This window comes from Mirounga leonina, unplaced genomic scaffold, assembly GCF_011800145.1.
Source record: "Mirounga leonina isolate KUSES-001 unplaced genomic scaffold, KU_Mleo_1.0 Mir_93, whole genome shotgun sequence".
NCBI lineage: Eukaryota > Metazoa > Chordata > Mammalia > Carnivora > Phocidae > Mirounga > Mirounga leonina.
In genome coordinates this window covers 12,666,215-12,810,393 of record NW_023270854.1, presented here as the reverse complement: position 1 = coordinate 12,810,393, position 144,179 = coordinate 12,666,215, and the positions used below count along the sequence as shown (strand labels likewise).

Sequence of the window (144,179 nt, the reverse complement as noted above, 5' to 3'; positions counted from 1 at the left end):
TAGCATCTCCCAGTTCCCGTGGGTCAGAGTTCCGGCCTGGCCCTGCTGGGTTTTCTGCTCAAAGTCTCACAAGGCTGAAATTAAGATGCAGGCTGGGCTATGTGTTCTGGAGACTCAACTAGGAAAGGCTCTGCTTCTGAGCTCTCTGAGGTTGTTGGCAGAATTAATTTCCTTATGTCTGTAGAATTGGTGATAACTGGCTTCATCAAAACCAGGCACACCCATGCATGCATGCAGGCAGGCATGCGCTCACGCACACACACAGTCTCTGTTGCTTCACGTCTCTGACCTCAGAGAAGGCTCAGACCCTCCTGTAATAGTACTTACTTGATTAGGTCATACCCACCCAGGATAATCTCCCTTTTGATTAACTCCAAGTTAGCTAATTAGGGACCTTATTCCGTCTGTAAAATCCCATCACTTTTGCCATATTCTATTGGTTTGGAGGAAATCACAGGTCTGTCTGCACTTAGGGAAGAGGATTATTCAAGGGCATGACTCACTGGGGGTCCTTTGGAGTATGTCTACCACACTAATACTTTACAAGACATCCCTATAAAGGAGATAGGAGAAATTAATACTCTGTTTTTAACATTAGAGCAATATGTAAGATTTCATATTACAAATACTACATTCACAGGCAACTATACAATTTTTATTGGTAGTCTCTCTCTCTCTCTCTATATATATATTATTTCTTTTACAGCACTGTGGTAATTATTACATCCATTAGGGTAATAAAAATAGATAATAAAAATTGGAGTGACTAAAGATAGATGCTTATAAAGAAAATCTTCATGATAAATCACTGCCTTGGAAAATTGCATGGAGCAGAAGCATTTGGTTTAGAAAGAGGAATCACTTCTCTGTACCTTTGAAATATGCTGACCAATACATGTTCTAGCAACAAAATTGACTTGGACCTAGAAGCTCTTGTTCACTGAGAGCTCCTTCTCCAGAATCTCTTCCTGTTGTCTTTTGAACAGGCAAAATTTCCCAAAGATGCTACCACTAAATCAACATGGAGATCTGTGGGGAGAGTGTTGGGTGGAATCGTTTTTAGTCCAAAAATCAGCCTCCATTTACTTCTCATGGATTAGTTCCAGAAGAAGACTCAAGAGAATTTAGGTTCAATCTCAGAACAGCCCCCAGCACCAGATAGCATCAATTCCATCATCAAGCTAATGACTGTCCAGATTAGCAAAGAAAATTTGCATTTTGTTATCTAAATGAACATTTTCCCTGGAATTATAGTCTAAATCAGTTGTTCATTGTCCCATTTGATTGCTAAATTAAGTCAACTCAACAACAAGATTAAGCAAAAATAAAATGAATACACCATAAGAGTAGCAATTATGTGTTGTACCGGAGAGGGCTTGAACATGATGTCTGTTTAGTAGTGTTTTTTTTTTCTTCTGAAAATAGTATAATGCTCCCTTCACTCTTTCAGAAGCTCATTAGTATTGACTTCAAGCAAATTTGTCCAGACCTTAAGCTTTACTTCCATCTTCATTTTCTTTCTTTTTAGACTTAGATCTGCAAACGTTTTCAAAAAGATATCGTTGTGTCAGAAAAAAAAGTTGGTTGTGGTTTTGTGTAGAACACATAGAGAAGCCTCATGATTTAATTACTAGCTAAACATTTAGTAAATGGCAGTACGGTACATTTCTGAGTAATAAGTGAGGATAACATTCTGGGTAGAGGAGAGTGTGGGGGGCAGGACTGGACCCCTAAGTAAAAGATCAACCTGACCACCTCGAGATTGAAAATCAACTGGCAACTTTCTTCTTTGCGATTCATCATTTTCCCCGTTTAGTATTTAAAAACAAATTTGAAACTGAAAAATGTCAATGGCGAGATGATGAACCAAAAATTGCCAAGCCTAAAAAATGTTTTATTGGAAGCCGCTGTTTCAACGCACCTTAAGGTTTATACTTTAAAAAAACCACATGAGACACTTAATCTCCCAATCTCACATAAGACATGTAACTGTGTTGAACTTTGGATCCAAGCATGTGACATGGAATTCTTATTAAATGTGTAAATAGATATAAACCCAGAGACTCTAAGAAGAGGCAGTTGAATTAGTAACATACCTATACTTGAACCAACAATATTTTTCTTTTTTCTTTTTTTTAAAGATTTTATTTATTTATCTGAGAGAGAGAATGGGAGACAGAGAGCATGAGAGGGGGAGGATCAGAGGGAGAAGCAGACTCCCCGCTGAGCAGGGAGTCCAATGCGGGACTCAATCCCGGGACTCCAGGATCATGACCTGAGCTGAAGGCAGTTGCTTAACCAACTGAGCTACCCAGGTGCCCCCAACAATATTTTTCTTAAAAAAATTTATTTGAGCCTAGTCGACACACAATGTTACATTGGTTTCAGGTGCGCACCATAGCGATCCAACAACTCTGTACCTTATGCTGTGCCCACCACAGGGTCCCTACCACCTGTCATCACACACCATTACAGTATCATTGACTATGTTCCCTATGCCTTGAACCAACAATATTTTTTAATCACTCAACCAACTGGTGCTGATTGAGCTTCAATTAGGTATGCAGCACCCGAATCTGATATTTAAATGAATCCACATGAGAAGTCAAACTTAGCCCCTTCTACCAAGAACCACTAGCATGGAAAAATAAAGCAGTTGCAAACAGAAAGCAGTCTTCATATGTCAAAATGCATGATAAATACATACCAATATGCCTGATGAGTTAAAATCAGGTAGGGAGAAATGTGGTCTGCAGTGATCATAGGAACAGTTGGGCATGAATTGTGCGTAGAGAACAAATTTAGATACAATGAAGGAATTTACATTTATTCCTATAAAGACACTCTGTGCTCCTGAGGAGAGTTGTCCTTTCATATTATTCAAATTATAATTACAAAGTGGGAGTCTTGAAAGCTTAAGTGTTTATTCATCATCTTGGCCAAAGTCCACCCTACGAGAGTAAGGATAGGTTAAAAACCACAGCCAATTCAATTATTTAATTTCACTGTATTAAAGCTCAAGGTTGCCAAATGATCTCATTACCAAATTATATCCTAAGGTCATGCTGGGAAAATAAGCGATTCTATGCCAGGCAAACTACTCCCAAGGGCGATTCCTGGCTAGCGATATTGTGAAGTTGCAAAATGGCTGTTTTTCATTGGAAAATTCCATCCTCCACCCCCGGTGCTCTAGGAGAGTTCCTCGACTTACCTAACCTAGCGCAACAGAGTGCTGGGCGAGACAGTTAAGTAAAAAGACACTCAGGTACGTGCCAATGACAACTGGTAGCAGTTTGAAGAGCAATTTTATGATAGACTTTATAAAGAGGCAACTTGGATCTATAAAAATCATAGGAAAAAAAGCACATTGCAGCGTCAATGACAGGTGCTTTCCATATGTTGTTATGATCAGGTATTCAAAGGTTGTTAAAATACTATAGTAAGAGATGTCATGCCCGGGGAGGTGATAAATAAAGTGTGAAAAGACGGAAATGTTCAGCTTTGATGGTTCATGTTTTCGGGCCTGTTTTTGAAATGGTTTGACTTTGTAGAAGCAAAAGGCTCAAGTTCTTTCTTAAAAGAGAGAGTATACTACCCCTATTGAGGCAAGGAATACCCCCAAATAAAGTGGTTTTATTGTACCAGTGGGAAATTCCAGAAAAGGGGGTATTATAAGAGCCTCCAAGGGGCAGATTTAGGTCAGGGGAAATATACACCTTGGAGAGAGATGGAGACATTAACTCATTTAGGAGTCGACTCTCTTCAAAGACCCCAGAGTGTAAAGTATCATGTAATTGATCCAAGGGGACAATATGTCAATCAACAAATCTAAATCGAGTTGACTATTATGTGAAGGGCATCTAACCCTCCAGGCTCCTTCTAAGTTTCTCACATGAATAAAGCCAGCATTGTGCATTGATTGTCTAGCTAATGGGTATTACAAGACAAATATATTTTAGAAGTGCCAACAATGATGTTGTAATTTTATAGTGTGGTGCAAAGAGCTCTCTCTGGGCTTAGAGTCCTGATGTCCTGGGTGTTAATCCTGACTCTCCCAGTCAACAGCTTTGTGGCCTTTCTTAGAGAGTTAAATAAAGAGGGATTTTGCTGGAACATGGTGTGATTTTAATCAGAAGATCCTAGTTCTATCCTTGGCTATGCCACCTCCTTGCTTTTAGACCTTAGATAGGTCATTAGCTTCTCTTGTTTTTAGTTTGCTTGTTTGTGAAGAGGTTGAGCTAGATCATCTCTAAAATCCCTTGCTGCTTTAAGACAATCCCTCAAAGCACAGCATAATTATATTACTTGAAATTACAGTGGATGCTTAGACTTGCATCTTGGCTCACAGGCCAGATTGTTGAGGCACTGTGGTATACCAGAAACTATTAGAGATTCTGAAGTGAGACCCAAGGTCAGGCACTTAGCTGCTCTGAAACTTAGTTCTCTTATCTTTAAAACTAGACTAATAATTCCTCCTTACAGGGTTCCTGCAAAGATGGGAGATAATGACCTATGATATCTAGCATGTTAGTGACCATTCAATAAATGGTGGTGCTTTTAGTTTTTCCCTCTATGAATGACCTGATGCCAAGGTGTAGCATTATTCCTGTGGGAAAATGAAATGGACTGTATCACCATCCACGGTTTCTAGGGCATCACCGGGGCTGACGAGGTATAATGCTATCTTTTGTAATGCAGATGGTGATCTGGTAGGGACTTTTAGAAAAACCTACTAATGGACTCCAGTAGGAGTCTATTACTTTGCAAAGGTATTGGATGTTAACTTTGAAATGTCTTTTACTCAGATCTTACTGTTAGTTCTGACACTTAATGCCCATGGTTTCCACAGCAAGGCCAGCCCCGGTAGGCCCCAAGTTCACGGGCAGCTATAATACGGACCAGATGAAGCTCCTTCTCAGCATGGCATTTTCTTCCATTATTCTTTCCAGCGCCTTCCCTGGCACGTGGGGTCCCCACTGCTCTGTGCTTCTGCATCTTGGCCACATCTGGATACTGTTGGATACTTCTTCTTCTCTCCAGCAAACAGAACAACACACAGGTTTCTGCCAACCCTGACCCCTTCCCTTCATCTGATTTGCACCTAGGTGCAAAATGAGAAACCCTTTAGGTTTGGCACAATCATATCTGATTCTGGAACCTGCTTCGAATTAATTAACTTATCCCATTTTTGAGCACCTGTCACTCACCATTCTTGGACCTTGAACTTCTTGCTGGCGCTTCTGAGTGAGCACTGATGGTAGTGTTTCCAGCTTTGACGGTTTCACTGGCAACTCCCTGTAGGAGGCTCCATCCCTGTTCTCAGAGGGCTTATGGTCCGATCCCGCATGGAGGGATCAGCAACGCGACAGTCCTGAGAAATAAGCGCAAGCTGAATGTTATAAGCAGCGGAAGCTGCAGGAAGGAGAGGAGATTGCTGTGGGCTGGACCAAGCCGGCTACGAAGGGGATCAGAACTCTGGAGCTGGTTCCCAGTGGTGGGAGAGGAGAGGCCCGGGCAGGTGTGGGGGCAGGATGGCTGAACATGTGGTTTGTGCAGAATCTTCCCCAGAGAGGTCTCATAGGAGATTCTTACTTCCCAATCAGTTCATAAGCTCATCTTTGCTGTGGATATTCTTTTTAGCCTAACACGGCGCAGAAAAGTGGGTGCCATGAACTGTGTGTGTGAGCCTGGCTAGACCATGTGTCTAATTCCAATTTTTTCAACAGGTACAGCTAGCCTCGAGGGCTAATGTGACAATTAAGATGGAGCCTATTTTCCTGGGAGGGAGGAGGCCCTTGGTAAATGTGAGATGTCACCTCCTCCTCTGCTCCACATAAGTATATCTGTGCCGGGTGGAACTGGGTCGTATTTATCTCTATAGTTTATTCATTTTATATTAGAATTGATTCACAAATTAACGAACGTATTTAGGTGAATAAACCCAAATGTAGTAGATCTATTCATTTCCTAGCTCTTTGTTATATCTGGAATATTTCTGTGATGGATTGAAAAAAGATTAAAAAATAGTTTTTTTTTTTTAAATTTTATTCTTATGTTAATCCCCATACATTACATCATTAGTTTTAGATGTAGTGTTCCATGATTCATTGTTTGTGCATAACACCCAGTGCTCCATGCAGAATGTGCCCTCCTCAATACCCACCACCAGGCTAACCCATCCTCCCACGCCCCTCCCCTCTAGAACCCTCAGTTTGTTTTTCAGAGTCCATCATCTCTCATGGTTTGTCTACAAGAATAAAAAATAGTTTTAAGGCAATCTTGTCAAATGGGTAAGCACAAAAAGCAGAAGACTGTGTCTGGGGTTTTTGGTGGCCCAGCTGCCAAATGGCCTTTTCTTGTTTAGGGGACCCCGGCGTTTGAGTCTTCTAGGGCCGCTGTAACAAAGGACCACCAACTTGCTGGCCTCAAGCAACAGATGTTTATTCTCTCACCGTTTTGGGGGCAGGAAGTCCAAATCCAAGTGTTGGCAGAGCCTTGTCCCTCTGAAGGCTCACCTCTCCTGCATTCTAGTGGAGGCCTGTAATCCTTGGTGTTCCTTGGTTTGCAGACAAATCACTCTAATCTCTGCCTCGGATGTCACACGGTGTTCTCCTTGTGTCTGAGCCTCTGTGCCCGGATTTCTTTTTTCTCACAAGGACACCAGCCATCCTGGATTCAGGGCTCGCCATATTCGGTGTGACCTCACCTTGATTTGACGGCTTCTGCTTCTCATGTGGAGGCTGGTGTAGAGAGGGTGGACAGGGGCAGCCTCCCTGCTAGGTAGGGCGTGAACTCACGACCTCAGCTTGGGTGCTCTTGTTTGAGCTTTGGAATCCCTTGCAAGTGGCCCCGAGCCACAGGGGCAGTGAGCTCTGACTCCATAAGCCAGCAGTGAATGGGTGGCCCCGTGCCCCACAGCGGCCAGGGGCAGTGCCTCAAGGGCGGGTGAGTGGGGAGGTTTCTGGTCTCCTTAGGTTCCTTCTTAATTCCTGAGCTTGATTTCTCTGGCTTTCCCTTCAGTTCTACGATCGTCCTAATCTCCTCTCAACAAATTCCCTCTCCTTTGTTTAAATTAGACAAAGTCAGCTTTTCTTTTTTGCAGGCAAGGACTCTAAGTAACAGCAGTATCAACCAACTAATTTATTATCCGAATGTTACCAGAAGGTCCCAAGGAGAAGCAGAACCCAGAGACAATTAGCTTCAAAAGAGTAACTGCCATTAAGAACATGAGTTACGACAGGACATTGAATATTGATTGACAACCAAGTCACTTTTTGTTGTAAATATTTTATACAAATGACAAAGGATAGAGCTCCTTTATAAATAAAGTGGTTACATCAGGAAATTTTGGAGTTTTCCTCCTCAGTGTCTGGAGATCTGAAAAATGGAATTAAAATTATTTTAAAAGTTGTGATTCAAAAGGGTTTAGGAGAAAAGCTAAAAGAGAAAGAGTTGAAATATTGCTTCTTTTAATTATTGTTGGGCTGTTGGAACAGTTCCCTAATATCAGATCCATCTGAGAATTTTAAAGAAATGCTTCGACTCAATATTAATGAATAAATTTCCTTAGTTCCATCAGTCTATCTGTTAATAATCTGGAGTTGGTTAAAAAGAATTTCTATTTCAAACAGTACACACTGTTTTTCTGTCCTCAGCGTGGTAAGGGGTCCCTCTACTGGCTACTTGTGGAAACTACAGTTCTCTAACTAACGCGGCTGACACGGATTTAAAAGTAAGCAATTTCCCTTTTCTTGCATCCCCTCCTTGAAAATCGGCAGGGGTAGCAGCCTCAGGGCAAGAACAAGAAAAGGCATTGTTTAGGAAACAAGCTGTTAGGCAAATCTTGGCCACAGCTCTCTGGGTTGAAATGAAAAATGCCTCTCTGTAGAATAATGTTGTCCAATAAAAAAGTAATTCAAGACATAAATGTGAGCCCCATATATAATTTTAAATTTCCTAGCGGCCACATTAAAAAAAAATAATAAAATGAAACAAGAAAATTAATTTCAATTATGTATTTTTTTTTTTTTAAGATTTTATTTATTTATTCATGAGAGAGAGAGGCAGAGGGAGAAGCAGGCTCCTGGCGGAGCAGGGAGCCCGATGCGGGACTCGATCCCGGGACTCCAGGATCATGACCTGAGCCGAAGGCAGTCGCTTAACCGTCTGAGCCACCCAGGCGCCCTCAATTATGTATTTTTATTTAGCCTGATATATCCAAAATATTATCACTTCAGCATGTTATCAGTATAAAAAATTAATGAGATTTTTTTATGCTCTCCTTGCCCTCGGCCTTTGAAATCCGGAGTGTACTTTGCACTTAAAGCACATCCCAGTTTGGACTGGCCACGTTTCGATGCTCAGTAGCCCCTAGTAGATGCTAGTGGTTAATTAGCACAGGACTAGAGAAACTCCAAAACAAGATGGGGAACATGAGGGATACGGCATTAGCAATTTCATAATTTGCAATTCATAGCTCACATCTCACAGTTTGCCCAAAATCTGTTTAGAAAAGGATCATTTAGGGGCGCCTGGGTGGCTCAGTTGGTTGGGCGACTGCCTTCGGCTCAGGTCATGATCCCGGAGTCCCGGGATGGAGTCCCGCATTGGGCTCCCTGCTCGGCGGGGAGCCTGCTTCTCCCTCTGACCCTCCCCCCTCTCATGTGCTCTCTATCTCTCTCTCAAATAAATAAATAAATAAATAAATAAATAAATAAAAAGAAAAGAAAAGGACCATCAAGCAGAGGTAAATTGACTCGCAGGAGCCTAGAGCCTAGAGGTTCATGTTTCTGCCCCATGTACCACTGCCGGCAGAGCCTACATTGAATTGGGGTGCTGGAAAGTGGTTTGATGTTATGCTTCCAGAGCTTTCCAAACATTTAGACCCTCTGGGCCAACAACAGTTGCACTTGTGAGGGTGGGGCTTGGGGGCCACGCCCCTGGCAGACGGTAGGTAGGTCTTTGAGTCTCCTCTGGCAGCTCTTGGGACGGCTGTAATCCTCAGCTGTAGAGCTCTACCCAAGCCCCATGTCCGGGCCCAGGAACCCAGACAACCTGGAGACTGCTGGTGACACGCTTGACTTGCTTTCCCTCCCCTTCCCATGGCCTCTGAGGCTGGGTGGTCTAGTTAAACGTAAGTTGCATATGTAAAATTAAACTAATGAATCAGCATATGTACTTTAATTAAAATAAGTCTATAATTAAACTGATTAAATTTACTATTGATCATGAAGGTCTTTGTCCTCAAGAGCATTTTTGTTGGGTCTAATTAGAAGGAGCCATAGGTTATCGTGGAAGGGCGTGGCTTTTCTAACAGAGTATGCCTCTGAATGGGAATCTACCCCAGGGAGGTAATCAAAGATGCAGACCAAGAGATCTGTGGGTGAGACTGTTCAACACGGCCTTATTTTATGAGGGAAAAACAGAAGCAGCTTAAACATTCAACATTAGGTGATTGCTTAGATGTATCTCCATATGATAGGTATTACACAGCTTTCAAAGTAAGGCTTCAATGAATGTTTTTCCTCTTTATTTTTGGTTTTTGGTTTTGTCAGTGATACCCAAGAGTTCTGAATGGTTTGTTATGGAAAGCGTCAGCCCCCCTGCTTCCATCTTTCTTCTTCCTAGAGGCCCCCTCTTTTACCTATAAATAAATAGGTAAATAAATTTATAAATATTTATAATTTATTTATAATATATAAATAAATTTATAATTTATAATAATAATTATAAATAAATTATAAATAAATAAATAAATTTATTTATTTTAAAGATTTTTATTTCATTTATTTGACAGAGAGAGACACAGAGAGAGAGGGAACACAAGCAGGGGGAGTGGGAGAGGGAGAAGCAGGCTTCCCGCAGAGCAGGGAGCCCGATGCAGGGCTCGATCCCAGGACCCTGGGATCATGACCTGAGCTGAAGGCAAACGCTTAATGACTGAGCCACCCAGGCACCCCTGAACTGGCCATTTTAAAGATTTATTTATTTATTTGAGAGAGAGAGAGAGAGGTATAGAGGGGCAGAGGGAGAGGGAGAGGTAGAGAGAAATTTAGCAGACTCCGTGCTCAGCGTGGAACACACACTGGCTCCATCTCACGACCCCGAGACCATGACCTGAGCTGAAACCATGAGTCTGAGGCTTAACTGATTGTGCACCCCAGGCGTCCCTGAACTAGCCATTTTAGAATTTACTTCTAGTTCTCCAAAGAGTGGGCATATATTTCTACTTCTGCTTTTCTCAGCTTTAGTTATGATCTTTCGACTTTCCACTCTGGAAGGTGAAGATTCAGCCCTTTCCCTTCCCGTCCCCACCACACATGCTTACCTCTCCCATTTCCTAGTCCTTCTTCCTCTCTGAGTTTCCTCCCCAGGCTCGGGCTGGGTTGCTGCTCTCAGTTTACCCCATGTGCTTCTCTCTCTTATCTCCTGCCCCACATTAGATTACAACCATTCACTCGGTTCATTGCTCCACTGGGAATCTCTGAGGATAAGGTCTATGCCTTTCTACTCTGTGTCTCAGGCGTTTAAGACATGCCAGCTAACGTTCGAGGAATACAGAAATTAAACAAGGCACGTGGCAGTCTGTGGGCTGCTGCTGCAAGAAGAGTATGGAATGCCAGTGGCAATTAAAGCCTTCCCCACAAGGAATTCATTAGGCAAGGGACATCCATCTCTCCACACCTGTTACTATATCTTAATCAGCATCCCTCTCCCCTGACCATCCTCCCCCGCCTTGGCTTTTACATCGAGGTTCCTCTTATTTCCCCATCCTTATGTTGGTCAACTTTGTCTCCAAGTTTGTCTACAACTGGGAGAGCGAAAAGTAAATCATTAAGGTCATTTAAGTTGAGTGTTCTCACTGAACGATCCCAAGTGGAACTGTGTTTTCTCCTGAAAAAAGAGAAACAATTAGGACGGTTCTACATTAGGACCGTTTAAAGATTCAGGACAATACCCAAAGATGGAGGTGGGGCTTTTTTTTCCTTGCAGAAATGTGTCCCAAGTAGAAACTGTGACTGAGCAGCGTGGGTGGTGTTCCAGGAAAAGCCACCCATTTACTTTGCTATAAATTAACGCTACTTGTGTTGGATGTTCCACCATAATCTTGTTGATTAGATTTGATGCACTCTTGCCTTCCAGAGGAGCTTGTACATATTTGTGGAGGTTTGTGTGTTGTAAGTGTGTGAGTAGAGTATCTACCAGATTCTGTTGAAAACCTAGCATAAGACAGGCACCATGCTGGACCTTGCGGATAGATGCAGTCAAAAAGACATGGATCTTACAGTCCAGTTGATGAGATAATCACAATAATAAATAAGTAGTAAAATAGATGATCGCAGGCAATTATAAGTACAATAAATGCTATGAGGAGGATGGTGGGGGTGTGTGTGGGGGAGTCATGGAAGGTGTCCCTTGAGAGAACTGGATGAAACTCACCTTCCACTGGCGAAGATTGTAGGGATGTGGTGTGGTGGTTAAAAGTCAAATTCCAGGTGCTTTAAGGAATGGAGATAGAGCAGCTATAACAAGGAAATGTTTAAAGATACAAGGCAAATTGTGAATTAATGTGATGAACTTTCAAAAATCAGACATAAAAATGTAAGTCTCTGGATAATTGAATTTAATTCTAATATAGAGAAAAGAAAATAGTCTGACTACTTTTAAGTCAATGCAGCTACATTCAGTCATTCGGAGGGGGCATTACTGATTTAAAATTTTGCCACTCTCCGAACAAATTCAGTCACATTCAATCTTACCATTCCAGGCACTATTCCCTCCCCCAGGGTGAATATTAGGATGTGATGGGTTTCATGCTCGCTTCGGCAGCACATATACTAAAAATAGGATGTGATGGGTTTGCATCCCAGCCCCTGGAAGAGGGGTGGCCACGGCCCGCCCACATGCCCTCAGGTGCCTACACACACACTCTTGGAATGTCATTTCCCCTGGAGGGCCGCCCCACATGGTAACCCCAGACAGAACCCCTCCGCGCAGCCTGCTGTCCTGTCTCTGGCAGGATTTGGAAGCCCTGGTCTTGTCCATTGTCTTGGATTCTGAAACTTCAATGAGGCCTTAATCGTGTGCTCTTTCTTCTCCTTCCACCCCCAACCCGATTTGCCAAGGGATAGGCGGATTGCGTGGCTCCCACAGTGAAAATGACCTTCTTGCTTCCTTTTCAAACCTTCCTCCTCCTTCTTCCCAAATGAGAGGGTCTTCTATTTTATTGGAGTGGGAGTAGGGCCTGGGGAGGGCGGTGGGCGGGGTGATGTGGGTCTGGTGAGAGCTACAGCTGATTGGGACAGAGCAGGGAGCCTGGGAGGAAACAGGGCCAGAGGTCTGCACCAGGAACCAGCGACAGTGGGTACTGGTACTCAGGGGAGCTGAGTCAAGATCAGTGTTGTGCTAGCAGACGTGGAGGCATTCCAAGTAAACAGAACTTAACCTATATTCTAGTTTATGCATTGGTTCTAAAAATTTTATTTATTACTTTTTTTTCATTGTTTCCGATTTAAGTGTTGAAACAGGATTGCTTACTTTATTTCTTGGGCATGAACACTTACTTTCTTTTATCCTTGAGTAAACGCGGAGACATTTGAAAGCGCAATAAATTAAAAGCATGTGGTAGCTTATAAAAATATGACTCGCCCCTCCCAAGCCCAGTATGTCTGAGTGGGTCAAGCTGAGTGTCTCCTTAAAATGTGCTGAGTGGGCCAGAGGTGATGTCACTCGTTGGCAGTGAACCCAGGAGGGCTATCATTGAGGCTGACAGGACGTTAGAAAAAAAAACGATTCCCCAGGGAAACCCATTGCTCTGCCTCTCCTTCCTTGAGATGTAAATCGTCTCTGGAAGTGCATACACATATATGCGTTACTTCTCGCCACATAAATATTTATCCCTAGGGTAGAATGAATGTCATGATGGATCAGTGTGGTCAGCATTCATTCCTCAAAGGTACAGTTCAGGAGCCTCATTCCTGGGGTGACCAGGATCCAAAATAGGATCCTTTTAAAAATTGTCCCCTGAAATTCCCTCCTTGCCCTTCCTCAATGTGTGAGTTCACTGTGTTGAGCCAAAATTCGGTGAGAACAACAGGGCTTGCCCATGCCCTCCTGGAACGTTCTTTTCAAATGCGTAACAGAGATACACTCATTCATCCCCGAGTACAAGCTGGTGGTTTTTTTTTTTTTTTTTTTTTTTTGCAGGGGCCTGTTTGGGCGATTCCTCTGCTGGAGCAGATCCCATGGGAGCTGTGCCCAGCTCCTGGGCAGAGAACCTGCCCACTCACATCTGCATCCAAGAGCCAGATGTCTTACGAGGAAAGGAGCGAGTTCTCCTGGAAGGTTTATGATCACAGTGGGGGAGAGGGGTGGGTCTGATGGAAGTGAGAGGCGGCAGGTGATTTCAGTTTGTCCCTCTCCTGCTGACGTTAACTTTAACCCCTTGATTAGGCCTCGTGTTGTAATAAGGTATTTTTTTAGAGCGGTGTTAGTTTCATAGCAATGATGAGAGGAAGGTGCAGAGATTTCCCACATACCCCTTGTCCCCACACATGCTCAGCCTCCTCCGTTGTCAACATCCCTCACCGGAGTGGTATCTTTGTTCCGACTGGCAAATCTACAGGGACACGTCCTAATCACTCAGAGTCTGTGGTTGTCCGTTCTATGGGTTTGGATAAATGTACAGTGACGTGTATCAATCATTATGGTATCATACAGAGTATTTTCACTGACCTAAGTATCTTCTGTGCTTTGCTTCTTCATCCCTCCCCTCCCCCACCCTCTGGCAACTGTTGGTCTTACTCTCCCCACAATTTTGCTTTTTCCAGAATTCCATATGGTTGGAATCATGGTATGTGGCCTTTTCGGATTGGCTTTTTTCACTCAGTAATCTGCACTTACGTGTCTCCCATGTCTTCTCATGGCTGATAGCTTTCTTTTTAGTGCTGGATAGTATTCCATGACCAGGATGGATCACAATTTATTTATCCATTCACCTACCAAAGACATCTTGGTTGCTTCCAAGTTTGGGCAAATATGAGTAAAGCTGCTATAAACATCCATGTGCGGATTTTTGTGTGAACATACGTTTTCAGCTCCTTTGGCTAAATATCAAGCAGTGTGATTGCTGGATTATACAGCAAGAGTATGTTCAGTTTTGTCAGAAAAGGCTCTGTAGTTTTCTTGTAATGTCTTTGTCTGATTTGGGTATTAAGGTAATGATGGCCTCATAGAACTAGTCAGAAAGTGTTCCTTCTGCTTTTATCTTCTAGAAGAGATTAAAGAAAATTGGTATAATTTTTTCCTTAAATATTTGGTAGAATTAATCAGTGAACCCATTTGGTGCATTCTGTTTTGGAAGGTTTTTCATTATTGATTCAATCTCTTTATTAGATATCAACTGACTCAGTCTATTTCTTCTTGTGTGAGTTTTGGCAGATTATGTCTTTCAAGGAATGGGTCTGTTTCATTAGGTTATCAGATTTATGGGTAGCATCTCTTGGCCTCAGTATACCCATCTGTAAAACAGGGAGGCTACTTGCTACCTGCTTTCTTCATGAAGAAGCAGGATTGTGGATTAATAGCCTGGCCTTCTGACAACAGAGGCACCATATACATAAAGGCTTCATTCTCATTAGTAGTAACGATCTCATTGTGTTTTCTGTTCTTTCATTGACTTAACATACAGACTAAAATTTGTTTCTCTCTTGCCTCAAAGAGTTATGAGGCCTAATAGGGCTTATAGGTGCTTTCTTGTCCCCACTTGAAAGGTGCTACGCAAATGGGAAATTGAAAATACTAGCAAGCAGCAAGGTCAGATTCTAGGCTTCCTTGCCCACTGCCTGCCTGAGCCAATTGAGGCAGTTTTTAATCTCTTTGGCTCTCAGTTCCCTCAACTGTAAAAGAAAGAAAATAGGATTTTGTCTTTGTGAAGGCAGTGACTGGTCCAGTCCATTTCTTTTTTCCTTTCTATCTATATTCAGTTAATTCAATTACTGATACACATACTTAAAATCACGTTATACAAAACAATACATTCATTTTGAAATATCACATTTCTTCACGTTCACATTTCTGAAGGAATTTTATTCCAATTCTTTTGTGTATCTTTGCATCAATGTCTTGTTTACCGCCAGAGCCACTTCCTGAGTCAGACTTTTCTAGAGCCCACGACGGCTTTCATCTGGATTGTCTGAAATGCCGGCTCTGTCTGATTGCACTTTGAAATTGCTGCTGGCCCCCAAGCCTCACAGGGTTTTTCATCCGTTTTATAGGCATCGTAGCTGTGACCTCTGCTATGTCACTGTGGATCTTATCGCTTACTTTTGAATTTTAATTTTCATTTTTATCGAAATCATAGGTATGCATAGTTTAAAAAGTCAGTGTTTCAGCATGCTCACCAAAGGAAGTCTTTACTACCCAGAAGCAACTATGCTCAATACCTTTGCCTCCATCATCACAAAGCCCTTGTCCAAGTAGGTCTTTCTGTCTTCTTGCCTGCGTGCGCATTTTTGTGTCCAAATTTCCCTTGTCTTATAAGGACACCAGTCCTACTGGCTTAGGATCCATCTTAACCCGATCACATCTGCAAAGACCCGATTTCCCAATAAGGGCACGTTTAGTTATTGGGGGTTAGGATTTCAGAATATCTTTTGGGGGGCACAATTCAACCCACAAGACCTAATGACTTCCTTTGATGGTGGATGAGAATTTTATATCTCTTACACCTTCACCTCTTTTTCCTCCTCACATCTTCCCAATATAGTTACATCACAATTCCTGGTTAAAATCTGCACGCTGTTTTCATTCTTATAACGATATAAGTGATCAAAATTACCTAATGAGCTATGAATTCCATGGATCATTGTTTGAAATCTTTCTGGCTCTTGGCTCTGTGGTTCTAGCAATTCCTTAGGTCCACTCTCAGTATTTTGGGAGATATGGCAGACAATATTTCGTTAACTCAAAGCACAGCTTGTAAATGTCTAGTTTACCCCAGAGGGTAACTGATAGGATGGAGCCAGCATCTCCTGGAGATAACACAGAGATTGTTGTCATCCTAGGCTGAACACCTGCTTCGGTTGTCCCCGAGGGAGAAATAACTTTTGTTTCTGGCAGGGCGACGGAAGGGAAGAAGGCCATTGGGACAGTAGTTGTGGGAAGAAGACTTCTCATTTGAGCCAGACATTAAAGGTGAGTACATGCTCACCAGTGGAGGGAAGGGAAACGGAATGTTCCAGATGCACTGATGGAAATGGCACAAAGCAGGAAAACAAATGGTTTATTCAGGGAACAGGGCATTCCCCTTGACCAGAATAGGGGCTCTAGATCGACTTGCTAAAAGTCAAGTCAACTCATCATTGAAGGATCCATTCACTGAAGGAGTAGTCTCAAATAAATTCAGTGAATATATGTGTGTATATATGTGTGCATTTTTATGTGTGTGCATATATATTCGTGTATGTATATATGTGTATATATGTATATATCCACAAATATTTAGTTCTAATGGATATATTGGTGAATCTGTTCTTCTTGAATAAATATATTATGGTTTTGCCTTTTCTCTTCTTGAAGCTGGAGAGGTGGAAGAAGTTCGAAAAGGAGAGGGAACGTGGGGAATCCCAACAGATGAACTTACATTCCTTCCCAAATCAATAGGCGGCTGGATCTCCCACCATCTTCTTTCATGTTAAAATTGAGAGTTAAATTGGTTTAAGAGTATCCTCATCCTAAATACAGATTCTGGATCATGTATCATAGAGTTGGTCCTTTGTATCTGAGTGATAGAAGTGGTGGAAATCTAGATGAGTGATTCCCAAACCTCAAAAACACATGAAGAGGGACGCCTGGGTGGCTCAGTCAGTTAAGCTGCTGCCTTCGGCTCAGGTCATGATCCCAAGGTCCTGGGATCGAGTCCCACATTGGGCTCCTTGCTCGGCGCTCTGCCTGCCTCTCCCCCTGCTTGAGTTCTGTCTCTCTCTCTGACAAATAAATAAAATAAAATCTTAAAAAAAAAAAGAAACACATGAAGAGATATAAAAACAAGACAATCTTTTCTGGGGGTAGGGCTCAGAGAAATGTCTTTTCAACCAGATTTAGGAAACATTGGCCACACCAACCTCCTGCCCCCCACACCTCCTTCCTAGTCTTGAATTTTAGTACATTCTAATTAGCTGGAGAAGCTGTTAAAAATGGAGATTTGGGGCCTCTTCCCAGAAATTCTGACTCAGTATGAATAGGGTGGAATCCTCATTTTACAACCAAACCTGGTGATTCTGTTGGATCACAGTTTGAGAACACTCCTTCCTTCCTATCCAGCAATTCTCAACCCTGGCTGCTGTTTAGAATGGCTTAGGAGCTTTTTGCTGGTATTGATGCCTGGGCCCCGCCTCCCTCCCCCTAGGTCAATTACACAAGGGTTCTGGGGGCGGGGCTTGAGACCTGTCTTTGTTAATTGCCCTCTGGTTAATTACAACATGTAGGTTGGGCAAGGAGGGTTCTAGCTAGACAACAGAATCCTAGGGTGAAGTTGGCATTCCATTGCATACGTGGAAAAAATGGTGCTTACTTACAATTTAATGCATTTATTTAAATCTCACAACACTCTATGAGTTTGGTGTAATTATCCCCATTTTATAGATTAAAAAAATCTGAGGCTCAGAAAAGTTGTATAATTAATCTGAAGGTGTGTATCTTATGAGTATTGAAACCAGCATTGGATTCTGGGGCCAAAGATCTCTTCTAATAACTTTTGCTGCCTTCTTCCACCAAGAGATGCTATGGAAGAATGAAAAAGAATTTGATTCAGTTTTGAAATTCAGATGAACCGATGATCAAAATGTTTTAATGGAAAATTGCCCCCCTTAAAACCTATTTTTAAACATTGTTTTATAACCTAGGTAGGTCTCATGCATGTACTGTGATGAACGGTCAACCAACCAGTTGGACACAAGTTTGTTAACCGATAGAGACAGTGTTGCTGATTTATCAGGAGTGTTGGAAAGGAGGGTGAGGTCTAGTCTCCCCACCCCCCCACCACATACCAGTGACTTGCACTCACTGTGGCCAGAGATCCCCTCCGGGTAAGTCAGTCAGCTCCTACGAAGCAAGGGCTGCCCAGAACAATTACCTCTTGTTTCTCCCCATTTAATAATTGTTTTGAGTCTCAGTGGACATGAATTCATGTATAATAAAGGAAAAGAAAATACTTAATCACTCATGTCCTCATTTGCGGTGTTTCACACCTGACTTGGCACAACTTCTACGGAGAGGTGTGACCCCAGGCAGTCATCTGGCTTCCTCCTGGCCTGTGACATCATTGGCTGCCAGACGAATGGGGCTTGGCCTCGACTTTGGGCAGATTCATACTTACGGAGAGCTTCCAGTGGCCTGGGGCTGTTTGGACACTGCCATTAACTGCCCCACCCATTGCCCCATTAACTCCTGATTTAAGAGAGGGGCTCTCTCCATAGTGCTCCTTTTAATTAAATATAGGAATGTTGTGTATTTTGGGCATTCACATAAGGATTGCATTTTTCTGAGAGGATCGCAACACAAGAACTTTGATTTTGAAGGCAGTCTTTGCATTTGAAAGGGTCTAATATTCCAGGTTGTAGGTTTGTCAGTAGTGCTCTGGAATGATATTTAGAAGTGTTGCTCAGTAGTGCTCTGGAATGCTACTAAGAAGTGTTGCTCCTGTATGATGTAAAACAAGCCACTTACCCGCATGTCTGTGAGCAGAGTGGCTTTCTCGTTCCTCCTCTAGGTGGTCCGCAGGGACACCTTCAAAGCAAGGGCTGGAGGGCTGCCCCCCACGTGCTCCCTCTGCCCACTCTGTGTTCCACTGACAATCTCTGGTTCATCTTGCCTGGTTTCTTATCTTTCCAGAGCCTCTAAAACAGCCCCTGATTCTTTCAAGGGGTAGCTGGTTCGCTACTAGCCTTTATGGGTTACTCTGACTTTATGGAATTCGTTTTAAAATAACTGCTTTACTGAGATATAATTCACATTAAAATTCACTCTCTTAAAGTGCACAATGTTTTTTTTTTTTTTTTTTTTTTAGCATATTCACAGAGTTGTGCACCCATCACCACTACCTGATTTTAGACATTTTTATTAGCCCTAAAAACACCTGGCACCATTCATGGTTACTCCCGAGTTCACTCCAACTTCCACTCTCCTAGTCCTAGCCAACCACTAATCTACTTTCTGCTGCCACTGCCGCTTCTTCTTCTTAAAGATTTATTTATTTATTTTAGAGACAGTGAGAGAGCAGGGGAGGAGCAGAGGGAGAGAATCTCAAGCAGACTCCCTGCTCAGCGCAGAGCCTGATATGGGGCTGCATCCCACGACCCTGAGATCATGACCTGAGCTGAAATCACGAGTCAGACATTCAACCAACTGAGCCACCCAGGCATCCCCTCTACTTTCTGCTTCTATAGATGTGCTTATTCTAGGCATTTCATCTGGACAAAATCATACAATATATGGTCCTTTGTGATTGACTTATTTCACTTAGCATCATGTTTTCAAGCTTTGCCCATGCGGTAGCATGAATCAATACTTCCTTTTTAATGGCTGAATGATATTCCATTGTATGACTAGACCATATTTTATTCATGCACTCATTAGCTGGTGTATATTTGGGTTTTTATTTTGGTTATGAATAATGCTGTGGACATTTATGTTCAAGTTTTTGTGCACATATGTTTTCATTTTGGGGGGGTATATACCAAAGGGTGACATTGCTGGATCATGTGCCAGATTGCTTTCCAAAGCAGCTATACCATTTACATTCTAACCAGAAATGTCTGAATGTTCCAATTTCTCTACATCTTTAATATTTATTTTCTGTCTTTTTAATTATTGTTATTGTAGTGGGTGTGAAGTAGTCTCTTGAATTTTATTTGCATTTTCCAAATCATTAATGAGATTGAGCATCTTTTCCTGTACTTATTGACCATTAGTATAACTTTTTTTGGAGAAATATCTATTCAAATCCTTAGCCCACTTTTAAAAATTTTGGCTGTTTGCCTTTTTATTGAGAGATGGGAATTCTTTATATATTCTGGATTCAAATCCCTTACCTGATTTGCAAATGTTTACTCCCATTCTGTGGAGTAATTTTTTTTTTTTTTTTGTCTTTTCATTTTCTTGGTGGTGTCCTTTGCAGCATAGAAGTTTTAATTGTGATGAAGTCCAATTTATCTATTTTTTTCTTTTGTTACTTGTGCCTTTGATGTTATATCTAAGAAACCACTGCTTAATCCCAAGTTCACAAAGATTTCCTCCTATGATTTCTTCTAAAAGTTTTATAGCATTTGACCTAGTATTTAGGTCAATGAGCCATCTTGAGTTAACTTTTGTATATGGTATGAGGTAGGGGCCCAACTTTATTCTTTTGCATGTGGATTTCCAGCTCTCCCAGCACCATTATTTGAAAGGACTATTCTTTCCCCCATTTAATTGTCTTAGCACCTGCATTCGTCAGCTTGGGCTGCCATAACAAAATACCCTAGAATGAGTGATATAAACAACAGAAATGTATATTTCACAGTTGTAGAGTCTGGGAAGTCCAAGATCAAGGTGCTGGTTGATTCGGTGTCTGATGAGAGTGCTCTCTGGCTTACAGACAGACACCTTCTTGCTGTGTCCTCATATGATGGAGAGAGAGAAAGATCGATCTCTGTTTCTTCCTCCCCTTATAAGGCCACTAATGTCCTTGTAAGGAACCCATCCGCATGAACCAATCTAACCCTAATTTCCTCCCATCTCCCAATACCATCATATTCAGGGTTAGGCCTTCAAAATATGAATTTTGGGACATCGCAAACATTTAGTCTATAACATTATTCCCCTGGCTCCCTCAAATTCATGTTTTTGTGTACAAAATGCATTCATTCCATCCATAGCTCCAAGAATCTTAACTCATTCTAGCATCAACTCTAAAGTATAATGCCCAAAGTTTCATCTAAGTATCATCTAAATCAGATATGGGTGAGATTTGAGGTATGACTCATCCTGAGGCAAAACTCCTCTCAGCTGTGTATCTGTGAAACAAGACAAATTATATATAATGGTGGGACAGGCATAGGATAGATATTCCCATTCCAGAAGGGAGAAACGGGAAACAAGAGAGGGTGATGGGTCTCAAGCAAGTCCAAAACCTGGCAAGGGGAATTCCATCAGACTTTAAGGCTTATAAACAATAGAAACGTCCTTCTCACAGTTCTAAAGGCTAGAAGTCCAAGGTCAAGGTGCCTGCAAATTCAGTGTCTGATGAGAGGGCCCGCTTTCTGGTTCACAGACAGCTGTTATTTCACTGTGTCCTCCCACAGTCAGGGGGCTAGGGAGCGCTGTGCGTTTTTTTTTTTTTTTTTTATAAGAACACTAATCCCATTTATAAATACTAAACCCATTTATAAGAATACTAATCTCATAAGAATACTAATCTCCACACTCATAACATAAGCACCTCCCAAAGGCTGCACCTCCTAATACCATCATATTGGGCCTTAGGTTTCAACATATGAATTTGGGGGGAGGAGCAAAATATTCAGCCCATAGCAACTCGATAACTCAAGTGCTTCTTTGTTTGACAAAAAGTTCTAATATATATATATTTCTTATATTTTTTTTCTTCATCATTCTAGAATTTTCTTTCACACTTGAATGTTTTTCTAATACTATGAATTGCTGTATATTTTGGCTATAGGTAAGTTTATCCAAAAGCACCACACACCTTAGGTGAAAAAACCACAGCTTATGCAAATGGGATTTTAGGTGTTAACAAACATGTTCTAGATCAAAAGAGATACCGAGAATCCATGAGTAATCACAGTGGCTCCCTACTCCTTTCCTTACACAATGCTTACAATTCCATTGATCTATGATATCCATAGCTCTTTCATAACTGTTCAGCATTCTGATTATAGCATTATAAAAGATGAGACCTAGATTTTGTTTCTCTTATGTGTTCGACCCAATATATAATAATTTGTATTTTTCTCAAAGAATTCTGAGAAAACTCATTTTCATATGGATAAAGGATTCCTATAAGTTTGTGTTCTAGTTTTACATAATTTTTTAATTTTTATAACACATCTAGGTATTATTTTGATCAACGTCATAATTAGTATATGTAATTTTTTTTTTTTAAGATTTTATTTATTTATTTGAGAGAGAGAATGAGAGAGAGAGAGAGCACATGAGAGGGGGGAGGGTCAGAGGGAGAAGCAGACTCCCTGCTGAGCAGGGAGCCCGATGCGGGACTCGATCCAGGGACTCCAGGATCATGACCTGAGCCGAAGGCAGTCGCTCAACCGACTGAGCCACGCAGGCGCCCAGTATATGTAAGTTTTTATCTAGAATATCTTCTTGAAAAGCAAAAGTATTGGTTTCTGTTCTTGTCTGTAGTGCTGTGGAGTCTTAATTATAAAAGCTATGTGTGTTCATTGAAATACATTTGAAAATATAAGAAAATGAAATGAAACACAGAAACATTCTATAAAGAGTGGGTACTTTTGACCTACCCCAAATTACATTGCTTTGGTTACTCTCGTCCATTCCAGCCAGGTTCCAGAACTTTGTCCTGATGCTTCTTTGGGGTAAGGAGAACAGGGATGGAGGATGGGAAGTTGGAGAAGGGAGCTTTGGGTGGAAGTGACTGCCCCTTGAGTTTGCCACACCCTACTCTTGTTTTTTGGTTCTTCAGACCCTGACCAGTGGACCACCCTGGTTTCTTCCCGCTTAGGTGGGACTCCCTAATTCTTTGCTCTGGGGTTCTGCTTATTTGAATATTCTATCTCAGGTTCAAAACATTTGATTTGATGTTCCCAATTCATTTGTATTACTGTATAAAGTGAAATAAAGTCGCTAGTAAAGTTTTAGTTATAAAATTCCACTTTAAGGTTGCTCAGATTGTTTTTTTTTAAACTTTTCAGACTTATGGAAAATTTATAATAATAATACAAGGAATTCCCTTATATTCTTCACTTAAGTTCTCCAAATATTATTATTTTACCTGATTGTTTTATTATTCCCTCTCTGCCTCTACCACTTGAGAATAATTGCAGACATGTAGCCCTATTACCTCTAAGTATTTCAACGTGTGTTTCCTCAAAATAAGGACATTTTCTTCCATATCATAGTACAAGTATCATAATTAGGGAATAACCATTGGCTTAATACTGTTATCTTCCCCCCCCCCACAATTTTATTTAAATTCTAGTTAGTTAACATATAATATGATACTAGTTTCAGGAGTAGAATTTAGTGATTCATCACTTATATAAAGCACCCAGTATTATCATAACAGGCACCCTCCTTAATACCCATCACCTGTTTAGCCCATTCCCCACTCATCTCCCTCTATCAACCCTCAGTTGTTTAGAGTCTTTTATTGTTTAGAGTCTTTTATGGTTTGCTTCCCTCTCTTTCTCTGTCTCTTTTTTTTGTTCCCTTCCCATATGTTCCTCTGTTTTCTTACTTAAATTTCACATGTGAGTGAAATCATATAGTTTTTGTCTTTTTCTGACTGATTTATTTCAGTTATCAAAATACACCCTGGCTCCATCCACGTTGTTGCAAATGATAAGATTTCATTCTTTTTGATGGCTGAGTAATATTCCATTGTGTGTGTGTGTATGTGTGTGCGTGCACGCAGTATATCTTCTTTATCCACATAATACTGTTATATAATGCACATATCCCATCCAAATTTTTCCAGTTGTCCCAATGTTTCAATAATGTCAGCAGGGAGTCTGCTTGCCCTGCTCCCTCTTCCCTCCCCCAACTTGTGTTCTCTCTCTCTCAAATGAATAAATAAAATCTTTAAAAAAGAAAGAAGTACACAATGTCCAATTGTATCTTCTTTTGTGATGGTATCAACCATTGATGATCATGGCCTACATATACTAGTTCACTTGTGGTTATAAAATGGTGCTCTAATCCTATGACTTCTTTATTCATTAGCTGGAATACATCTATAAAGCAAAAACTCTTTATCAACTGCCTGGTTATCTGAGATTTGCATAGAAAAGGCAAAATAAATGTTGGGTTCTTTCCCTTTTGCATCCATTCTCAAAACAGTGAATTGGTTAGGAGACTGTATTCTTTAAGACAGTGGAAGAATGTAACTATAGATGGTGTTTGCTTATTTGCCAAGAATTACCCATACAAACTCTTTATGACAGTCTCATCTTTGGTTTTCCTGAAGAACATGCCAATGCAAATGGAAAATTCAGCATCTTTTGTCAGACAGGGAGCACCAAGAGTAATGTGGCCCTTTTCATCTTCAAAGCATTTCAGGGCTAATTATTTCTCTCATCTCCCCAATAGGTAGGTGTTATTAACCTCATTTTAAAGATAAGTGAGTCTTGAAGAAGATAGGAGAGCAGCCTGCCCCAAGCTAACAGGGTGTCATGAAAGATGAGAATATAATTTATGTATGGCTTAATTTAGAATTTCATGCTGGGAAAAAGATACAGGGAGAACCAGAGAAAAAGAGAGTAGAGACCACTGAGTCAGTTCTGACACCATGAATTGTGTAGGGTGCAGGAATTTGAGGACTTGCTGTGCCGTGGGGATTATCAGGGAAGCATTTGATATTGTAATGCCTGATGGATGGCAGGTGCTGAGCAAATGTTTGTCAGATGACTAAAAACAAATATCTTATTGCCACTATGAATATCCTTGTAGTGTGACGAGGACCAGAAACTCTTCACTAGATTCAGACCCTTCAACTATTGTACACCTGGCATTTGGAAGACGATGATGTTTTTCTCTAAGTTAGAATTGTTTTGCCTGCACTGATTAATTCTTGTGTAAAGGAAAGATAGTATTGTGTGAAACTTTGAACATTGTTCCTGCTGATAGATCACATGTAATCGTGAGCCTAGATCCAACAAGAGATGATATAATTCTTGGGAATTGGTCTTCTCAACATCAGGGTTGGCACTCAGATTTTTCACTGTAGAGATGGTGAAGTTAAAATAATCCCAGTACTTTGGAGCTCGAACATACAAAATTTGTGTTCTCCACCCAGGCTAATTGCCTCAACAGACTATAATTGCTTAGACCTTGGGCAAGCTTGCCTCATCAGCACAAACATTTCTGCCAGTGGTATGAGAGTGAGGTGAAAAGCAAGGCAACCGAAGTTTTTCAAATGGAAAAAACCTAGAAGCTTCCTTCTGACATTAGGTTTGTCTTATTAGTCACCTAACCATACCTCCTAAACTAAACCCAGCTGGTGAGCTTAATGGTGACCTGGGAGTTTATCTCCTTGAAAAGCACTGCTAATACTTTCCAGGTACTATAGACTTGTAGTTCAGGAATCGAATTCTACGGTAAGACTTCCCAGGTGAGAAATCTCAATTTAATTTGCACTTCCTGTTTCTTCTCTCTTTTTAATTCTCAATTCATCTGCCAATAAACCTATTTATTGACTTAATATTTTTTTCTTTTTTTAAGGAACTGCATTCCTTCTTAGCTTTTCTCCTTCCCTAACCTAAAGTTAGCTTTGATGGTATGGCTGCTCAGCTGTTTAAAGGCATCCTGGTAATTTTTTGGACAGGTAAAGAGGAAGGAGGAGGGACCCTGCCCATCTAACACAGCCTCCTCCTACTCCAAATCTACTCAAAGCCTTGCTCCACTTTCCTTAGGCTCCTCCTTCTCTGGCTAATGATATCGTCCTGTGAAGTCATGACTACTAACGGTATGCTAACATTAGTTTGCTCATTGAATCTGGGAATACTAGAAGCTTGAAGAAAGTAGGTTGAAAACTAATATGAAGGACACATTGTCTTACACAAGGAGAGTGAATACATCATCTTTTTAATACTAATAGGTGGTAGATCTGGCAATATAATTTAGCTTAGTGGTGTGCAAGAATCATGGCTCTACCATAGAGATGTGTGGGAGACACCCATTATGGAGGGCAGCCATGACTCCCACCAATGAATGGCGATTCACACAAGGGGTGGGAGGGAGCTTGATTCTAACCCAATGAGTCAGGATGGTGGTTTGGCTTGGTGGTGAGTCTTTGGGCTTCCTCTTCACAACTGCTTTTGAAAAGAACACTGATAATAAATGTCAAGGAATTCAACTTTGATTCATTTATTTTCTTCCATTCTTGAGCTGTAATTAGGACTCCATACTTTTTTTTTTTTTTTTTTTAAGCAGTGGAGGTGGTGTGGTATTTGAACAGGCTCAGCCTTTAGAGTCTGAGTTCTGGGTGTGAGCTTAACTCCATCGCTCACTAGTAATTACTTAAATTTCTAATACCACTTTTCTCATTTGTAAAATTGGACTCATGATATGTAACTGACTTGAAAGAGATAATCACAAATTAAATAAGCACAAAATTGCTTTGGGGAAAAGGCTGGGTGTACAATAAGAACTTAAAAGTTGCAAAGTATTGTAGGTGGTCATAGGGATAGTAATAATAAATATCTACGATTTAATATGAAATTTAATATGAAATATTAAATATATACTCCCCTCTTCAAAGTCTTAATCCTCCTCTCTTACTACTAGTGAATTCCACTTTTATTTTTGTTTTTCATATTTTTCTTTTGCTGTTGCTCTTTGCTATTTATAAAAAACCCAGACCTAAATGTAGAAAGGGAAAACCTCATCTAAATTGGGTGTGTATGTTTGTGGATATATGTGTGTGTGAGTGTGGATGCCTGTGCATGCGTGTGGTACAACCAGTGATTCTTAGTTCCTCTCAAGCTTTGTAGACTTAAATTTTCTTCCATTAAAAAAAAAACTACACTTTTTTTCTCTATATCTACTATCTAGGTAACATTAATCTTTCTGAGGTTTGTAACCTCATGGCAAGTTTTAGAGAGTAAAAATCATGATGGTTAACATTTATTGGACCTTTATTGGTGGCAGGCACTCTTCGAAGCACTTGATATGTGTTCTCTCATTTCGTCCTCATTATATGAAGAGTTGCTAATGTCACCCCATATTATAGATGAGGAGACTGGGGCAAAGTGAATTTAGTAATTGTCCGCGGCCATGGAGTCAGAAAATGGCAGAGCTGGGAATCAGCCAGTCTCACCACTAACCATTGGATGGCCTGTATCAGTGAGTCCCCTAATAGAAACCTGTGATTTTGAAGGGATGATTTGTGAACAACCAGTCCTGAACCACTTAAAGGAATTCAGATTCCAGGGCCTGGACCTATTGAGTCACAGTGCCTGGAGATTTGGATCTGGGAATCTGAAATTTGACTGTACTTCCTTTCCTGTCCCCCTTCCCTCACCCCCCCACCACCTCCACCCACCATCCCATCCCCCCCCACCAAGATTCTGATGCATGATGGTGTCAAAGAACCAGTAGCGTAGGTATTTTGATCTAATTAGATAGAAAAAGAAAACTTTGATTTATTTACTATAATTTTTAATTCTTTATGTTTGAAAATACTAAAACAGCAACTCTCTTTCTTGGAATTGGACACCAGTTCCTTTCATGATAGTCATTGTCTGCACCCGCCATTGCTACAGATAACTTATTACTTTCCTACTACAGATTTCTGCTCATGTCTTGGTTTTATAAATTTAAGATATGCTTATTTAATGTTAGTGTGCAAAGCACTGTGTGAATTCTAGGAAGGAGGAGTAGGAATGTAGAGATAAATAAAATATGGTCCTGCTCTCATGTAGCTTGGGGTCTAGGGAGGAATAAAACTCAAATGCACATGATATATGGGTGTGGATGAAGGGGTATACGTACAGAATGGGGCTCAGGGAAGAAAGGCCAGGTCTCAAGTTTCACGTTGGGAGGATTTGGAGCTCCAGCAAGCAAATCCCAGAGTCCTCGAGATGTGGGGCAAATGAGGACCCTGGATAGAAAGTTCCCATCTTAGGAGGTAGAGCCCAGAACTAGAGTTCTCATGTGAAGAGCCTGGCATGGTGCCTTACATGCATAGTGTAGGTTGGTTCATACATTTCTCCTCCTCCCCCCAAATTCCTTGGAAGCCTCCTTGAAAATTTCCTCCTTTTCCAAGTGAAGCCAGTTGACTTCATGTTTCTGAGACATACAAATTCTTACATTCACTCTCTCATTTTGTTGGTTCTGTCAGCACAGAACCAGTGCTCATTAGAGGAAGTGGTACTTCATATATTTTACATAATATATTCCGTAGTCCACATGAAATGGGTACATTAAAATTCAGCCTAAGCCAAACTCTTGTGCTTCATACAAGAGTAAAGTGTATTTGTTAAGGGCACCACCTGGATTTCAACTGGAATCCCGTTCCACCATTTACTAACGTTATGACCTGGGGGAAGTTATTCAATAGGCCTATCCCTCTGTATTTTTTTTTCTTTTTCATTTATAAAATGGAATAAAAGTAGAACTTATTTAAAATAGGTTATTACAAGGCATGTATTAAAAAAATCTTACATCATTTTTAAAAATGGGCACACAAGACAGTGTGGGCTTAAGTTTCACCATTTGGAAACAAGGGATTTAGACTTGGTGATGGCCAAGTTTCTCTTAGAGCTGTGTGTTGGCTTCTCCTTGACATGATTTAGTTGCATCATGTAGCAAGGCAGAGATCAAGGCCCGCAACTGAGTCAGCATGGCAGCTAAGCCTGTGGGGGAGGAGGTGGGAGGAGGGAGAAAGAGGGTCAGGCCTGTTCCCACTTGTGCTCCCCTCCTGGGGTGGGGATCCTCCTGGAGGTGCTCCTGGGCCCCAGGGCATTGGGCTCCTGTCCTCCTTGGCCTGGCTCACCTAGGGAGGGTTTGGGTCTGGTTGCCGCGCTCAGGTGGGACACCAGGTTCTGCTGCGTGGCTGAGCAGTCCTGGACCTCATCAAAGGAAAACTCTGGAATTTCTACTTCTTAAAAAACACCATTTTGCTTTTGAGTTGCATAGCCTTTATTGCACGGCATGGGTAATCATGGACTACAACTTGAGATTTATTTTGCAAACGCCCGGTTGTGGCAGACAGTTTTTTTGAAAGTAACTTGTCCAGAAACATAACTTTAAATCGTAAGAAATAGATGATAATTCTAGAGAATTTGGCAGATACAGGGAAGTATAAAAAGAAACTAAAAATCACTTTCAATTGCATCAGCTGGAAATGATTACTGTTAAATTATTTGATGCACTGTCTTTAAGTCTTCTGAGTATACACACACACGTCATTTGTCAACCTTAAGTGCATTACAGCAAGAACCAGAGTCTCTAAATCTTAGCCTACTGTTATGCAGCTTAATCTTGTAGGCACTACTCTTCAAAAACATATATTTAGTTATTTTCCTTGTGATGGATATTCAGCTGGTTTCTAGCTTTTCTGTTATAAATAATATTACTGTGGATATTTCTGTACATTAATCATTGACTCTATCTGTAATTATTTCCTTAAGAAAGATTTCTAAAAGGTGTATTATTGGGTCAAAGGAGATGAATAATAAAAAGGTCACATATTGCAAAACTGATATTATTATTTCCCAGAAAAGTTGGCTAATTTACATTTCTATTGGCTGTATTGAAATTCTTATTTCTACTGGACATTTTGGAAAGATTGTATTTTGATTCTTATATTTGTTCCTTTTGTCTTATAAGAATTACATATAAAAGGAAAATTATAAAATAGCTTATATATACAAATATTTGAAAAGCTGAATGAGAAGTCGCCAGATCACATAACTTGATTACCTAATGAATTAAAACCCAGTCTTTAATGAACTAATATATTGAATTTTCATTTCATTTTTATGTCACATTCAAGGCATTCCATACTATTCATTTTCTTGAGTCATTGAGCTCTTTTTTGGTTAGGTAAAGGCAAGTTTCACTCTCTGACCTTTACGTCTACAGGGAACATTAGAACCACGGGTCCAACCCCTCTCTCCTTTTTATGTTGCAGGAGTCTGAGGCCCAGAGAAGCTAAGTTTCTTGCTGATGATTAATACTTACTGAACCATGGAGTGTGGCTCAGAATTGACTCCAAGATGAATTGAATCCTCTTTCCCACACTGTCACCTTCTTTTCCTCTACATCCATCAACCAAATATAAGTGATTTGATATTGAATTTTCTGCTTGGATATATCCTGACACTCAGTATGAAGAATTGTACCACTCATGCTATCTGCTTGTGGTTTAATTCTGGAATCTTGCTTTACCCTTTGTATGTTTTTTCAGTGTTAGTTTTTTCGCCCCCCCGTAAGTTTGCATCTTAGTAGAAATTTCATGTGAGTCATTTTCCATTACAGGTTACCATTTAATATAAAATTTCTTCTAGACACAATTTTAGGCTTCTCAAACACTAGATGTTGATAAGTCACAAAGCATGAAAGTGTGTTAAGCTGTTGGATTCTTGAAATGGACATAGTTTAGGTAAAGGATTATAAATCTGGGGTTTTGAAGACTTTTTTTTTTTCTGTCTCTATCAGAAACTCTAAGGTAAAGTTGTCTTAACTTTTCTATTTCAGTTTCTCTACATGTGAAAAGGAGGTGACTGTTCTCAGGGACTGGGTGTGGGCTTTATTGTATGATTTCTGTGAAGTTGGAAATTTGCACGGTTCTCATTATTCCTCTGTTGTATGGGAGAACTGTTATATGCATTGGTGGGAATCCTACCTATCAGTGGTAAAAAAAAAACACTTGATTTGTAGGTATCTGGGAAGAGTACTCAGGAATTCTTGGCTGAAATTTATCTTCTTGAAAGAGAAGACAGAGAGAGAGAGAGAGAGAGAATTCTAAGCAGGCTGTAACAAGCTCCTTTGAATGGTTCCTGGGAGTGGCTGGGTGTGGTAAGCCATCCCTCAGCCAAAATGCTGAGTAATCAAGTTAATAACGTTTGCAGTGTTCAGACTACAGGTAAGAAAAAGCACCAACAAAACAGTCTCCTAGGTTATTAAATATTTGGGCTGATGATTGCTTTTGCTGACTGGAGAAAATTATGTCTGATAAAATTGTTTGATGACTGAATGGATAATTCATTCTTTAAGCTATATTTCTTCCCTCTAAAAAAAAAAACAAACCAAAAAATCTACTCTTTAATGCATAGTCAACCACATGGTTTTTGTGGCAAATGAAAGAGAAGAAAATTAGAGGTCATTTGGGGAATCGTAGAGCAAATGGTACTTCCTACAAACAGCCGGATCCCTTTCCATTTAGTATTTTTAAAGAAATATTTATTTCCAACAGTCAGAATTATGTTCGGGTTTCCTTGGGCATTGCGGAATTCCTGTCACCAGAAGCATTTCTGTCCAGGTTTGACAAGCGCTGAGCAGGAGTGTTGCAGAGGGAATTCAGACATCAAAAGGGAGAAAGGACAAAGCTGTCTGATTTAAACGCAAGTCTCTTAAAAATCTTTGGATCACAGTGGCAAGAGTGCAGCAGCTGTTCAATAAATTATTGTGGTGAATTAGGTGTGAATCCTCTGAACCAGGCTTTGGGCCATTATGAGTCTTCCCTGAGCCTGTGCCTGCCTGAGGAACCGGCAAAGCAGTAAAATAGTAATGGCCATCAGCAGGGGGTACACACCATGTGCCAGACGAATCCTATGTATTGTGTCTTCATGCGTATGTGTATTTCATTTTACAGATGATGACACAGGCTGGAGCGGTTAAGCGCTTTGTCTGGGATAGCTGAAGCAAGGAGAGGTACTGTGAGTTTCCCAAGGAATGACTCTGCCCCTAAACCCACATTTCCCCACTAGAACTGGAGAGTGTAATTTTTGAGAAGCATCCTGCCCACATCACCCTCTGATGACCTTCTTACCTCCACTTGCCCCACTGATGCCTAAGAGTCTACTTTCAGAGTTCAACTCATTTAGTTTATGACTTTGATCCTGGTTAGTAATAACCAGGCATCCGGGGAAGGGAAGCTATCAGTCAATCTTAGTTTGGCAGAACGAGGTGCTCTCATTCATTTAGACAACAAGCATTTATTGACTGCATACTGTCTATCAAGTCCGCACCAAGGGTTGGTGTTACAAAAATGAACGAGGCTTGGTCTTTATCATTAAGATTCGTAGCTGGATAGAAAAGACCGTGCAATAAACAGCTGATCGTGAAAGTGTGTGATAAATGAACAATAGAGAACCTTAGGTGAGTACAGCAGAGAACCAGTTGGCTTAGTTGCAGGTACTTTCCTGAGAACAGATTTGCTAGGAAGGGTATAGGTCATACTAAATGAAGGAGCTGCAGGGAGGCAGGAAATTCGGACTCTGCAAAGAGCAGGCTCCACAAAGAGCAGAGCTGTGTAATCTTAGTCACTGGGAGCTTCATCCAGCACTTCGTCCTATCAATGGTATTACATATTTTGCTAAGCAGAATTTATTTAATTTCTGGGGCCCTCTTTCTTTTGTGATCGCCGCTCTGTTTAATTGGTAGTACCTCTTTGGCATTCTAGACAGGATGAGCTATCCCAGTTGACGTGGAAAGGTAGAGGTTAGGGAGCTTTTTGGGGCACCACCCTATTTGAGAAGTATGAATCATTACGACCATCACATATTCCTTCTATTTCATATCATATTTCATCTTCCGGTCCCGCGTGGCCTCCCAGGGTTGCCCTTCTGTACCTACGAATGTATGTATTTAGCCCAAGGCAGGATCCACCGACAGCCCTTCCTGCCCGAGCATGTCAGAGGCCTTTGGAAGCTGTGCAGACAACAGCAACTTCAGCCTGAATCATTTTTTTCACTCATGGACCAGCTGCCAAGAGGCATGAGTAAGAGCCGGGAGTGCAGGAGTGGGAGGCGGCGGGAGCGCAGGCTGGGAGTGGTCACAGAGGGCGTGGTGCCGGTTCAGGTGAGCAAGCCTTGCCTCTGCCCCACAGAGGGTTTGTCCCTACATCAAGGTCCTTCCGCGGCCCTCACTTTCCTTTTCCCTTGCCGTGCATTTTCCAGGATAACTGTGACTCCAGGTAAGCAAAGCGTGGTGGTAGGGCTGGTGATTCCCCTTTTCAGGAAGATTCTTAAAACCAAATCATGATTTGAGCTGCTTCGAGGTGGTGAAGGAAGTTGACATAGTGGTTATCGTCAAGGACAGGCGGTGGGCTGTGGTGCTGCTGCCTGCCCACCCCCACATGGGCAGCACTTTGAGCTCTTGGTCCTTTGGGAACCAGGAATGCCGTGTAGGGAGCGAAATCACTTAGCCAGGAGAGGTGCAAGTATGAAGAGATAGCACGGCTAGGTTTGGGTGGTAGTGGTGGTGGGGCTGTGCGACAGTGATTTCTGGAGGGGAAAGTTTTTCTGAGGACCTTTTCAGCCCTGTCTGGGAATTGAAAATGAATGTTGTAATGCTAGTTTCAGAAAGGGCATGGTGCTGGAAACCTGGAGAGACTCAGCAGGCATCTGAATGTCTGGCTCACCTTCCTGATTGGGGGAGAGTCTGATTTTGGAACCACTTTTCTTTTTGGCATTTTTAAGCACCCAGTCAGTGTTCGCTTACTAGGAACCACATTCTTCCAGGCAGGGAATATTTTCTCTCCCTATTTCTGGGTTTCAGGACACTTGAAACATGTTACGTATTTCACATGTGTGTTCTTGGGCAACATTTCAAATAGGCTGGTTCATAGTTTCTTCCTCATAGACACTGTGGTTTTTATGGCTTCATTGAGGTGTATCATGCTAAAGATCAATTTTAATAGGCCAGGCTGTTCTGTTGGCTTGTAATCAGATTAGGTACCGACTCACAGAGCTGAGGGGTTAGCCACACTCTGGCTCAGCCCTTTACATTGTGGTTGAGGAATGGAGGTTCACAGAGGTGAAGTGGTGTCCACAGTCAAAGAGCTTATAAGTGAGGAGATGAAGTAGAATCCAGGCTTTCAAGCCCACAGCTTGTAGACTTTTCCATGAACCCCCAGGTACTCCTAACGACTTCTTTACTCCTACATCACCAAAGAGGTTTTGAATAGAATCAGGTGGGTCTCAAACCTGAGTCCCTACCTGTGTGTGCAAGTGTTTGATGGGTACCTTGATGGGTGGAGAGATGGATGCCTGCCTGAAGAAAGGATTCTCCGTATGACTCAGTGGGTTTATTTCTTTGCTTCCTAATGCCTTGAATTCTTCTGCTACTTCAATCCCTATGCTTGACTTTGAAGGTACACAGTCTGAGCAATTGGTCATTCTGGTACGGCAAGCCTGATTCTAGTTTACTGTTGGGCAGCAATGGGAAGGCTCAGTGGTCAAGATCAGGCTTCTAAACAGAGTATCTGAGCACAGGAGAGGCTCCCCCGCCATTGGCAATTAAGCAGTTGACCTTATTACTAATAGCTGCGTTGTTCTCTCCTGCTAACAAAGCACTTTTCACACACATCTATTCATTCAAAACTTCACTTAATCCTCATGAGATTCTTTCACACTGCAGAAGCTGCAAGGTCTCCCATTTTCTTAATCTGGCTCTGACTTTTTCTTCTTGTGAGTGCAGACAGCAGAGACTGTGTTTTTAGGCATTCCATTATAGTTATTACAATAGGCAAGGTTTCTCAAGACCTTGCCTTGGGACTGGCTAGACCAAATACTGATTTTTTTCACCACATTTTTCTTCATCTGTAAACTGAGGCCAGCTAGGCTAAATGATATCCACAATAATGTGACACAGTGAAAAATAGTTTTTAAGGAAAAAAAACCATGCACATAGCCGTGTGTGTGTGTGTGTGTGTGTTTGTATGTGCAAATGTGCGTAGAAGAATGGATCTATACATAGAGTGAAATTATCTTGTTCAAATACAACATGTTTGAGAGCAAAAGGGGCACTCTTGCTAATTTCAGGACAAGACAGATAAACCAGGACTGTCCCAGGCAAAGTGGGACATATGGTCAACCTACCCACAAGGTCTTTATCTCATCCAAATGGTCTACAGATGAAAAGCTTGAGGACCATTGGCTTAGATGCATTAAAAACATTGGGAATCTTTATGCAGGGGCCAGTGACCAGCTATAGAGCTAGAGAAGTGAGCACACTGACCCTGCGCACATCCTAGTATGTGTGGCTCCACTCATTTGGGACCCCCTGCAGTCTCTGAATTGGGTCCATTCTCTCTGGCACACAGTTTTGCATGGCTAACTCCTACTTCTCCTTCAGGACTTGCTTTCGTGTGACTTACTTGGAACTGTCTCTGAGGAGACCTCACTAAGATTGTACTGTGAGTGAGCTGTCTCCCCTGAGGGCTCCCACCAGAAACTGGTGCCCCCATCCAAGTGCTAAGGACACCATCACACGTGACATGCCACATGACAGCTCCACAGAGGCAGGAACCGTGTGTGTTCACTTGTGACTTCCTAATGTCTAGCTCAGTGCCTGACACACAGGAGGTCCCCAGTTAACACTTATTAAATGAAAGCAATATCGAATTCATAGTTTGCAATGTAAAGAGCAGGAAGAGAACAAGAGCTTCTTGGAAAATGGTAAAAAAAGTTTTGGTGTATTTAAAAAAAAACATGCAAAGTCTCTTGGTATCTCTGAAAGGGTAATTGAGGACATGTAGGATTTTTGGAACTCTGAAGACTTCCAAGAGAACACACGCCAGTGAAGACACAATTACCGAGAGGGAAGGCGATGAGGTGTGGTGGGGAGCACATGGCCGGCAGCTGGTGGAAATGAAAGTCTGGTTTTGCCACTCTCACTCCCCGTGTGAGTGGCCTGGGACAATCACTTCATCTCTGTCTGCCTTACTTTCCTCATCTGTAACACGAAGGGGAGGAGCCAGACTAGATCCATTCCAAGATCTTGTCCCACTTGAAAGATCTATGATTTTAGGATTCAATGCAAACAACAGGCAACTTTGCAATATTTTCTGACAACTTTTTGTTTCTTGCATTTGCATTTCTAACTTAAATTTCCATCTCACTTTTCTCTGGTTATCATAAAAGTGCCTCTTAAACATTTAAGTGACCTAAAAGATGTAGTGTTTTCTATGTTGGAGCTGTAATGGAAATTCTCTTTATTTGTTATAATTGTCAGAAGGTTTTCATGAAAATGAAAGAAGTTCTCTCTGTAACAAAGTGAAAAGTGAAACCAAAAAAGTTGCAGCAATTTTAACACCCTGAACACATGTCCTTAGACATGTCCATTTATTATGTAGGACTTGCTAATCTGTACTCTTTTCTTTTCTAATTTCTACTCTTGTACGCATAATTTTTATAGTATTCACTACTCAAAATGGACCGTGTAGGACCTGACGCATTTTCCTGGGCTCGTATTGCTAACATTGCCAAGATTTGTTTGCATGTTTTGTCTTGCAGTAGCACAGCGAGGTGGTAATTGGCTGTGGCCAAAGTCATCCCTTGGAACTACTTTAGACCAGATTGGCCTCAAGTATTTTTAGGTCGGTTGGTAATAATCACCAAGCGAGGGATCAGATTTACCATGCAATGTCTGACTGATTACTTGCTTGGGGACTGCCCCTACAGCAATTTCCACGTGCTGTCATTTTCTGCTTCCTTTGTCAAGCATCAAATAATGTTATTGTCTCTGGGACCTCAGATATGAAGGGGCTGCATGACCTTCCCCAACTCGAAGGAGACCTTTTCTGGGAAAGGAGCTTGTCAGCACACAGATAAGAAGGCACACCTCATGCACTGAGGACTCCTCATGCAAAGGAACAGACTCTTGAAAGGGAGGGTCTGCTCCTGTCAGGGAAGCCTCAGCTGATAGACATGTACTGATTTGTATTTTCCAACAGAGGCCTGACTCTGAGACTTGAATTGCAACACAGTGTTAATTATGTTGTGTAATCAACTGTACTAAAAACCACCACGATCTTGTACTCACATAGAACCATTTAGACTACGTTTATCTTCAAATGCTATAAAGCATGAAAGAAGAGTGCTTCACTTGAACAAAATGAGAATTTCTTTACCCTTCGATCCGCTTCCTGGAGTTTGCTGTCAAAATTCCCTTAGTGGATTACTCCAAGGCCTTACACACAAGAAGGAAATCAAACTTTAGTAAAGTTTGTTATCGATTATGCAAAATTATTCTAATTTCTCTTCGGGATGGTGGGAAATATATGCTGGGAAGGACTGCTGATGTCTGTTCAAGCAGAGTTGGTATGTTTTCATATTAGTATTAATGTGATTAGGCCTCAAGTTGTAAAAGCTTTGAGAAGTTCCCAGTGACCTGGGTTTAGGCTTTTCTCTTTGGTGAAGAAATAGCTCATGTAGGCATCTCTCTTTGATGGAGAAATAACTCATGCTGAATTTTAACTGTAGATGAAGTCCGCACCGTCAATGTTAAATTTACTGTTGGAGAAAGCCAGACATCTTGTCCTGAAAGTCCGTATACATGGATTCCCCAAACCTTTTGTGAAGTTTTTAAAAATTTTCCTGCAGTGGTCCTACTGGTCCAAACACCCCATATGCTTCCGTTTCTATCTCATTGCCTTCTGCACACCTGATACTGGGCTCCTTCGCCTGAGAATGGGCTGTCATCCACGCAGACCCCAACCCTGAGGAGAGAGGAGAAGGTCATGGGCCCCAGAGAAATGTAAGATTGAAGGTTACCTTGTAGTAGGTTTTCAGTGAGAACACAGACCTAAGCTCACTTAGCTGTTCTTATCGGGGACATAAAATGAAAGAGGAAGAAGTCATTGGAGATGACAAGCGAGCATGAACGGGTCAACAAAACTTTTTTTTTTTTGGTAATGAATTTCCTTTTACAGACTCCGAGATATATTATAGTCTTTTTGAATCCATCCTACACACAAGCCACATGCCCCATAAAAGGCAGAATTCTGAAAACATTTGTAGACCAGGGGCCCATTCCTTGGTCTTATTTTTGCATCTTTGAATTTTGAATTTCTGTTAAGGTATAAGGTACACAATTGAGATCCTATTCATGCATTGACTCTAACAGCTCTTTAGGTCCTGTTGGCAGGAAGCCCTCTGTCCTGAGTGCTGATACTTTGTCTGACACCAGGAAGCGTGTCCTACCAGAGGTCCTTCAATGTCATGTTCGCTCTTTGTGTCTGTGTGTCTGACTACACAGTGCCCAGCGGCTTTGGGGGAATGCGTCAAGCCTTGGCCTGTGCCCTAGTCAGCCAGGGGTAGTAATATCATTCTGTGGCCCTCAGACACATTCTATCCTGGGCTCAGGCTGAGCCTGAAGAGTCCATGTAGCTCCGCTCTGTTCTAGAAAGGGTTATGCCCTGACTGCTTGAGTTACCCAGGTGCCCTCCGGCTTGATCATTAACTACTGGATTGGACAGATAGGTGGACCTTTCAATAGAACAACAGTTCTCAAACTTTTAAATTTCAAGACCCCTTTACACTCTTAAAAATTACTGAGGATCCCAAAGAGCTGTTTTTCTTTCCTTTTTCTTTCTTTCTTTCTTTTTTTTTTTTTTTAAAGATTTTATTTATTTATTTGAGAGAGCGCATGAGAGGGAAGAGGGTCAGAGGAAGAAGCAGACTCCCCGCTGAGCAGGGAGCCCGATGCGGGACTCGATCCCGGGACTCCAGGATCATGACCTGAGCCGAAGGCAGTCGCTTAACCAACTGAGCCACCCAGGCGCCCCTCTTTTTTTTTTTTTTTGATGTCAGATATGTCTATCAGTATTTCCCAATTAGAAATTAAAACTGGAGAAATTTTGAAATATTTACTAATTTATTAAAAATGACAATAATATAACCATGACATATTAACATGAATAACATATCTTTATGAAAAACAACTCTTTTCTAAAGGAAAAAATTGCAGAAGGATGAGTAACATTTTTTATTGTCTTCAAATATCTTTAAAATTTGGTTTAAGGGAAGGCATATCAAACAGCCTCTGGAAAACTGCTGCATATTTGTGAGAGATTGAACATGAAAAGACAACGTCTGAAAGTTATTATGAAATTTTTAAAAAATTATTTAATCTATGCCCAACAAGGGGCTTGAACTCACGACCCGGGGATCAAGAGTCGCATGCTCTGCTGACTGAGCCAGGCAGGTGCCCCTGAAAATGGACCCACTAAAAGATGCCAGGGGTCTCTGGACACCACTTAGCGAATATGCATCAGAATAAGAGTCCTCAGACAAGACTAGGTGCCTACTCACTTCCCCAGGCTCCATATTTTTAGCTGAACCCACCTTCCCTCTTTTCTTTAACTCCTCACGTGGCTCACTTGGCAAAGGCAGCCCTGCATTCTACTTATTTGTCTCCGTATCTCCCCAAAGGGATTGCGGACTCAGAGAAGGAGGGACTCAGTTGATACTTCTAATACTTTGTGTGGTGTGTCTTCCACATTGTAGGTATGTACTCACACCAAAAACAATCACAGCTGTGTTTATTCAGTATTGCTATGTGCTAGGTGCCCTCCTAGGGCATTACTGGCTGTATTAGATTCCTAGGACCGCTGTAACGAAGTACCACAGATTGCATGGCTTGAAACAATAGAACTGTATTCTCCCACAATTCTGGAGACCAGAAGCCTGGAATCAAGGTGCTGGCAGGGCCCTGCTCTCCCTGGGAGCTGTAGGGGAGAATCTGTCCCATGCTTTTCTCTTAGCTTCTGGTATTGCCCGTGATTCTTGGGGTTCCTAGAAGCATCACTTTGATCTCCTCCTCTGCTATCTGTGGCCTTCTCCCTGTGTGTCCTCACATCATCTTCCCTTTGCTCATGTCTGTCTCTGTGTCTTTTCTCCTGTTCTTACAAGGACCTCAGTCACCCTCTTAACCCTAACTTGATTAAATCTGCAAAGATCTTATTTCCAAATGAGATCCCATTCACAGGTATCCAGGAGTGGGACTTCAACATGTCTTTTTGGGGGACATGATTCAACACATTACACTTACTAAATATTAAATTGAACCACACAGAACTGCTGTGATATGACTGTTTTTCATCTGCAAAAATGTTAATTTTGTATGGTTTAGCCTAAATCCTAATTGAAACAAAATTGGTAAACGAAACCAACTGATTTTGATCAGTGTTGTCAACTGTCAACTGAAATAACCTCATCCTTGTACTTTGCTCCAGACCCACAATGGATGCTCTACGACTGGCAAATTCAGCCTTTGCAGTTGACCTGTTCAAACAACTGTGTGAAAATGAGCCAGCAGGCAATGTCCTCTTCTCTCCAATCTGTCTCTCCACCTCTCTGTCCCTTGCTCAAGTAGGCGCCAAAGGGGACACAGCAAATGAAATTGGACAGGTAAGCTCCGTACCTTGTTTCTGCTTTGAGTGCAAACAGGCTTATTAGAACACATAGGCAGTGCCTAAGGAAAATGAATGGGGGCTCTTAGAGAAAATTGCTCAGCATTGAGAATTGTGCTATTTCCAGCCCCCTCTTAATCAGTCTTTAAATGTGAAAGTTCATTAATCTGTCCTGCAACCCACATTTACAAGTACCATGTTGTGATGGAGAACCCGGGACCTGCTAGGCAATCACAATCTTTATACCAATGGGTGGCCTTCAGCAAGTCTACCTGTTACATTATAAGAATCAATCAAGATGGTGTTTGTTAAATGTGCCGCGGCAGACAACCCCTGTCTTATGCACAAAATTTATTGACAGCATCATGCTTTATTTTAAGATGTAGGCTCCACTGCATTCTACTCTATAATATATTCTACCCTATAATATGGGAATATCTGTATTAGATAAATTTATCTGCACTTATGTTGGTACAGAAATAACATTTTAAATTTTCTACCTTCAAGTAACAGGGATGAATAAGAAGACGGATTGTGCTTTCTTATGTTTCAGAATACTCCCTAGGGCTTGAGTATCCCATGTGAGAAGAATGGACTAAAATGATGTCACCCCTCCCCCATATATGTTTATAGTTATATGCAGATGCGAGTGTATGTGTGCGTGCGTGTGTATTTTTTTTTAGAGTTACTTTTTTGGCTATGGTTGACTATTTGCTTTGTAAAATTCTTAGACCTTCAAATGAGGTGATCTTCCAGATTGTTACATTTTAAATACTCATTTACCTTTATTTCAGTTTATCATTATTTTTAATTGTGATGTAATTGACATATAACGTATTAGTTTTAGGTGTGCAATAGAGTGATTTGCTATCTGCATATATTGTGAAATGATCACCACAGTAAGTCAAGTTAACATCTGTCACCTTACATTGTTACAATTTTTTTTTTCTTGTATGAGAACTTTTGAGACTTATTCTCTTAGCAACTTTCAAATGCACAATACAGTAATTGTTAACTATAATCACCCTGCTGTACATTACATTCCCATGAATTACTTATTTTATGCCTGGAAATTTTGACCCCTTTACCCATCTCCCCCTCTTAGATAGTAGGTAGATGTGCTTCTACTTCCATTCCAGTATTATTTTTATGTTGATCATTTTAGGTTCAACGGAATCTTTTTTTCCATCAACTCACAAGCATTTAAAAAAGGAATGTCTTCTTATATCCATAAATCCCCAGAAAGTATGACCCACAAAATATCATTTGAGTCAGGATGAAGAATTTACACTCGAAACTGAGTGGGGCTTGAAAAAGAAACTTCAGTTGTGGGCAGAACACCTGTCTCTTCTTATCTGTCCTTCACTCCCGACTCCCCCACCCCTCCATCCCTACCCCATTTCTCCTTCCTCCTTCCTCATCTCCCATTAGAGAAGGGATAGTAAAGAGAACTTCCTGGTAGTGGGTCTGTTCTCAATAATAAAGCTCTTTTCAGTACCTGCAATTGTTTTCCTGGTAGTGGTTACCTGGGTTCCTTAATTTTCTAGTCTTTTTTCCTGTCATTGAGCATGAGAGTGCTGTACTACTTGGACCAGCCAATTTGACCCTGCTGTACCGAGGTTTTTGAGTCATCGGCACGGTGTGCCCATTTAGTGACAGTACCTGAGGTGTGGCAACCAAGGCCGTTATTATGACTTAAGAGTGAGGAGAGGATCACCTTATGCTGACATCACGTTTTGGGGCACAATGAAGCAGAGGAGCTGCTGGGCTATTGGTTGGAACAAAAGAAAAGTTAGGAACAAAACGGAAGGAATGAAGCCTTCCAGAAGACAGCATACTAGTTTTAAGTGACTTCCAGTATTACTATAAGAATAATTATTAATGTTTCTGAATCCATATGATGTTTTAGGTGTTTTACATGCAATGTCTGTAATGGTCATATCAACTCAGGAAAGTAGGTATTCTCAGTCCCTTTTCCAGAGGGGAACATGAATCTCTGAAGAGCTGGGCAAGATTATATGTCTAGTGGGTACAGGCTGGGATTCCCAGGCAGGGCTGTGTGACTGTAGCCCACCAAGTGCAGCCAACCATGGATGGTGGCCGCCTCCCAACGGTGATGCATCAGCACATTTGGTTAGAGCAACCGAAGGGGCTAGATAGACCCTGGCTGGAGACGCCTCTCTCCCCGAATCTGATACCTGCCTAATGATTGTCTCTCTTGGTATTCATCTCTCTCTTCTTGTGTCTCAGTTGGATAGACATTATAACCCAGCTTTATTCTTTACCAAGTTCAGAAAGCCTTCTTTATGAACATTGGAGGCATCACTTTGAAGAATGGGCAAAATTGCCCCGTAGTTGAACAAAGAGAAGACTATCTTCATGGCAGTCAATGGGGACAGTTCTGCCCCCCCTCCCATCCCAGGGACATTTGGAGATGCCTGGAGACATTTTTAGTTGTCACAAATGGAGGAAGGGGCACTATGGGCACCTAGTTAACCAGGGATGCTGCGAAGCATTCTACCATATCCAGGACAGCACTCCAGAAAGAATTATCCAGCCCCAAATGCCAATAATACTCAGGTTGAAAAGCCTCCCTTTATGGGAACAATTGAGCAGGGAGATACTGACCCCCCCCCCCTCCCCCCGTAGCCACTGCAGTGGAAAGAGGCAATGCTTCCTGGGTAATGCATTTTTTTCTCTTCACAGGTCCTTCATTTTGAAAATATCAAAGATGTACCCTTTGGATTTCAAACAGTAACATCGGATGTGAACAAACTTAGTTCCTTTTACTCACTGAAACTAATCAAACGGCTCTATGTAGACAAATCTCTGAATCCTTCTACAGTAAGTGGGTTAAAGCAAGTAGCATCATCCACCTTTTTATCAGGAGGGACATTTTCACATGGTTAGACCCACAACTTTGTCGTCAGTGAAATTCACTTCTAGGATGCTCGTTTATGATTTCAGGCTTATCAAAAATAAATCAGTCCTAATGGAGAATGTGGGGGGTTTCCTAATCAGATAGGTGGGTCACCAAATGTGGGGCAACCCAATCGGGTATAAGCTGGCAGCTTGGGTGGTGAAAGCATTCACACAAGGCGGAACAAAGGAGATAGAAGTTTATTGAATACACCGCAAGGGAGTGGCGGGCAGGACAGCAAGGAAGAGACTGTCTGCCATGAGGCAGTGGTTGGGGGCTGTAGTTAAGGGGCAGGTGAGGAGGTATGGAATGTACGGAATTTACCTCTTGTGGGTACCTGAGTCTGGGTGTAAGTAACCCATGGGTTAGCTAGGGCTTGTGGATATTTTGAGGGGGGGTTGCCTAATGGGGCTGTTTTTATTCAGCCAGGGAGTAGGGGCTCCCGGCGGGCCCTTCTACCTTTCTCAGGCTTCCATTGCTCAAGTTGACTGTCTAAAAGCGGCCTCTACGGGGAGGCTGCAAATAGCGGGAGTCACATCTAGCTAGAATTGCACTGCAGTCACATTATGGCTCAAAATATAGAGAAGCTTGTGGGTTTCCCTTTTTCCTCTCAAACACACCTTCATCTCACCCTTCCTCCTAGCTTCCTCACTGAGAGGAATAGAGAATGGGGGTATTAACTCTTTAGTCAATGTATCTCTGTAGATGCAAGACAGCTCATGAGTTAAACCTCTTTCTCCTTAAATAGCAGGACCTGTGGCCTGGGTCAACATTTTATTTTATTTTATTTTATTTTATTTTTTTTAAAGATTTTATTTATTTATCTGAGAGAGAATGGGAGACAGAAAGCATGAGAGGGGGAGGATCAGAGGAAGAAGCAGACTCCCCGCCAAGCAGGGAGCCCGATGCGGGACTCAATCCCGGGACTCCAGGATCATGACCTGAGCCGAAGGCAGTTGCTTAACCAACTGAGCCACCCAGGCGCCCTGGGTCAACATTTTAAATTCTCTACCTCATTTGTTCATGCACACAATATTCTCTTGATGTTTCTCAAAATCAATAAGAAAAAAAGCAACTGCATGAACTAGTTACAAATTGATTTTGTTTGCTTTCCTAGGCTGGTCATGTGGGCATCTATCCAAGGTAGCTCTAGGTATTTAATTTCAGCTGTTTCTTGAAGGAATCATATAAAGTACACTGTAGTATCCTTACATTTGACCCCAGAGTATATCATAATTTTTTAAAAATCTGTATTTAAAAAACAAAGCCAACATCTTTGACGGCTACATAGAGGTTCTTTCTCTACTTTAGTAATATAGAGTTGATTCCATTTGTGTTTGCATGATCAGAATTGCAAGCTTTCCACATCTAAAAGGTAGACTTCCAGTTAAATATTTTACCATAGTTTTACTACTTTATGCTGTACCGTTTGTTTTTCTAGTCGAGATCTTTTTTTTTTTTAAAGATTTTTATTTATTTATTTGAAGAGAGACAGAGATAGTGACAGAGATAGCAAGAGAGGGGAGGAGAGGGAGAAGCAGATTCCCCTTTGAGCAGGGAGCCTGATGCAGGGTTCATTCCCAGGACCCTGGGATCATGACCTGAGCTGAAGGCAGATGCTTAACTGACTGAGCCACCCAGGCGCCCCCATTTCTTCTATTCTAGGATATATATATACATATATATAAAATGCACATTTTAATGTTTCTAAGTTGGAATTCATATTATAATTATTGCATACATTTAATGTAGTGTTTCTTTTTTTCCCCCAAAGCTGCTACTACGTTGATGGAGGCATTTAATAATTGATATTCCTTAGAATTGAAGAAATGAAACACTTCAGACAAAGGATATTCATTGATTTCCCCAGGAAGTTTCCATTTGTACAGTGTTACTGATTTTGAAAGGGTATTCACCAACCTGGACACTTACAAATCCTTTAGTTAGAATCATGGAAGGTCGCAATGGCCTGACTATGGACTTTAGGTACTCTGTGATTTTAAGAACTGGATGTTTTTCAGGAGTTCATCAGCTCTACGAAGAGACCCTACGCAAAGGAAATGGAAACCGTTGACTTCAAAGATAAATTGGAAGAAACAAAAGGTCAGATCAACCAGTCAATCAAGGATCTCACGGATGGCAAGTATCCTTTCCTTACTTGGACCCTGTCTTCTCATGAATCTTTCTGCTAAGCATAAACTGGAACATCCGGAGGCTTCCTCGGATGTTTTCAGGAGACAAGCTAAATTCTTGCCCTTCCAGCCATTTCAAACATGCGGATGGATTCCTGGGCATGTCCAACATCATCTTACACTTGGCAGGAATTCGTGGTGCTTCAGTTTCTTTTTTCTTTTTTAAATTTTTAAAATGTGTTTTTATTTATTTATTTATTTATTTTTGGTGTTTCCGTTTCCATCCGCCTTGCTGTGCTCCCCAGTGAGCTGTCAGCCTCCACATGCCTGCTCCCAGCTATGTCTCTAACAGAGGGTGGCTTCCGGCAAGTCACTGGCCGCTTTCTCAATCTGGAAACGAAGGGTTTGGGCTTCACCTTGGTCTCTGAGGCCACCTTCAGTTCCGCTGCTGCGGTCTGGGGAGGGACATGCTTCTCAGGCAAGGGAGACTCGCTTCCTGTGGGAGTGGCCAGAGGGAGCCTGTCTTGGTGCTGACTCAGGAATGCCAGAGTCCTCGCAGCAATTGCAGAGTGAGACCCTGGAGAGGCCTTGGTCTTGGAGTCCTTCAAAACCTGGATTCAAATCCAGATGCTGCCACTTTGAACTGAGTTCCTTGGGTAGGGAGCCTCAGTTTACTGACCTGTAAAATGCGGCATGTGTTACCTGATTAATTTTTACATGGTGGTTGTGAGGATCAAGTTCGATCTATAGGGTAACAAACAATGTATGATAGCTATGCATGCACACACACGGATGTATACATACGTATAGATCTGATATGAAATGATGCTTCTTTGCCTTCATATGTAAAGAAAAAACTGGTAAAATTAACACCAGGTTAAGCACAGTTTAAAGATTTATAAGCAAAAAGCAGTTACTGTTTAAACTGCTGTGTAACAGTTTTGCTTCTAGAATTGCCAGATAATTGTATTTTCTCTATATGGGCCTTTAAAAAAATCTTCATGAACTTAAGATTTTACTGGAGAAGGTAGGTTATTGAAAAGTCCTCCGAATTTAGAGTCAGAAGCTCAAGATTTAAGTTGAAACGACCACCTACTGGCTCCCCTCCTTGTCTGGTCTACCAGTTCCTTCCTTAACATGATTAGTATTCAACCCGTCATGTAACATTGGCAAGACTGGTTACATGAGTTCAGTGCAAGATGCAAACACAGGGTCCTTTATTAAAAAACGTATTAAGAACTTCAATGTGGTGACAGAGGAGCAGGAAACCAGAACAGGGCCCTGCACACGCATGTCACAGGTCTGTGGAGTGGGCCCTGAGCTGCAGTGGGAACATCCTGGGGATTAGGTAAATGAAAATCCCTTGGAAAAAACGTCAGTGTTATTCACATGTGAGGCCTTCGTTTTATGAAGGCATTATCCTCAGGGAGCTGTTGGGGCTGCTGGGGACTGGATCTCTGCAGCAATGACCTGCTGACTTTGATGCTAGTGGGCGTCTGTGCCAGGGCCCTCTGCGGAGGGCGAGCCCAGCTATAGGGTCAAGAGCACAGTGCAGTCCTGCACAAACAAGCATTCCAGCCCAGCGAGCCAGGAAGGCTGCTCGGCCTCCCCGAGCCCCAGGTTCCTTAAGTATAAAATGGGGATAACGATCTTGGCCTTCCAGGATCACTGTGAGGTAGTGCACGGGAAAAGGTTAAAATTACACCCGTGCGTTTTCATTCCAGAGCACAGGCTGTGGAGTCCGAAAGACTCAGCTCTGAATCCTGAATCCGACCTTGCTCATGTGTCATCTTGAGCCAGTGACTTCACCACCACGTCTCAGCTTCCTCATCTGTAAAATGGGGAGAAATACATGACACCCTGCCTAGGAAACCTCTAGCACGCTAGCTGGCACAGGATAGACATTTGAAAGTGGTAGCTCATGGGTCTCTTCTTCCTGTTCTTCCTGTCTTTTTCCTCCCTTCCCCTCTGCTCTCTCCCTGCTAGGTCTCTTTGCTAAGTGCTCCTGTGGCAAGAGGGAGGGGGAGAAAGAAACCCTTCTGAAAGGAGGCATGTGGGCTATCCAACCTTGGGCGGGTGTCTCCAACAGTGATAAATACCCCGCGAGCGGACGTGCGTGTGGAGACCGGATGTGGTTTGGAAGAATGACAGGTGCAATCTGGGGTTTCCTATAATTGTTTGCAGGCCGCTTTGAGAACATCTTGCCTGACAACAGTGTCACTGACCAGACCAAAATCCTTGTGGTTAATGCTGCCTACTTCGTTGGGAAGTGGATGAAGAAATTTCCTGAATCCGAGACCAAAGAATGCCCATTCAGAATCAACAAGGTATGGGGAGGAGAGCAGCATGTCAGAGGCTCCCAACTATCGATCTGAAAAATTAGAGCAACACACGGGACCATAGGGACTCAGTCCAGTGAGGAAAATTGAGGCACGGGAGGTAGGTAGTGTGCCTACCCTGAGACTAACGGCTGGGAGGAAGGTGGTAGACAGAGAACCATAATCCAGAGACTCGCTCTCTTTTCCAGAATGGTTAGATTGTTTTGCTGGTGGTTGGCTCTCCTCCCTGGAAAGGGCTGGCAGAGGGGCCCTAAGTTATGTGTAAGCAAAACCCGAAACAGTTTGTTAATGGTGTTTGTCCTAGCGGCCGCAGGGCAAGCCCAGGACCAGATCCACACCTGGTGATAGTCAGGAGTGCAGTGTGGGCTTTGGCACCAAGCGCCCCAGACGTGTAATTTTTGCATCTAGCAAAGTGTGAAAGGGCGGAAAGAAGGAGGAATATGTGCTACTCCTTTACTGTGACTCAAGTCATAAAGGTGGGTCATGTCAGATCCTGGAGACTCTAGGAAGAGAATTAATAAGGATTTGAAATGTCATTGATCTTGCCGTGATTCATCTAACCAAGCAGTAAAATACTGCTCAAGCCTGCGTGGGGATCCGCCCTCCTTTTGAAAGCAAACTTTTCTTTTGTTTCCTTTGCTTTGCTTTTATAGCCCCTGAACTTTTCCACTGATGTTACTGAACTTTTCCCTCGGTCCCATGGTGTTTCCTTTAAGGGTAGACTAAGTTGATGAAGTTATATTATTAAAAGTTTAGTATAGTGCCTATTCAGACAAGGTGAATTAACACACACACATATATACAATACACACACACACACATACACATACACATTTCTTGGAATAGTCTTTATTTAGTCCGGTGTTCAGAAGATACGTCTCTTGATTTCAAGAGATGGGATTATTGTATATCCATATTCTGTGCTGATAAGTGAAATCGATGATGGTTTTTGGTGGCCACGACTATATGCAAATTCATATGACTAGCAGTCTAACTTGATGGAGATTTTTAGACAAATCTATATCTTCTTTGAGAGAAATAAATGGAAGAACCAGCAGTTAATTTCAAAAGTAGTATGTTTTTCTCTCACAGTTATGTTTCTGGTTGTACATAGACTCGAAGTCTTTAGTTATCTAGCAACCAAATATTTAGTGAGCAACTACTATGTGCTGGGATATACCAAGATAATAAGACATGGTTTCTGCTTTGACAGAAGTAGTCGAGTTGGGGTGGGGGGTGGAAAGACACTCACACAGATAAATATTCTAACCATGTGACAAGTATTGAAATAGAGGTGTTACAAAAAGTAAAATACGGTCTAGCTTTGCTTGAGAGGGGTGTCGGGGGAAATTTAGTTTACTGTTTGAAGATCCCAGATAAAAATTTTACTGCTATATCATCCCCTAGACCTGCTATGAAGTTTGAAATCTCCCCTAAACGAGATTTAGTTAATAGGCAAATATCCCATGGGAGGTGTAGATTGAAATAAGAAGTCACCCTAAATTACGATCAGTCTCTTGCTTTTGAGTATGAACTAATTTTCCTTCAGGAAATCAGTGTCTTTGTAGTAGAGACCCAAAGTCAAGTATTAATGGGGACAGAGAGAAAAAAGGACCTGGAGAGAAAAGCTTGGGCACTAAGGCCCTTTTCTGAGAAGTGATGAAGGCAGTGGAACTGGAAGTGACTTCAAGAAAATTCTGTTATTTAATATTCCCATTTAAAAAATTACAAAATATTTCAAGCATACAGAAAACTATAGAAAATATTAAAACAAACACCGATGTACCCAACAACCAGCTTTGTAAATCTTTATATTTTACCTTATTTCAGATATTTTAAAGAAAAAAATATAGCAACAGATATACTGCCCTGTGCAGCCCCACCCTCTCCTGTGTCTTTCTCTCTTCCTCCCCAGAGGTAGCAGTCATTCTGAAATGTCCAATTCCCTCATTTTACTGACAGGGAAACTGAGGCCCAGAGAAGTTAAGTGACTGCGCAAGATCAGGGCATCTGTTTATGTCACGTTTGAAGCTAAAACCCGAGGTTCTTAACTCTAACCCAGACTCTTCATCTGCTCAGATCCCAGTAGGTTGGCCGTACAGGAAGAGGGTAACAAAACCAAAGGATAACAGAGGACAAAACAAATGTGATGTTTGTCCTGCTACATGCTGAGTGTTCTCTATTACGTGTTCTAGCAGAAAAAGCTGCATAAGGAGATGCGTGGTTTGCACTAGAACTTACTTTCAAGTCAGCTCCACCAGGAATGGCTTAAGGAGCTTGTAATTATGAGCATCTATAAAGACTGAGTCAAAGTTTCCCTATGTTTTCAGTCATACTGCCTTATTTTTAATGTTTAATATAAGCAAGTTTAGTATGTCTAGTTCCTGAAATAGATTGGAATTATGAGGCATGTGAATAACTGTCCAAAGGAAGTCATAAACTCTTCAGGGGCTAGTCTGTGATGGTTTGGGTCCAGATGCAGGACTGCGCCATTATGGCCTGAAACTATAACAAGAACAAATGTCTGTGTGTATTTAAGGTTGTGCTTGTAACTTGAAAAACAAGCGGTCAAAATTTCTTCTCCTCTTACAGACGGACACCAAACCAGTGCAGATGATGAGTATGGAGGCCACGTTCTGTATGGGCAACGTCGATGGTATCAATTGTAAGATCATAGAGCTTCCCTTTCAAAACAAGCACCTCAGCATGCTCATTCTGCTACCCAGTGATGTGGAGGATGAGTCCACGGGCCTGGAGAAGGTGAGGAGGGAGGCGGGGTTCAACACAAAGGTGCCACCTGCCGTGCCATGAAGTTGTGTGGCCAGCACTGTGTGCGACCGTGACAAGGGTCTTGCAGTCCTTTCCGGGTCTTTCTGTTTAATAGGAAAACAGCCAACATTTGCTTGGCACTTGTGAGGAGCCAGGACCTGTGAGGTCCCACGTGCTCCTTGTCACTGGTTTCTCACAACAGCCCTATCCGTGCATTGGAAACTATCACTGTGTTCTTGTTGACCGGGGAAACTGAGGCACAGCAGGGGAGGTGACTGGTCTGTGGTCACCTAAGTTGTCAGTGGCATGTAGAATCAGAATTTGAGCCCAGGCAGTTGGAATCTGTGTTCTTAATCTAGCCTCGGGTACCTATTACTAGCATCTTGCATTAGTGCGGTACGTTTGTTACAGCCGATAAGCCAGTTATCAGCACATTATCGTAGAGTCCACAGCTTGCTTTAGGGTTCACTCTTTGTGTGGCACATGCTATGGGTTTTGAAAAGCCCTTTTAATGCATACACGTATATAAGATTTTATTATGCTTCATCTTTTCTGTAGGTTATTAGAGGCTCGGGGTTTAACTAGAGGCTCATCTGCTTGTGAATGGTGCTTTAGCTTCCTGTCTGCTCTGGCAGACCCATCCAGCCACGCCCTGGCCATCTGCTCCCCCCCTTGGCCCTCACTCCCCAGCTTCCCTAGCTCCCCTCCACCTGGGTCTCGGCCCTTAGCCAGGGAGAAGGATGGGCTCTTTGAGGAACCCAGAGATCACCTGCTTCATTGCATGCCTCAGTTACTCCCTGACTTTCCCGGGGACGATCTAGGTGTAAGTCAGTCTCCATCCCACTTGCTACTTTAATGATGGTTACATTCTCTCCATCACCGGCCTTCATTGCTCTTTTATTCACTGCTCTTTCTCACTCCATTCTATGCCTTGGTCTCTTTTCTCCTTGGTCCTTGCACTTTCCCTTATGGGAAATACCCTCATACCAAACTTTGCCTGATTACAGTATAGAATGGAAGAAACTGATCTCTTGGGTCTCAGGAAAATGCAAGAACACGTGTAGCGTTGGTCTCCTGCGGCTGCCATAATAAAATACCACAAACTCAGGGGCTTAAACAACAGGAATTTATTCTCTCACAGTTCCAGAGGCTAGAAATCTGAGCTCATGGTGTTGGTTCCTGCTGGGGGCTGTGAGGGAGACTCTGTCCTCTGCCTCTCCCTCAGCTTCTGGAGATAGGCTGGCACTCTTTGGCCTTCCTTGGCCTGGAGATGCATCACTTCAATTTTTGCCTCTGTGTTCACATGGCTTTCTCCCTGTGTGTGCGCATCTGTGTCTAAAATTTTCCTTTTTATAAAGACTCTGGTCATATTAGGTTAGGGCCCACCCTAATGACCTCATCTGAATGACACCCACAAGGATGCTGTTCCCACATAAGGTCACATTCGAAGGCAGTGTGAGTTAGGACTTCAACATATGAATTGATTTTGGGGTGGGAGTACAATTTGACACATAACACATATATAATGGAAGAAAAAAAGCGCTTTTTTCCCTCTGAGTAGTCTTTTTGAGTTAGGGATGAATTTTCTTCCCTCTCTTCATTCCCAGATAATAAACGTGCAAGAGAATATACCTTTTGGTAGCTTTTGGCTCAAAAATTCTAGTTACTTATGGCAATCTTTTGGTCTGAATAATTTGTCGTAAATGAAACAGTAATCATTGAAAACATAATCATTGTAGATTAACAAGAGAATCCAAGGGGACCCTCCCCCACTAAAAACAAAACAAACAAACAAACTTGTGCCCACTCTGTGACCTTGCTGTGTTATGGACTTTTATGGGGTTTCAGGTGAGTTACTTCAGTGCGGGGTGACCCCATGATAGTAACAGTCAAGGTACTGTCATTCTCTTTTTGCACATGTTTCTCCGCTAGCCAGTGGGGAGGTTGGCTGGGCAAGGAGCAATCTAAGATTTGCTCAATGAGGAATTTTATGACTAAACCATTTTATGTGTCATTGCATATCTCTCATTTCTAAAACCACCAACTGAAATGGATGCATTCATCACCTTGGGTCTTCAAGAATGACCGTAGACAGTCCAAGTTCTCATTTGAGAAAGAGCAACTTTAGCTTTAATTTACGTTACTAATTTTGATGCCATACCAAGTACATGAATGTTCTGGGTTTCCTGGCAGAGAAGTTACAATAAGCATTCAAGAAGTAGCATGTCTAAAAACCCTTCTCATTTTATGTTTATTTCACTCTTATTTATGCAACATCATCCATGCGTTCATTTCTTCTCTACGGCTTCTAAGAAATGCCCTCAGACATGCAAAGTGACCACTGTTGGAGGGTGGGGTGCTGGGTGGCTGGGTGCATCTTTGGTAAGGAAACCTAGTCACATACCTAAACTACAGGACTGACTCCGTGTTCGGTGGCCCATCTGCACTGTTTCAAAACTGGGTTCACAATGGCACTTTCTGTTTTCAATCAAACAGGGTCTTTTACAACTGGGAATAAAAAAAAAAGTAATTTCCTCTCCTTTGGGTCCTTCAGGTTGAACAACAGCTCAACTCAGAGACACTCTTGCAGTGGACCAATCCCAGCACCATGGCCAGTGCCAAAGTCAAACTCTCCATCCCCAAATTTAAGGTGGAAAAGCTTGTTGATCCCAAAGCTAGTCTGGAAAACCTAGGGCTGAAAAATACCTTTAATGAGAATACATCTGATTTCTCTGGAATGTCAGAGACCAAGGGAGTGGCCCTCTCCAATGTTATTCACAGAGTGTGCTTAGAGATAACGGAAGATGGTGGGGATTCCATAGAGGTGCCAGGATCGCGAATCCTGCAACACAAGGATGAATTCAATGCCGACCACCCATTTATTTACATCATCAGGCACAACAAAACGCGAAACATCATTTTCTTTGGCAAGTTCTGTTCTCCTTAAGTGGCAGAGCCCAGGTTAAGTCCCACCTGACTTTTCTGTAAACTCTGCATCCAAAGAATCACTTTCTAAATACAATAATTGTTAATATTGCTGGATCAGGAAGTAGCTGGTACTTGACATGTGTAACCCTCACACTAATAGGCTCTTCTTTTCCAATCCTTTCTTTTATTCTCCCCACCCCTGCCCCCCGCCATAAACTACAATGCTTTTAATGAAAAGGAGTTACAGTAGATGAAAAATATGTATTCATTACATGCCAAATTATCTCCCAACTCTGTGACTTTTTGGGATTTTAGAAAGCTAACATGTTGCACATACTATATGTTATGGAAGGAACTCCATTGAGAGAGTCTGGGGCAGAACCCTGTAAATCAACACTTTCATATTTCTGCCACAAAACATAGAATATTCACACAAATTGGATGAGGACTCTGAGTAGCCCATAATAAATGTCAGGTTTTACTGCCAAATGAGTGTGCCACCCGCTTATGAAGAAGCTTTTGGTTTTCAGACCTTTTTGAAATTTTGGAAGGTTGGAGAGGGCATTGCAGACCCGTAGTAGTGGAAGTGCAGCACCTCGAGGGGAGGTTAGATTTTATTAAAAATCCACTTTCACTTTCGACAGAACACGCATGTGGTCACTTGGCTGGTTGTAGGGCACTGATGGACGGGAATGCTGACAGCCTGAACAAGGCTCTGGGTGTCTGATGATCAGGGACTTCAAACACGCGGGGATTTTTAAGGTAGCCGATAAAGGAGTATTTTGAGTGTTGAAGGAACTTGGCTCTTTGTCTAACATGCTAGTGGGAAAGGGGAAAGGAGCTAATGCCTTTGGAGAGAACAACAGCAATTGGAGTGTTCTCACTGCCTTGACACGTATGTTTCCAGACTACGGGTTTAGTTATGGTACATAGTTAATAACTTACATTAATAGTAATTGTGAAGTTGGTCTGTTACGTTATCTGTGCTGCAGGTACACGGGTTAGCTCACTACCAAAAGAGCACATTTGCTGACGATTTCGTGACATTCCTTCACCCATCTCTTCTCTGGCATTCATTGTAAATAGGTTCAACTTTCTTCTTGCTCTGAAGGTTCAATATTGAATGTCTTTTATGTCACCGACAATAAAATATTACTGAACTACACGTCTTGTTTTTTTCATGACATTAGATTTACTATTTTGAAATGGAACCAAGCCATCATTTTACAAAGGCATTCCTGTATGTAAGTGCTTTTCGAGGCCACTGATGGAAAATGAAAGGGAGTAAGAATAATTACTGCTCTTATTCCCTTGTCTTCCTTTCTTCCTGCCCACCAGGCTTGCTTCCTCCCCGATTCCCTTTCATCATGGGGGCGGGGGAAAGGACCAGGGGCTGCTGGGATCACTTTCTGCTATGTGTAACTATGCAATTAAATGAGAGGCCTGGCAGGAGTACATGGAACTTTTCTCCAGCAGAAAAGTTTGGGCCGAGCCTCAAAATCTCATTAAGTAAGCTGTAGATGCTCAAAATATTTGTAAGTACATTTTTCTCAATGTACATTTGCTTTCAATCAGTTACAGTATCCCTGAACCTAATATCAACGTAGCCCTTGTCCTGTCCCTAACCTGTGCTCCAGTAGAATGTGTCCCCAGTTGCAGTAATTGCTGAGCACAAAAGGTGACAAATGCTCTCCAACCTCCCAAAAGAAAAAAAAATTTGTGCAGAGTTGCTGGGGTGACCCAAGCCGGGTTTTGCCACTCTTGGCTCATCATCCCCTCTAGGCTACGAAACAGAAAGTAGGGGATAATCACAAAAAGGTTTAGTGAGTATTTAGCGGAGGGAAGGGATTAGTGCCTCTTTAAGTCAAGTGTTCAGGGAGCTTCAGGTGTCTCCTGAAATTTGGAAAGTACTGGAAGTTTTGATTAACTCTTGCCTGGGATGCTTTAATCCAGTGGTTTTCAATTAGGGGCAGTTGTGTCCCCCAGGGGACATGATGTTATGGTCAAGAATTCTCAATATTCTACCATGCCCAGAACAGGCCCAGAGCAAAGCATGCCCACGCAACACCAGCAGTGCCAAGGTTGGGAAAGCTGGGACCCTATCCAAAGGACAGAGGCTGGCTGGAGGGGGTCGCTAAGGCAGAGCAGGGAGAAGGGGCTGCAGAGGGCGTGCGGGAGGGTGCCCAGTGTCAGCTGTAGTGAGATGTGCAGGGAGCCAGGCTTGAGTGTTTTGAGACTCTGCTCAAAATGTCTGCCCAGTGAGGGTGTGCGGTCTCCGAAGAGCCCACGACAGCATCCCGTGAGAAAGAGGCGGCACTTGGCACTTCTCGAGCTAGATTCCAACTGCACCAGTGAAGCCAGGTCCTTCCCTCCTTCTCTCTCTCCTCCCCTCTCCTCTCTCCCCTTGCCCCACAAGTTGGGTGTTGTAAGGAGTAGCGGAAGAGCAGGGTGGGTAAATGGTGGGGCAGCCCCCTCCACTTCCCGCCCCTGTGGGTTGGCGAGCCCCAACCGGCCCCCAGCGGTGGTGGATGGAGAAGCTTTCAGTCAAAAGAGGATCTGAAGTTCTGACTTTGAAGAATTCTGGGCTTTTTCATTTCTGAAAAGGTCTTTATTAATACATGAAAGTGACTAGAGAGCTGTTAGTCTAGGGCATGTGTTTAGGGGATTTGGTCTAGGGGAGGGGGGTCTAGGTGGCAGATTGGTCTTGAGAAGGCATGGAGAAAGGGCCATTTCCCCGGCACCTGCCCAGCCTGGTTCGCTGATAAACTGCTTACTCACTTAATCATCACAACAACCATATGAGGAGGAAACCACAACGAAGATACTGAGCCTCGGAATGGATGCAAGGGCACAGAGCTAATGAAAGCTGATGGCTGCAGATTGAGTCCAGAGCTGGAGCTCAGACTTCGATGCCACCATCGTGCCCCTGACAACGGCCGCCGCACGTGCCTGGAAGAATTCCTCTGTCCTCTGTATCTTCTCTATTTTGGAGTTCCCAGATGTTTGTCTTATCCTGGTTGTCCTTTTCTTGTCAACCCAAATGTGCCTAGAGGTAGCTGGCTCAGTTCGGTACATTCATAGAGCATCTTTTATGGGCCAGGTGTTGTAGGGGCAGGTGCTTTGTGGATGTTACTACATTTGCTTATTCTCCTGATAACCCTGGAGGTACACCCATATATTTTAGGAGGAAGTATGGGCTCAGAGGAATGGGGTAAAGCATCCAAATTGGTGATTAGCAGTCTGTCTGCAGCTCTGTCTGACCCCAAAGCCTATACTCCTTCCCCTGTGAATTAGGGCCCTTGGAGCCCTGGGGCAGGCTTGCCCTGGATGGCTTTGCATTCACTCGTGCATCACATGGACCTCAGGCCACACACTGTTGCCCAAGCAATGCCTGTCTCTGTCCTCTAGGAAATCGGAGCGAAACAAAACTTCTTGGTTAGTCCCTGTGCCGATCCCCCACCTGGACTCCAGGGGCAGCAAGGCCTCTTTCCTGCCCTGTGGTGCTGCAGGGGCTAACTGGCAGTCATTGGCAGGCTCGTGTCTCTCTGCAGAGGTGGCTGGGCCTAGAAAGCTGTAGAAAGAAGTGGGATTTCAGAAAGGCCTGGAGCCTTAGTCCAGACGGGGAAAGACAGAGAGAGGGCAGGGATCCCACAAGGGAGAAGCACATGCTCATTGTTTACAGAAGAAGAATGAGGAGCTGCATGCACACGAGGCTCAGAGTGGATGGAACCAGAAGGAAAGAGCACGAGGCCAGATTATGTGGGTGCATCGCGGGCCCTGGCACCAGGGGGCCTGGCGACATCGGTGTCCAGCGCTACGGGGCTCGTGCCAGAGCTGCTTTGCCGTGACCATATATAAAATGGGCACACAAAAATATAACATATATATTTATATATACACATACTTGGGAAACAGGATTCCTGAGCCATGTGCAAATATTCAGCCAGTTTTCCGACGTGGTTGTCCCGCTCCTCACTATCTTTTATTAGTAATAGTATTACTATTATTATAATTATTACTGTAATTACAATAGTAGTATGTTATAATATAAAATAAAGCTGGTATATTATTACCAGTAGTATTATTATTTAATAATTATTATCAATGCTTATTTTTTCAATTATTACTTGTATCGATCCCCTGCCATTTATGAGCTGGGGACTGGGCTAAGCATGACCTATATTATAATTCAGCTTTCACAACAGTCCTGAGGACCGGCTTGATGTGAAAGGAATTGAGGAGGAAGTATGGGCTCAGAGGAATGGGGTAAAGAAAGACATGAAGAAACTTCCTGAGCAAGTGTGGCTGGTAAACTGTGTTGTGAGGATTAAACCCCCTCCCACTCTCGGACTCTAGAGCCCTCCTGTTAACCTCAGTGCATTGATTCTATTAAAAACTTTTACTTGATGAATTCAATCGTTTACCTTCAAGGGCAGATTTTGCTCTAGGTTAAAAATGGAATTTCGTGTTCAATATAAGACAAATGAATGTAGGTAAAGATAAACCTTAGCTGAAGATTTACATAGGAAGCAAACCTTCTAGCAATGTTTACTTTTCAAACATTTCTGGTTAAATGTAATATATTTTTTTAAAAATTCAGAGCTTTTCCCTCAGGGGTGACAGTCACCTGTAGACCCTTTGCTTGCTCTTCACACCAGATCTGAAAGCCTTTCCTGTTGTAGTTTTAGCTCGTAGACCTGGAACTGCTTCTACAGCATTCTTGCCCTCAGCCCCACCCCCCTGCCACAGAGGATTTAGTAGATGGGCGTATCCCTGTTTGAAGGCGTCTGTCCCTGTTCCCATCCTCTGGCCCAACAATAATGGCGCCTCCAGTGTGTGAGGGCTTTCACGTGAGGGGGTCAAAGTGTGTTACTAATAGTAAATGACTATTCCTGACCCAAGTTCTGGAGCAGAATAAGTAGATGGTGCTGTTCTCCATTAGAGATAAGACAGGGACGGATGTATTGCTAGCACTTCTCACCGCCTTAGAGGAGCCTTGCAAGACCCGTGTAGCCCAGATAGAGCCCTGCCTGTCTTTACCATATGCTCCTTCATGCATCCCCACAAATAGTAAATATTAATACATACTTTGGATTGATGGGAAAAGAGCGTCCAATTGGGCAGGTGATCCGTGTGTTTGAGTTGTTTTGCTGTCTCTCAGAACTAACAAAGCCTTCTTGACTGACTGAAAAAAAAATCATTCAGTATTTCTGAAATGAGTCTGGAGGATCACTAGTTCTGTGGGGATAAGAAGCTGCTGTGAAAATAGGAATCCATGCTTAAAAAGTCATGAGTAGCTTGTGTTGAACCAAGTTAAACAGGTTCTGCAATACTTTCTAAGCTTTGGAGAGAAAGCCTTGTAACTCTCTGGGGGAGCACATGGGGCCTTGTGTCTTAAACTTATATGACCTCTAAACCTGCTAGTTACACTCTAACTTGGAGGACTATTGTTTCATGGAGCAAGTTTTGGGAAAATAAACTTACCGGGGACATCAAATCGAGGAGAAGATTCCAGATTTGTCAGGTTGCCAGGTGCTGCGAAAAGAGCATTGGCAAGGGGAGGAGGAAGCCCAAATTCCAGCAGCCAAGCCATTCACCCTTTCAAGGGCTCAGGTGCTACTTGAATATGAGAGACAGCCTTTATCACAGCGATCTCTGAGATTCCCATCGATGGCAGAAATCCCCGGGGCCAAGGCAAATCTTCTCTACCTGAGCCAGTCCTCACTCATCCATCTACACAGAGCCAACCGCCACCTCCATCCTCAAGAGCCCGGTCAAGGGTCTGACTGAGCTGACTCTCCTCCTTGACATTGGGAACTAAGGTTGGCCTTTCCAAGGTGAAGAGGCATGATTGCTATGGCCCCCCTACTTAGGGAGGGGACAGAAACACCTCCATGCTAATTCTCGGACCTCATGTTAGTGGTCAAATGACTCTCCCTCCAGCAGTCCCAGAGAGAAGGTTACTGAGGCAGGTGGAAAGTGTTAAGGCAATGAAACCAGCTTCTTCTCCCTGACATGATATATATATATATATATATATTTTTTTTTTTTTTCTTTTCTTTTCTGTCTACTTATAACACAGAACTGGTTCTTTTCCTACAGACTACCCAGTCTTTTCCCCTTTATGTGGGTGTCCCCCTACATGAGTGTCCCTGCATGTGGTGGTGTTGGGGGCGCTTTAGTGAGAGGGTAAGGGGGCTGACGCCAGGCTGGCATTCCATTCAGATGGCAGCGCACCAGGGTGTGGGGCTGTGTCAGTTTGAGAAAGGGTCACCTCTTCTGAATTCACACCTACAGTGTCCAAGGTGCTGTCCAGGCTAACAGTGGCCCTGTTCAGTTCTCTGTGAAATGTGCAAAAGAAATAAGAGCATCATTACATCATTATTTCCATTATCATTACCATTGCTGATATATCATCATCATCAAGTCAATACTTTGTTAAGAAAATGATCCTTATGTAAAATTAGGCCAGTTAGAAATAGATGGAGTTTCCCCTGTACACTGTTGGTGGGAATTTAAAATGGTACAGCTGCTATGGAAAGTGGTATGGAGGCTCCTCAAAACATTAAAAATAGAACTACCCTATGATCCAGCAATCCCTGTCCTGGGGATTTAGCCATAAGAATTGAAATCAGGATCTCGAAGAGCTATTTGCCCTCCTAAGTTCACTGGAGCACTGTTCAAAATAGCCAAGAGATGGGAACCACCTAAATGTATGGATGTTGAGCACTAGTTGCAATGAGCATCCTGCCCCTGTGCCCACAAGCTGAGACCGGACTCAGCTTCTCAGTTTCACCCTTGCCTCCTCCTTGTGTCCAAAAGGGGTCCTTACCATCACCATCTTCAGTTCCATCACTTTTTAGGGAAAATGCCTGGATAAAGGGAGTTTTATGCCGAAGGACCAAAGCTTGGACACTGCAGGAGCTGAGCACTTCGTGCCCTGCACCCAAATAAACAGGCCTTCTTTCCTTTTTCAAGAGCCTGGTGTTGATGACTAATTTGACCTAACCCTGAAGGCAAGTCATGGGGAGCTGAGGTAAGCTGCGTTCCCTTGTCCTTAATTCATATTCTTTGCTGACTGAGGAAAAAGCAGAAACTAAATGGGTACAGTAATTAGGTCAATGGTTATCCAGGTAGAGAACAGGTTTTCCCATTCTTGGCAAAGCATCATTGCAAAGTTGCTGGCCCAAGAGTCAGCTGGTGAACATGAGGCCATCCTGAGCTTTGTTCTCTTTGCCATCAAATTAATCCCAGTGGGAACCCAAGCACTAATGATGGAGTTACAAGAGGTGGTGGATAAGCTTGACACCACTGTTTTCAATAATTTTAAGTGCATCAGTCTCAATAATGAATTTATTATTTCTTTTTTAGATAAAATTGTATTGAGTATCCAATAGGCAAGGCTGCTTGCTCCCTACCTGTGAAACCACCGAAGTGGACTATCATTTCCTGCCTCCATCTTGTCCACAAAATTTTCAAGAAAATTTTCGTCAGCTCAGTTATTCATTTGATAGACATTGATGGTGTTAGACACTGGTCAAAATGTGGGGAAGCAAAGACATGAATAAGACATAGAGGCCATAGTTACGTAGGAAACGAGCAATCGGCTAGGATGAGGATAGGGTATTTAGAGGGTCTTCTGAGCACAGAGGGAGGGCTCCCAGCTCAGCCTGAGGGATCCTCTAGCATCTGAGCTGAGTTTTAAAGGACCAGGAAGCATTATCCAGGTGAGGAAAACAAGGGAGGAAACAGTACATGCAAAGCAGAGAGGCAGGGGATTAGGTCTAGTTGTTGGGTAGAAGGGGTGTGAGAAACTCCTGAGAATGTTAGCTGCTTATCTCACTTAGCATCATGCCCTCAAGGGCCATCCATGTCGTTGCAAAAGTCAGGATTTCCTTCTTTTTATGGCTGAATAATATTCCATTGTATATACGTATACCACATTGAGAAGGGACTTTTATGTAGCACTTCGGGAAGTGTTGTTTTTCATTCATATTCATGTGACTATTTTTCTACAAACTCGTTTTCAGTTCCAAGTTTTTTGTGTGCAGAGGCCAAGTGAAGCAACAGCTATAGATCTATTGGTTCCATTGGTGGAAGAACGCCCCAGTGACATGATGGCAGCTTTGTATCAGGGTCACGAGCTGTTTCAAATAGGAAATCATTTATGTTAATTTCAACAATGGTTGTCTTTTTCTTTCATAGCTTTTAGAATTACCACTTATCAAATGAAAAACATCTGACATGAACTCAGTTGTAAATTTGAAAGGTTAAAAGATTCAACATTAAAGATAAAATTATTATTTTTTTCCTTTTTTAAATTAACATGTAATGTATTATTTGTTTCAGGGGTACAGGTCTGTGATTCATCAGTCTTCCACAATTCACAGCACTCACCATAGCACATACCCTCCCCAATGTCTATCACCCAGCCACCCCATCCCTCCCATCACCCACCACCCCAGCAAACTTCAGTTTGTTTCCTGAGATTAAGAGTCTCTTATGGTTTATCTCCCTCTCTGGTTTCATCTTCTTTCATTTTTCCCTCCCTTCCCCTATGATCCTCTGTCTTGTTTCTCAAATTCCTCCTAACACTGAGATCATATGATAATTGTCTTTCTCTGACTGACTTATTTCACTTAGCATAATACCTTCTAGTTCCATTCACGTTGTTGCAAATGGCAAGATTTCATTTTTTGATGGCTGCATAATATTCCATTGTATATACACACCACAGCTTCTTTATCCATTCATCTGTTGATGGACATCTAGGCTCTTTCCATAGTTTGGCTATTGTGGACATGGCTGCTATAAACATTGGGGTGCACGTACCCCTTCGGATCCCTACATTTGTATCCTTGGGGTAAATACCCAGTAGTGCAGTTGCTGGGTCGTAGGGTAGCTCCATTTTCAACTTTTTGAGGAACCTCCATACTGTTTTCCAGAGTGGCTGCACCAGCTTGCATTACCACCAATAGTGTAGGAGGGTTCCCCTTTCTCTGCAAAGATAAAATTATTTTTATAGTGATTATACAAATAGAAACTTTGGTAGACCTCCATGTTATAATGGAAACAATTTTCTTTCCTAAATTAAAAAAAACCCTCATGAAACAGCAATAGACTAGGAATTGTGTGCATCCATAAAATTCATAATGGTGTCCAAATATGGTGCTCTATTCTACCAACACAGAAATCGCCGTTGTAAAATTTCATAAATTTGTAGATGGTCACACAGAGTCACTACAGAATTTTTGTGACGCCATCATCAGTTGGAATTTGGAAAGGCTTGATGTAATTGGGGCGCAGGGGTGCAGACCAGATTTAGCCACTTGCCACTGACAAAATCTAAAGGCAGAGAGAGGAGAAGGGGTGAAGCAAGAAAGGAATTTATTTCAGGGATGCCAACACCGGGAAGACAGTGGACTAGCATCTCAGAGACTGTCTCCAACGTGCTAAAAATTCTTCTAGGTTTATATACAGAAAATGAAGGACAAAGGTCAGTGGGTACATGCAGGTGGGCAGTGGAGGTCAGGTCGATCATTGTCTTGGGGTCAATCACACGGGGTCTTGCTGGCTCAGGGCAGTCCTTATGGCTGGAGAGGGTGGTTTCAGTTCCCATCAGGGGATGCTCCCCCCAAGGCTTTTGCCTGAGTGAAGAGATACGCTAGAAAGAAGAACTTAATCAACTAGGAAGTACAGACTGAGGTCAAAATGGAGGTGGTTGACGCCCTCTTTCACGGAGTCTGTGAAGAACTGTGTTGTAAACCAAGTCGTGTTCTCATGTCCGTGTCTTAAGGTTCTTGTTTTTAACAAATGGATTCTTCACCGTTTAGTTGCATTTTGTTCACGATCAGCTGGGAGTCTCTAATCAAAGCATCCCCAAACCTCAGCTTTTGATGCTTTTAGCTAATTGCAAGTATTGAAAACCAAACCTTCAGACAGGAAGACACTTAAATTAATTACGGAAGAAGAAAGGGGGAACTGGATACATTTAAGAAAAAGAGTTGCTCAAATGTGTATAAGATTTAATTTTGAAATCCTGCAACTGCACTTTAGAATATCTCAGCTTGTGGAGAGAATCTTTGGATAGAACTTGGATTTTTAATTCTATATACATTTGTATTTTCTTACCAGAATAGAATACAAGGGAGGCCCTCAATTTTGCACAATCTAAATTTAGTGTTATGTTCAAAAGGATCATAGAGAGAACTTATTTGACAAGTTTTGGGTTGTAAGATAAATGTTCTCTGAGTAAAAGCAAAGACACTATCTATGGCACTATCGGAGCTGGATTATTTAGTCCTGAACTGCAGAAAGTTCAAATAAAAAATATCCCTCCTGCAGCAGAATTAGCTTAAGCGTCTGCCTGTGGCTCAGGTCATGATCTCGGGGTCCTGAGATCGAGCCCCACATGGGGCTTTCTGCTCAGCAGGGAGCCTGCTTCTCCCTCTGTGCTCTCCCTGTCTCTTTCAAATTAACTAAATAAAATCTTAAAAACAAAAAACAAAAAAGACAACCTGAAAAGAATTGTTTTCTCCTGAGAGTGTTAGGGAAGAAAGGGAAGAAAGGAAACCCATGACATGTGGTGGAATCAGTCAAAATACTGTCAAGACAAGGGCTTCTTGTTCTTCGTCTTCCAGTTCCCGGTCTGCACGTTGGCCTTGGGTGGGGTGTTTCGTTTGTGGTGGTGTGAGGTTGCTTTGGGTTGTTATCTCAACCCTGGCACCCTAGACGGGGTTTGTTTCCACGTTGGAGTTGATGCAAAGGCTGAATTGAAGTTGAGGATGGGAATTCGGGAGAGGAAGATTCTGGACCCCGAGGTGTCGGGAATTTACACAGGCCTTGGAAAAGCAGAGGGCATTCTGCAGGGCGAGGAATGGGGATTTGATCCAAACCTTGTGCAGGTCCTAAGGAGCAGGGGGATCCCAGGGACACCTCGGTCACAGTTAGTCCGGGTCTGACAGTGTTCTGTGACCCACGGTCCCCTTGGAGGTAGTAAGGCTTGGGAGCCCACAAGCCAAGTAGTAGTTCTAGCTCTCCCTGGAGAACTTACATAACTTGTGGGGAAGTCAAACTCAGTTCTTGTGGCCTATGCTTCCTCCGTAAAATACATCTCCAAGGTTCATTCCAACTCCAACTCAATGTGATTGATTATCAAGCAAGAAAATCGGTCTTCCCCCGGCTGTTCAGCTTACCTCCCACGAGATGGCGCTGTTCATCACACTATAGTTGCTCCTCCAGGTCTCAAACTGGCAATTTTAACAGCTTTTAAGACTTAAACTCCAGGCCCTACCCCTGCTTCTCTGGGGACGTTCTTGAAGCGCTCTCTTCTCTTTGCTGCCCGGACACAGCACTCTTCAACTCTCCCTCTGCCTGCCCCTCAAGTGTTAACATTGCTTAACGTTTATTCCAGGAGCCATTTGTTATCGATAACAATTAGTTGGCTTCGGTCGTTAGTTCTATGTTGACCGCTCTCCAGTCTTTATGTCCCGGGTCTCCTTGCTGAGTTCCAGCCGCAGATGCAACTGCCCCGTGGCCGCCTACGTGTGACACAGACACTGCAAGCTGAATTCACCTGCCCCTCTTTCCCTCTTTTCTCTTGTTGAATGGCCGTACCATGCACCCAGAGGTCCAAACGGGACTCCTATCATTTCCCACAATGATTTTCCTCCTTTACCCACACAACCAGTCACTACATCCTGATATCTCTCAAATTCACCCACTGTCCTGATCCAAACTCCGTGGCCCCTTCTCTGGATAATAGAAACATAACTCTATCTAAATTGCCTCCCTTCTTTTCCTCCATCCATTCTCCGTAGTGCAGCCACATGCACATCTGTATACATATATAAGAAACGTATACAGGGACGCCTGGATGGCTCAGTCGGTTGTGCAGCTGACTCTTGACCTCGGCTTAGGTCTTGATTGCAGGGTCTTGAGTTCAAGTCCCGCATTGGGCTCCACGCTGGGCGTGGAGCCAGTTAAAAAAAGAGAAATGTATATAAATGTTTGTGTTTATTTATATATTGCCTCCTCTTCACCCCAGTGTAAGGTCCAAGAGAGCAGAGATCTTGTCCACTTTGCTGTGTCACCTGTAGACCCAGTACATAGTACGTGCTCAGTAAGTATTATTGGTGGAATGGCCACATTCCCCATTGAACAGATCATTGTGGCCAGAGGAATGCTCTGTGGTGGTTGGTCTTAGATATTGGTTGTATATGCCACTTATAGGGCTGGGCAGGGGGCGGGGGGTCTCTGAGAGACATGACATACTGGTTTCCATCCTCTTAATTTTGATAATAAATATGAAATCAATTCTCTTTGATGATGAAGGACCCACCGCACTGGCGGGCTAATTTCATGTGTGGGTGAGTTAGACACTCGCCCAGCTTAGGAGTGCTCCAGCTGGGCAGGGCCCCCAAACTGAGGTGAACTGAGGACACTAAGAGTCTTTTTCTCTTTCAGATCTCTTTCTGGCAATGTGCCTCGAACTCCAATAATTGTGTCCCTCCTCAAGGGACATCTGTAATGTAAAGTTATTTTAAAGCATTATCTAATGGGAGGGGCAACTCATGAGCTAGAACATAAATAAGCACAGGCTGGTTTATGTGGTTATTTTATTATCATTCTTTGCTATCTTGAAAAGTGCTGGTTTGGTTGAGGGTGTGTGTATAATAAACTCGAATGGGCTGGGGGCAGTGTGGGGGAGCTGGGCATTTGGAAGCTTGGCAGAGGATCCTTGAAAACGAGAAAGACATTTCCAAGAATAGGAGGGGCAGAGAAGAAAACCTTCTACTTTATAATTTTGCTTGGGTCTGGTTCTGCTTGTAAGACTGCTTTCAAAATCTGTAGATTTGTGTATTTCATATTTCATCAGTTCTGGGAATTTCTCAGCCTCCTCTCTTCAAATTTGTCCCTCATCCATCCTCTGTATTTTCTGCTTCTGAGACTTAAAATAGACACTTAATTTCTTATTCTGTTGGGTATCTATTAATCTCCCTTTTACATTTTCCATCTCCTTACTTCTTTACAGTCCATTCTCAGTTACTTCTTTTTTTTTTTTTTTAAAGATTTTATTTTATTTATTTGAAAGAGAGACACAGCGAGAGAGGGAACACAAGCAGGGGGAGTAGGAGAGGGAGAAGCAGGCTCCCCGCAGAGCGGGGAGCCCGATGCGGGACTCGATCCCAGGACCCTGGGATCATGACCTGAGCCGAAGGCAGTCACTTAACCGACTGAGCCACCCAGGCGCCCTCAGTTACTTCTTTATATCTATCTTTTATTTCATTAATTCTTTCTTCAGTGGTGTCTAATATGTTTAACCCTCTCTTAAATTTTTTAATTTCAATACTTACTATTTCATTTCTAAAATTTCTGTTTGGTTCCTTTTAAAATATGCCTGGTCATATATGATGGTCTTACCACTTGTTCATTTTGGGGACCCCAACTTTTTTTTTTTTTTAACATTTCATACATGGTGATTTTACATTCTGTATATGATAATGTCAGTAGCTGAAAATCTTGGGCTCTAAATCTGTTCTTGTTTGTTTCTGCTGACCTTATTTCATGGTCGCTTGTTTCATTGTATGTTTGGTGATATTTTGTAAAATCATGGTTGGTTGATATTCACCTGCGGGAATACTGGAGGCATTTATTCTCAAATGATTTGCATCTTTCTTTTCTGAGAGCCAGGGGGCGCTACTGATCCATAATTGATTTAGCATCCTCTCAGCATCCAGTGCCTCATGTGGAAGTCTAGGAACCAGATTTCCTACTTTTTGAGTTTGCTTACCCTTTGAAGCTCAGATTTCAGGTCACAAGTTTTTGTTGTTGCTCTTTTTAGATTCTGGAGCTGCACTGTCCAATATGATAGCCACTAGCTGTGTGTGGTTAGTAGAATTAAGTAAAACTAAACACAGTTTCTCTGTCACACTAGCCACAGTTCCAGAGATCAATAGCTACATGTTGCCTGTGGCAACCACATCAGACAGCAGAGAGAACATTGTCATCACTGCAGACATTTCTATTGGACAGCACTCTTCTCAAACGTGATGGGAGTCCAATGATGCGTGAAAGAGTATGCTTTATAGGAGTAAGCTGTTTTGTAGAGGAAGGAACCTTAAGAGTACCCAGTATTCCATACAGCCCAAGGCCTAATATAAAGATCATCTTGTGCATCTTTCTCTGGCGAACAATGCAATAAACAATGCAGACAATAGCAGAGATTTTTAATAGGAGGTAGGGTGTGATGATCTCGTTTGTGAAGAAGAATCACTAAGACAGCCCTGTGGCAAGTGTCTCAGAGGGGAGAGAGATTAGAAGCAGGAAGTGAAGGCTGGAGGCTCTTGCAGTATTCCAGGTGAGAAATGCCAAGGCGTCAGCTAAGTAAGTCAGTGACAGTGCAGGTGGGGAGGAGAAAAGAGCCATAATATTTAAGTGAGCGTTCACATTTACAGGATGTTTTGGAGACAAGAGAAAAGAGGAGGAGAGCGGAATAGGATTCAGGTTTTTGGTTGAGCCGAGAGCCAGATGCAATGCCTTTGATCAGAATCGGCAAAACTAGAGAAGGGACGGTTTAGGGGAGAAGATGAGTTCAGTTTGGACTGTGTTGTGTTGGAGGTGCTCAGCCTAGCACAGTGGTGTTTGCAGGGACTTTTGTAACCCTTAGAAAGACTTACAGGTCGCCCTGTAAGGGTCAAAGGGAGCCCCAGCCAAAAAGTACTGCACACCAGGAGTGAACAAGAAACCTACTCTGTTCCCCTCCTGTGATATCTGAGCAGATTGGCACAGAGGAGAGCCAGAGGACAGCTCCAGGGCCTGTTCGGTGACCAACGCCATCATCTTTAGCCTTCTGTGCACATTCATCTTAAATTTCAGAGCTTCACCCCTTTCAGGCCTTCTGGACCTCATCCTATATCTCGTGTTCCTCTGATTTACCCCCACAATTCAGGGTGAGGAGACCAGAATATTTGGTAGCGTGGCTTGCAGAGGCCAGTGCTACTGGGCTTTAATGAGTAGGAGCAACACTCTCCCCAAGGGCACCCCCATCTGCATGAACCTTCCTCTACAGCTGAGACTACGAACTCAGCCCCACTTACCTGACGTCGCTTGTGGGCACCAGATGTGTGTGTGGGGGATGGTGCCCATCCTGGCTGAATTCCTTAGAACCTTCTCCAGCCTCGGCAGAATGCACATGAAAGGGAAACTCAGTGGAAATAATCCTGGGGCGGTTGCCATCTGTTGAGAATCTCCTCTGCACCAGGTATGTCCCAGAGGCTTCTAGACGCTACTGAATTTATTTGCAGCACAAAAGCCCTATCAGAGAGGGACTGGTATCTGCATCCTCACTTAGCTTCTTGAACTTTTGCTAATTGCCTTTCGCCTTCTCCTCCACCCCACCCCCGTGCTCTCTCAGCTCGACATGCCCGTTGATTGCCTGGCTAGCTTTGTTCCCTACATTCTAGTACCATTCAGTGCATTATGGCAATTCAGTGATGAAAATAAGGAGTCTCTTTTATGTCAGGGACCTGGGTTTGCTGGGTGGGAGCCAGTGCAGGAGGCAGGGTGTTGGTGGGCTTATCATTTTACTTGCTACCATGAGACGCCTTATCACTCATTCTAGGAATACTAGAAGTTTTGTGTGCATCAGAATCTCCCCAGAGCCTTGTTGAAATGCAGATTCAGAGGCCCCATCCTATGAGTTCTGATTTATTATTTTGGCTGAGGCTCAAGAAGAAGTATTTTGAAACAGGTACCAGAAGTGATTCTGAGGCAAGTGTCAAGGATCCCACGTTGAGCAGCTGTGCTACTGCATGGGGCTGGTGCTTCTTCATTAGCCGCCTTGCTTCCCCGCCGCTCCCTATGAGTGGTATTCCACACTAAGAGGACCACCAGGAGGCTGTCTTCTAGCCCTGGGAACCTTCTGTCATCCAGACCAACATCTCCCCCCTCAGCTCAATGCTGGTATCAAGTTCTGTCAGTCAATATAATCAGTCAGCAAGTTCTTACCAGGCTGCCAAGATTGTGAAACACATCACACTCACAGACTCAGGTTTTCCCTCAAGAGACAAGTATATAATTAAATGAAGTGTGTTCAAAGAAGGGCAGTAATTAGAACAGTATTTTTCAGTGGGAGGGAGAGAATGAGTTGGTAAAGCCTTAGGGAGGTGGTAGACTCTGAACAGTTCGGAGACTCAGGTTCTATTTAATAAACATTTACTGGTTAGTGAGTAAGCGGGTAATGCCAGGCACTTGCATATACATTGTTTTTGCTATAAGAAGTAGAAATTCATACTTATGTACTTATGAATAGAATTTTGAAGTCATATTCTTCCCATTGGCAGAAAGAATCAAGAATTCTTTATAATCTTTAGGGTTCCTTAAAGCACTATAGACCTAAGGCTTTCATCACAAAATCGTAGCCTGAAGGGTATAGTGTGCTTGCCCAAATGTGCAGTGGTCTGCCAGGGGTGACAGCTGGGACTTGCCAAACCCCAAATCCTCGGGAGAGTTCGGCATTTGTCAATAATAACCCATACACATAAATAGACTAAGAGCGTTTCCCTGGGTCCTTTAATTTTCTCTCGCCATGCAGATCTTTAACCTTGAACACCTGAAGTCTTTCTTAAATTCTGGTTAACACCTGGGTCAGTATTTGTGCCGACTTCACAAGGAGGAAGGAAAAACCGCCAAAGATGTAGGTTGAGTCTATGGTTTTCGAACTTGTTTAGGAGTGAACCCTCATACAATTTGCACTATTGTTTTTTGGATGTAAAATACAGGTGTATAGTTTTTGAGGCAAACTCGATTTCAGCATAAGAAAGACCTGGGTTTGAATCACACTATTTGAGTTTACTGCTTAGAGACCTTAAGCAGGTCACTCAACCTCTCTGAGCTTCCATTTCCCAGCCTGTGACTTACAAAGAATATTCCCTATCATTCTTAATCGCAGGAAACAAACTGAGTGTTGTTGGAGTGGGGGGTGGGGTGGGAGGGATGGGGTGACTGGGTGATAGACACTGGGGAGGGTATGTGCTGTGGTAAGCGCTGTGAATTGTGCAAGACTGTTGAATCTCAGATCTGTACCTCTGAAACAAATGCAATCTATGTTAAGAAAAAAAAAAGAAGAAGAAGAAGGTAGCGGGAGGGGAAGAATGAAGCGGGGGAAATCGGAGGGGTAAACGAACCATGAGAGACGATGGACTCTGAAAAACAAACAGGGTTCTAGAGGGGAGGGGGGTGGGAGGATGGGTTAGCCTGGTGGTGGGTATTGAGGAGGGCACATTCTGCATGGAGCACTGGGTGTTATGCACAAACAATGAATCATGGAACACTACATCTAAAACTAATGATGTAATGTATGGGGATTAACATAAGAATAAAAAAAAAAAAGAATATTCCCTATCTCGTATTGAGGGTTACATGAGATAAACTAATAAAACACCCTGTTTAGTGCCTGTTGATGGGACACATTCAACAAATATGTTACTTCTTTCATTCTCCGAAAGTCAATACCATCTGATACCTGTTTCTAATATAAGTAACTTTCAGTAAATGCCCAAGGTGGAAGAAATTATTTAAATCACATCTGTTTTATTTTATTTATTTTATTTTATTTTATTTTATTTCTGTGAATGAGGAAGTGTTATTTGATTGTAGTCGAGGAACATTTTGATCCAAATCGTGGCACCCAGGGCACTGTGGGAGCTCAGCTTGAGAATCTCCAGCCAGTGTGATTTTAGGAATGGTGTTGTTTCATGTGATATGTACGTTGGCCTGCTTTGCAAACCTGTCCTCACCCGTCCCTGCACTCATTCTCGATTAGGGTTGTTTGAGATCGAAGAGATCATCTCCATAGTAGATGCAAATATTCTGCAGGCCTAGTGTGGAAGACTTTGCTACTATGAAGAACACTGTTACCCCTAAGGGTGGCATAGATTCTGGGTTCTGGGCTCCGTTGGAAAATGAGCATGATTGCAAAGTAAGGACAATGGTAACTACAGCAGCCAGAACAATCCCCAGCACCATTCTTGCTTTTCAGGGACCAGCATGTTTGAAGGGTGCCGCTAAACCTTCCTGAGCCCGAAAAAGTTGACCGTGGGAGTAACAGAAGCTCCTTATAACATGAATTCTTGTTATATAGCAAGTACTCGTATATGTTTATTGAATGAATGACTCCAAACTTACGTTCTCATGGTTGGGGGTGTGTAAGAAGGTTGAATCATGAATATGGCCTTTAATGAGATCTTTCAACCTTGACATGTTGGTATGATCACCAGTCAGCCAAGTTGTTGCCTTCCCATTGTGTTCTCATGTTAACAAATATGGCACCCTATTACACCTTTCACCAATTCCAATTTCAAGTCTGAAATTACAGAATGTCAGGGCTGAGAGTTCTCATTGCACAAACCCTTAATTTTACTGATAATTAGATGGAGACATAATTTTTTTTTAAAGATTTTATTTATTTATTTGAGAGAGAGAGTGAGAGAGAGAAAGAGCACAAGAGGGGGGAGCGGGAGAGGGAGAAGCAGACTACCTGCCGAGCAGGGAGCCCGATGTGGGACTCGATCCAGGGACTCCAGGATCATGACCTGAGCCGAAGGCAGTCGCTTAACCAACTGAGCCACCAGGCACCCGATGGAGACATAATTTTAATCTTTTTGAAACCATGTTGATCCATAGACCTCATGACACTAATGAATAGGTGCTGATCTTCACTGCTGACCCAGAGCTGGGGTTGGAGAGGTTAGTTTGCCTAACTCCATTCATAATGGTGTATTTATAACTTTGGCAGCCTCCTACCTTCCCTTTGTAAAACTGGTGGTTTCTTGCATTTAAGATACATTTATGCACCTTGTGACATACTTTTTTTTCTCCCTCTGCCAAAGGAACACCAGTTTTGGGTTTATTGGCATCTATATAATAAAAACTTATTTGAAAAGAAAGGTGTGTAAGCTCAGTTTCAGATTTACTGCTCTGCTCTCCTCTCAATGGCTTGGTTGTCAAGTTCACTGTGGGGAATTCCAGAAACTGCAATATACCAACCACAACTATCGATGATTTTTAGATTCTCTCTTGTGTTTTAATTTTTTTCAAAGCTATGGTTTAGGTTTCGCTGTATGTTTCCATTTGTAAACCATTCATCTAAATTGTGATTTGAAATTCTAATTTTAAAGAATTTTGTTTCCAAAAGCCATTTGAAAAATTATGCTAAAGTTGCAAAAATATTTTTTTAAAAACAATTTTGATATAACTGAGAAACTCACTGTAGAATTAGAAACAGTAATCCAAAGATCCATTTGATTGAACATAATTTTGGTAGGCAGATGAACTGATTTGTAGGAGCTCATGGTTCTTTGTGTCATCAAAAGCAACTGTAAAATCCATAGTAATTCATACTCTATTTTGGAAGGAGATAACTCATTTAAAAAACAAAACTATTTGTGGAGACAGTAGAGACTTACCAAGTGAGAGGACCCTGAATTTTTTCATACTATGTCATCCTGCCTTATTGTGCTATTAATTACACAGAAGGACTAGATTTTCCAAATCACTTACTACTCAAAAACAAAAATTGTTTTGTTCTGTGAGCTTTCATGAACAAGCATGGTTTTGACCAGCACAGAAGAGCTAGACTTTGTGAATTTTGGTTGTACTCTTGTGTTCTGAGGATTAACTCTATTGGAATTCACAAGCTTCCCGCCCTTGCCCTCCACCCTTTCTTCCAGCACAAAGTATAGATGTTGAGGAGATCACAGCCAAGTAAAATCTCCAGTAATTTGTACTCATTCATATTCTTTTTTTTTTTTAAGAGAGAGAGAGAGTACGTGTGTGCACGAGTGGGGGAAGAGGGGGAAGAGGGAGAGGGAGAGAGAGAATCTTAAGCAGTCTCCCCACCTGGTATGGGGGCCCGCCTGATGCAGGGCTCAATCTCGTAACCCTGAGATCAGGACCTGAGCCAAAATCAAGAGTCCGAGGCTTAACCAGCTGAGCCACCCTGGTGCCCTTGTACTCATTCATATTCTAATACAGTATCTCTGTACTTAGTCATCAGTACTTTTGAGTTCCCTTTTCAGACTTGTATGACTTTGTAACAGCACTTTTGTGCTAAGATGACTGGGTGGCTCAGGAAGGTAAGTGCCTGTGATCAAGCTTATTTGGAAATTGAAACTGTGAAACATAGACTCATTCACACCACATTATGACTAACAAACTAGAACAGGCCAGAGTCACATAATTATGTGGGACACCTTAGATTTTCTTTGAATGGAGGCAATGTCTCAAACAAATGGCCATCTTTTTCTTAAAAAATTTCAAATGAGAGGTTGAAAGCAAAATATAGATAAGATATGCTCAGTTAGGATTTTTTCCCCCTAATGGTCTACTGATTTTAAGAATGACTTCTTAGTGGGGCGCCTGGGTGGCTCAATTGGTTAAGCGACTGCCTTCGGCTCAGGTCATGATCCTGGTGTCCCGGGATCGAGTCCCGCATCGGGCTCCCTGCTCGGCAGGGAGTCTGCTTCTCCCTCTGACCCTCCCCCCTCTCATGTGCTCTCTGTCTCTCTCATTCTCTCTGTCTCAAATAAATAAATAAAATCTTAAAAAAAAAAAAAGAATGACTTCTTAGAATACCAACTTATATAAATAAATACTGATTAGAAAATCAGTATTTTGAAACAGTTATTGTAATAATTGATCCAAGCAAGAATCTTTAATGGGTGCTAAAATCTGAAAATGTTTGATGAAGACAAGGTTATTTACAGTTTCAATATATCTCCTTCCTTTTTATTTTTATAATAACTGTGGCTTATGTAAGAGAATGTCATTTTTCTTACAATATAAAAATATTTAAGGGCAAAGGGGCATGATGTATGCAATTTATTCAACAGCACTTCAGAATATGTTTGTATGGATATATGTATAGATAGGAGAGAGAATTACAAAGCAAATGAGACAAAAAGTTAGTGAAGTGTATATAGTTATTCTTTGTAACATTCATGCAACTTTCTGCAAGTTTGAAATTAGTTCTAAATAGAAGATAAAAAACCCCTTTTTCCTAGAAAAGTTATAAAGAAGGCTGACTTGATTTAATAAAAATTAAAAATGTCTATACTTTGAAAGTATAATCAAATTTAAAGGTCAAATAACAGTAATGGAAAAACACAATAGATGGATTTCATTTTGTTTATAACATCAAATGAACATCTGTAAATCATGAAAATACAAATAACTCAAATTTTAAGTGTAATGCATAAGAAATGCACTTAACAGAAAAAAGTAAATGCCAGTGAATATGAATAGATACTTAATTTATAACTGACCAAAGAATTAAATTAAAATGAGATTAATTCCATTTTTACCATTTTTAGCAAATTTTTAAAAATTGATAATCTTAGGAAAAATTGGGCGCTTCCTTTTTTCTACTCTCAGGAAGGAAGCATGGATAGACTAACACTTTCATATTTTTCCACTCCCAACTCATTCTGCCCAATGAGGATTGGTTAGATTGGACAGAACCTGATCTGTTTTGGGCTAAGCTAATCAATATATTCTGTTGAGAGCTCCCACATACTAGACACTATGTGGAACACATTATATACATACATTATATCATTCAACCCTTAGAACATTCTTTTTTTTTTTTTTAAAGATTTTATTTATTTATTTGACAGAGAGAGACAGCCAGAGAGGGAACACAAGCAGGGGGAGTGGGAGAGGGAGAAGCAGGGTTCCCGCCGAGCAGGGAGCCCGATGTGGGACTCGATCCCAGGACCCTGGGATCATGACCTGAGCCGAAGGCAGACGCTTAACGACTGAGCCACCCAGGCGCCCCCCTTAGAACATTCTATAAAGTTGGTACTATTATTATCTCTCATCAATGTTTTAGCTTTATCATATATTAAAACTAATTGGCCAGTAAGAGAACTAATTCCAACCAAAGGAGAAGGAGTTGGTAATGCACCAAATAGTGCTGGGAACATTGACTAAGTAGTTAGGGGGTATTTGAATATTTATTTATATTCCTACCCCACATCATAGACCAAAATAAATTCTTTTTTTTTTTTTTGAAGATTTATTTATTTATTTATTTGCGAGAGAGAGAATGAGAGACAGAGAGCACATGAGAGGGGGGAGGGTCAGAGGGAGAAGCAGACCCCCCGCCGAGCAGGGAGCCCGATTCGGGACTCGATCCCGGGACTCCAGGATCATGACCTGAGCCGAAGGCAGTCGCTTAACCAACTGAGCCACCCAGGCGCCCCAAAATAAATTCTTGATGGACTGACAAGAAAAAGGTAAAAAGAAAACCTACAAGAAACTGTAGATGAGTAAATTACCTGTTCTCTGAAAGGGGAAAGACTATAAATATAAAACACAAAGTTATCAAGGAAAAGGTACACTTATCAGATAAAAAGACATATTTTTCAGGATCATCCAGTACATATGTATATCATGGCCTGATTACCATCTAGGATTTGTTTGGAGAGAACAGCTAGGGCCCTTTTAGAGAACTAGTGAGCCAGCATTTGCAGGGGGACATCGAATGTACTGAGTCTCTCCTACTAAATGATGTGTTCCTCCAGGGAGGGACCATGTTCTGCTCATTTGTGTGTCCTCAGCGTCTTGCGCTGACCTGGTCCATCCTGTGCATTCTGTTCTGTGTTTTGATAGACTGAGTAAACAGAGGAATGGTATTCAGGTGTGGCCAAAGCAACATGATAGAAAGGCACAGTAGGCATGTCCTAGACCGGTGACATACATGGGTAATGAGACAGCTGGAGAAGTTTAATGCTTTAAAGCAATTTGATTGACTGAGTTCTACACCCTTATTTCTAAATTCACTAGGAATGTGGATGAACTGTATGATTATTCTATGGTGCCCAATAAATTGTTATTAGAAGTTCGGGAGACTAAAGCAAATCAATAAAACTCTGATTTTCCAGAGAGTCAACTACAAACAAGTTATCACATAAATTATCTGAATTAAATATTATCCTATGGAAACCCCCTTCTGTATAGTTTAAAAAACCCCATGAAGATAGATTATATTTATGGAATTACATTTAATGACTGATCTTTCAAAATATTTCATTACTATTATTTAAAAATAGTATTATGTTTGTGCACTTAAAATGAGGTTTAGAGCATGAGGAAGACTATTTGGCTGAGTAGAGGGAAGGAGAACAGGGATGAAAGATGGAGTGTTATGTCATTGTGGTTTGGATTTGCACTTCCCTAATGACTAATGATGTTGGATATCTTTTCACATGCTTATTGGCCACTTTGCATATCTCCTCCAGAGGAATTTCTGTTGAAATCATTTGCCCATTTAAAAATTGGGTTATTTATTTCGTTACTGTTGAGTTGTAAATGTTCTTTATACAAATCCCTTACCAGATACATGATTTGCAAACATCTTCTCCCATTTTGTGGGTTGTCTTCTCCATTTCTTTTTTTTTTTTTTTTTTTAAGATTTTATGTATTTTTTTGACAGAGAGAGACACAGCGAGAGAGGGAACACAAGCAGGGGAGTGGGAGAGGGAGAAGCAGGCTTCCCGCAGAGCACGGAGCCCGATGCGGGGCTCGATCCCAGGACACTGGGATCATGACCTGAGCCGAAGGCAGACACTCAATGACTGAGCCATCCAGGCACCCCTGTCTTCTCCATTTCTTGATGGTGTCTTCTGTAGCACAAAATTTTTTAATTTTGGTGAATTCCAGTATTTCTTTTGGTGCTTTTTTTTTTTTTTTTGGTGTCACATGTAAGGAACCATGGCCTATCCTAAGGTCATAAAGGTTTACTTCTATGTTTTCTTGTAAGAGATTTTGGGTTTTAGCTCTTATACTTAGGTCTGATCAATTTTGACTTAATTTTTGTGTATGGTGCTGGATAAGGTCCAACTTTATTCTTCTGTTTGTGTAATGCTCTGGATTTAATTTTGAGTTATAAGAAAAGATCTCATTGGTATGATGGAAGCCCTAGGGAGGTGAGGGCAAAAGTTAGAGGTCAAAGGTGAGGAATACAAGGACTACTGGAGTATGGAGCCTATCTAAGTACATATTAAAAAACTCAACAAAATTATATCCTTTGCTCTGAGACATTAAAAGGGAATATGGCTCAAGAGGACTAAAAATGAGGATTGTAGTGGTAGTTTCACAGGTATATACTTATCTTCAAGCCCATCATGTTATATACCTTAAATATGTACAGCTTTTTTTGTATGTCAGTTATTGCTCAATAAAGTGGTTTAAAAATTAATAAGTATGGAATTAAAAAATAAAAGAACAAGCAGGTCAAGAAGAATCTGGTTTCTTATTGTGATCGGATCCTTTGAATTATTTTTTTTGAAGAATTTATTTATTAATTAGAGAGGGAGAGTGAGCATGAGCAGGGTTAGGGGCAGAGAGAGAAGCAGACTCCCCACTGAGCAGGGAGCCAGACATGGGGCTCGATCCCAGGACCTTGGGATCATGACCCAAGCCGAAGGCAGACACCCAAACGACTGAGCCACCCGGGCATCCCTTCCTTGAATTATTGAGCAGAGGACAAATGCATCTTGGGCTCAGCAAAGGACAGGTCATGGCTCTCGTTATATCATGGATGAAACAGAGAGATGCATTGTTCCCCAATTCTCTGCCACCAACTTTGATTCATGGCTTTCTTCTTTGCCACCCTAACTTCTACTGTTAGTCCCCTTTCTTTGTAGCACCAAAATTTGGAGTTGACATGTATTGTGTGTCTACTTTGGACATTTCTTTTATCATCTGGTGTGGAAGAAACCAGAAGGCTTGGTAGGTTTTTGTGAAGAAACTGAGTCTCAGTTTTGCTGACTAGGTCAGTGTTATGCAATGAGGAAGTTTGACAGGGAGTTTCTGCAAATATCCTGATGCTTCCCTTAAGTTTGACCATAATTATTAGACTGAACCGATTCATATATTTTCTGTTGTTGGGGTTATATACATAGCCACGTGCCCTTACACTCACTGGTATCTGAAAGGAGAAAGTTTACTGGAGCCAAATAGAATGAGGCAAATCTCCTGACTTAAGACATAGTTAGTTATTCTTTCCTCAAAAGTCCAAGGTAACTGAATTGAATTTTATAGGAATAAATTCTTGAAAAATTTTCTCTTATTTCTGGCCAATATTTAAACTATGGACACTCTCCTGGGAAGGCTGGGACTACCATCCATTCTCTCTGTGGGAAAAAGAAAATCAAGGTTCCACATTTACCAGAGTCATTTCTTCTCCCTTCGCATTGTTTCCGTCTTGTGATCATGGCTTTCCTCAGGGGCTCCAGTAATTGTCCACAGCAGCCACAGCCAAGGCCATTCCAAAGGCTCAATCAGAGCCAGGAAGAAGGTGTGAAACCAGAAAGCATGTGTTCTTACTTCCTGTGCAATTTTTCAGTACACCTAAAAAGGCTCTTGAAAAATCTATTCAAAAAGGGTGGGGGGGATAAAAGGATGCACAGAACGTTCACACTTCTTCAACAAAACTGAGTAAGCACCAGGAGGTGTTGCATGTCTCGGGGTTTTTACCATCATCATCTCCAGAAATAGGGAGAAGGCTCTAGGACGTGGGAGAACAGAGGGTGTCAGGAAGGGAATGTGGGAGGTCACCAAAGACTTTGTCTTCTTGTCTGGCTGTGTCAGGAACTAATGTTTGTCCTCACCATCTTCTCCCTCTCCTCCTCCCACCCCCCTCCCCCTCCACTTTCAAATAAAATGCCATGAAATCCTCCCATTCTGTTTGGGTACTCACAACGATGTCCAGCGCCTGGCTCTTCTAAGTGAATTATATTCCCGAAGCGCCCTGGGAGACAGATGGTGGTTGGATGGTCATTCTTCCAAAAACCCTCATGGCAGAAGGTAGAACCAGCTAGGTAACTTCATGGATAACCCCCATGGACACTGCTTTTTTTTCAGTCTAATTTTTTTTTTTAAGATTTTATTTATTTATTTGAGACAGAGAGAATGAGAGACAGAGAGCATGAGAGGGAGGAGGGTCAGAGGGAGAAGCAGACTCCCTGCCGAGCAGGGAGCCCGATGCGGGACTCGATCCCGAGACTCCAGGATCATGACCTGAGCCGAAGGCAGTCGCTTAACCAACTGAGCCACCCAGGCGCCCTTTTTCAGTCTAATTTTGTGCACTAATATAACCAGATGGATTCACCTTTTTTTTTTTTTTAAAGATTTTATTTATTTATTTGACAGAGAGAGACACAGGGAGAGCAGGAGCACAAGCAGGGGGAGTGAGAGAGGGAGAAGCAGGCTTCCCGCTCAGCGGGGAGCCCAATGTGGTGCTCGATCCCGGGACCCTGGGACCATGACCTGAGCCGAAGGCAGACGCTTAATCATCTGAGCCACCCAGGCGCCCCAAATGGAGCCCCATGGATTAACTTTTTGAGGGTCGTTTTCTAAGTTTTGAAATGGCATATCCTATGCACGTCATTGCTGGCCACCACGGGACACACAGAATTGCTACGAGGTGGAAGAGCCCCAGGGGAAAATACAAGAAAGCTAGGCTCCAGCCTGTCTTCAGTGTTGCCTTAGGAATACTCTGAAATTAGGTGGTTGAATCCTGTTCCCACTCCCATGGGAGAGACTAGTTGCAAGCCGCTCAAAACTTGACTTGAAAGGATCATAGATGGTCTAAACAGTCACTCGTCTAGTTGTGCAAAGTAGTGATTTGTGTAGCATGAGTGGTAACGAATGCTGACCTTTTTCACTGTTCTCTCAGGGACCTTTCTTAGGAGGGAGAAGGCTTAGTTACCAGGTTTTAGGAGAGGAGAAACTGGTTAGTAAAAAAACAGTGGAATGGCCGCTCTTTCAATGGTGGGATTTCTCTGGAGTACATTTGACATAGTGTAGTCAGGCATACAAATGTTCATAAATTTTATCCATTAATTTAATACTTAGATATCTATGCTAAAAAGACCATCTGAGATTCAGATAACAGGCTAAAACCAAATACTTTCAGTAGCAGTATTTATATAAATTGGAAACCACCTAAATGTTGAATTAATAAAAGAATGGTTGAGTAATTTATGGCACATTCACGTAGTCATTCAAAGTAATTCTTATGAACAGAATTTTAAAATATGGAGAAATAATTAGGGCAAAGTATTAAATGAAACAAAAGGAAAACATAAAACTACAATATAGTGTGAGCTCAACTATGTAAAAACAAGGATGTATAGAAAAAAAGAAAACTGTGATTTGATGGGCTTGTGATTATCTTTATTTTTTATTTACATGACTAAATAGTTTTAATTTTCTCAAATAATATGTACTATTTAATAAAACTCATTTCTTTCTTTCTTTCTTTTTTTTTTTTTTAAGATCTACTTATTTGAGAGAGAGGGAGTCGGGGAAGGGGCAGAGGAAGAGGGAGAGAATCTACAGCAGACTCCCTGCTGAGTGTGGAGCCCAGGACAGGGCTTGATCCCAGGCCCCTGAGATCACGACCTGAGCTAAAATCAAGAGTTGGATGCCAAACTGACTGAACCACCCAGGCACACCTACTATCCCAAATTTCTAACTATCTTTCTAATTCAAAACTTTTATTGCTTTTACAGTAGTGTTCTTAGTTACAGTATTATTCTGTGGGTTAAATCTGACTTATGTAAGAAACCCAATTTCATATTTGCAAGTTATATGCTACTTTGAGTTCCTTTAGATTCTCTGAGTCTCTGGTGTATAGGTTGGGAGTTCACAACTTTAACATTCCATAGAACTGCAGGGTTGTCTTTTGTAATGGGATAAGGTCTTCATTTTTGATATAATTACACATAGTATTTGCTTCTCAAATTATGACTCTCACTCAGTCAGGGCTCAGGGATGGGTTTTCATGGAACATCAAGTATACTGTCCTTGAATTACATAAAGAGGAAGGGTACTTTTATGGAAATTCAATGCTATAGCTTTGCTGTAAGCTCTAAAATGAACTAATTGGCCTCGAAATAGCTAAAAAAAAAAAAAATCCTCCTAGGATGTGCTATTTTCCTTAACAAAATATGAGCCATGTTTTACAAAGGACCCAGTGTTTCTCTATGATTATAGGTAATATTTGGTGAGTTTTGCAGGTGAATTAATTCCTCTGAAATAGACTTACTCAGAGAGAAAGAGCAAGACCAATGGGGAAATAGGTCAGATGAGACTAGGGGAAAGGGAATGAGGAGGTAAGGAAGACAGAGATAAAGGGAAGGAATGGGGGAGATAAGGGAAGAGGGGAGAGAATTTGTCCATTGGTTAGGTTTTGTCTGAAGTGAGAAGGAAAAGTAGTAATTGGCGAGGATGCTCAGTGAATTGTCCTAGATAGTTATGGAGGTGCATCACAATGGGGTAGGTAATAGAGTCACAGAGAACATAGTTTGCAATATCTGATTATTCTCTCTCAGCTGCCCTTTCCTTCGCTTCATACTTAGCTCAAACCATAGAGTTCTGTCGCCACTCAATCCATTTGCTGGGGTTGGGTTGGGACACCCTAGGAAAACCATTCCTCTTGGGTTTTGTGTATTCCATTTACAAACTATAAACTTATGCAGTTTCACAGCGCTGAAAGTTCTCTGTAAGTTGTTTGGGGAGAATAAGGAACAGAGATAGAAGTCCAGGCCTTCCTAGCAGCCCTTTCTAAAGGCTTCCTCTGTGACCCATGGCTTCCTGGATAGCAGGCTGTGGGTAGCTTCTAAAGAGAGGCTGTGCCCGTGGAATGATCTATTCTAAAGGAGTGATAACAGATTGCAAGATAATTAATTTAAAATTCATTGAGCTAATGACCATAAATGTATGTCCTTTTTCCCCCTCTGTCTTACAGGTTCATCATTGTGATTCATGGTCATAATTAGAAAGTCATAGAATTACTTGCTCAACAACTACCCTTACCAGTTTTCATAGGCTGTAAGTCTTGGCTGCTCCCTCCTCTGTGTGATAATTGAACTGACTTTATCAGAGCACAGACCTTAGCTGGGGACAGTCCTCACTGGCTTCCAGGTATGTACTGGGAGGTGGGCAAGCAGTTGGTGGTATAGGAGCCTTTGGGGATAGTTGTCCCAGTGTTGAAGCGAGATGTTTGACGATCTTTATTCTTGGTATAGAGTGCAAGGGAGGTGCTATGTTATCATCCTTTCATCCTGCTACTTTCTAGCATCATGACTGTGAGCAACTTAGTGTGTCTAAGTCCCAGCTCCCTCATTTGTATGTTGGGAAAACAATATCTTCCTCCCTGGTTTATTGGAAGAACTGAATGAGGTAGTGGTGCAGAAGGGTCTGTGACATAGTGGGTCCTCCGTAAATGTTTATTACATCTAGATGCAGGTAAGACAGTCTGGGTTGTATGTTCCTGCTACGCTAGCCATCGTGAGTCCAGGAGCAATCACGCTCTTGTTCACTGGATATGCCTGACACATAGTAGGCACTCAATAAATAGTTGTTTGCCAAATGAATGTCTGGGCTATTATTTTACCGCGATACTCAAGGGGTCTAGAGTTTTGCCTGAGATCAAGGTCAAACCCAAATGGATATTTTTAATTTAAGAAACTGTATTTCTTATCTGCATTATAACATTATAACATTTGTTTTATGTAAGGAGAGGTTGTATATCTAAGGATATAAAAATTTCATGGTGTTAAGAATAATGACGCAAGGATCGGCAAACTTTTCAGTACGAGACCAGATAGTAAATATTTTTTATTTTGCAGGCCATATGGTCTCTTCACAACTACTCAGCTCTGCCAATGTAGCTGGAAAGCAGCCATAGACAGAAGTAAATGAATGGGCATGGCTGTGTGTTGATAAAAATTCATTTACAGAAACAGGCAGTGGGCTGGATTTGCCCTGAAGGCTGGTCTCTGGACCTCGATTAGAAGGTTGAAGCCCTGATTTACAATTGCAGAAGAAATAAAGAGATGTCATGTCGATTTGGCTCAGAAGTGAAAAAACATTTATGCTATACTAGTTCTATATAATTATGCTAGTAATACTAACATTCGTATAACATATTAGAGCAAGGAAAGCCATACTTTTATTCCTATTTTTTTGTAGGTGAGAAAACTGAAGTGCAAGAGGGTATTTGCTCTAGATGTCAGGCTAGTAGGATTCAGAGCAAGATCTGGAGCCTCTGACTGCAAATGTGCCGCTCCTTCTCTGTTGTGTTCTTTGCCGCCTTATAGCTTTGGCTCTTTGGTCTCCGTGTCTCTGTCTCTCTGGGGCAGGCAGTTGGTGTTGTTTCAAGACTGGAGGCTTCAGTTTGGGATCTAGGAGAACGGAGGGCTTTGATGGAAAGGGTGATTGATATCTTAAGGGTGATTGCAAGTTTTAAAATAAGCTTAGTGTGTTTTAGTGTTTATTATTGTTGCTTTTTGTCATTTTCATGGTATATGTATGTATTTTTGATTTTATACCAGGCTTTTAAGTTTGGAGGATAAAATGTTGAATGTGAGGTCAACTGTCTACTTTAGGTAAAGGATACATTTTTCATTAGACCGAAGGCCTCTATGCTGATATTTTCCCCATAAACATTTTGTTTCCTCAGCAATGTGATGTAAAATTAGATGGAAAAGAGTCTCTTTATGGTAGTTCAAAAAGACTGCTTTTATCACACCAGAGAGAATGTTAATCATATTGTTTTACATCACAAGCTGGCAAAGACTTTGGTGAATCGTTCTGGCATTCCTGAATTTTTAACTCCATGCAGAAAAAGACTAAAGAGATATTAAAGAGTTAAAAGATTGGTTCATAACTCATGATGAGCTGTAACATACCTAGGAGGAGCCATCTAACTCTACACTTGATGAAATCATGTTCTTACAGCCTATTGACACAGAAAGCCCTTCTAGCTTGCCTTGAATAGCAGCACTGTTAGGTGAGTGACCTCTAAAACTCCTTCAAACTCTAGTGTAATTCTCTGACGCTTTAAGTCGCTGATATTAGAGAGACTGATTTTCTTCACTCAAATGAGATTATGTACGTGAAATTGGAAATGAATTTGGCACATAGTGGGTGATCCACGAATTCTCACACCCGCCTTAGTGATTCATTGCGTTACCTTAATATTTAGGTACATTTAGTGGCAGATTTCATCATGACTGATTGACCAAATCACACCACACCAAATTTTTAGGCTTGTAGGGTAACACTCATCTGTAGTCAGATCTTTGTTGGATTATTTGAAAGGATAAAGAGATTCGATCCCAGATTAAAGCTATTCAAACAAGCTTTGAATCTGCTCAGGCACCCGGAAGCCCAAAGTCGTGCGAATATCAGCAGCCAACAATGCTAAATATGACAACCTGAATTCCAGGAACCAGACCCAAAAAATCACACCCCACTGTAAACGTAAATAGTATCCTTTTTGAAAGGCGACGCTGGACAGCAGCTGTGTGAAATAAGTATTGATCAACCGGCATGAAGTATTAACCGATGACGTGTAAAAATTTTCCAACCTCCTGTAAGTCCTAACCATTGATGAAATTCAACTGAAAAATGATGGTTTTTAGAATTTTGTGGGAGAATTTAGAGGAAAAACCCACACACATTTTTTTTCAAGTCAAATAGTGGAGAGAATTAATAACATATTTGTTTTCTATGTTCACTACTGAAAATCGAGAGACCTTCTCGATGCTCAGCTCTGAACTTCCATTGGTCAATATCTTGCCTTATAAAACTGGCCTTTACTGTGTCATTTACACACTAGTTGCATAAGTGGCTTATATTCTCTGTATACATATACATATAGTATAGATAAGCAGCTTATGTTTCCATAATGGCTATATCCCCATTTTAAAAGGTATTCTTTTGAATATTTAATTGAGTGGAAAGCATAGAATGTGTGAAGTTGTTTAAAAATATATATAGCATACATTTGTCTTCTTCTCCACTCTCCCCCCCCTTAATCAATCAATGACAATTTTACCCTGGATTCCAAAATGGCACTCGGAGAAGTGCCATTGTAGGAGGGGCAAAGTTCATGTATTTCCATTCCTGACAGGGTGTGGATTGAAACTTACCTGACCAGCTATTAGCAGCAACTCTGAGGGCAAGAGGTAAATGCAAGCATTGCCTAATATCATTTTTAACCACGAACATTTCATTGGAAAATAATAGAAACCCAAAGGGGATTTAATTGAAACCAAACGATATGCTACTTTTTTTAAAAGAGCAGTTTGTTTTATGACATGTTAAAGTTTTTATAAATGTGGCAAGACTTGCTGGGAGATATTAGCAACATCTGTCACCTCATTTGGCCTCCATGTACCTAGTGAGATGTCTGACGTATCTGATTGATTTTCTAAAAATGTGGATGTTTGAATAATTTTATAAAAATCTTTACATACTTGACAGATTGTATTTTATCTTTTTATTATTTCTGTAATATAAAATGGTATAGTATTTAGAATATCTATATTTTAAATAATATGAGCTTACATTTCTCTTTTGTAACTTAAATTGGAAATGCTCTGGATTGCATCTTTCACAACTATTTCTCTGTTTTTAAAGATTGTTTATCATTTAGTTAGCTTTGCCAGATCTGAATATTTATTATAGCAGTATAAAGTGTAAAGTTGGAACTTCATTCTTGGGTTATTTATAGCTTTGTGGGAATTAGGACAATTAGAAGACATGAAATATTTTGGAGATATAATTTTTTTTCCTAATCTATAGGAAGAACAATTTCCCCTGGAATATTTTGGGTTGTTAGAAAATCTATCTCATCTAAACTTTTACACTTTCACCATAAAGGAAACCAATTTTAACAACCGAACTATATCTAATGCAGTAGAAAATGAATCAGAAGTTGATTCTGCAAAGTAACATCTCTATTGCTTATTGCTGTCTACAGGATGTATGCAGAGCGAGTATGAAATACTGAATCATCATCTAATATTTCTTTTTTTTTTTTTAAAGATTTTTATTTATTTATTTGAGAGAGAGAGACTGAGAGAGAGACAGAGCATGAGAGGGGGGAGGGTCGGGAGGGTCAGAGGGAGAAGCAGACTCCTCGCTGAGCAGGGAGCCCGATGCAGGACTCGATCCTGGGACTCCAGGATCATGAACTGAGCCGAAGGCAGTCGCTTAACCAACTGAGCCACCCAGGCGCCCATCATCTAATATTTCAAATGTTAGAATTATTTACAGTGAAAAAGGGGCAGATGTTAGCAAATAAAGCCATAAAAGCTTATGAAATGCTCTTATGTGCCAGTATTTGTATTATTTACTGATGGAATACAAAGATGAATATAAAACCTGTCTGCAAGAGAATTATGCTTTGGAAGAAAAGACAGAAATATAAAAACAAAATAATTACCTCACAGAGTGAGAAGGGAAACAGAAATACAAATGTTGTGTGTTTAATATCTATGTTTATACCTATGCTATGATCGAAAGATTAGAAAGCATGTGGCGAACAAAGGCAATTGATTTGTCAATGTTGTGGGAGCAAAATTCAAATTTATCATGCAGATGGCAGAATATCATTAATGGAACCTGATATTCTTCCATCTGCATGATAAGTTTGAATTTGAGAACCGAAGTCCTTTTACTTCATTAGAGGTTAAATAATGATTCACTTACTTGGAAAGTGTTGTAGACTAAAATATGATAATATTTTTATTGATATCAAAGTGAGTTTTTCTTTTTTTTTTTTCTGAATAAAAATTGCCAATTAGGCCCTCCCTTTAAAATTGTGGTCAGTATGAGGTGGGGACAGCAAGTATGAAATGACCTAAGTCAGATCTAATTTGGGATAAAGGTGTTTGCAATCGTGAAGCTCCAATCTATATTTATGATACATTTGCATAGGTTTCAATGCAATCTGAAAAAGATTTTCAAGTAAATGTTCAGTCTAGAGAAGCAATCCTCTCAGCAGATCAGAGAAGTCTCGGAAGGACAACCTGGGACCAGAGATGCCCCTTAGCAATGAGGTAGTTCAGAACAGTCTTAATGGACATTATATGAGTGTTGGTCATTGGTCAGAGACAACAATGAAACCAATAATACACGTTTTATTATTTTATTATCATTATTTCATCTTATTATCTTCTTATTTATTATAAGTACATCTTCCTGTCACGAAGCTGTGTGGTGGGTTACTTGAGCCATGGTCTTGCAGAGGACAAGTGCTATCTGCTCCAGATGGCAGCATGATATAGGAGGAAAGAGGGTGACTGAACTGATGGATTTGTTGACCGGTTGTGTCACTTAATGATTGGATGTCAAATGAAGATAATTTCTAATTTACAGGATTGTTTGAGAATTAGAGACAACATTTGTGAAATGCCAGGCACATGGTAGGCAAATTAAATGGTAGCTATTATTATAAAGCCATTGTAGGTGGGTAGTGCTAATTCCTTGAGCTGAATAGATTTTTGAGGGACCTTGCTATTTTAAAGATTATTTCAAGTCTGTTTGGAAATAATGATGACTGAAGTAAATTATGTGCAAGTGTTTCAAGTTGTAGCTTATTAAGAAGCAGGTGACCTCAGCTATCAGTCTTTAGACTCAGACTTCAACGTCAAACAGTAACTTCTTTGTGTGGTGGATGTTTTCCAGAGCAGATGTAAAGTATCTCCTGTTAATGCTTAGGGAACTTCCTAATTGCATCTGGAGACTGAATTTCATTTTGAGAAGTTATTCTTCAATTTTCCATGTAATCTTAGTTCTTGTGTTAAACACAAATAAATTTGCAGTGCTTTAAAATTTGCTGCCATGCTTAGTAATACATCTAGAAGACATTTTAAAATTAAACTTTGGACATGCATATAAAATTTATGTATAAGTATGTATACATACATAAATATATAGAGAAGTTATATGTAACTGTATTATCATGGACTCTTTCCATATGTCTTCTTTCACTCAAGTTTGTGCATGTTATTATGGGGTGACTATGGGTTCACTCAGACCCATTGGTGTGTATTCCATTGTATGACTGACCCACAAGCTGTTTATTTATCTTACTGATGATGGACATTTGGTTTGTTTCTGAGTTTGGGCTAATATGAAAGTGTTTCTATGAACTTATTTGTACACACCACTTTTTAAAATCTGAAAGTTATTTTGCTATACACCTCTGAAAATTATCTGCTATGGTTACATTTTAGTATGATGATGATTAGATCTCTACTTTCCATTTATTGCTAAGTTGGTCCCATTTGTAAATCCAGTGGATTTGGAGACTGGTTTGGTCATACTATTTTCAAACTAGTACTGATGTAAAGGGATTTTTGATGAAGACAAAAAAATTGACCTTAGAGCTTTTTTCTACTTTATTTTTTGTTGTAACAACATAAGATGCTTTTACTGACCACCAAAGCTTCTCTTTAGTGAATAAGAACAGTGTTAGGTACCGTTAGAAATGTTGAAAGTATTATATTTTTAAATTGCTTGCGTGAACGTTATTAGAGTAATACTGGAATAAGTCTGGATGAGTGCTGTTTAAAATTTTTTCTTATGTAATTCTCTTCTGCTTTTTCCATGTCTTTTTTTTTTTAAAGATTTTATTTATTTATTTGAGAGAGAGAGGGCACATGCGTGAGTGGGGGGAGGGGAAGGGGGAAAATCTGAGGCAGACTCCCTGCTGAGTGCAGAGCCTGACACAGGGGGGCTCGATCCCATGACCCTGAGATCATGACCTGAGCCAAAACGAAGAGTTGACGCTCAATCAACTGAGCCACCCAGGCACCTCTGTTTTTTCTATTTCATTTTGTAAATAAGTACTGGATTCCTCGATGCTCTTACACAACTGAAGCTGCTTCTAATGCAGTACCTGCTCTATGAGATGGTGGATTTCTCAGAGGCAGAGATCGGGTCTCCTTCAGCTCATCCTTTTACGTGCAGTGACTATCCTCATGGGGGAACTTTATAAATGGTTATGGGGTAATTAGGTTACTGTCAGATTTAGCCAGTTTCTAATTTAAAAACAAGCAAAACAACAACAGCCCCCAGAAGGTAATTACTGGATGACATTTTAATCTAGTTGTTAAATGCTCATTTTTCTATATTTTAGAGTTTTATATAACACCAGGAAAGATTCTCCTGTAATAAATGCGTACATACAGTCATCCAATACCAACTACAGCTTTTAGGCCATTCTTCTATGACTACCATTCTCACCCCTCCCTTGGAAGGTGGGGCAGAGTTGAGCTACATTGACTCTAATGGAAACTTAGAACCAGTCCACAGGGTAGAACCCGGTGAGGCTCAGGAAAGGGAATTGCTGCTGGGAGAGGACGTGATAGTAGTTGGAGCCAGGTTAGGGAATGCGTGAAAAGTTCACAAAATTTAGTGTAGGTTTCATGTTCTTTAGGTACCAGTGGGCAGAGAGAGTTTGGGGGTGCACTGCAGCTCCCAGAGTGAATAAGGGTAGTAGCCAAATTAGACATGGACACAAAACACAGTCTATTCTAGTGGAGAGCAGGCATGGGCATGGAGAGGTCTGAGCCTTGCTCTTGTCCCAGCCAGCTATGTGACTGTGTGCGAGTCACTGCCGTTTCTGGCCTCAGGATTTTTAGTCTCAAGAAGAAGGGAGTTGGCCTGCATGAGCCGTCATGTCCTTTTTATAGGAGGTAAGACTCCAGTTGCTCAGTTCTGTGCATGTCATGCAAGAAAGGAACACCCTTCTGCTCTGATGCCAGGGGTACATCCATAGAAAGAAACAGGCTAAAGTTGAGCAAACAGCTGGAACATTTAAAGAGCCAGGTTGGGGTCATTCAGTTTTCCATCCAAATCCCACCTTTGCCTTGAGTATTGTGTCTCTAGTCTTCTTTTATAGTAGTGAACAAATAGCCAGAGCATCTACTGCCTTTTCCTTTGGTGCCAAAGATTTGTATCAAATAGCAACCCTGATTATATGACCAAGGCTTTAAAAAATATGAGACTACTTTTTATTCAAATTTTATGATTTAACTCAGCCCTGTGCAGTCCCCTTGACTCAGACCACCTTGAATTTATCTGATTTCTCCACTTTCTTGGTAAATTTGTTACTGAAGGGGTAATGCCAGCCACTGTTGTAGAGTGAACATGTTGGATGTGAAGATATTTTTCCACATAAAGAATGTAGATTCTGGGCGCCTGGGTGGCTCAGTTGGTTAAGCGACTGCCTTCGGCTCAGGTCATGATCCTGGAGTCCTGGGATCGAGTCCCGCATCGGGCTCCCTGCTCGGCAGGGAGTCTGCTTCTCCCTCTGACCCTCCTCCCTCTCACGCTCTCTGTCTCTCATTCTCTCTCTCAAATAAATAAGTATAAAAAAAAAAAAAGAATGTAGATTCTGGGGTGTGGAGCATTACTGAACTTCCAGGCACACTCAGGACACATGTTTCTTGGAAAACATCTACCTGAACCCAGCTTTACCAGCACAAAATGAGAAATATATGTCAAGTACAAATTCGGCAGGAAAAAAAATCTAAGCATAAAAATGGGTGCTAAGCTGAACAGGGGGAAAACACCAAAATATAGTGGGCACATGTTTGGTCAGCCTGTCCTACACCTAGGGCAACTTAGTAGAAATAGTAGATACAGCAGAAAGAGCACTTAGTTTAGGCCAACCTGTGTGATTGATTCTTAGATTCTTTTCTCATCTGTAAAAAGGGAATGACAGCATCTACTCTTTAAAGTTGTAGGGTTAAAGCTAATGTATGTAAAACATCTGTCTGGCACATTTTTAAAAAGGTAACTGTTATTTTTTTGAATTAGGTTTTATAGACTAAAAAAGTTGATGTTAAGCTGGGAAGATGCTAAAACCAATGTACACCATTCAATTCAATGCAATAATGATTTCTTAATGCTTTACTGTGCCACATGTCTGATGATAAAAAATACACATAAGGGGGCTTACATTTACATCTTGGAAATACACAATATCCATAGACAAAAAGACAAACGAGAAGACATTTCTTTTGGGATGGTCCGAGCTGAGATCTACGTAAGATTTTCTTGATTTTCTTGATACTTCTGGAACAGATTATTGGTGAGGGGCAAGGAATCTGTCCTGAAGGAGTCACTCCCTTGCTTTGCTTCCATATCACCTGTGGTTCTACACTGTCAAGAGGAAGTATTAAACTTAATGACTTCTAAACTCTCAACATCTTTGAAGATCAATGATCTTTTGAACAATAATATCAATGACTGACTGAAGCACCACCTGAAGGCCCACAGGTTGCATGTGGAATGAGTTAAAAGGAGGTGAGAAGGTGACAAAGGACATGGCCCATGACATTTTGCTGGGTATCCTCAGTCGTAGGATGTTGGGAGAGTGTGCTGGCAAAGGACTTAAGCAGAACCACGTATAGCCTGTGGAGAAGGAGGTGGAATAAAGTTTTCTTGGTTGCTGACTTGACCATGAGGACACGGTTGCCTATGGCTTTGTTTTACCTGAATAAAGGAAGTTTTACCACAATAGAATCACATCCCCCAAAGACATGTTTAAGACCTAATCCCTGATATCTATGAATGTGCTCTTGTTGAGAAATGGGGTCTTTGCAGATGTCATTGAGTTAAGATGAGGTCATACTGGATTAGTGTGGGCCCTAATCCAATGACTGGTGTCCTTATAAGAAAGGGGAAATGTGGACTCGCACAGAAGACACAGGGAAGAACACCACGTGAAGATGGAGGCAGAGATTAGTGATGCCTCTATAAACCAGGTAACGCCAACGGTTGCTGGAAACCACCAGAAGTTGGGAGAGAGGCAGGAAACAGATTTTCCCTGACAGCCTCCAGAATGAACCAATCCTGCCAACACCTTGATTTTGGACATCTGGTCTCTCAAACTGAAGGAGGATAAATTCCTGTTGTTTAAGCCACCTAGTTTGTGGTAATTTGTTACGGCAGCTCTAGGAAACTAATTCACATCATTAAATGAAAATAGACCTCTGTCTGGATCAATATCAATATGGACATCAATATCTATATACCAGGATGATGATGACCTTAGTTTTTGAGTTTTTAATAACATGCTGAATCATTGTATATGATTATATCTCATGTATTTAAAATGAGAACTGTTTATCTTCCTCTGATCATCATGTTTTCTCTCTCTGTTTTGTTTTGTTTTTGGTTTTAGACTGTCGTCAATCTCAGGATGGATTCTCTCGTGGCAGCCAACACCAAATTTTGCTTTGATCTTTTCCAGGAGATAAGGAAAGATGATCCTCATAAAAACATTTTCTTCTGTCCTCTGAGCCTCTCGGCTGCCCTTGGCATGGTCCGCCTGGGGGCCAGAAGTGACAGTGCACAACAGATTGACCAGGTGTGGATCTAGTATCTCTGGGTCCACTCTCAGAGTCAGACCCTAGTCCCCTTTGGCAAGCCACGCTGCTCACTGAGCCTGAGGCTCAGGGGGAGGCTGCATCTGCCCTGGAGTTTTCATTTACATCCCACCTTGCTCTCTCTTCAAGGCTCAGTTAAACCTCTGCCTCCTTCATGACCCTTCTTCAGCCTCCCAGCCTCATAGCTTTTCTCAGTCACCTTCTCTGTCTCCGTCTGTCTGTCTGCATGTCTGTCCCCCTTCCACTCTATAATTATCCATACTGATATCACTAGCAATATTTTTAATGTCTATGTGTTTTCTCTCTTTCTGTAAGTAAATCTTTAGTAAGCATCAATTATGTATCCAGTGGCTAAAGATCTTGGCGTCCTCCTTGACTTCTGTCTTTCTTTCTCACTTCACATCAGACTCCAAAAGGCTTTTCTCTTGATACACATCCAGAACACAGGTGCTTCCCACTGTGTCCCTGAGGTTTGACTCACCACCATCCTTTCTAACCTGGATGCAACTTCCTCATGCGCTTCCTTGCTTCTGCTGACAGTCTGTTCTCAACCTGGCTGCCAGAAAGATCCTTTAAAAACCTCATTCAGAGCCTATTTCTCATCGTTTCAAAACCTGGACTTCCAATTTAGCTAATGATAGAAGCCCGAGTCCGTACAATGGCCCATGAAGATCTAATATCTGAATTCCTGACAACCAGGTGACTCCCTCTGTCATCCTGTCCCCTCCCCACTCCTCCAGGCACACTGGCCTCCAGATTCCTTGGGTAAGCATGCCCACTCCTGCCTTAGGGCCTTTGCTACATTCCCTTTGCCTAATGGTTCCCGGCCCCACCCCCCGATAACTGATCTATAACTTACTTTCTCCTTCAGGACTTTGATCAGAGTTTACCTTCTCAACCAGGCTTACCTTGACCTCTCAATCTAATGTTGCATCCTGACTCCCAACCCTGTAAAATTCCCTCTTACCCTAGCTACTTTTCCCCCACATGGCATTTTCCATCTTCCAAGATAATGCATACAGTAATTCATTACTATGTGCCTCCCCCGCTAGAATATAATCCTACAGATGGTGAAAATCTTTGTCCTAGAATAGTGCTTGGTTTATAGTAGCCATCCAATACAAAGTTGTAGAATGAATGAATGAATGTGACAAGAACAACTCCCCAAATAATCAACAGGCTCCTCAGGTTGGTCTTAAAACTTCCCTGGATCTCACATACCGCACAGAGTTTATGTGGGGACCCCACTGTTGTCCCTAGTATGGAGGAGTTGAATTCTTGGATTAAGGTAGAATATGTTTGGGGTCATTCTGCTTTATTCATTTACTTTTATTAGGAATATTATTTCACTGGCGAAACTTAGCTTTAGAGTGTGATTGGCATCCTTCCGGTCAGGTTTCAGATGTTCTTTCTCCAGGCACTTGGGTTTTGCCTGCCCAGCAAAACTGTCCTGAGCAGTGCAAGATGTGTATTTGTCTCTTACTTTTCTGCAATGCTCTGGGTAGCTGTCTTTTGCTGTCCTCACTTGCTTGATCGATCGGAAGGTCTAGATCAGTGCTAACACAAATACAATTCAAATCCCATATGTAATTTAAAAAAATTTAGCAGCCATAAGAAAGTAAAAAGAAATAGGTGAGACTAATTTTAATAATGTATATTATTTAACTCAATACTTCCAAAATATCATATCAACATGTAATCAAACAATATAAGTGAGATATTTTACATTTTTTTTTTATACTAAGTCTTCAAAAATCCAGTGTGTGTTTTACACTAAAGCCTGGCCAGCTCAATAGCCACGTGTGTCTCATGGATCCCTCGATAGCCTTTTAGTTTGGTTGCATTCGTTCTTAAATGTGGACCCCGGGGGTAACATGCAGTTTACTTCCTTCTGTTCCACCTCACAGCCAAGTCAAAAGAAACATCCACTACCCTTTGAACTGTTGTTGATTTTTTGACTATGGAATCACTGTCCCTGTCACACTATGAAAACATTTCTGAAGCTGTTCAGACCTCCTGCTGTTTGTACTGTCTGAGAGACCCCGTAATCATCCTCCCACAGGTACTACACTTCAATGAATTTTCCCAGAGTGAACGAAAAGAACCTGATCCCTGTCTGAAAAGCAAAAACCAAGAAGTGCAGGTGAGCCACCCTGAGCTCCTGTCCCTCTTCTTATGACCTGCTCATTCTGGTTATGCCATATTTGACAATGGTTACTTATCCCCAGACGTTAGGACCTGGCTGTCATCAGCAGCAACAACAATAGCAAGAATGCCATGGGACCTCCAATTCCTTTCTGATTATGCATCTTTTATGTCGTTGGCTGTAAGCTAGTCTCCTAAAGAGTAGGATATGGTATCTTCTGCTCATGATGAAGACAGAGCAAAGCCCCGTGACTCACCTCCTTTTCCAGGCCACAGGTCCTCAGGATGGAGCATGGTTGAGGATGAAGGGTAGTAAGGGATAGGAATCAGCTGTGGGAGTCTTACTCTCTTTCTATACCTTGGCCTGTCTGTTTCGTGGGGTAATCTACTGGTACACAAAGCTTTTATTGGTTCTCATACCAGGAGTGGGAAAGATATTTTCCTAGTTAAATACCCCTGTACCTTAGAAAGTTTAAGAGGAAGGTGGAGAGAAGATTGTCTTTTTCTTGTATCTTTTTGAATATAGAGAAAAACGAGGTGCACAGATCTAAAACATAGCGTGCACTGCTGAGTCCCCAGATGTATTGTTCCTGGATGACCTTGATACCAAGTGGGAGCCATGATCTTCCACTGGGACCTCTTCCCGCCCTCCATTCCTCCCTTCTTCTCACTTGCTCCCCCACATGGTAACAAAGTGAAACGACAACGTGGTCTCGTGGCATTTTACTCTCCTGATCAGGTCACATTTTCTTTCTTCTTTTGTCAGGCCGAGTCTTCCAGTGATGAGAGTGGACTGCTCAGTTGCTACTTCGGGCAGCTTCTCTCCAAGATAGACAGGATCGGAGTTGATTACAACCTAAGTATTGCCAACCGGCTTTATGGAGAGCAGGAATTCCCCATCCATCCGGTGAGTTCGGCATGGCTGGTGATTAAAACTATCATATGGCATGCTATTTAAAAATCAGTGAGTGGGGCGCCTGGGTGGCTCAGTTGGTTAGGCGACTGCCTTCAGCTCAGGTCATGATCCCAGGGTCATGACGGTCTTTCCCAGCAAAGGTGCCTGGCAAATGCACTTGGTAGCTCTTCTTCCCGTCCCTCCACGCTCCTTCCCCAGCGCTTCTCCAAAATCCCCTTTCACGCCACCATCAGGCCGCCCCTCGATAGAATCGTACTCAGCAGCACCGCGGGGTTGCAGAAGGAGACTGCGTTTGGAGCCAAAGGGCGCCCGGCTTGCTCCGTGGCTGAGCAGCGTGGACCTACCGCAAGGCACATCAGCTTCTTCAGTCACCACTGCAAGGAGCCACAGACTTAGCAAAGGACATGAGGGGTGTGACCACAGGCAAATGTGTGATGCAGTTGGTTAGGCTGGTCTAGTGAGGGGGCGGGCTTAGCCTCCTTTGGCCAACGTAGTAAGTATGTTCTCTCACAGTGGAAATGAGCTTTTCGATGCTGTCTTTTTTTTTTTTTTAACTAGCTTTATTGAGGTATAAATTCACATATCATACTATTCACCTACGAAAAATGTACGCGCCAGTGGTTTGGGTATATTACCTTGTAATTGTGGTAAAATATAATGTAAAAATGGCTATTTTAACCATTTTTAAGTATGCAATTCGGTAGCATTGATCACATTCACGATGTTGTATAAGCACCACCCAATTTCCAAAATGTTTTTATCGCTCCAGAAACTCTGTAACCATTAGTTAGGGTTTTAATTCTTAAAAATAGAGGCATTTTATAGTTAAGCTTCTCAAATTACTTGATCCTCATGTTGCAGTGTCTCCACAAATGAGATGTCCAAGGAAAAGGGTATCTGGTAGGAACGGGCTTGTGCCCTTGTAACTGTGGGCTGCTTCATGAATAGTCATTCTTTTTTCTTTTTAAAAAAGATTTTATGTATTTATTTTTAGAGAAAGAAAGAGAGAGTGTGTGAGCTGGGGGAGGAGTAGAGGGGGAGGGAGAGGAAGGGGAAAGAATCTCAAGCAGACTCTGCACTGAGTGCAGAGACGGATGTGGGGCTCCATCTCAGGACCCTGAGATCATGACCTGAGCAGAAACCAAGAATCAGACACTTAACCGACTGAGCCACCCAGGCATCCCATGAATAAGCATTCTATATCCTAAATTGTCACCACAGTGAGTGAAAAAGGCCTCTGGCTAATTAAGAGTGGAGATAGATAGACACCACGTGCATCCTGTTTAAATGACCATCTCTCTCATTAGGCTTCTCCTGACTGCCTCACACCTAACGATTAGCATGGTTATCTGATTTCATTGTACTATTTCTCTTTATTCCAATTTAACAGGACTACTTAGATGGTGTGATTCAATTTTATCACACAACCATTGAAAGTGTTGATTTCCGGAAGGACACCGAAAAGTCCAGACAACAGATTAACTTTTGGGTTGAATCTCAGTGCCAAGGTAAGAAAGACCAAACACATTGTAGCTGGTGTTCTTTTCCATTTAAAAGGAGAAAAGTCAGCCCATGGTCTCAGATTGCTAGTCTGTCAAAACCAGGTGCTCACATACATGGGCCGTGTTCAAAGCCAGTTTTGTAGGTGCAAACAGCTAAACGCTTACGCTGTGTTACTCCTTTGCTCCATCAGAAAATGTGAAATCCTTTCAGCCAAGCACATGCCAGCAGGATGTTAACTATTTCCATTTTTTTTTAACAAAAGGTCAGTAGAAAGACTGTGAAGAGAATCTAGTTATTCAGAGGGAAAAGGAAATAATAAAATCCCAATTTTTATCAACTTTTCACTAAGTACGTAGGTGTTTTCTGGATGAAGGGGTGTTTAGAGATAGTGATGAGTAGTGAAATTTAGAATTCAACATAAAATGGAATAATTTTTTAATATGAAACTCCCCTGTCTGGCCTTGTCTTGCGCACCCAAACTCCAAAATTATTTCTCCTTACTTGGTCCACGTGCCACAAAAATTCCCATTCCTTCAAGGTTCCACTCAGTTGCCAAGAGGAAAAGCGTGTTCACTAAAAAAATTTATACTAAGGCACTAGTTAAATCTCCTGGAGTATTTTAAGCGTAGGTGATGTCAACATAATCTATTATTTATGGAGTTTACGTGGAAGTCTTGCAGTAGAAAGCTCTACTCATCTTTAAGGACTCGGCATGCATTCAGATGACCGGTGGTTTGGTATTTTGTGGTGGAAAGAATGCATACTGCAAACAGATGATTGCCTGACGGCATGGGATTTTCCAGTCCACCTCAGGGCTGTGTTATGGTGGAAGGAGCCTCGGAGCTGGACCAAGAGCAGGAAGGCCCCAGGACCTGATCTCAGCCAGCCTTGCTGATTTTTGACTGTGTGGCCTTACCTCTCACTAGCTGTAGTGTATTCCTCTATAAGAAGGGACAACAATACCTACTTCTCATGGTTGACATGGGATGGCATGGGAGAGGACATGTGAAAGCCCCTATCGAATAGATTTTATATCCTGGCCTAGCATATTTATATGCATTTTTGTTTATATGTAAGCATATACCTTTTGCTCTGATGAGCACTCGAGATAGGAAGTTTACACAGTAGTCTGTTTCTCAAGGAGGTTATAATATAATCAGGTGGCAGAGTCTACTTTGAAAGGTAGATCACGGGGTGGGTAACCTGGTGAAGGGTACTAAAGAGGGCACGTGATGTGATGAGCACTGGGTGTTACACACAACTAATGAATCATTGTACACCACATCAAAACAAAGGATGTACTATATGTTGGCTAATTAAACTTAATAAAAAAAAAGAAAGGTAAGTCATGGCATAGATGTCTACTGGCAAGTTCCAACAACAGTGACTCAGGGAATGGAAGGAAATTCCCTCAGTTTCAGTGATTTAGAACGGGTCCCTCTTGGGGTTGAGTGACAGTGTGTCTCCCCAACACACCCCCCTCTCCCCCTCCACCGCATCCAGGACTGGGAGTGGTGTAATTTTCTTGGGTTAGTCCTTGAATCAGACATGCCCTAGCCTTGGGGAGGGGAAGCGGCATGAAGGAAAATCTGTCTACATGAATACTTCTGGCACAATTCACATTCAGGATGTTCTCTGAAACCTTTTTTAAGGTAAAATCAAGGAACTCTTCGACGAGGAAGCTATTGACAGCGCAACCATACTGGTGCTGGTGAATGCTGTTTACTTCAAGGCCAAATGGGAAAAATATTTCGATTCTGAAAACACAGTTGATGCGCTTTTCTTTCTAAATGAGGTATGATATCACAGCACATGGTTTTTTAGATATTGCACTCATAATTTCCAAGAAGTATGATTTGCAGTATGTACACTCAACTTTAAAACTTAGGTCTCCGGGTGACATACAATATGATAAGAATATTTTGTTATTAGCAAAAATTAGTATCTGAAGTTCATTGACCATCTTGGTGCCAGACACTGCCCTGAGCATTTTCCATTCATTATTTCACTTGTTCGCTAAAATATCATTATGAAAATGAGTCTTACTATTATTCCCTCTTAGGACTTGAGGGGAAAGAATGCAAAGGTTCGGTTACTTAGCTAAGTTCACGCATTAGCATTCACATCTGTGAGTATTTGTCTCAAAAACCCGTGTTCTAATCCATCAGACTGTAGAATGGAGGAAAGGGAAGGTTGGGATCCCAGCCCAGCACCTGTCAGCTGTGTTCCTCTTGCAAGCGCTGTGCATCTTCTTTTTTTTTTTTTAAAGATTTTATTTATTTATTTGAGAGAGAGTGAGAGAGAGAAAGAGCACAAGAGGGGGGAGCGGGAGAGGGAGAAGCAGACTCCCTGCCGAGCAGGGAGCCCGATGCGGGACTCGATCCCGGGACTCCAGGATCATGACCTAAGCCGAAGGCAGTCGCTTAACCAACTGAGCCACCTAGGCGCCCAAGTGCTGTGCATCTTCATCTGTAGATTGGTGACTTCTCACATATACAAGGTGTCTGGGGTGGTGCCCTTTCGTCTGATGGAAGCCTATGGAAGAAGTGCTATTATTTACTATGTAGATGATTATCATTTAACCAAGGCTCCAACTGGTGCTGTGGTGGGTCATTCAGGCCAGCGAGGGCAGGGGGTCACGTGGGGCCAAGAGACTGGGTGGTGCAGGCACAGAAGGTAGAAAGCTGGTGGGGCTTATTTCCCCTGGCTAGGCTGTAGGGAGATTCGTGGATAGACAGTTTACCAACGAGTGGTCTTGGGAGCTGAAGAACCTCTTAAAACCATGGGAAAATAAGGTGTTGGCAAAGGAAGGGCTGACTGATCGGTGGGCAGAGGGCTCTTAGGTTGGATCACTGGTGTGGCTCAGAGCTTCTGGTGAAGACCCTTCTCATCTTAATGGAGAGATGGAGGCCATGTGAGCTTACCGTGGCAGTCCTGCGACTTTCTATCTTGTCCACTGCAGAATGAAAAGAAGACTGTGAAGATGATGAAGCAAAAGGGCCTATTTCGAATCGGCTTCATAGAGGAGCTGAAGGCACAGATCCTTGAAATGAGGTATATTAAGGGGGAGCTCAGCATGTTCGTCCTGCTGCCTCCTTACTCTGCAGATAACGTGAAGGGCCTGGAAGAGGTAAGTCTTCACTTTCATGTTTCTACAAAATATTTCAGTGTCGATCTTTGGAGAGCAGCCCTATTTACTATCTACCTGCCTGAGGAAGGCTAGCACCTCATCTACTAGAGATATCAGAGAATATATAGGAATCTCAACTCAGTGAGATAGTTCTTCTACATTGGTTTAGAAAAGGACAAATGCCAAAGATGTTGGATAGGGCTTTCCTCTCCCATCTTATAGCTCTCTGCAGTTGTTCTCCAGACCAAGGAATCTGGACACGGAGTGATGTGAGAATTGCTACAAATGAACCAGCTTTCCTTTCCTCTGAATAGCCTGACTTCCGGCCTCTTGCTTGGACTATTTTGCTATGGCTCACATAACGACCTGTGAGCTAAACTCTGTTTTTGGGTGCAAGTGCCTTGACAGAGTGGAGATACTGCCGCTGGGATAGATTGCTTGTGAAGTGGGAATCAGTGAAGGCTGGGGAGCCTTGGCTCTATGTTGTTCTGTGCGGTGAAGAGGTGGACACAGAGGGAGAGAGAAATCCCCGGATAGTGATCACAAGAATAGCCATTATTCAAAATGTATTGTATGCCAGCACTATGTTAAATACTTTACATACATCATTTTGTTCAATCAGAGCCTGATGGTATTATCTCTGTTTTATAGAAGAGGGGATTGAGCCTCAGAAAGCTAAGGCTTGGCCAAGCTCGCCCAACTTGGGTCAACTGAGCTTTGCTGGGCTTTGACACCCAGACACCAGTCTGTCAGACACCAGAGGACACCAGAATTGGTATCAAATTGTCCTGTGACTTCGAAAGAGGAAAGAGACTTGCTTGGGGGGATTTAAATGAGATCAGAGTAGTTTGAGGCTTAGGGAAGGATCTTGAAGATTGTTACTGGCTGTTGAAATAGACTCAAGCCCTTTGAAGTAATTGGGGCATCCTTTGCAGGCTCATAATCTGACCGTAAACATTATTTCCTTCCTTTTGTAGCTTGAAAGGAACATCACTCATGAAAAAATAGTGGCCTGGAGCAGCTCAGAGAATATGTCAGAAGAAACAGTAGCCGTCTCCTTCCCGCAGTTTACCCTGGAAGACAGCTACGATCTCAATTCTATTCTACGGGACATGGGCATCACGGATATCTTTGAGGAAGGGAAGGCTGATCTTACTGGAATCTCTCCAAGTCCCAATTTGTACCTGTCAAAAATTGTCCATAAAACCTTTGTGGAAGTGGATGAAGATGGCACTCAGGCAGTTGCCGCCAGTGGGGCTGTTGGCATGGAAAGGTCCATACTTTCCCGGGTGACGTTTACTGCTGATCACCCTTTCTTCTTTTTCATCAGACACAACAAAACCCAAACCATTCTCTTCTATGGCAGGGTCTGCTCTCCTTGAAAGGAGCACACTGTCTAGGGCCCAGGAGCTGGAAGAAAGTGGCAGTATGGTCTCCCCCTGGCATAACATGGGCATTTGCATTCTTGCTGATATCTTCTGTCACAGCTCCAAGCCCCCTTCCTCCGGCCACTCGGCCTGTGCTTGTCCTGATCCTTCTCTCAACCTGTAGCTGACTTTCATCTACCCCCATTAGTATTGAAGTCCCTGGCTCCCTCCCTGGCCTTTGATCATACTAAGCTTTCAAGCATATAATTCACCCTCTGTGACCTGCAGGTCATGTAATTGAGAATGGTACTAACTTTAAGTTCCCTACCTCCTTATAAAGGAATCCTGAAAGATCAAGTCATTAGACCATTAGACCACTTCTAGGGGAGGATAAATTCAGAAACCACTTTAACATGGGCAGTGGGAGGAAATGTTTAAATGGAATGTGTTTTGGAAACTCAGCTCTATTTCTATGGTAGTTAAAACCCGAGTCATCGCTGGGCAAGACACCCTGCCTCTTCCTCTCCCATCTTCTTCTACTGCATGGAAGATGCCCTGTAAGATGTTTCTCACCGAGGAGAAAAGCTACCCGTGGATTTAAGTGAGAGCTCAAGGACGGAAGCCTGTCCTGACTAGCACTCATCCTGCGCAGATCAGGATATGTTTTGTGAATCTGACATTGAACTAGGAGAGTGGCAGTGGATTTAAAAATTAGTCTCAGCTTTCCTTATTGAGTCTCCTAGGCCATCATCATGAAGCATGATCTTCTGTGTCTTCTTCACCCCCTTCCTCAGAGAATTCTCTTCTGAAGTTACCCCTAATACCCAGCATGTTAGGTGGGGGAGGGGAGCGCTACCCTCACTGCAGACTGCCAGGCTCCCCAACCCCTTCTGTCAGGAGTCCGGCCACATGGACCTATTTCCTCCTGGAGCCCTTATGCCTGGTCACATCCTGAGAGCAGGCCTGGGTCTGGGCATGATACATGTGGAAACCTTTGTCAGGAAGGCCCTTGGCTTCATATCAAGCTCTAGTCTATTGAAAGCCGTATGCCTGAGTGTTTAAGACTCCAGAACCTGGGACCTTCATTCTCTGATAGGTCTGTCTGAATTCTTGATTTCTGCCTTAGCTGAACACTCTGGAATGACTACTAACAATGTCTAAGTCGAGGACGTGGACAGTCGTTCTGTCAAGGTGAATTTCTGGTCTTGGTCGTGGCCCTGTTTCCCTGCCCTGCCCTATGAGCGTCCTCCTCCCAGTTGCCACCATGTTGGTTAAGTGTGGCTGTGGCGGTTTTTGCAGGAGAAGGTAGGTTAAGTTTAGCTGCTGTCATGCTGGCCCCGGTCCCCCCGTTTTCCTCTATATTAATGATTTCTTTGTGCTGTGAGGGACAAGTTCCATGTTCCCCATACAGGCTTCTCATTGTCAAAGGTTGTTTGTGGTATAAAAAATCTCTCATTGATAATGTGAGGCAGCTTGAGGTGGCTCTTCCAAGTCCTTTCCACAGAATGCAGGTCACATGGGTCAGATAATCAAATACATAGTCTCTTCTGTGGTTCTTTGTGGGGTTGACGTTTTGAAGATTCCATGCCTGAGCTGGCATTGCTGTTGGATACTGAGCTGGATAACCATGACCTGTGTGAAGGTTTGGCATTTTCTGGCATTGCTTATTCTTTTCTTTGATAAACACATCTTCTCATTTGTATTGGGATCTCTCAGAATTTTAATCACAAAGGGAAAGTGTATCTATTTACAAAAATGAGAGTGAGATTCTTAAATCTTTCTGTGAATCAGTAAACTTACTCTTTACTAATCTTTTTCAATTGATTAAAATGTTTCTTCTTAGTAAATAAAGCACTTTTGTCATTAGTTAAAATGTGTACAATATTTTATGTGCCAACTGACTTTTTTAGTGACATAAACCTCACTTTAATTTTTTTCATCCCAAAATATAGAAATACATAATCTATGAAACTAACCATTCACCTCAATTATGTTGGGAAGATATATCTTGTGCCAGAAAATATTTCCCAATTTTCCACCATAATTACATATGAAATTGTAATTATATAAAGATGAAAGCTTGCAATGATGCTAAAATCTAGGAGTGACAGCCAGTGGATCATCAAACGTTTCTTCTTTCTCTAGCCATTTGAAGACTGAATGAAACTCCCCCAATACAATGCACAGGAAGGTGAAGAGAGGTATTGGCACTTTCAACGTTGGGCAGTTTAGTCTTCACAAGGAGACTATTTTTGGTGGGACAAGGACAGAAAGAACCCTGGTGGCAATGTTGTTGGGTTCATATATTTCATTTGTCCCCTCTGTTTGGAGTGTCAGAGAGTCAGACCATACAGGGAGGACAGTGGAACTACAGTAGATGGAAGCATATGAGAAGTGGAATTATGCTCAAATTTAGGAGCTCTTGACTCTTCATTCTTGCGCCAGTGAGATTGACCCTTTAATATGGCAGCCAGAGGCACAGAGAACATGCAAGTCTGTGCTCTATAAGTGCTAGAAAACCAGCCAGAGCATGCAAATCTGGGGAGTGAACTCCTCCATTTCTAGTTCAAGATTCCCTCCACCCAGCAACGGTGACAGGTAGGACAAATGAGGCGATGTAGATTCCAAAACAACCGATTCATTTACTCCTACTACAAACATTCTGGGAATATAACTGCCAATGTGTCATACCCAACAGGCTCTCTAGTGCTCTCCAGGTGACAGGCTTTGTATATTCTATTTTATTTCACCCCGGGCCCTCCTTATGATTTCAAACATTATCTAATGTATCTTTCTCCTCAAACTCCTCCCCAGTTTTTTCTTGAGCTGGAGCAAGCCAGAACATATGTGGCTTCATCCCTGATTGCTGTTTGCTTCTTTTGCATGTGTGGCTTTTTAAAAATTTTTTATTACAGTATCATTAACCTTAGGTGGGGGCCTTATGAGTGGGATGATGGGTGAGGAAGCTGTGCCGTGTCTCAGCGGGTTTCTTTGCTCTGTAGTTGAATGCCAATGTCAAATGTGTTCTTCATCCACATTACTCATGTTGTGTTCGTTTTCTCAAATCCATCATATTTATCCATCAATAAATATAACACAAGATTATAATTAAGAGGCACACTTCTTACCAAAGTATTCTACATGCTTAAGATTTAATTAAAAAATTCTCATATTCTCATACATCGTTTCCCTTCTAAATAATGTTATCCATCATGTGCATCAAACAATGTTTTAGCTATAGATGGGTTAAAGGATTTGAGAAGCAATCAAATGCACAACAGTGGAGCTGGTAGAAACCCACACACCTTTTGTTGACACATATAGGTTCTGAACAGATCATCCCAGGTCCAAGGTTATGTAAATGGGGAAAAATATAGAGCTTTAAAAAAATTAGTGCCCAATAAGGAATGAGTACATCATGCTATAGACAAAAAAATGAAGCTTCAGAAAATGATTTGTGGCAAGAACCAGAAGAGAACTTTAGAAACCTTTTTGGTATGATTGATAGGTTTGAAGAAGGCAGGGCATCTGTGGAATTGAAGCAGAAGTCTATGAAGATAAATGGTAGATAAATTGTGACAAGGTGTGAAAAAATTGGATGAAATATAAAAAGACTGCCAGGGACCTAAAAATACAGTAGCAGAATTCAAATAGATTTTAGAGGAAGTAAAGAAGCAAAACTGATGCACTGGAAAATTTAATTAGTGATGAATAGGGTGTATTTCAGAGTTTGTCTTAGAATATATAGGAAATAATAAAAGGGAAATTCGTAGCTATAGAGAACAGAAAGTAAACCCAAGAATTATGATGTTTCTGAGAAAACAAACATATTAATTGGCATGAAATTAAGAATCAAGACACAATAGAAAACTTTCTTAACTTGGATAGTCACCTGATTACATGGATTGATTTCCAAGAAAAGTAAGCAAAAATAGACTTGCTAAAAAACTGTAAAAATAAAAGGCTGAGAAAATAATTCTATTAACATTTGGGCAAAAAAGGACATAGTTCACTTAAAAAGGATAAATAATCAGAGGGTCCTCAGACATTCATATTGTGTTAAATTTCTGAAGACAGGGAAACCTAGTCTACAGGTTTGAAGGGAAAATATATGATTAAAGAATTTCCTGCTCAGTCAAGTTGTAAATGCAACAGAAAATCCTTCCTAGCTGTATTTCTGCACAGGTGAGAATGGTGTGTTTAATCCCCAGGACCTGGCACCATGCTATAAACATCAGAGGAATTGAAATTGGATTCATGCTGCTTTGAGTAGAATCCAATGCAGTCAAAAGCTCCAAAAGTAAAGAAATACATCCAGTAAAAATATGATTTCAACAGACAGCCCCAGGAAGAAGAGAAATTCTTAATATTAAATTCTAATTATGTCCCCAAATTGTTGGCAGCTGTGACTTTTTCCTTTGGCATTATTATTATTTTTTTTAAACATTGAGTCCAGGCATGGGATAAGTTTCAATATCCAGAATAAGACTACAGTCACAAAATCTCTGAATTGGAACAGTAATAGTTCTGGATATTTGTTGAGTACTTACATGTACTGTATTGATCAAAGACTTTTATATGTGCTAGCCCATTTAATCCTCTCAGTCTTCCTCAGAGGTAGGTTATTATTAGTACCTACAGTTAACAGATGAGGAAACTGAGGCACAAAGTCACCCAGGTTGCAGACGATTGATCTAGGAGTTTGAACCCGGCAGTCTGGCTGGATATCATACAGTGGATTTCTGATCACTACCCTATATATCCTCCCAAGTAGAAATGAGAACCTAATAGACCATTTACTTCCATTTCTTTATTTTACAAGCATGCCCTTTGAGGGCCAAGGACTCACTCGAGATAAAGTTTTGGGTTCCAGTGTGCTTTGAGCTTTGAGGTGGAGAATTCAGGGGGCAAAAGGAGTATGGGGTGGGCAATCATGGTGGTGGAGGGTTCAAGTTCTTCAGTAGGAGCCACCTGGCAGGGGTGCATCTTCCTGTCCTGGCCCTGTGCCCAGCAGTGAGGGACAGAGTTCTTTGCCCGCTGGCTGTGAGTGAGTTCACTTGAGTCACAGAGGCATAGCCATGCCACCAGGTGACTGCTACAGTCACAGAGGAGGACAAATTCCCACTCAAGGGGTATAAGCTGCTAGCATCCTTGCCAGGAAGCACATACAGAGCCTTCCACTCCTAAATTGCTAAAGCAGGCAGGGGAAACTGCAAAACAGCATTCATAAACAGTCTAATAGGGAGTCGCAAAGACAGAGACAAGTGTATGACATAGATTACCAAATGTCTGAAGGAAATAACCACATGAAAGAAAGAAATCAACCTTAACAAAGTTAATAGATTAGATAAACTACATTAAGACATATAAATAAGAATAGGAAGTTAAGATATTCATTTAGAGCTTCTGGAAATAAGCTTAATTATTACAAAAGGTCAGTAAGTCGACTGAATAGCAAAATGAACACAGCCAAAGAGTCAGTTGGAAGACTGAAACTCAAAATTCTACAAAACATAGAAGAGACAGAAAAAGAGATAGAAAGTACTTAAAAATGTTAAGAGCCATGTCAAGTAAAGAAGCTCCAACATTCATCAGTGAGCTTTTCAGGAACAGAGAGAGCTGAAGGGAGGAAGTACTCAAAGATATAAGAAAAGAAAAATACATAGAATCAAAAAAAATTCATGCCGATTGAAAGGGCCCGTTGAGAGCCTACCCTTCCACACTGTGGCCAAATTATTGAAGATCAGGGAAAGAGGGGAGTATCTAAAAGCTTTGTGAGACAAAAGAAATAGAATTCATAAAATGGAATGAGAATCAGATTGAGTTTAGGTTTCTCTTTGGCCCTGCAAGAAGACACAGGGCAATATTTTTTTTTTTTGGCTCATTTTTTTAACTTTTTATTTTATTTTATTTTTTTAGTTTTAACTCACAAAGCAGGTTTATTATGACAAAATTTAAAATAAAAGAAATCTGGGGGGGAGGAGCAAGATGGCGGAGGGATAGGAGACCTGGATTTCGTCTGGTCCCAGGAATTCAGCTGGATAGGGATCAAATCATTCTGAACACCTACAAACTCAACAGGAGATCGAAGAAAAGAAGAGCAACAACTCTCTCATCAGAAAAGCGACCACTTTCTGGAAGGTAGGACGTGCGGAGAAGTGAATCCGCGGCGATATTCGGGAGGAGAGACGGCGGGGGAGGGGCCTCCGTCGGCCGCTTCTGGCAAGTGATAGAACCACGGAGCACGAAATCGGAACTTTTAAAAGTCTGCTCCGCCGAGGGACGTCACTCTGGTGGCTAAGCGGGGGGTGGAACCCTCCGGGACAGTGTGGTCTCAGGACCCTCGGGGTCACAGAAAGACCGGGGGTGCCTGAGTGTGGCCGAGCTCCCAGGTATCGGAGTGGGAAGCCGGCTGCAGAGGCGGAGCCCAGGCGCGGGCTCTCAGCTCGGGGTGGCCATAAACCGTGATCCGCGGCCCAGGCGGGCCCCTGCTCCTCCAGCAGGGACCCCACAAGCGGCAGATCCTGGGAGACTCACCTTCCTCCCCCGGGGGAAGCCGCGCGGGAGGGCACCGCAGGGATCTGCTGGGTTTGGAGACTCCACCCGGGTCAGGTGCCAGAGACAGAGGCGCGCGGTCGCAGGCCGGGTGAGCACGGGGTGCGGCCGGAGAGCGGGGAGACGGGAGTGACTGACGGCTTTTCTCTGGGGGCTCACTGAGGAGCGGGGCCCCGAGTTCTCGGCTCCTCCGGGGCGGAGATTGGGAGGCCGCCATCTTCACTCTCTGCCTCCAAAGCTGTACGGAAAGCTCGCAGGGAACAAAAGCCCCGGAGGGCAAACCCGAGCAGATGACTTAGCCGGGAGGGGGCAAGGGCGGGGCAATTCCGCCTCCGGCAGAGACATTTGGAAACCATGGCAACAGGCCCCTCCCCAGAAGATCAGCGAGAACAGCCGGCCAAGACCAAGTTTACCAATCAATGAGAACAGCAGAACTCCAGCGCTAGGGGAATACTGCACATAGAATCCATGGCTTTTTCCCAATGATTCTTTAGTCTTTCAAAGTTTTTTTTAACTGTCTTTTTTTTTTAATTTTTCTTTTTCCCTTTTTCAACCAAAATCTTATCAATCCCTTTTTAAAAAATCTTTTTTATTTTTCATTTTTAGAGTCATATTCTATCGCTTCATAGTAGTTACCCTTATTTTTGGTATATATATATATATATATATTGTTCTCTCTTTAAAATTTTGAGATACAGTTTCTTCTAACAGATCAAAATATACCCTAAATCTCTAGTGTATGGCTTTTTTCTAGTCTCCTGCTTGATCACATTCTCTCCCTTTTTTTCTTTTCTTTTCTTTTTTTTTTTAAATCCTCTTCTTTCTTTTTTCAACCAACTTCTTATCTTATCAATTCCTTTTATAAAATCTTTTATAATTTTCATCTTTATAGTCATATTCCATCCCTTCATCATATTAACCCTTATTTTTGCACATATATAAGTTTTTCTTTCTTTAAAATTTTGGGAGGCATTTCTTCTAACAGACCAAAATATGCCCCAAATCTAGTGTGTGGCACTGATCTATGCACCAGCCTGATCATATTTGATCATATTCTGTTTGTTTTGTTTTTGTTTGTTTTTATCTTTTTCTTTTTTCTTTCACTTTCTTTCCCCCCAGTTTCAGGTCTTTTCTGGTTTGTTTAGTGTATATTTTCTGGGGATGTTGTTACCCTGTTAGCATTTCGTTCACTTATTCATCTGTTCTCCTCTGGACAAAATGACAAGACGGAAAAAATCACCTCAACAAAAAGAACAAGAGGCAGTACCAACTGCCAGGGACCTAATCAATATGGACATTAGTACGATGTTGGATCTAGAGTTCAGAATCATCACTTTAAAGATACTAGCTGGGCTTGAAAAAAGCATGCAAGTTATTAGAGAAACCCTTTCTGGAGAAATAAAAGAACTAAAATCTAACCAAGTCAAAATCAAAAAGGCTATTAATGAGGTGCAATAAAAAATGGAGGCTCTAACTGCTGGGATAAATGAGGCAAAAGAGAGAATTAGTCATATAGAAGACCAAATGATGGAAAATAAAGAAGCTGAGAAAAAGAGAGATAAACAACTACTGGATCACGAGGGCAGAATTTGAGAGATAAGCGATACCATAAGACGAAACAACATTACAATAATTGGGATCCCAGAAGAAGAAGAAAGAGAGAGAGGGGCAGAAGGTATATTGGAGCAAATTATAGCAGAGACCTTCCCTAATTTAGGGAAGGAAAGAGGCATCAAAATCCAGGAGGCACAGAGAACCCCTCTCAAAATCAATAAAAATAGGTCAACTCCCCGACATCTAGTAGTAAAACTTATGAGTCTCAGAGACAAAGAGAAAATCCTGAAAGCAGACCAGAAAGGAACACAGACAATATACAGTAACAGTCACCTTACAGGCAATACAATGGCACTAAATTCATATCTTTCAATAGTTACCCGGAATGTAAATGGGCTAAATGCCCCAATCAAAAGACCCAGGGTATCAGATTGGATAAAAACACAAGACCCATCGATATGCTGTCTGCAAGAGACTCATTTTAGACCCAAAGACACCCCCAGATTGAAAGTGAGAGGGTGGAAAACCATTTACCATGCTAATGGACATCAAAAGAAAGCTGGGGTGGCAATCCTTATATCAGACAAGTTAGATTTTAAACCAAAGACTGTAATAAGAGACGAGGAAGGACACTATATCCTACTTAAAGGGTCTATCCAACAAGAAGATCTAACAATTGTAAATATCTATGCCCCTAACATGGGAGCAGCCACTTATATAAGCCAATTAATAACAAAAGCAAAGAAACACATCGACAACAATACAATAATAGTGGGGGAATTTAACAGCCCCCTCACTGAAATGGACAGATCATCTAAGCAAAAGATCAACAAGGAAATAAACACTTTAAATGACACACAGGACCAAATGGACTTCACAGATCTATTCAGAACATTCCATCCCAAAGCAACAGAATACACATTCTTCTCTAGTGCCCATGGAACAGTCTCCAGAATAGATCACATCCTAGGTCACAAATCAGGTCTCAACCAGTACCAAAAGATTGGGATCATTCCCTGCATATTTTCAGGCCACAATGCTTTGAAACTAGAACTCAATCACAAGAGGAAAGTCGGAAAGAACTCAAATACATGGAGGCTAAAGAGCATCCTACTGAAGAATGAATGGGTCAACCAGGAAATTAAAGAAGAATTAAAAAAATTCATGGAAACCAATGAAAATGAAAACACAATTGTTCAAAATCTTTGGGATGCAGCAAAGGTAGTCCTAAAAGGAAAGTATATAGCAATACAAGCCTTTCTCAAGAAACAAGAAAGGTCTCAAGTACACAACCTAACCCTACCCCTAAAGGAGCTGGAGAAAGAACAGCAAATAAAGCCTAAACCCAGCAGGAGAAGAGAAATAATAAAGATCAGAGCAGAAATCAATGAAATAGAAACCAAAAGAGGAGTAGAACAGATCAACGAAACTAGGAGCTGGTTCTTTGAAAGAATTAACAAGATTGATAAACCCCTGGCCAGACTTACCAAAAAGAAAAGAGAAAGGACCCAAATAAATAAAATCATGAATGAAAGAGGAGAGATCACAACCAACACTAAAGAAATACAAACAACTATAAGAACATATTATGAGCAACTATATGCCAGCAAATTAGATAATCTGGAAAAAATGGATGCACTCCTAGAGATGTATCAACTACCAAAACTGAACCAGGAAGAAATAGAAAACCTGAACCGACCTATAAGCACTAAGGAAATTGAAGCAGTCATCGAAAATCTCCCAACAAACAAAAGCCCAGGGCCAGATGGCTTCCCAGGGGAATTCTACCAAACATTTCAAGAAGAATTAATACCTATTCTTCTGAAACTGTTCCAAAAAATAGAAATGGAAGGAAAACTTCCAAACTCATTTTATGAGGCCACCATTACCTTGATCCCAAAACCAGACAAAGACCCCATCAAAAAGGAGAATTACAGGCCAATATCCTTGATGAACACGGATGCAAAAATTCTCACCAAAATACTAGTCTATAGGATCCAACAGTACATTAAAAGGATTATTCACCACGACCAAGTGGGATTTATCCCTGGGCTGCAAGGTTGGTTCAACATCCGCAAATCAATCAATGGGATAAAATACATTAATAAAAGAAAGAACAAGAACAATATGATCCTCTCAATAGATGCAGAAAAAGCATTTGACAAAGTACAGCATTCTTTCTTGATCAAAACTCTTCAGAGTATAGGGATAGAGGGTACATACCTCAGTATCATAAAAGCCATCTATGAAAAACCCACAGCGAATATCATTCTCAATGGGGAAAAACTGAGAGCTTTCCCCCTAAGGTCAGGAACACGGCAGGGATGTCCACTATCACCACTACTATTCAACATAGTATTGGAAGTCCTAGCCACAGCAATCAGACAACAAAAAGAAATAAAAGGCATCCGAATCGGCAAAGAAGTCAAACTGCCACTCTTTGCAGATGATATGATACTTTATGTGGAAAACCCCAAAGACTCAACCCCAAAACTGCTAGAAGTCATCCAGGAATTCAGTAAAGTGGCAGGATATAAAATCAATGCACAGAAATCAGTGGCATTCCTATACACCAACAACAAGACAGAAGAAAGAGAAATTAAGGAGTCCATCCCATTTACAATTGCACCCAAAACCATAAAACACCTAGGAATAAATCTAACCAAAGAGGCAAAGAATCTGTACTCAGAAAACTATAAAATACTCATGAAAGAAATTGAGGAAGACACAAAGAAATGGAAAAACGTTCCATGCTCATGGATTGGAAGAACAAATATTGTGAAGATGTCAATGCTACCTAGAGCAATCTACACATTCAATGCAATCCCTATCAAAATACCATCCATTTTTTTCAAAGAAAGGGAACAAATCATCCTAAAATTTGTATGGAACCAGAAAAGACCCCAAATAGCCAGAGGAATGTTGAAAAAGAAAAGCAAAGCTGGTGGCATCACAATTCCAGACTTAAGCTCTATTACAAAGCTGTAATCATCAAGAGAGTATGGTACTCGCACAAAAACAGACACATAGATCAATGGAACAGAATAGAGAGCCTAGAAATGGACCCTCAACTTTATGGTCAACTAATCTTCGACAAAGCAGGAAAGAATGTCCTATGGAAAAAAGACAGTCTCTTCAACAAATGGTGTTGGGAAAATTGGACAGCCACATGCAGAAGAATGAAACTGGACCATTTCCTTACACCACACACAAAAATAGACTCCAAATGGTTGAAAGACCTCAATGTGAGACAGGAGTCCAACAACATCCTAAAGGAGAACACAGGCAGCAACCTCTTTGACCTCAGCCGCAGCAACTTCTTCCTAGAAACATCACCAAAAGCAAGGGAAGCAAGGGTAAAAATGAACTATTGGGACTTCATCAAGATAAAAAGCTTTTGCACAGCAACAGAAACAGTCAACAAAACCAAAAGACAACTGACAGAATGGGAGAAGATATTTGCAAATGACATATCAGATAAAGGGCTAGTATCCAAAATCTATAAAGAACTTCTTAAACTCAACACCCACAGAACAAATGATCCAGTCAAGAAATGCGCAGAAGACATGAACAGACATTTTTCCGAATGAGACATCCAAATGGCCAACAGACACATGAAAAAGTGCTCAGCATTGCTCGGCATCAGGGAAATCCAAATCAAAACCTCAATGAGATACCAACTCACACCAGTCAGAATGGCTAAAATTAACAATTCAGGAAATGACAGATGTTGGCAGGGATGCAGAGAAAAAGGAACCCTCCTACACTGTTGGTGGGAATGCAAGCTGGTGCAGCCACTCTGGGAAACAGTATGGAGGTTCCTTAGAAAGTTTAAAATAGAGCTACCATACGATCCAGCAATTGCACTACTGGGTATTAACCCCAAAGATAAAAATGTAGGGATCCGAAGGGGTACATGCACCCCGATGTTTATAGCAGCAATGTCCACAATAGCCAAACTGTGGAAAGAGCCAAGATGTCCATTGACAGATGAATGGATAAAGTAGATGTATATATATACAATGGAATATTATGCAGCCATCAAAAAGAATGAAATCTTGCCATTTGCAATGACGTGGATGGAACTGGAGGGTATTACGCTGAGCGAAATAAGTCAATCAGAGAAAGACATGTATCATATGACCTCACTGATATGAGGAATTCTTAATCTCAGGAAACAAACTGAGGGTTGCTGGAATGGTGGGGGGTGGAAGGGATGGGGTGGCTGGGTGATAGACATTGGGGGGGGGTATGTGCTATGGTAAGTGCTGTGAATTGTGTAAGACTGTTGAATCACAGACCAGAATTTTTGGACTAAAAAGGACTAAAAATGACATGACTTTAGGAAGGCAATGTTTCTTGGTTCAAGAGTACCCTCTCCTTTTGGTATATAGTAAAGCGCAGCTTATAAAACAAATGGTGCCTTCTTGCTCTGCTTGTTGATCTGAATTATGTGCACAGATACTTGAAATGAAGTGACTTCCATTAAACTGGTGGAACAGTTCCACCAGAAGAGTAAATATTGGTAAAGAGAGACTAACTCATAATGCAGAGATTTTATGATCATCTTTCTAAAAAATCCAAATGAGTTAGTGACAGTTTACCAAATAAGAAAGTTCTTCAAGATGGTTAGTTAGCTAGTTAGTCAAAATTAAAAAAAAAAAAAAAAAAGCCTTCTTATACACCAGTATAGCTATTTGCAAGTTCAACATTTCAGTTAATTCATCACATTTAATTCTATTTGAGATTTTCTTGTTGTTCATTTGTTTATTTATAGTACCCATCCTGACAACAGAATGTCAATCTGATGAGAGAAGGGATCTTTTACATCTTATTCATTGCCATTTCTCGGTTCTTAAACCGGTATCTGACACAGAGAAAGTGGTCAAATAATACTTGTTGAATAAATGAATGAATGGAAAAACCAAAGACTCTATTCACAAGAATATCAAAGGTATGAAATATTTATGAATAAGTCTAAAATACATGAGCATCTGTGTGATGAATAACACAAATACGGAAATACTAAAAATATAAACGTAATAGAGTTCAATGATTTGTCAAACAGTGAACATCCATGCAACCACCATCCAGGTAAAAAAAAAATAACATTATCTTTACCCCAAAGCCCCCTGCTTTGCATCACTTTACAATTTTTCCTTTCTTAATCCTCTTCAAAATATAACCAGTATGCTGACTTGCAGTGCTATAGTTTAGTTTTGTCTGCTTTGGAACTTCATATAAATAGAATCATATGGTCTATATTCTTTTGCATTTGGCTTCTTTTCTTCAATATTGTTTTTGACGCTCATCCATTTCGTCATCTATAGCTTGAGTTCTTTCCTTGTCATGGCTGTGTAGCATTTTATTGTGTGAATACACCATAATTTATGTTTATGTTCTACCATCATATGTATCTCTTGGTGCCCATGAATGCACATTTCTGTTAACAATTTTGCTAAACTCACTTTTAAATTCTTATAATGTATGTGTCAATTCCTCTGTGTATGATAATTTTATTTTGGTTCGAGTCTTGAAACTTAATTAATTAATCATTTAATCACCTTGTCACCTTTGTTGAATTCTCCATTTTTTTCCTATTCTTTCCCTCCAGTCCTGGTTCAATTTTGAATGGGAGCAGGGATAGTGGACATACTTGTTTCATTTTTGCTTGCAAAGACAAAACTGGTTTTCCATCTCTTTATTTGTCTATTCCTTTCTATGTATAAACTCTACTGAGGGACATGTAAGATGAACATAGTCTTGGCTCAGTATGTGAAGATGACAATTTCTCCCACATGAATGTATCAATTCTAAAGGTTCCAATCTAAATCCCTGGGGAAATTTCCATAGACCTTGGTAAACTGGTGGAAAAGCTCATCTAAAGGAGAGTATGTGCAAGAATTGCCAAGGAATGTTTAGAAAGCACAAACAGTGAGAGAGCTTGCTTGGGCTAGATATGAAGACACATGGTCTTGGTCAGCTGCTGCAGACAGGGGTTCTTGTTCAGGGAGTTTTCTGGGTGAGGAGGAGAGGAGAGGGTTTCCTTGAGAGAAGCAGGACAGGGAAGGGAAACCTGTTCATCAATCATGTGGTCGCAGCTAGAGATTGGATTCACTCTGATCACATGGCTGAAGCTCTGGAGGACAAATTACAGTACAAAGTCAGTCCTGTTTTGATGCAAGGGGGCTGTCCTGTCCTTTTATATCATTATGCCGTGAGTCACAACTGAGGTGTGCCCGGGCCGGGAGTGGCATGCTGCATGGCTCCCATTTGAATTGTTAGCCAAAACAGCAGCCGGAAGTACTGGCTAGCAAAGGGAATCTGGTTGGGACCCAGCAGCAACCATTACATTATAGGCTTGGGGAAGAAAAGCGTCACATGTCAGTATCAATCACAGATGTGCAGAGGTTGGGCCAAAACTTGGGATGGGTGGGGAACCCCAAGTGCTCTGGCTCAGGGCTTAATTATTTTCATGTCCTCACTCAGAAGCATTGGAACCGCTTTTATGGTTTCTAATTATCAGTGTTCTTTTCTACCTTTAGGACTGTTTTGAAACTAGGAGGAAGGGGCTAATGAGATAGAAGGTTAGGGAGGGGTCCAATGATTGGAGGCTGTGATGACATTGAAGATTAGGTTTAGGAAGAACAAGAATGAGAATCTATATCCAGAGGGGGGAGTTTTGGGGTCCAGTAATTTCCAGTAGGAGCAGTTCCTGGTGGTGACGACACCCAAAGTGTGACCATGTATGTGGATCACAGAGGAGAGGGAAGGGGAGGGTCAGGAAAGTGGGAGATGCCGCCAGCATGGACTGTGAAGATATACAGAGGAGGGGTGGGGTTAGAGCAGACAGGAATAACTTGCATGTGCACAGTTGTGGGTGGGGGGAGATATGGTTGGGGAAAGAAGGGGTAAGTCTCTAAAGGGAACACTGAAGCTGATTGAAGGAAGAAAGTCTTCGGAAGGAGCTAGAGTATGACACTAGGCATGGGGACCTTGCTTCCTGATCCCAAGATATGTGTGGTTGTCCCAGGAAAGACTGTGGAATGTGTGGTCCTCAGGGGACAGCCAGGCCTCCCCGTGAAAATGCCTGGTAGAGGAAATGCCTTAGGAAAAAGCGGAGGGCTTGTGGAGGTAGCTGGACCATAGAACAGGGGGTCTAGGGTCACAGAGAAAGGAATTAGAAGACGTATACTGATAGGGATGTTCAAACATAGAGCATTATTGCCAACTCAGAGATTTCATACCATTTTATTTTATTTTATTTTATTTTTTTATTTTATTTATTTATTTGAGACAGAGAGAATGAGAGACAGAGAGCATGAGAGGGAGGAGGGTCAGAGGGAGAAGCAGACTCCCTGCCGAGCAGGGAGCCCGATGCGGGACTCGATCCCGGGACTCCAGGATCATGACCTGAGCCGAAGGCAGTCGCTTAACCAAATGAGCCACCCAGGCGCCCTTCATACCATTTAAAAAAAACCAACATCTTCATTTCAAGGGCATCCAGGATTGACCCCATAACCAAGTGCTGATTCTTTCCAAGTCTTACCCAATTGGTGTATCTCTCAGTGACAATGAGAAAGTAAAATTAATTAACTACTGTTTTGAGTTGCTTAAAGAGCTATAATCAGAATATTAAAAAACAGAAGGCAAATTTTAAGTGTTGAGACTGGCACATACATTACCCGTGCCCTTAGAAGGTTCATCACTGAGCTGCTTCCCTCGGCAGACTTGCAGGTGAGAAGGAATACCTAAGATGCCCTTCTAAGATTTGTTTCTTGGCAACGATGACAAATTTTCACACCCTTTACCCAAGACTAAAGTTGAGAATAATCCAAGCACTTTTTATTTTTTTATTTCAATTCAATTTAATTAACATATAGTGTATAATTATTTTCAGAGGTAGAATTCAGTGATTCATCATTTGCATATAACACCCAGTGCTCATTACATCAGGTGCCCTCCTTAATGCCCATCACCCAGATACCTCATCCCTCCCACCAACCTCCCCTCCAGGAACCCTCAGTTTGTTCTCTGTAGTTAAGAGTCTCTATAGTTTTCCTCCCACTCTGTTTTCCTCTTATTTTACTTTTCCTTCCCTTCCCCTTTGTTCATCTGTTTTAGTCCTTAAATTCTACATATGATTGAAATTATATGGTATTTGTCTTTCTCTGATTGACTTATTTTGCTTAGCATATTACCCTCTAGTTCCATCCACACTGTTGCAAATGGCAAGATTTCATTCTTTTTGATGGCTGAGTAATATTCCATCGTACATATATACCACATCTTATTTATCCATTCATCTGTCGATGGACATCTGAGCTCTTTCCATATTTTGGTAATTGTGGACATTGCTACCATAAACATTGGGGTGCATGTGTCCCTTCAAATCACTATGCTTGTATCCTTTGGATAAATACCTAGTAGCAAGCACTGTTTCTTTAATGGACCAGTAGAGATGGTAGGGATGCCTCAGGATTAGCAGGAAAAACTGGAATTTGGAGATGTATTTTTTATTGAGTTTTTTTTTTTTTGAAATAGTGTTGTTTTCCTGAAATCGGTGAGCTTGTTGGATGTTTATGAGTTATTGGTCCTTAGCCCAGTGTTTGGTACATAGTAGACTCTCACCAAGTGTTTACAGAGTCAACTAAAATGAGGGATTTCATAATTCATGGAAAGAATGCTTGAGAACAAGAGTGGTGTGTGTGGGGGGGGGCGGGGGGGGGCTAGCTGTCTGCCCAAACTTTTCTCACTACTTCTTCTGCTTCTTTTCTAGCAAGATAGTTTTCTTTCATTCTTCTTTGCATTTGACATCTCAAAATAATGCAACTGCTAAGTTAACTTTATTGCAGAGACTGGGCTTGTCAGGACATAGCCCTGCTCATCCATGGTAAGTAAAGTATTCATTAAATCAGATCTTCGTCAGGCTGTAAGCCTATAAGCCAGTGGTTTCCAACCTTGGCTGGGGTGATAAAAATTCTGATATCTGATTCTCATCCTAGAAAATGCTCACTTAAGTTGCCTGGGCATCCTTTTTATTTGTATCTAAGATGGAGAAACAGTGTTCTGAACAATTCTTTCCAGAGGATCCCCGAGATCATTGGGGATGAAGGCCCTTTCACAGTCTCTCCACCTGGGTCAAAATTCATTTGACTCAGCCACTTGGGTCCTGGGTTGAGCTCCTGCTTTTAGTCTTATTTTCCTGTCTGGTTGATTTTTATCTTTTTATGCTTGGGCCTCCAAAATCCTTTGTAAGGGATTTTGGAGAAGTTAGAATTTAAACTCTATTCCTCTATGTCTTAAGGTGCACCCTTTTTGAGTTCACAGAACAATTACTGACAACAAGTGCATAACTTCATGGCCACGAGTGGAAGAAATAGGAAATCCGATCCTCAGTTTTGTCAAAAACCTTGCATGTTAATTTTTATTAGGGAAATAGTCATTGAGAAACCAAAGTTTGTTTCACTGGAGATGCAACGATAATGACTAGGGAGAGGCGGAGAGAGTGCTATAAAGATCTCAACAACTTATGTTACGCATGCTTCCTGCTTCTTTGCCCAGCCACCTCTGTCTCCAAAAACCAGGTAAGTTTTTTCTTCGGCTTCAACTTAAGACTTCTGTTTTTTAAGAACACTGATGTTTGCTGATTTGAAAGAAGTACTTTTGTTATGCATAGTTTTCCTTGGGCTGGTTTTATTTAATACAGAGCCTACACAGCCATATAGTGACAATGTATCATCATCTTGTTTGACAGTAAGTTAATTCATTCTATTTCTTAGTTAACTTGCAAGGAATCCCTGCAAGGCAACTTGGGGTTGAAATGGAAGTTTTAACAGCAGATGTAGAATGCCTTAGTAGGGATGGGCCCTTGATGGCCAAACCCCTTCAAAGTATTCAGGCTTGCAAAAAATTTTATTCTGCATTGATTAATCTCATTCTTATTTTAGGATTTTTCTGGAAGCCTTTATAAACTAGTTATAACATAGCTGCTGGGGAGGAAAATATAAAATGTGTCTTATTTGCTTATTTTGGTAAATATTAATTGCTCTTAAAATTATTTCTTTTTGTGTGAGATAACAAAAGTAACATGAACTCATGGTATGAGCCTGAAACAATATAGAAAAATGTAGAAAAGAAAACACTCTCTCCCCTACTTAATAATCCATGGCAAAGAGATATATCTTTGCCCTTCAGGGAAAATTCAGCGCCGAGTCAAGTTTTCATGCAGTTAGGGATCGGGGTTTAAGAGAATTAATGTATCCGGCCACTCGCTGCACTAGATCTCGAATCAGTTGAGAAATAGAAAGTATCAGAGAAGGAGCAGCTGTTGGCTTTATTATTTTAAGGCTGGAACACTGCTTGGACCTGAGGTCAGCAGGGATTCCTAGGCCTTCCTCTGGCCTGATCATGGGCCAGTAGCTGGACAGCTAGACAGGAACAGGCAAGGACTGGGCCTGCCGGGGGAAGATTGGCACAGGATGAGGCAGCGGGCAGATACAGGCAGGCTCTGGCAGAGAACAAGAGAGAAGGAAACCATTTAGGCATTAAGCCCACTGCCTGGGGAAATGAGAACAGAAACACCGTATGCTGTCAGATTGATTCACGTCTCCTGTCCAGAGAAGGCCAAGAAAAGGGGGAGGAGCAGACAGCAGTGAGTTTTCCCTGGGAGGGTGACAATCTCTATTTTCTGAATCAATGCAGGGAGAGGAAGAGAAGCAGGAAGGGCTCCTGTGACATAAAGGAATTCAAACAAGTGAAATGTTCTTGTTTGGTTTTGATTGTTGTTGTTGTTCTAGATCTTGCTGGAATCTTCATGGATTCACCTGTGGCAGCATACACTCAGTTTGGGTTTAATCTCTTCCAAAAGCTGAATAAAATACATGATGGCAACATCTTCTTTTCTCCTGTGGGCATTTCAGCTGCCATTGGCATGCTCGTCCTGGAGGCCCGAGGAGCCACCGCGGTCCAGTTACAGAAGGTAAGGAGCCTCCTGTTGCTGTCCAGCATGGGCTCGTCTCTGGCGGCTGCCCTCCAGCATTACCCTGAAATGGGGCCGGGAAACAGAGAATGCATTTGAAGACACAGAGCAATTTCAGATCTGTCAGGGAAGTCCTCCTCCTTCTCCAAATATCGCCATGCCATCTGCTTCTTGGTGCTTGAAATTCCTTTGAGTGGGGGCTGAATGGACTCGTCCAAAGTCATTAACTTCATAATTAAAGATAGAGCATGAAGAACAGAACCTACTGGAAGAAGTTGCATAATCCCCACTAGGCTATAAATGACACATCAAAGATCAGTACACGAATGGCTAAACCACTGTAGGTGAGATCAATGGGCAGTTGAGACCTTTGCATGATTTTGCAAAGGAGAGACATGTTACCTGTTTGCCACTGAGGTTTCTTAAACATTTTACTGATTCTGTGTGAGGGTTTCTCTATTCTGACCACAACCATACTATTTTCTGTCCCTTCCAGATGCTTTTCTCTGAAAAAGATGCAGAGAGCTCAAGCATCAAGACCGAGGAAAAAATGGTGAGGAGACAGGTGTTGAAACCTTCAGGATGGCTGCTTTGTTGATGTGGGCTCCCTGGGAAAATGTGTAGGAGAGCTAATAGTTCATACTTATTTTTAGGCAATTGCAATCACCGCAGCCAAGTAGGGTTGCTAGTATTATATAATAATAAACCCTTAATATTAAGAGAAGACTTTTCAAAAAAGATGTATTTATCTACTTTAGAGAGGGGGAGAGAGAGCACGAGCCAGGGGAGAGGGAGAGGGAGGGAAAGAACCTCCCAAGCGGGGCGTGATCTCAGGATTCTGAGATCATGACCCGAGCTGAAACTAAGGGTCAGACGCTCAACCGACTGAGCCACCCACACACCCTTAGGAGACTTTAACTTTAAAGCACATTGACCACTCTGATGTAGGTGCCCATAGACTGAAAAGTCCCCGTGGCAGAGTGAATGGGTTTAGGAGTTAAACAGATTTGAGTTCAAATCCTGACTCAGTCACGTAACAGCCATGCTACTTTGGGCAAGTTATTTTCTTTGAGCCTCCATGAAGTGTCCAGTGGGGCATCTGGAACACATTGGTGACTCACCCCGTAATAATGGCGGTGGTAGTAGGCAATACTATTACTACGTTCCATTTTTATTTTAAGCCCCCTTGCTGATACTTCATTTTAAAAATATATTAGCACAAGACCACTGACTTCTTAGGGTCTCTTCCAGCTCTAGGGTTGTAGTATTCCTTACCTAAAGGACAATCTGCTCAAACATGGGGAAGTTCATGGGTCAGGGCTAGCATCTGGAGATGGTTAGAACTCTCAGGGGGGGCACATCCGCCTGACAGTAGTCATAGCTCAGTCCCAGACGCTCATAAAATCCTGGCTCCGGTCACCCAGCAGTATGAGCTGTTCATTTCACAATCCCACACGGTCAGGTTGTCTGGTTGGCTCGGTGGCGTATGTGGAGAGTCAGGCTTCCTCACGAAGTTTGTGCAACAGCGTTGGGTCAGGCAGCTCCTCCACTGTCCACTCAGTCAAGGAGCACTGTTGCTTTCAGATCCTTCTCCCTCCCAAGCATAGTAGCCTGTACAGAATCTTTGTGGGAATTAGAAAAAAGGACACCCCCTTGGACAGGTGCCCACTCCTGGCTTGGTGATGGGGATGAGGACGGAATTTCAGCTTTGTGCTGGACACAACGTGTACGGCTCTGCATAGCAGCTCTGTCCATACCTCAGGACTTTTCTGTGAGTCACGGAGGTACGAAGAAGAGTAGAATTACTGACTGAAAGGATATTAGGACTGGGGCCTGTCTTGGAGGCTGCCTACTCTGATCTCCTTTCTTTCTTTCTTTTTTTTTTTTTTTTTTAAAGATTTTATTTATTTATTTAACAGAGAGATAGAGAGCACAAGTAGGCAGAGAGGAAGGCAGAGGGAGAGGGAGAAGCAGACTCTCCGCTGAGCAGGGAACCTGATGTGGGACTCGATCCCAGGATCCTGGGATCATGACCTGAGCCAAAGGCAGACGCTTAACCGACTGAGCCACCCAGGCGCCCCTAATCTCCTTGCTTAATCGATGAGAAAACAGATGAGTAGAATGAGCTGCCCAAAGACATGCCAGAGGTACATTTGATTATCACATGAATTCAGGGTATTCTGAACCTTGCTTTTAAAAATTGAATTTCAAGATTTTAGTATGAGGTCTTGATGATTTCAAGAGTTGTTGAAGGAAAACTGCTTTACTACTCACAACACTTCTGACACCAAATGTGGGTTTTTCCCCCTCATGTTAAACAGTTGTGACATTAACTGCCTGGAGTCAGAGCAGACCCCAAACATTAAGGGCTGCATTCCACGAGACTTGCCCTGCTTCAGATGCCAATTACAAGGAAGTGAGTTCCCAGATCACCCACACTTCTGTCCGACTTGGCTACAAATCAGAGGATCCTATTACATCCTACTTAGGTTTGCTAATTTGCTATAATGGCCCACAGAACTCAGGGAAACACTAGTTTACTGTAAAGGATGCAAATGAACAGCCAGATGAAGAGATATATAGGGTGAGATCTCAAATTGTCCCAAGAGCAAGAGCTTCTGTCACTGTGGACTTTGGAGTGCACCACCCTCCTAGCACATGGATGTGTTCACCAACCCAGAAGCTCATTAAACACTGTAGTTCAGGAAATTTTATGAAAGCTTTATCATATAGGCATGATCAACTATTAGCTCTATCTCTGGCCCCTCTCCTTTCCCTGGAGGATGGGAGATGGGGCTGAAAATTCTAAGCTTCTAATTATGGTTTGGTCTTTTTCGGAGACCAGCCCCCACCTTGAAGCTGTTCAGGATCCCACCGATAGTTGTTTCATTAGAACAAAAGATGCTCCTATACCAGGAAATTACAACGGATTTAGGAGTTCTGTGTCAGGAACTGGGATCAAAGAGCAAATATTAAAACAAAAGATGCTCCTGGTACCCCTATCACTCAGCAAATTACAAGGCTTATGAGCTCTGTTAGGAATTGGAGAAAGAAACCAAATATACATTTTTTTTGTGTGTGTCACAGATGTAAAATATCTTGTTAATTTTTATATGTTATTTTTGTTGAAATAATTTATAATACTTAATATGTAGTTATGTATTATAGTTACATTGAAATGATGTTTTAGATAGATTTGGTTTGGTAAAATATAATATTAAATTTCATTTCATCTGTTTCTTTTTACTTTTAAGAATGTAGTTACTAGAAAATTTAAGATTATATAAATGTGGTTCACATGCATTATATTTCTATGGGACATTACTGGTCTCTAGTACATATGTGGGAGGTAGGGCTTATGTATGTTTGACTTCATTAAATATTAACCAATTGTTTGCCAAAGGGATTATAGCAATATCTGTTCCACTTAGCAGTGTACATTGGCCCATTTCATACTGTTGTACAGAGAGAGTGGAACCTGACCCCACTGGCCTTGAAATCCCCAGTCATTGATGTTCATGTGCAGTTGACACTTGAATAACATGGGGTTGAACAGCACAGATCCACTTAGCTAGGATTTTCTTTGGATAAATAGAACACAGTACTGTAAATGTATTTTCTCTTCCTTATGATTTTCCTAATAACATTTGCTTTTCTTAAGCTTACTTCATCGTAAGAATACAGCACATAATATATATATAACATATCTCTTGTTTTGATTTTGAAGATTGACAAGACAGAAGAGATATATCACCAATTCCAAGAGTTTTTGGATGAGATAGGCAAACCCACTAATGATTATGAACTAAAAATAGCCAACAGGCTATTTGGAGAAAAGACATACCTCTTCCTTCAAGTAAGTTTTGCTGAGTCCACCACATCTGTGAGTGGTATTAATGAATGGCCAATGGCCCTTTTAGGACGGTGGGTCCTGGAGGCATGCTGCCTAAGCTGACTCTCTGGCTCAGCCCACATCACTGGGTGCGTTCCCCTGCCTGTTCTCCAGACATCCAGACCCTTTGGGAGCTTCTTTTTAATTCTGGCAGTCTAATTCTGGGTTTTGCCTTAAGCCTATTGCACCTGCAAAAAATGGGCATGGAAGTACTCAAAGTGATTTGCCCAGGTCCTAAAATTCCCTGCTAACAATATTAGTCATCTTAATGTAGAGACACATTTATTTAGAGATGTAGTAAATGGATAGACTGAATTTTCATCCTCTTTCTATTCCTTCTCTGTTCCTCCTAAAGAAATACTTAGATTATGTGGAAAAATATTACCATGCTTCTCTGGAACCTGTTGATTTTGTAAATGCAGCAGATGAAAGTCGAAAGAAGATTAATTCCTGGGTCGAAAGCCAAACAAATGGTAGAGTATGGATTGGTCATTTAACAGAAAACACTTCTCGAGTACCTGCTCTGAGAGAAGACCTGAGCTTGACACTGCATGTGGGACCAGGGTGCACAAGCTTTTGGGGGGTGCAGACTTGAGATAAACTTTTCAGGGTTAGAAGGGCAGCACTGGGCATGAGGAGTGGGAAAAGATACTACAGTTGGTGGAATGGTCTCAGCAAATGGGAGAGAGCCAAGGGGCACCAGAGAGGGACCACAGGAAGCCAACTTCATGGAAAAACATAGTGGGGACGGACTTGCACATGACTGTGGTTCACGATATCTTTGGGGCTCCTGAAACTGGGCTAATGTCTCTGTTGGGTTCACATCTTTTCCTTTATATCAGATCCTTCCTTTCTGAGTCTGGGTCCATAAGTGGAAATGTCACAGAGTGGTTCCTTTCTCTTTGTCAAGTGAGAAACATTCAGTCTCCTCCCATTAAGACCTGCTTTACTACCTACAGCTGGGGCTGCCCAGGCTTCAGCTCCACTTGAGCGTCATGCCGGGGTGATTACAACTTTCAGCCCCATTCACAGCAGAGAACTTGACAGAGCCCTCACTTCATCCTCCCTCCTTATCCCCTAGTAGGAGGCAAATGCACAGGAAATACCAGACAGGACTATTAATATGGAAATACACTTTGGGGAGCAATAGCGGATACTTTAGTGTTAGAGTTTCAGAAATACATTTTTTTTTTTTAAATTCCACTTCTCAGGAAGACATTATTATTTCACAATGCATTTTTTGGTCTTCAAACTTAGTCCAAAAAATGAAATAAAATTTGGAAGAGCAGGAAAAAAGAGGGCCTATCAAAGGGCTGATTGAAGGCAGTATTCAGTGTGGGATAGGCTAAACCCAGAGACAAAAACATTAGCTCCTTTTCCAATAATATAAAAATCTCTAAGTTTTGGGTGGTAACTATATCAAATGGGTAAAAATAATAACAGCTAACACTTACTGAATGCTTCCTATGAGCCAGATAACATTATAAGTGTTTTACACATATTAAGTCATCTACTCCTTGCGATAACTCTATGAGGCAGGTTTTATTCCTGTTTTACAGATTTGGAAACTGAGGCACAGTGAGCTTAAATAACTTGCCCGAGATTCCTCAACCCGTAAGAGGCAAAACTGGATGCTCACAGAGGCAATCTGATCTCAGAGCTTGAACTCTTAACCATCACACCTCAATTTATCCAATGGGATAAACAGGTGATGGGCAAAGTGAGAACCTCCCTACGATTCTGCCAGCAAACCTTTTGTCGGCAAGGCCTTCAGGTGCTGACCTGGCTGAGTTTTTAATGATGAGTCAAGTCCATCTGCATCGTATCTGCCATGCATAGCACTTGTGGTTTTGAAGATAGGCCAATTTTGTTGTTGTTGTTTGTTTGCAGAAAAAATCAAGGACCTGTTTCCAGATGGTTCTCTAAACAGCTTCACCAAGCTGGTGCTGGTGAACATAGTTTATTTTAAAGGGCAATGGGACAGGGAGTTTAAGAAAGAAAATACCAAGGAGGAGGAATTTTGGCTGAACAAGGTATGGTCCTTAATTTATTTATGTGATGCGTTTACACATGGAATGTAACATCTAAAGTCATATTTGAGCAAATGTCCATGGTAGATAGCAAAGTTGACTCTGAGGCTCTGATCTTTAGCATTGTTTTGTGTTGAGCTAATTACCTTGGTGAGCTAACTTGGTTGTCTTATGCCTCTTTTGACATGGCATGCTCTGGTGCTTTGTTGCAGAGTACAAGCAAATCTGTGCCAATGATGACCCAGTGCCATTCCTTTAGCTTCACTTTCCTGGAGGACTTGCAAGCCCAACTCCTGGGGATTCCATATAAGAACAACGACCTAAGCATGTTTGTGTTGCTGCCCAATGACATAGATGGTCTGGAGAAGGTAAAACCTTGCATCTCCTCCAATCTTGCTTTCATTTCCTGAGGCTCTGCATCCCAAAGCTTGTTTCTGGGTAAGCCTGGAAACAGGGCTTCTGTTAGGGAGCTGGTGTCTGGCAATGCCAAGCAGAAAATATTTCTCATTCTGTGCAGCAACTATAGATGGATGTCTAAAGAGGAACACTAGATGATATCAGGTTTATTGAAAACAACCAATAACTAAAATATTTGGGGATGAGCTAAAATGAACATTTAAGGTCATATGGGAGTTCTAAAGATCAACCGCCATTCTGAGAAATGGTATGATCTCTATGATTGATCTCTATTTCTTTTTCCCAGAAAACTGCATTTGCACATACAGCAAATTTTGCATCCTGTTCAGCAGGCTATTAGACCTCCTGAATTTCTTTCTTGGGCCTTTAATTTCTTTTTAAAGATTTTATTTTTTTTGGAGCAGTTTTAGGTTTATAGCAAAATCGAGAGAAAGGTACAGAGATTGCCCATGTATCCCCCGGCCCTACACATACACAGCTTGCCTCATAATCAACATCACTTAACAGAATGGTAATTTTTTTTTTTTTAAAGCAAGGATGAACCTACATCGACACATAATAATCACCCCAAATCCATAAGACCTTTAATCTTGAACCCCTTGACTTAGTCCCTTTGATTTAAACTTAGACTAAGATATCTCCTAGAATGGATCCAGTACATGGAAGTACTCAGTAAATGATAGATATTATATTATTGTAATACTAGATTGCGTTCTGCTGCTGTGAAACATCTCTAGTAGCATTATATGTTGGAAAACTTTGGGACGGCAAAATGGCGATATGTATGAAAGCTTTAAGAATATTCATACTCTGACCCCCAAATCCCAGTTGTGGGGATTGCCTTAGAGAAATAATTCAAAAGAAAAAAATTGCCTTTCTGAGTGAAATCAGTAATTTCTACATTAAATACCCTAGAATACATAGTTTGAAATTCATCATCATCATCATAATTGTTATTTTGGGATCCACAGTATCTATCAGCATCTATCATGCTGGATACATACGAGATGACTGTAAAGTGAATGGATGAATATTTGGCAAAATTTATCAGCTCGATGGACTTATTATCTATCAGTTTGAAGATATTCAGGAGAGATACAGATTTGTGAAAAAGTTTACATTAAAACAAGTAACATGGACATTCACTGTGATTGCAACTATGTAAATATATATATTATATAATATAAATTATATTAATGATAGCATTTTAATTATATATAATTCATATAAATATACAACTTAATATATATAAATTATACATCATATATTCATAAAAGACTACAGGGGAATAGTAAAAAATGATATGTATTAGATGGATAGAATAAGAACTTATTTCTCATCTTTAAAGATTCATTTAATACTATTGAGTTTTCACATATACACAGATAATTAAATAAAGAAGTATAAGACAAGTGCCTGCTATATAAAGACAAGAGTCTAGTGAAATAAAATTTCTACTTTTATTCATTATTAAAATAAATAATTTCTAATTGATACAAATCAGTGTTACAGTGTTTCAGCTTTGTATTGATAACCATACCACCTTCCCCTCCTTTTTTTCTTAATAGGTTATAGATCAAATAACTCCAGAAAAACTAATAGAGTGGACGAGCCCAGGGCATATGGAAGAAAGGAACGTGACCTTGCACTTGCCCCGGTTTGAAGTGGAGGATGGTTACGATCTGGAGGCTGTCTTGGCAGCCATGGGGATGCGAGAAGCCTTCAGCGTGTGCAGAGCTGACTATCCCGGGATGTCCTCACCCTCCAGGCTGCACGCACACAAGTTCCTACACAGGTCCTTCATGGTGGTAACCGAGGAAGGCACCGAGTCTTCGGCAGCCACCAGTGTGGGCTTCGCCCTCACCTCAGCCCCGGGTTGTGAACATTTTCATTGCAATCACCCTTTCCTGTTCTTCATCAAGCACCAGGAGTCCAACAGCATCCTCTTCTTTGGTAGATTTTCTTCTCCTTAGGATAGTCATTGCAGAAAACCAGTGTTGGAGTATTATTAAGACTATGGAGGGCGCCTGGGTGGCTCAGTTGCTTAAGCGACTGCCTTCGGCTCAGGTCATGATCCTGGAGTCCCGGGATCGAGTCCCGCATCGGCTCCCTGCTCGGCAGGGAGTCTGCTTCTCCCTCTGGCCCTTCCCCCTCTCATGCTCTCTCTATCTCATTCTCTCTCTCAAATAAATAAATAAATAAATAAATAATCTTAAAAAAAAAAAAAAAAGACTATGGAAATAGCGCAGTCTTTAAAAAAAAAATTGTTTTACTTGCTTGCATTCCAATCTTACCATCAGAATCAATGATTTAATGACTGTAATAGGGTGTGTTATGTTTATAATTCTCCTTCAAAGTGAAATGTCCTTTTGTTTGTGCCACATATAAAGTGAGTTATCAAGGCTCATTAGTAATCTCCTGTTGATTTCTTCTGAAAGTAGATCAACCTCTTGTAGTTTTGTACACTGATGGCAAGAAACAGACTCCGCAGTGAAGACTATGGATTAGTGTTTCTGGGAGTTGCTCTAGTTCTAATAGCATGACATAATACACAAATAAAATAAAACAATAATTTACTCAATTGACATGTTATTTTTTTTCTTTCTCAGAAGAGAGTGTGGCCAACTGCATAGAATTTAGATGCACATTAGCAAAACATAAATTAAAGCTTAAAGTCAAAACAAAATAAAACAGGTATCAGACAAAGAGGATTCCCATATTTTCACCCTCTCTTCTAATGGAATGTCTTATCTGTTGTCAGTTGTGTAAGCATTTTGATATTGTGAAACAAATGTGATTTTGAGAAGCTAAATATTGTAGCTGATCACTATTTGTACCCTGTCACTTTTTAAAGTGACAGTAAATATCTGGAATGACTTTTAGAAGAGTGTTTTCTTTCTTTTTTGCCCGTTTACGTATTTCTGGTTATTTTGCAAGTGAGCTGTGGGCACTACAAAAGAGTATTTTCTTGAAGATGCTGTTTGAGAGGCTCTCAGCCTATTGCCAGTGCTCTTTATTATGGGCCTATCTACTTTTATTTTTTCAGTTTTTAACAAGATCCCATTGCTGACTTATTTTTTAACAGCTCCTTTGAGCTATAATTTACCTACCATAAAATTGACACATTGTAAGTTTACAATTCAATGATTTTTGTTAAACTTCTACAGTTGGGCATCTATCACCACAATCCAGTTTTGGAACACTTCCATCATCCTAAAAAGTTTTCCTTATGCCTGTTCCCACCCCCAGTCCCAGGCAACTATTGATTTGTTTTCTGTCTTTATAAACTTTTCTTTGACATTTCATATAAATGGAATAATAAAATATGTAGTTTTTTGCATCTGGCTTCTTTCACTTGGCATAATGTTGTCAAGCTTCATCCAAGTTATAGCATGAATCAATACTTCATTCTTTTTATGGCTGAGTAATATTCTATTACATGGATATTTCAGATTTTGTTTATTCATCAACTGATGAACATTTATATTGTTTCTACTTTTTGGCTTTTATGAATAATGCTGCTATGAACACTTTGTTTTTTTTTTTTTTAAGATTTTATTTTTTTTATTTATTCATGAGAGACAGAGAGAGAGACAGAGGCAGAGGGAGAAGCAGGCTCCCCATGGAGCAGGGAGCCCGATGCGGGACTCGATCCCAGGACCCTGGGATCATGACCTGAGCCGAAGGCAGACGCTTAATCGACTGAGCCACCCAGGTGTCCCTGCTATGAACATTTTGTATGCAAGTTTTGTGTGGACATATATTTCCATTTCTCTTGGTATATACCAATGAATGGGATTGCTGGGTCATATGGTGTCTTTGTGTTTGTCATTTTGAGGAACAGCCAAATTGTTTCCCAGAGTAGCTGCAACCATTTTACAATCCCATAGCAATGTATGAGGGTACTAATTTCTACTCATCCTTGCCAATACTTGGTATAGCCTGTTTTTAAAATTTCAGCTGTCCTATGGTTGCAAAATAATATCTCGTAGTTTACTGGTGTCTTTTGAAGTGCAAGTAGGGTCTAACATATCAATATTATCTTTTTTTTTTAAAAAGATTTTATTTATTTATTTGAGAGAGAGAGAGAATGAGAGAGAGCACATGAGAGGGGGGAGGGTCAGAGGGAGAAGCAGACTCCCTGCCAAGCAGGGAGCCGATGCGGGACTCGATCCCGGGACTCCAGGATCATGACCTGAGCCGAAGGCAGTCGCTTAACCAACTGAGCCACCCAGGCGCCCCTCAATATTATCTTTGAAGGATAATGCTTTTGGTGTGTTTGAGAATGCTTTCCCTAATCCAAGTTTACAAAGATTTCCACCTGTTTTCTTCTAGAAGTTTCACAGTTTTAACCCTTCCATTTAAATCCATGGTTCATTTGTGTGTGTGTGGGGGGGGCAAGGTTAAGCATCTAAGTTATGATTTTTTTGACTACGGGTATATAATTATCACAGTATCGTTTATTAAAAAGACAACCCTTTCTGCACTGAATTGTCTTGGTACCTTTATAAAAATTAATTAACCATAAATATAAGGTTTTATGTCTGGGGTCTCAATTTTGTTCTGTTGAACTACATGCCTACTGAAAATGACAATACCACAATGTCTTGATTGCTGTAATTTTGTAATATGTTTTGAAATCAGGGAGTAAGTACTTTGTTCTCTTCAGAATTGTTTTGGTTATACTAGGTCTTCTGCATTTTCATATAAAATTTAGAATCAGCTTGTCAATTTATTTAAAAAGCTATTGGGATTTTGATAGGAATGGCATTAAACTTATGGACCAATTTGCTCAATATTGAGTTTTCCAATCCATGAACATCAAATGTCTCTCCATTTATTTAGTAATTTCCTTTCTTTCAGCAATATTTGATAGATTCAAATGTACCCATCTTTTTTTCACGGAATTTAGACAATTCTTGATGCTATTGTGAATGGAATTATTTTCTTAATTTTTGTATCAAATTATGTTGTATACCTTAAGTATATACAATTTTTATTAAAAATAAAATAAAGAATAAAAAGAAGCATGAATATAAGATGTTTAAAGGAATTTAAAAGGGGGTGGAGTGTTAATAGGCATTTTGTTGAGTGATACTTTTTCTAATGCAGAAGAACTGTATCAGTTGAAGAATGAGAAATCCATATTCATGAAATCTCTGAGCATTTGGGATCAGATACCTTCCTAAGGCTTAGTATTAGAAGGCTAAACCAGCTCTGCTCCTTCCAATCACCACCTGATGGCCACTAAATAAACTGAAGTATACTTAAAAAGGCAAGGCAGAAAGAGAGGTGATTTATCCAAGTTATGAATAATAAAGCTTTAGGAAGAAATACAGTGGCTCAAAATGCAAGTAGGGGTGTGCTGACAGGGAAACAGATATGACAGAGGTATCACTAACCATAGTTGTGGTTCAGGGTCTCGATTGGTGCTTGCCCACCAGCTACAGTTATGGGGCCTCTTCACTCCACACATCCTTGACCAAATGTTCAGGATCTCTTTTTTTGGCTTTATAAGTGTCTTCAATGGAGTTGGGCAAGTCTACAAGTAGACGACCTTGGGGAGAAAAAAAAAGACAAGTGACACAGTTGAGCAACATCCTATTTGGCAAACAGCTGAGGAGCTGCTGGTTAAGCCCTCTCTGGTGTCAATCTGGGCAAGGTTGCTAACCATTAGCACCAAGTAACCACAGTACTAAAGACCCTTGAAAGGTAACATGGTCCAGGCTTAGCCAATCATTATAACTCATCTTTTAGCTACAGTAATCTGTGTTAGGGGTGGGAAGGTGGCCTGGGACTTCATATAAAGATGGGGGTAGAGAAGCTTTCTTGGGGGTGACTAGCTGGAATAGGATAATCTAGGTATTAGCCCAAGTCTAATGCTAGTCTTCTCATGATGTAGGAAGCTCTCCTTTATATAGTAGGAGAGGATGAGATCAATACGGAGAACAAGTGATCTGAAAAATAGAGGTATCTATCATCTATTTACCTACCTACCTATCATGTATCTATGGAGAGATAACTTGATCCACTTTTTCCCCCACAGTTCCACCAAAAAAGGAAAAAAAAAAAAAAGCTGAGTTTTGTTTACTGGGTACCTGAAGAATCCTGAGGAATCTATGATCTCCTTAGACAAAAATTTGAAAAATAGCAGGCAAGTTGGGACCAATGTTTTGGGAGATGCCTGAAGTCCTAGTTGTTTTGAGGAATTGATTAAAAATATTTTCATCTGCTGCAGATAGTGGGCATGCCAATGGCACAGCTGACATATTGTAAGAGAATAGAAGTCTTGGCTGATATTCTTGCCTAGATAGAAAACCATCTATTATTACAGGGAAAATAAGAAGAGAAAAATCTCAGTTAAATCTTAAAAAAATTTCCACTTAAGAATTTTTTCAAGTGAATCCTTTGCTTCTTGTTCTCAGAATGAATTGGATAATTCACATCTACTTCAAAATAGGCAAGCTGGTAAGATTTCATTGGAAATATAATTGCAATTGATCAAATTCTAGGTATAAGAATGTGTTTACAGATAAATACAAACTCATCAGAATGAGCTCTGGGCTCTGTGCACAGGGAAAAAGACACCTAAGATGACTAGAGTTTCAAATATTCTCTTATGCAAAGGCAGCTCAGGACTACATCCTTTTGGCTTCCATGGAGATGGATCACATGTGCAGAAGTATTTGGGTCAAATGTAAATTAATGCCTATGTTACCTTCTTTGGAAGCTATTTCCGAGGGAAGAGCAGGGGCTGAAAGAGCGGGTTGATGTTGTAGATGCATGGACTATGAGAGATCAAATGGGAAGATGCTTCTTTTTTTTCCCTTAAAGATTTATTTATTTATTTTAGAGAGAGAGTGCGAGTCAGGGAGGGGCATAGGGATGAGAGAGAGAAACATTAGCAGACTCCGTGCTCAGTGTGGAGCCCTACATGGGACCTGATCTCACGACCCGAGATCATGACCCGAGATCACCACCTAACCAGATCCAAAACCAAGAGTCGGATGCTTAACCAACTGCGCCACCCAGGTGCCCCAGGAAAATGTTTCTGAATGAGGACTCAGGAGACAGATTAACTGAATTTGATTCCCAGCTCCACCACTTATTAACTGTGTGACTTTGAACAAGTCACGTAGCCTTCTCTACTGCAATTTCCTCATCTGTAAAATCGGGAGATTACTCAGTAAAATAACGCCCTATCTGGTTGTTTCAGAGATTAAATGAGATTGTTTATACCAAGTACTTAAGAAAGTGCCTGGCATTTAAATGCTCAATAAATGTAGGCTGCTGCTGATGTTTCTCCCTCCTCCTGTTTCTCCTCCTTTTCTTCTTTCTCTTCCTCTTCCTCCTTCTCCTGCTTCCTTGATTGTTACTGTTCCTCACTGCTCCTCAATCCTATACATTGTTATTGTTTATAGTAGCTGAATATGGAAATTCTATCAGTTTGTGTCCCAGCAGGCAAGAAATGACACATTTCATTTAAGTAGGATTTTTGAGGATACTATTTTTATACTATTTTTTTTACTAGCTTTTTATTTGGAATAATTTTAGATTTAAAAAAGTTGCAAAGATGATACAGTGAGTTTCCATATAACCCTCATCCAGTCTCCCCTAATGTTATCATCTGACATTACTGTGTCAAATCTAAGGAATCAGCATTGGTACATCACTGTGGTAGACAGCATTCTATGATTCTACCTAGTATACACATACTGTCTCCCAGTTATTCAATCAAATACTAATCTAGGTGGTGCTATGAAGGGATTTTGCAGAAGCAATTGAGAATCAAAATAATAATAATAATAATGATAATAATAATAATAATAATAATAATAATAATAATAATAATAATAAAATCCATACCAGTTGACTTCAGGAAAGGGAAATTATCAGGGTAGGCCTGATCTAATCACATGAGCCCTTAAAATCTTGGTCTAGAGCTCAGAGACAGGGAAGTCAGAGGCAAAGTCTGAGGGATTTGACAGGAACAAAATTCCCTTGCTAACTCTGAACATGGAGGGTGCTGTGTGGCAAGACCCTGAGAGCCTTTAGGACCTTAGGGTGTTCCCTAGCTCCCAGCCAGCAAGTAAATGGGAAATTCAGTCCTACAAGTGCAACAGGTAAATTTGGCCAACAACCCAAGTGAAGTGTATTCTTCCTCAGAGCCTCTAGAAAGGAGCACAGCCTGGCTGATACCCTGATTTCAGCTCTGTAAGTCCCTGAGTGCAGGATTTAGTCCCACTGTGCCAGGACTTCTGATCCATAGAACTGTGAAGGGATATATTTTTGGAATTGATTATGAAGTAACAGAAAATTAATATAATTACTATTAGCTGAACTCCAGGATTTACCTGGATTTTACCAATAATTTTTTCACTAAAGTCCATTAGCTGTTCCAGAATTCAGCACAGGATATAACAATGCATTTATTTGTCAATCTCCTTAGTCTCCTCTGATCTGTGACAGTTTCTCATCCTTTCCTTGTTTTTCATGACCTTGGCAGTTTTGAGGGGTACTGGTTGGGTATTTTGTATTTGGGGCTTGACTGACTTATTTTCTCATGGTTAGACTGGGCTTCTAGGATTTTTGAAAGAATATCACAAAGGTGAAGTGCCTTCTCTTCACATCATATGAGGGGGAACCTGACCATGTACATGACATCACTGGGAATGTTAATCACCTGGTTAAGGTAGGGTTTGTCAGGTTTCTACACTATAAAGTTGTTATTTTTCCCATTTCATACTCTATACTCTTTGAAAGGTAAGTCACTAAGTTCTACTTATCCTACTGGAGGTGGGGGGTGGGATTAAGCTTCACCTTCCGGAGGGGAGAGTATCTACATATGTTACTTCTGATTTTTCTGTAAGGAAGATTCAGAAGAGACTTAACAAAATTAATAGTTAATTGACTTTACTGAGATGTAATTTACATAAAATAAAATTCACCTATTTCAAGCATAGAACATGAGCTTTTGTAAATGTATATATCCCTGACAACACCACCACAACCAAGATGCAGAATATTTTCATCATCCCCCAGCCCAGGCAGCTGCTGATCTGCCTTTAATCACTTCAGGGTAGATTTGCCATTTCTAGAGTTTCATTCAAATGGATTCATATAGTATGTCCTCTTTTGTGCCTAGCTTCTTTGGCTCAGCACTGTTTTTTTTTTTTTTTTAAATTAACATATAATGTATTATTTGTTTCAGAGGTACAGGTCTGTGATTCATCGGTCTTACACAATTCACAGCACTCACCATAGTACATACCCTGCCCAGTGTCCATCACCCAGCCACCCATCCCTCCCACCCCTTTCCACTCCAGCAACCCTCTGTTTCCTGAGATTAAGAGTTTCTTATGGTTTGTCTCCCTCTCTGGTTTCATCTTGTTTCATTCCCCACCCCCCTTCCCCTATGATCCTCTGCCTTGTTTCTCAAATTCCACATATCAGTGAGATTGTATGATAATTATCTTTCTCTGATGGACTTATTTCACTTAGCATAATACCTTCTAATTCCATCCACGTCGTTGCTAATGGCAAGATTTCTTTTTCTTTTTCTTCTTTTATTCTTTTGATGTCAACACTGTGTTTTTGAGATTGATCACTGTTGCTGAGATATTGGTAGTTTGTTATGTTTTATTGACAAACAGTATTCCATTGTATGGATAAACCACATTTTGTTTATCCATTTACCCATTGATGAGCTTTTGTGTTGCTTCCAGTGTTTGGCCACTATGCATAATGCTACTATGCACGTTTGTGTGTGTAAATCTTTATGGAGACATATGTTTTCATTTAGACATCTAGGAGTGAAATTGCTGGGCCATATGGTAAGTATATATTTAAGTTTCTAAGAAACTGCCAAAATGTTCTCCATGTTTCACTCCCACCAGCAATGTATGAGCATTTCATTTGCTCTGCATCCTCACCAGTGGTTGGTGTGGCCAGTCTTCTTCATTACAGACATTCCAGTGGGTGTGTAGGTATTATCTCATTGTGGTTTTAATTCATGTATTTCCCTTATAATGATGTCAGGCACGTTTTCCTGTACATATTGGCCATGTGGATCTCTTCTCTTGCAAAGTTTCTGTCCAAATCTTTTGCTCATTTTTATTTTATTGTTTTACAATTATGGACTTCACAAAATTGCTTTTAATATATTCTGAATAAAAGTTCCATGTCAAATACATGGATTGCTTTTCTTTCTTTCCTGCCCCGCCCCCCGCCCCCCAGCATCCAGGTTATTCTGGCTCGGGGAGATGGTCCTGAGAGTGGTGGGTGCCATCCTGTGTTAGAGGAGGGGGAACCTGAGGGTCAGTTAAGGCCACGGCGGGCTAAGAGGGCTAGGACACGATGGTGTGGCACGCGGTGAGGCCCGGCAGAGGCCCGGAGGTAGCTGTGATAGGCTGCGGCAGGTGCCTCTGCGACCCAGAGCGGAACCACGGGGCTGGGACTGGGCCATGGCTCCAGGGCTATAGACCCAAGCCACACGGGCACCTCATCAGATGACCAACAGGATGGTCACGTCCAGACGGTCCCCGCCCAGGCCCACGTGGGGATCGCTGCCCTTGTAGAACGCCTCGAGCCCGTCATCCTTCACAGTGCGCAGGCGCGGTCCCACGCCTCCAGGGCTTCATACCCTGCATCCGGGTCCTGAGCACCGAGGGTATGTTCACGCGAGAGCTGGGAGCACGGCGAGAGCCGCGGGTCGGGGCCTCGTGGAGTTGACACTTACGCACCAGCTGCGCTGGGAGGTCCGGGCTTGTCCTCTTCAGCCCTTGTTTCCACACTATCTCCATGACCCCCGTGAAAGAATCCTCTGCATTTGGGCTTGGGGGACCTCTGGTCGTGAGTGAACGTCACCGTGATCATGTCCAGGAGGCACAGGACCGACCACCTCAGCCTCGGCCCCAGAGCAGCTGGCGCGTGCTGTTGCCAGGGCGCCGGCCTGTGGTTGCTGAGGGATGGAGCGTCCGGACCCGACCCGATGGCCGCCTTGGGGATGGAGGCCTGGGGCCAGAACCGCTGTCACCTGCAGTCCCGGAAGCCCAGGTACACGGCCGCAGGCGCTCGGCTCGCGTAGCTGCAGCTGCCTCTGCACGTGCTCAGGGTGGGGAAGGTGATGCAGGACGCGATGCCGCCTCCAGGCCGCCTTTGGGGGCCTGGCTGCCCTGCCCGCCCCCCTCTGTTTTGGCCCGGTGCGCACGCCCGCCGCATCCCAGCTGTCCTGGCCAGGCGCGGAGGGGCGGTGCGAGGTGCGAGACTGGCGCCCCCACAAGGGGATGGGTTACATTTTGATGCAGTCCAGTTCATTACTTTTTCTTTTATGGCTTCTGGGTGTTCCACCTTCGGTCTTATTTAAGAAATCTTTGCCTATTTCAAATTTGCTAAGACCGTCTTGTTTTTTTTTTCTAGAACTTTTAGGGTATTAGCTTTTACATTTAGACGTGATTTATTTTGAGTAAGTCTTTGTTAAGTAAGGGTTAGGGCACATTTTTTTTTTTTAATGTGGACATTCAGTTGTTCCAGCATCATTTCTTGGAAAGGCTAGCCTTACTGCTCAAATAATGAGGCTTTCTGAGGAGAGGATGGCATGGTCCCAGGCTTCAGTGCCAGGAGGGCTTTTTATTGTGGTTAGGAGGTGGCCCCCGGTGAGAGTTCCTGCGCATCAGCCTTGCTTGGTTTGCACTTCCTGCAGGTGCCAAGGGAGGGAGCTCTAGGGCCTTCTTACCAGCCAGCCCCGATGTGGGTCAGAGGGAAAGAGCCCTGGGCCTCCAATGCGGTCAGCAGTCAAATATCAGAAGCGGAGCTGGACTCTTTATTACATTGGGTCTTGCTTTTTCATACAGCCTGAAAATTTCTGTCCTTTAAATAGAGTGTTTAGATAATGAGTGTTTGCTATAACTATCGTTGCGTTTGGGTTTAAATCTACCATAGTGCCATTTGTTTTCTGCTTGTCTTGTTTGTTGTTCCCCTTTACTTCTTTTCTGATTGAGAATATTTAGTATTACATTTTATCTTCAATATTGACTTACTAATGGTTGCTTTAGAGTCTATACTATGCATAGTTCAGCGTTCCCTGACTATCTTTAGGAAATACTATGTACTTAATTGTTAATGTGACAACTTTAAGAGAGTGTACTTCCATTTTATCATCTCATCGTTTTTGCTATTGTAGTGACAGATTTTATTTCTCTGTCTCTTGTAATTTAAAATCATTTTTAAAAAAAGATTTATTTATTTCAGAGAGAGAGAGAGAGAGTGCACATAAGCAGGAGGGGCAGAGGGAGAGGGAGAGAGCGAATCTCAAGTAGATTCCGAGTTGAGCATGGAGTCTGTGGCAGGACTCAATCTCACGACCTTGAGATCAGGACCTGAGCTGAAACCAAGAGTCAGAAGCTTGACCAACTGCACCACCTAGGTGCCCCTATTTTTCTGTTTCTTATAAACCTGGCAGTAGATTGCTGTTGTTTTTTGCTTTAAGCAGTCAATTATCTTTTAAAAAATGAGTAAAAATGTCTTTTATATTTAGATACAGTTTACCATTTTGGTCACTCTTCAATACTTTGTGTAGATCTAAGTTTCTGTTGGTATCATTTTCTTTACTACTTGGTGAAGTTTTCTGGGTGAATTCAAGCAACTCTTTAGCTAGAAGTGTGGAGGTGATCTGACTCCTAAGGGTACATACGGTGGACCCACGGGGACATAAAATTGGACTTTTTCTTGCCTTGCTTGAGACTCCAAATTCCCGAATAGAAACATGAAATAGCAAGCAAACATAATTTTTAAACCTCTGGTTTTAATAGTACAGCCATCAGCAACATGTGGCTCCATTACATTTAAATTAAAGTAAAAAAAAAATCAGTTCCTGTATTAGTTATTTATTGGTGCATAAAAATTACACTAAAATGTAGGAGCTGAAAATAGTAAACATTTCTGATCTGATGTTTCCTGTGGGTCTAGAATCTGGGTAGAGCCTAGCATCAGAGACTGTATGAGAAAACAGAACCTCCATTCTTTAAAGTTGTAATCATCACACACGTTTTCTTTTACTGTCCTGTGGCAGGATTCTGGTGGGACGAAGTATACTCTTAGTAATTGTGGAAAGTGTTGGGGAAATATAATTAAAAATAAAGTCTTCTTCCAACCCAGAAATTCTCTTGACAAAGGTAATAGAAAAAGAAGACACTTTCATTATTGAATACGCATTAAACCAGAACGTGATGCGTATCACAGGCAATTTGCTAAGAGACTTCGAAGGCAGAAGGGAATCACATCCTGTTACATAGCCAAGCAGATGTAACCTATAACATACAGATTCTGAAACATAAACAATAACTAGTCCTCAGGTAAGAGGACTTGACAAGCCCCATTTGTTACACACAGTTCATCCTAGATTCATCTGGGAATTGGGGTGACCATCTGTGTTAGGTAATTGGCTTTATCCAGAGGAATAACAAACTTCTATCTTTAAGATGGGAGGTAGTTTTTGAAACCTGGCCGCTGACTTAGGTGCCTACCCTTCTACAGAATCTGGGAGATGGCGCTGGATCCCATGAAGTTTACATTTCAAAGAGCTGTTTCCCAGGTCCTTCAGAAAAGGCATTCCTCCAGTCATGAAGCTGACAAAGGCTTAATTAGTCTTCAAAAGGATATAAAGTCATTTCAAAGAGGAGAAAGTACTTAGAATTACAAATTTTCTTAGAGTAAATGTTGTGAGAAAAAGGAAAGGAGAGGAAGCTCTTATTTTCAACAGGAAGAATTAAGTCTCTTGTTTTTAATTTGTATTTGTCCTTACAGTTGTTGCACTGACCTTGTGTTTTTTCATTTTATATTAGGGCAATTAGCCACAGTCTGATTGTCACAACTGTCACAGCTGTCACTTAAAATTTTCTGTAAAACAAATGTGGTCATTAATATACTTTCAATTCTCTTTCTCTTTGCACTCATTGCACTGTTTTCTTTATCATTGTGTTTACTCTCTTGAACTGGTATTACTGGATGTTTGGGAAATAATATTCACCAGGGGCACCTGGGTGGCTCAGTTGTTAAGCGTCTGCCTTTGGCTCAGGTCATGATCCCAGGGTCCTGGGATCGAGTCTCACATCGGGCTCCCTGCTCGGCAGGAAGCCTGCTTCTCCGTCTCCCACTCCCCCTGCTTGTGTTCCCTCTCTTGCTGTCTCTCTGCCAAATGAATAAATAAAATCTTAAAAAAAAAAGAAAAAATAAGAAATAGTATCCACCAAACCCATTTATTAGAATTACAGAGCATGGAAAATAGCAAATCTTTGGAGACTATGGGATAATTGCAGAGTATACTGCTTTATTTAATATGAGTCATGTCTTATTCTAGCAGCAGTGATTTATTTTGTGCTCTGTGTTCCTGTCTGGTGAATATGTATATTAATGCGTATTATGATACTGCTCTAAAGCCATACTAAGATCACACTAGATTCTTTACCATATTAATCATAGTTATTTTAAATTTCCTCCATGATCGTTCCTACATCTGCATAACGTCGGAGTCTGGCTCTGTTGATTGTGTTGTCTCTGGACAGTGCATTATTTTTTCCTTTGTGTGTGTTTGTGGGTGTGCATGTCTCATAAATTTTTATTAAATACCAAACTTTGTGTGTGGTACAGTGGAGACTGAGGGAAATAGCATTTATATCTGGAAACAGGCATGCCTCCTCTGCTATGCAATTAGTGTGGGATATGGAGTCTTTCTCGGCAGGATGTGAACTGAGCATGGATGTATGTAGTTGCTAAGATTGTCTTCAGTGCGGTCCTGGCTTAAACTCCTGTAGGGTTATCTTGTGTTTAGGTTGGGCGCCTGATTGCTGGAAAGTTTTTTCCGTGTTTTTGCTCCACCCTCAGCTTTTAGTGTTCTATGCACCTTGACCTCAGAGAGGGCCCTTCTGCCTGCTTTGTGCCCGCAGTCCTGGGTTGAGAAGGGTAGTTTTCTCTCTCCGGAGACTGAAGACCTCTCACGGTCCCCAAGTAGAAGGGGGTTTTTTCCTTTTTGGTTACATAGTCACGTGAGTCTTCACCTCCGATGTGGGACTGATGGGGTTTGCTGCCTTGTCTCAGTGGCCAGCGCCTTTTGGTTCTTGGGGGAGAAGAATCAGGTGTGGCTTTTTGCCTTTTCTGCTTGGGGCAGCCGTATTCCTCCTGTAGACCCCCACCAGTGAGGGTGCCCTGCCCTGTCTTTCTCTTGAAGTCCCAGCAGTGAAGACTGAGCGAGTATGAACTCCCCCTTTGTCTATGGTTCCCAGGGTTCTGAGCCCTTGTGCTGCTCACATTTGGCTTTCAGTACTTCTCAGAACATAACTTGTCCTCCTCTGAGTTGTGCCCCAGGCAAGTCGGTGCTATGTCTGTCTCTTGGAGGTGCTTGTCTTTCCTTAGATTTCAGGGTGGGTGGTTCCCTTGCAACTACAGCTCTCTGATGGGTTCGGGGATTTCTGTCTTGTCCGATTGTCCTGCTAGAGTGGAGCAGCACTGTCTGGCTTTCTCCGTCGCAGTGGAAGCTGGAGGTTGTGCGATTCCTTGAGATACCCATCTCCTTTGTGCTCCCGAGCCAGATCAGGCTCCCTGCGGCAGGTATTTCCAGAGAGGGCATGCTGTTTTCTGTATTCAGAGTGAGGCTCTTTCCTGTGAGGGACATGTTGCTGCTGAGCCCTGGCATTGCTCTTCTTGCTGTTCTCCTCACTTCCTCCAGGGCCTCCTGTGACCTAGCTGCTTTCCCCCTCTGCAGCCTTTACAGGAATTGTGAGGCTGTGAGTTATACCTTCCCCTAACTACTGAAAAAGGAATTTACAGATGTTTCTATTCCTTCCTTCCTTCCTTATTATAATTTGCACAGGAGAAGGGGCGGTAAGATCCTGATAAACTGATACACACTATATGCTGATTTACTTTTCATATTGGAAATCCCATTTTAATTTTTTCTTCCTTTCATTGACCAGATGAGTTTCTTATCTACAGCTTGATCTGTGAACTTAAGCAACAGGAAGGAGTTCTCAGGGATAACTAGTTTATGGTGTGATTCCCTTTGTGAATCAATATAGTGACATCCTGGATTTGAAATATGTAAATCAGACAGTGTTGGGTGTGGGTCATGTGAAACTCTTCTCCAGGAAGCATTTTTTGTCCCTCCCAAACTATTCTACCCAATCCAGGTCTCCCAGGTGCTTGGTGAAACTCTTTCATACTACCAGCTGTACTGTATTGATTTTTTTTCTGTATATATGAATCTCCCCTGCTAACTGTAGTCACCTTTGCATGCTCAGCATATAGACCAGTGCAGAAATGCAAGTGCTCAAAAATCTTATCAGTTCCTGGTTCTTACACATCTTACATCCAGTGTTCCATCCACCGACTTCTTGTGGGAGTAGGGAGACAGCATCTAATGGCAACTTATCAGTTAAGAATGTCACTGTCCTAAAGAAGGTGGAAATGTTTAATTGCCACATAATCTATTCGGTATGAGCTACAGTACAGTCAGCACAGGGCTTGTTGATGATGCCATGGGTGAGTAGGTCTGTGAATGGATACCCTCCGGCTTCTGCAGTCAGTGCTTTCTGGGGACAGCAGATCAGGATAACAGAAGGGTGGGCAACATGACATGTAGCATTAAATTGATCAACCCAGTGGAGGGAAGGAAGCAAAGTTCAGAGTCAGGAAGCTAGAGTTTCCATCCCAGCCCTGCCCTGACTTGATTGTGGTCTCAGAGAAGGCAGCTTATTTCTTTGGAACTTTCTTTTTTATTGCTTAAATGAACAGAATTATATAAATCTCTAATATCACTTCTAACATTATATGGGTGGCTACTCCCTGTGAAATTATCTGCTATCTAATTATATTGGAAAATCATTCAAACATGAAGAGGGATTTTAGCAACAGAAACAAATTTTGTTCAAGTCCATTTCTGAGTCATTCTGCGTGCCAGCGTTAGGGTCAGACAACTGAATATAAATCTGGGCTTTGGAAATAGGCATATGGCTTCAGGCAGGTTAGTTCATCTTTTTGGGCTTTAATGTCTTCGTTTTTAAAATGAATTTTTTAAGACTTTCTACTTTATTGAGCCATTGCAAGGATAAATAGAATACATGCTTATTAAAGAACCTAGAACATGGTGTGCGTCCAGTTGATATTAGCTGCCATTTTCTTTGCCATCATGTCACCACCACCAGCACCACCAACACCAGTAGCAGCCACAGCA

At 41.6% G+C, this 144,179-nt stretch overlaps 2 protein-coding genes across 5 annotated transcripts; both read left to right on the top strand.

Annotated features, from left to right (window-relative positions):
- The first annotated feature begins 39,943 nt into the window (after window positions 1-39,943).
- SERPINB5 (serpin family B member 5) lies at window positions 39,944-101,820 on the top strand. Of its 2 annotated transcripts, XM_034995954.1 has the most exons (12): window positions 39,944-40,112; window positions 42,821-42,958; window positions 45,056-45,173; window positions 47,351-47,493; window positions 50,098-50,265; window positions 92,261-92,446; window positions 94,528-94,608; window positions 95,377-95,517; window positions 96,917-97,034; window positions 98,682-98,824; window positions 99,992-100,159; window positions 101,137-101,820. In XM_034995954.1, the coding sequence occupies exons 1-12, from the start codon at window positions 39,945-39,947 to the stop codon at window positions 101,539-101,541; spliced, it is 1,977 nt and encodes a 658-aa protein (XP_034851845.1). In that variant the 5' UTR covers window position 39,944; the 3' UTR covers window positions 101,542-101,820. The 2 variants fall into 2 exon arrangements, with proteins under 2 accessions (XP_034851845.1, XP_034851846.1); XM_034995955.1 differs by lacking the exons at window positions 92,261-92,446; window positions 94,528-94,608; window positions 95,377-95,517; ... (2 more) ...; window positions 99,992-100,159; window positions 101,137-101,820 and adding an exon at window positions 52,829-54,365.
- An 18,193-nt stretch (window positions 101,821-120,013) lies between these two features.
- On the top strand, window positions 120,014-128,928 carry SERPINB13 (serpin family B member 13). Of its 3 annotated transcripts, XM_034995839.1 has the most exons (8): window positions 120,014-120,616; window positions 121,113-121,183; window positions 122,565-122,586; window positions 124,344-124,472; window positions 124,864-124,981; window positions 126,399-126,541; window positions 126,751-126,906; window positions 128,524-128,928. In XM_034995839.1, exons 1-8 carry the CDS (start codon window positions 120,452-120,454, stop codon window positions 128,926-128,928), a joined length of 1,209 nt encoding a protein of 402 aa, XP_034851730.1. In that variant the 5' UTR covers window positions 120,014-120,451. The 3 variants fall into 3 exon arrangements, with proteins under 3 accessions (XP_034851730.1, XP_034851728.1, XP_034851731.1); XM_034995837.1 differs by lacking the exon at window positions 122,565-122,586 and having other exon boundaries at window positions 121,113-121,169; XM_034995840.1 differs by lacking the exon at window positions 122,565-122,586 and having other exon boundaries at window positions 121,113-121,181; window positions 124,353-124,472.
- The last annotated feature ends 15,251 nt before the right edge of the window (window positions 128,929-144,179 follow it).

Excerpts from the sequence above, each read along its gene's own strand:
- SERPINB5 (XM_034995954.1), top strand. The coding sequence starts at position 39,945 with ATGGATGCTCTACGACTGGCAAATTCAGCCTTTGCAGTTGACCTGTTC. Across the intron at positions 45,174-47,350 it reads AATCAAGGATCTCACGGATG|GCCGCTTTGAGAACATCTTG; the intron begins GCAAGTATCCTT and ends AATTGTTTGCAG. Across the intron at positions 98,825-99,991 it reads CGCTTTTCTTTCTAAATGAG|AATGAAAAGAAGACTGTGAA; the intron begins GTATGATATCAC and ends TGTCCACTGCAG.
- SERPINB13 (XM_034995839.1), top strand. The coding sequence starts at position 120,452 with ATGGATTCACCTGTGGCAGCATACACTCAGTTTGGGTTTAATCTCTTC. Across the intron at positions 120,617-121,112 it reads CCGCGGTCCAGTTACAGAAG|ATGCTTTTCTCTGAAAAAGA; the intron begins GTAAGGAGCCTC and ends TGTCCCTTCCAG. Across the intron at positions 126,907-128,523 it reads ACATAGATGGTCTGGAGAAG|GTTATAGATCAAATAACTCC; the intron begins GTAAAACCTTGC and ends TTTTCTTAATAG.